This window comes from Caretta caretta, chromosome 6 (genome assembly GCF_965140235.1).
Source record: "Caretta caretta isolate rCarCar2 chromosome 6, rCarCar1.hap1, whole genome shotgun sequence".
NCBI lineage: Eukaryota > Metazoa > Chordata > Testudines > Cheloniidae > Caretta > Caretta caretta.
The window spans coordinates 25,054,350-25,198,528 of NC_134211.1; the positions used below are offsets into that span (position 1 = coordinate 25,054,350).

The 144,179-nt window shown below is 42.5% G+C and overlaps 2 protein-coding genes and 1 long non-coding RNA gene across 11 annotated transcripts in view; 1 reads left to right on the forward strand and 2 right to left on the reverse strand.

The window, feature by feature from the left end:
- Positions 1-223: 223 nt before the first annotated feature.
- On the reverse strand, positions 224-60,507 carry TRPM5 (transient receptor potential cation channel subfamily M member 5). The gene is made up of 26 exons (XM_048853196.2): positions 60,326-60,507; positions 59,189-59,320; positions 56,104-56,257; positions 48,992-49,172; positions 46,985-47,151; positions 44,509-44,689; positions 40,994-41,058; positions 37,830-38,021; positions 36,337-36,439; positions 33,969-34,087; positions 32,990-33,340; positions 31,728-31,859; positions 30,759-30,882; positions 27,994-28,139; positions 26,704-26,816; positions 25,765-25,860; positions 22,348-22,606; positions 20,666-20,784; positions 19,724-19,856; positions 15,000-15,174; positions 12,300-12,465; positions 11,302-11,480; positions 8,436-8,568; positions 4,720-4,792; positions 3,140-3,230; positions 224-1,813 (listed from the first exon to the last, which is right to left on the reverse strand). The coding sequence occupies exons 1-26, from the start codon at positions 60,505-60,507 to the stop codon at positions 1,710-1,712; spliced, it is 3,870 nt and encodes a 1,289-aa protein (XP_048709153.2). The 3' UTR covers positions 224-1,709.
- Positions 60,508-92,766: 32,259 nt separating this feature from the next.
- Positions 92,767-106,333, reverse strand: LOC125637710 (uncharacterized). 7 transcript variants are annotated; one of them, XR_012668876.1, is made up of 4 exons: positions 106,255-106,333; positions 104,933-105,148; positions 101,640-101,757; positions 92,767-93,337 (listed from the first exon to the last, which is right to left on the reverse strand). It is a non-coding gene; the product is annotated as an uncharacterized LOC125637710 (long non-coding RNA). The 7 variants fall into 7 exon arrangements; XR_007357052.2 differs by lacking the exon at positions 106,255-106,333 and adding an exon at positions 105,662-105,794; XR_012668875.1 differs by lacking the exon at positions 106,255-106,333 and adding an exon at positions 105,662-105,755 and having other exon boundaries at positions 104,933-105,151.
- The window catches only part of KCNQ1 (potassium voltage-gated channel subfamily Q member 1), a 533,253-nt gene continuing 494,654 nt past the window's right edge, over positions 105,581-144,179 (forward strand). For all 3 annotated transcript variants that reach the window (XM_048852582.2, XM_075129328.1, XM_048852583.2), the window contains exon 1: positions 105,581-106,287. In XM_048852582.2, coding sequence (XP_048708539.2) covers positions 105,581-106,287 — 707 coding nt within the window. The remainder of the gene's footprint in view (positions 106,288-144,179) is intronic.

Sequence of the window (144,179 nt, forward strand, 5' to 3'; positions counted from 1 at the left end):
TGAGGCCTGTCCATCCAAGAAAGACAGATGTCTAGTACATTTTGCTAATAGTAGTGTTATTTCCATGAATCCAAAAGGTTGGGCACTATCTGTATAAAATTACAGGAAGAGAACCTTTTAAGTAGTAAAATTCGGTTTATTTGTGTATGCTGACTCATACAAAAGTATAACAAGGTTTCACAGCCTATATGTACAAATAAAGTCATAATGTCAACTATACAAGTGTAATATTTGTAGCTACTGTAATGAAAAGACAAACGGTGAAATGTTCATAGGTCTAGTTTCTCGGAAAAACGATTGTGGGGTAGGATTTGATTTTTCAGAGTCAGACAAGAAGATGAGAAAAGTCAGAAGATTTCTTGGAGGTAAGGGAGCTGTTCCAACTTCTGGGGCTGCGTTGGGAGAGTTTCTGTTGCCTACTACTAAAGCAACACAGACAGCAGGCAGAAGTCTGGCACTCAGGGAGCATAGTGGATAGAATCAAGGGGGTGAGGGTAGTAGAACGATTATGTACTTTGGGTTTTGAAATGGACAGCAAGCCAGTGAAGACTTGAGGACAAAAGATGTTTCAGTTTCTGCATATGAGAGAAGTTAGGATTAAGGAAAGGCCATAAAGGAGGAAATTACCGTAGTCAAGATAAGGAGGAGATGCTGGAAAGTATAACCATTTGGGGATGAGAAAAACTATATCAGTGCAAAAATCTGGCCTCTATGCTGTTGAAGTCCTGGGTTATTTCCTGATTAGCTTTTGATTAACAATCTCTAGGGAAGTAAAGAGCCCATGAAACTGAGCTTTCTTCAGCAAACAGATGAGACGACTAATTTTACTGCAGTAAGTATCACGCTCTTTGTCAGAGTAATTCCTCTGGGAAGAATACAGGGAATAATAATCAAGAAATGAAGTCCTCAGTAAAAAAAAAAGGGGGGGGTGGGATTTGAGATGGGGATGGTATCTGGAAGGGACTGGAAGGCACAGAAGTGTTTTAGAAAATACAGTGATGGTATCAGTCTGGAGGGCATCAGAGAATGTACCGGGGGCAGTGAATATGTTTATTATCATGACTGATGAAGTAAAAGCTTGGAGGAAGTACACAGGCTACAAGAGTAGGGTAGAGGAGAGAGCCTTTATATGGCTAAAACAGGAGCTGCCAGTATGGATTAGATGGGAGGATAAGAACCAGGAAACGGGAGGTGGAGGAGAAGCTAGGAAAGGAGGATGCAACAAAGAGCGCATGCAGCGCAGATGTTACAGGAGATGAAGTGGTTCTGGAGTGTAGCGTGGGCCCTGTCTGGCAACATGGCAGGCTTTTTGAGGATCCAGAGATTCATGCAAGACACAGTTGCAGGGCAAAGGAGGATGGAAGTCTGACATGGACAGAGAAGAGTTTTATATATCACAGGTGATTGCCTCTAGCAATTGATCTGCTTTTCCTTAATGTGGGTAAATAGGTGAAGAGAAATATGGTAGGCACTCTGTGCGTAAGGGCAGGGGATGAAGTGGGGGGGAAAAAAAATCTCACTGCCCTGTTAACTACATATATAAATACAGTGAGAAGGAAATAGAAGACCTCTGATACACAAATATATCAGTGGTGAAATCCTGGCCCCACAACTTAATGGCAGTTTTGCCACTGACTTCAGTGGGGTTGGGATTTCACCCCAGAAGTACTTCAAAATGGCAAACTAATCTGAGGAAATGAGAACTCAATTTAATTATCAATGTACATCATGTCATTTTCAGACTCTTCTGTATGCTCTTTACCTTTGCTTCTTTCTAGTAGGATTGTTTGATTTGTGCTGGTATTCATAAAACCTAACAGGATTAAAAAAAAAATCAATGCATTAGTTTAAAAGTATTCTGAAAATAAGCTCTTACAATAACTTTTGGGGTCTTTGGGGAGCTCTACAAAATGTAAGCAGTTGGTGAAAAGCTATACTAGGCTGCACCATTTTTGCATTTTCCACTTCAGACAATAAAAACCTTTGTTTTAGTGTCTGGTCAATTTCAATTTCTGATTCTCATGCAGTGATAGTACTACAATGGTTGGGTAGAAAATGCTGCAAGGGAATTCTTGAAAAAGAATGGAAATATTTTTACATAATCTAATCTTGGGGTGGGGGGGTAGAATTTGCTATTACTGCCACTTTTAACAACGGTCCATTATTGCAAACTCTGTTGAGAGAAATAGAGGTATAGGGACTTAGACTCAACCATCTCATGACTTTGTGTCGAGTGATCTGTGCTTTCCTCCAGAAGTTGAACACTGAAAACTACTTTTAATGTTTGGAGAATCTTATGCTTTACTATGCAGATATTCTTGTGTGTTCCACATTACCCCTTACGTGACTGGGAAAATTTCAGTCAGTTGTGTTTATATTAGCTAGGATTGTGTAGTTTGTCATGGTAAACTTTGGGAAAAGTCAGGGAGGAGAAAGATGGCAAAAAAGTCACAAGTCATAGATAGAGGCCCAGGCCCAGACAGCCGTTAAATGAGTAATCTGTAATGTTTTGAGACCTTTCCATGTCAAGACCTTGTGGAGTTCTTAGTTACCTCCCCTGATAGTATCAATTTTATTTATTTATTTTATTTATTGACAGACAAGAAAGATTGGACATGGAAAACATCTATTAGGTCAGACTGTCCGCAGCCACAGTGCAAGATTGTTAATGTGTATTGCCTATTTCTTAGTCTGGACAAAATTTAAATGTCTCAAACAGTGAGGCTTCCCCTTCCAGTGTTACAAGGTCAGATCCTAAATTGGTGGAAGCAGGTATAACTTTGTTGAAGTCAATGGAGCGACACTGATTTACATCCTTTGATAATCTGGACAATTACTATTCTATTACAATTATTAAACATATTATGGTAATGCCTAGGGTTCAGCCAGGTTCGGGGCCCATTGTCCTAGGTACTGGATAAACCTGTAATAAATGAAAATCCCAGCCCCAAAGAGTCCGTGTTGTAATATGTCTTGCTGTTGGGAAGCTTTTGCAGATCTGCAGTCAAAATGCTCCTTTTCATAATTTCATCCCCATTACCTCCCTACATAATTCCTCTTCCTCTTTGCCATTTACACCCTTTTACTGAATTGTTCACTTGCACTATTTTGCTTTGCAATTATCGTTTCAAATACTCACTTGTATATTTTGGAACTGGTCTATTGCACAAGAGGTTATTTTTGCTTAAAGTATCTGCCATGGAAGAAATAACAGCTGAACAGTAGTTAACCTACAAAACAAGTAGTGATTGCTATGTTAATTCAATTTCTGTAATCCTTCAGATTAATTATCCTTTGCAAGTCTAAAACGTTGAAAATCTAAGCAGTAATAATTAAACTTCATAAATAGCATTTCTATTAAATCAAATAGTCTGAGCCATAAATATCTACATTTCTATTCTTATATATACACAGATATCATCTGTAGGTGGCACAAACTTTCAACCAGAAAAACAGATGGCTGAATGTATCTAGCTTAAAATATTTCTTGAGTGTTGCTGTTGAATTTGGCCATCTAGCTTTACATGTGGTGTCAACATTGTTTATTGAATACAAAGTATTTTTAAGGAGCAGTGAAAAATGTATTGAAAAAAAGTTCTGCAATAAAAGTAATAAGATAAGTCACAAGGCCAAAAGTCCACTGGGGAGCTCTAGTGACATGGAAAACAATAAATGTACTACTTAGTACTTGGATAGTGCTTAACATTTTAAAGCTGTTTTACAAATGTTAATGTTTATTTAAACACCAGCTGCTTGTCATCAGAAACTTAAGATGGAATTTCCTTGTATTATTAGTGTGGCATATTTGTAGGTTAGAATATCTCTTTGAAATGTCTTGAATTCAATATGCTAACAAGTCAGTGTAGATCATATCAGTGAAAATATAACTTATGTCAGCGGATGTGGGCATTTTCATAAACTATGTAGAATTTTAACATATGACACTGGCTGGCAGTTGGATTTTTTTTATATCTAAATAGTTAATTTTTATCTCTCTCAGAGCCATGATATTCAGCCTTAGGATAACACTGCAGGCATGAGCCTTTTTTTTTTAAACCAGCTGGAAATGGCATTTATGCTTTATATACAGTAGAATTTGGATTTATCAAAATTCACTTTGAGTGACCATTGAGATCCGTGGATCAAATCTTACTTTCCAAAAGCTGATGCCCATGTGTTGTCCCCTTGCTTAAACTGCTCCATAGGGTTTTTGATTGCATGGAAGTGATTTCAGTTTCCCTATTTTCAAAGACTGGAAAATAGTTTCATGGGTTTTTGAATGTCACTTGACTGCTGTTAAGAGATTTAACAGTTCAATGGAGGGCTTCAAGGGTTAGGTTTAGGCAGAAAGCTACTTGAAGAGAATTGAACCGGCATTTACCTCAAGAGAACAGTCCACTGGAGGGAGAGGTTGGTGTGGCAGGACCAGCAGAATGAGAGAGAAATGCAGTTACCCTCCCCCTTGTCTCTAACATTTGGCAGGCCAGTGAAGATTTTCTCTCTCTCTCTTTTTCCACAGAAATAAACAATAAGGCCACCAGGGGCCCTAATGGTGACAGAATCCTCTTTCCTTTTGCCCTTGTAATGTAAAGTGAACCAGCATGAACCTACATGTCAACACCACCCCCTCCTTGTAGAGAAGGTCAAGGTCCAGTCCAAACAAAAAATGAAGAGAATATTAGCAAAAGCTCAACAAAATATATAAAAAGTGTTACTTACTTGTGATTCTAGAGATCTTAGCCGTTTCTCTTGCTCTTTCATTCCACTAAAATATTTAGACAGGTTGTCTACCCTAATACAAATAAAGCAGAGACACGTACTGAGCAAAGACATCTGCAAATTACAGCTACGTAACTCTTAACAGACATAGAGCTAGACGCGCAGCCCTACTTCTGCCTGCTTTCCACTGCTGAGGTAGGACCAAGCACCCAGAAGCCTGCCCTAAAGGGTCATTTGGGGATTCCCTGTGGCATAGAGAGAGGGTACAGTGAGAATGCAGGGGGTAGGGCTGGAGTACACTGCATTCTGGCCAGTCCTCACTGGGCTAATTGCCCCTAGGGAATCATTATATACTGGCATGAGTTAAAGCAGTCGTTAGGTTACTAGGACTTGTGCCATGACCCATTCAGTTTCCAACTGCTTCAGGAATCCAGGAAGGTGTAAAGCCAGCTGTAATTCCTTATCCCTCTTTCCACAGCAGCACCCCATGTGAGTTCAGAACTTGGAAGGATTGCACCTATAATATTTTTATCACCAGCGAAGAAGTACTAGCTGTTTCTTGGAACTTTTTCGAAGTGTTCTGTTTCCAGAAACTAGTTTCATACTTCTAACTAGTAATAATAAACCGCAAAATATCCATGCTAGCTCTTCCTTCCCCCATGAAGTCCAAAAGCTTCTTCTGAGCTCACCCGAATGTATCCAAACTATTTTAGGCCTCCCCGTCTGTACCCACTTCACCCGATGGCCCTTTCCCCAGGCAGCTTCTTCCTCTCTTTCACCCTATACACACATACGCCTCAACACAATCCCTAAAGGGTCCCCTGACTTCTAAATCCCTCTTCTGAATTCAGCTCTTTCAAATCTCTTCCTTCATTGGTGATATTCCTTGAGTATCTACGTGGGAGGGTTCTTACTGACTGCTGGGTTTGGATCTAATGTGTTCTGGCCTGGGGCTTCTGCCACTCAGGGGTCCAGAAATATGTTGCTGGTCTATGCTTCTTGGGAGGCTATGGATCTGATGAGATTTTTGGAGACAAGAGAATGGCCCGTTCAGTACAGCCAGAATTACTGCCAGCCACCAGCAAGGGTAGAAAGCCAAAAATGTGGTATTTATCTGAACCTTTACCAACTTCATAAAGTTTCTGGTTCTGTTTCAGATCAGGAGCTGAGAGGTTAAAACTGGTTCTTACTTATTCTCTCTTCCCCTCCACCCCCCAACAACCCCGACCCCACAAACCAGTAACTTTATCCCTAACTTACAATATTTAAAACTAACAATGTCATTATCAAAAAAAGGCTCTTTTAGGAGGCAATTAGATGCATTTTTATTGTTTGCTATAAGAGCTATTTGGCTCTGCTTGTCCATCTTGCTTATTCTCAGGGCCACAGTTCTAAAGTAAGTCTGTGATTCTTTGATGCCTCTGAAGTAAAAATAATCTAGTTGTTCTAAATTATTATGAATAAACAATCAAATCAGGCAGTTTTTTGGTATAGATTAGGTGGAGGGGAAGATATTTCCCCTGCATATTCAAGTAGGCTGTTCTAGGCTCTGGGTATGATATAAATTAGAAAGGCCAAGGCTTGTTTGGAAAGAGTACTCAAAGCAAAACCATTAGACAGCATAGCTAATTGATTTCACTGCGGTCTGCTTATGCCAAAACTGAAGTTTGAATGAAACTTTTGCAACATGCTGGCTATCTTTCACAATAATAGTTATATGAAAGTTTCACAAGATACTGCATTTGAGTCATGTTATTAAATGCCTCCCCAAAGAAGGCTTACTCATGTTGCCTTAGGTGTTGCTTTACATGTATAGCTTACTTCTCCCTTAAAATAATGTGGTATACTTTTGGATAATAACTTAGTACTTCCCATCTTCAGAATGCTATATAAAAATCAACTCATCCTTACAATAGTCCTGTCAGATAATGTTCTCCTCCTCCTTTCATGTGGTGTAAATGGAGACTCAGCTAGGTTTAAAAAACACTATGGAACTAACATGACATTTGCTGCAGTCACATTGTTCAGCCCTTGTTTGTTATACTGCTTCCTCCACCCCAGGCCTGTTTTGACTGTAAGATCTTTGGGGCAGAGGGTCTCTGTTACTCTGTTTGTACAATACCTAGTGCATTGAGGCCCCTTTCTTGACTGGTCCTTATGCACTACTGCAATAAATGTGATTAATAATTCCCTTGTGATAACAATGGGGAGCCGGTGTGAAAGTCAGGATCAGGAGTTCCTGACTTCAAGTCATATCCTCAGACCACTCGGCCACAGTGGTATTCATCAGAGGCAAGTCAAAGACCTTCACTCACAGGCAGGGACTCGGGGCGGCAGGAGCTGGTGCTCGCGCCACCCACCTGGTGTTTGGGGACTGTGGGGGGGCTGTGCTGCCCACCCTCTGGGATTGAGGCAGGCGGGCCATGCCACCCGGGGCTCCAGGGCTGGTGGAGCTCAGGCAGCCAGGGGCTGGGGAAGGGGCGGGCAAGGGCCTCTGGGCTCCGGCGGGGCCTTGGGCAAAAGGGGTGGGCTGGGTTGGGGCTAGCCTTCCTGAGTCCAGGGTTCACCTTCCCCCCAACTGTGAACATGGCCAGAATCAGAAGAACCACGGTTAAAGTACCATGTAAAAGCCTGTTCTTTTAGCATTTCCAGATTATGGATATGAGTTAACAGTGGGCCCTCATTGCCAAGAAGGCCAATGGCATATTGGGCTGTATTAGTAGGAGCATTGCCAGCAGACCGAGGGATGTGATCATTCCGCTCTATTCGGCATTGGTGAGGCCACACCTGGAATATTGCATCCAGTTTTGGTCCCCCCACTACAGAAGGGATGTGGACAAATTGGAGGGAGTCCAGCGGAAGGCAACGAAAATTATTAGGGGGCTGGAGCATATGACTTACGAGGAGAGGCTGAGGGAACTGGGCTTGTTTAGTCTGCAGAAGAGAAGAGTGAGGGGGGATTTGATAGCAGCCTTCAATTACCTGAAGGGGGGTTCCAAAGAGGATGGAGCTAGGCTGTTCTCAGTGGTGGCAGATGACGGAACAAGAAGCAATGGTCTCAAGTTGCAGTGGGGGAGGTCTAGGTTGGAATTAGGAAACACTATTTCACGAGGAGGGTGGTGAAGTACTGGAATGGGTTACCTAGGGAGGTGGTGGAATCTCCATCCTTTGCCCTGGTCTACACTGGTCTATGCGAATAGCGTAGCTGAAGTTGGCGTATCTTAGGTCGACCTACCTGGCCGTGAGGACGGCGGCAAGTCGACCGCTGCCACTCCCCATCGACTCCGCTTCCACCTCTCGCAAGCTGGAGTTCCAGAGTCAACAGGGAGTGTGCTCAGGGATCGATTTATCGCGTCCAGATGAGATGCAATAAATCGATCCCTGATAGACTGATCACTACCCGTCGATCCAGCAGGTAGTGAAGACCTGCCCTTACAGGTTTTTAAGGCCCGGCTTGACAAAGCCTTGGCTGGGATGATTTTGTTGGTGTTGGTCCTGCTTCGAGCAGGGGATTGGATTAGATTGACCTCCTGAGGTCTCTTCCAACCCTAGTATTTTATGATTCTATGGGGCGGGGCAGGGGTGGGGCAAGGATGTTCGGTTTAGTGCAATTAGAAAGTTGGCAACCCTAATCCAAACCTGCAGAGCAACAAAGTTCACCGATCACTGCATCAAAAAGCAGGTTCAGAAATGTTGAAAGATGAATAGAAATGTACTTGTTAAATGTTTTCTTTAGTCTCTCTTCATTACTTTCTTTTTCCTTTTGTTCCAGGTTTGCAAGATAATTTTCCTTTTGGACCACCTCCCATGTTATGATTTTTTGATCCAGGCTGTCTGGCAGATCTCTTTCTGTGGAAAAAGACATAAAAAACACACCTTTATCAAAACACGTATGTGTGTTGGGGGGATGTGTGTGTACAGGAAGGAAGGTTAGTGAGTTGCAGGTTTGCCATGCTAAAATTTGGGGGATAAATTGTGGTTGTACTATGGCAGAAGTGTCAGGTTATAGTGTAAAGAATTGTGCCTTACCAGTTTTCCTTTAATTGCAAAGTTTAGAGTCATTTCTTCATTGTAAGGGTGTTGACCTTTCTAAAAAACTGTCTTTCCTTAGCCCAGATGTGACCTCATTCAAGACTGCTTTTATGAATGCCCCAGGCTTACTGATGCACAAATACTGCAGTTCTAAGCTATTAACAAATATTTTAGGTTGGTTACTCATTGACTGTCAGACCTTACCGATGCTCCCCAAATAGCAGTGAAGGAAAAAGAAAGACTCCAACCAAGAGAGGAGTGAGCTGACTGGCAGTTAGAAATAGAGGCAGGACAGTCAGAAGCCCAGTCCTTCATTTACTTATTTGAGGTTTTACTTTAAAGGCAGGAAGCCCAGAAATACACAGAGGCTCAAAGGTGTTAGGGAGAAAGAGCAGAAAGGATCAAAAGAACTGGGAGGAAGTTTCTACAAAGGGAAAGTCTAAATGCCTTTCCTTAGTTCCTAACTCTTCTTCTCGCTCTAATCCCGTCTATAAGGGGTTGACTCTTTGATTCCTTCCCCACTCCAGTCTGTCTTGAAGCACTTCCTCAAAGTCTGCAGCTAATCGAATCCTTTTGTATAACATCCAAGCCTCTAGTTACAGATCTTTCAACCCTTCCGTTACCCTCCATTTCTAAGTTTAACACCTTGTTTCCTATATAGTCTTATATGATCTTGTTTTCACATGCCCAAACCATCTAAGCCTGATTTCCCTCAGCTTTTCTGTATTTGGTACCACCTTTACGCTTTCCATAATTCATTTGCTCCAAACATGGTCCGCCCTTGTAACTCCAGGCATCCATCTCAACATTTTCATTTCCACTGTATTCAAGATTTGCTCCGGTCTGTTCCTCAGTTGTGCAGCATTCAGAGCCATACAAAGGCACAGGCCTAATTACCATCTTGTGGGTCTTCACTTTGATAGATGTTCTCCTATTGCAAATAACTCTGCTCACTTGTCCCTGTTTGGTCCATGCGTTTCCTGTTCTGTTTCTACTGCCATTATCCTGTACTACCAAACTTAGGTACTTCCCCAGCTCCTAACATCCTTTACAAACTCAACACCCTGCTCTTGATGTGTGAGTGCTGATCACTTTAGCTGAAATTTATGTCAGGCTTTCTATTATAACCCCTGAACCCCCCCATTGCAATTTTAGCCATATAACCACTGACAGTGAAACAATGGATACTAGTCTCTCTTGTATGGTTTGAGCATTGTTTTAAAGTAAAGAAACAATGTTTCAGTTACATTAACAGCAACAGAAAAGGAGGAGGAATCTGTTTTTTCAGGCTTGTTTAGTATATAGTATTGCTATTTCAACAGTGGAATTTTGCATGCACCCAGTTGTTAAATGTTTAGTCTTTTTATACAATGTCCATTTCCTTCCATGATTTAAATGGGATTTAACCTGTGGAGATCTGGGTTCAAATGCACTTTATTGTCTAGGCTATAATAATAATTAATAAGCAGTATTCAAGCACTGCAAATAAAACATCATAAGCTCAGCCTCCTAATACTCAAATATAAATGCATTTATTTATTTGATTTATAAAGACAAATAGATGGCCATGGAAACCTCTGGGCAACTGGACATCCTTTAATTTCATAATAACATTTTAAATGCAGTGGACAGCTCACACAACTTCCACAAATGCCTGGGTAAAAAATGGACCTTGAGGGCTCACTTCTCTGGGCTCTGGCCCACCAGGGGAAGGAGTGAATTCAAAAGAGAATTCTTGCAGGGAATGCTCCGCAAGCAGCCCCCTCCTGTTTGACAGAGCTCCAGCTACCGTGGCGCTACTGACCTTGACTACAGCAGTACGCCAAAGGATGGGAGAGGTGGTCTCTCAGGGAGCCAGGTCCCAAAACAATTTAGAGCATCACAGGTCAAACCCACCACCTGGAATTCTACTCCAAAGCACATTGGCAACCTGCACAAATGGAATGGGGGGGGTCTACTACAGGAGAAACATACTGATATTATTAAATTGTATGCACTCTTTATTAATAGAGGACACTGCAAAATGAGCATTAGAAGTTGAAGTATAGTGAGTGCATATAAAAATATCTACCTTTAAAAATAATAAAGATGCTACCATTTCTGGCAATGTTCCCTCTTTCGCTCTCTAATGGGAAATTCCACTGGAGACAGTAGAACCCATACATGGTTTTAAGGATGCCCCCCTTTACACTATTTGCTAAAATTCAGAAGCAGATTAATAACAGAAATAGCAGCTTATTCATTAAAATTCTCCAATTTAAAAACATTATTACCAGCCTATTTACTCACCTTTAAAAGTACAAATGTGGCCATTTAATTATATTGTAGAAAGAAAAGTTGATACCTTGTGGAAAACTCTAAACCCTCTTATTTTAGAAGCGAGATTATAAATCATATGTATTCTCACACTGTTTATGACTAAAGACATATCAATGAAAACAGAAGCTTTTGTTTTTTGAAAGTTTATTTGCTCTCCTCTGTTTCTTATTCACCACCTGTGGTCAGGCTCCTCTGAATCACCTGGTTGCTAGCTGTTTGTTAACAACTCACCCAGATGTTCCTTTTTGTGCTCCATCTTTTTAAAGATTCTTCGGAGAATCAGATGCATGTGGCTAATAATGATAAATGGCGGTGCCAAGGCTGGACGGCCATGGTATTCCACAATCAGGTTGTAACGCTGAAATTTCCAGAAGATGTCTGCGTTGCCCTGAACAACTTGAAAAGTATAACTTTAACCAAACAAAAAAAGTATGTTAAACTTTTCCCCCCATAATCCTAAAATTCATTACTAAAAAATCAAAAGTATCATTTTCCCTTCAGTCTGAGTGAATGCCACCCCACTGCCATCACTCTCTCGTTGTTCCTCTTTAAAATAAAAGATAAAGTATGTGCACCTCATTAGAGATTACATTATTTGCAGTAATTGCCTTCAGACAGTAGACAATAAGACACAAGCCTTTTTAAAGGTGGTAACTGCAGTTTGCCAGAGTAAGGCTGTGGCCTGGTCTACACTTAAAAGTTAGCTTGGTATAACTATGTCGGTCAGGGCCCTGAAAAATTCACATTCCATAACTATGCCAACCTAACTTTTAAGTGTAGACCAAACCTATATCAGGCAACCATACTGAGCCAGATCTTCAGCTGGTGTAAATCAGCACAGATACATTGACTTCAAGGGACTATGTCGGCCCCTAAACCAGTCAAGGGATTCCCCTATGAGAGGATCCTCTAGGGGCAAGTCTGCCAGGTTTACAGCTGCTTTCACCTGCAGATTTGTATATATGTAGATTTTAGCTGATTTTTTTTGGTAAAAAGGAGAACGTTTCTTTTGTTTTTTTTCCTTTGAGGGAGATAGTGAAAGGGGGAGGGGAAATTAAAACCTGTGTGATCATAAAAGGACAAACTGAAGATTACCACTAATTAGTAAAATTGCTAATAGAGACAAAATGCTTAGATAAGCATTTATGTATATGTATGCATGCATTCTTAATAATCCTTCTCTTCCCACCCCACAATCCTCATCTCAGAATTAATTAATTGACACTTGCCTGAACATTGCAATCAGGAGATTCATAAGTAGCACATTGGTGACCAGTAAGAAAATGACCAACAGAAGTATGACAAGCCAGTTGGCATAGGTATTAGAACATAATGGTGAATTTTCTTGTGGACTCTTCAGGGTAGAGGTACAGTTCTGAAGACGCATGCGAGATGCTGCAAATGGCGGGAGGTAGGAGGAAATAAAACAATAGTTTTATACGTCTACATTGCAATTTAAGCTGTAATTGTAGCGTGGGTAGGTATACCCACACTAGCTTTAACTGAGCTAGTACAAATAGCAGAAGCAGTGAAGATACTGTGGCACAAAGCCTGGTGCAAGCTAGGAACTTGAGTTACGTATCCAGCATCCCTGGTGGGCTTGTTCATCCCATGCAGATTTAATTTATGCCACCAGAACTTCACTATAATTGTCACCTGTGCAAGCCAGATTAAAGCTAGCATGGGTTTTCTTACCCCTACAACTATACCTTAAATGGCAGGGTGGACATACTCAGTGTGTTCTGCTGCCATGTTTAATCACTAAAATGGTCATGACAGCCTCTCAGTTTGTTTGCCATCAAGCTGATGGATTTTGCTCAGGAATTTAACATTATGCTTGAAGTTCGAGGTACTATATGTCATAGATAAGTAGAGTGTGAACGACGACTGAATTAGCATCCCTTAACCTGTCTTCTTTTAAGAATGAGAAACTCAGACAACAAACAATGCATTTTCTGTTAAGATACAAATCAAAAGCAGTGACTATTGATTACTTAATATGAGATATAATCTCTACTAGATGTAACCACCTGGGGAAACTCATTCTGAATGTGTCAGGTTTACTAGACTTCAAGCCCCACTGAGGGTGCTTACATCAAGAGCCAGGTTTGTAGCTTCAGCTCTTAGAAGAATGACTCTCTACTGCTTGAGCTACAGGAATAATTCCTTCATCTGAAAGCAGCAGATGACTCAGCTTTTTAGGTGGACCAGAAGGTAACAAAGAGCCAATGTTTCTAGTGTGGGTTCAATATACACATCCATAATGTGCCTTTACTTTAGAAATGTGAGGGATATGCAGCTACAGCAGGACTTAATTGTCAGAGCTACAGATCTTTGCTGCTCCTCCAGTGCCAAGATGGCCTTCACAACTGGCCATTAGGAGATGTCCAAAAAGAGGTTTTCAGAGTCTACTGAGCCCTATTGACTATTCTCTTCATCTTAAACAAACCCCCTCTGAGAGCCTCAGCAATGTTTACCACCTTGGAATTTCGCCTTTCAGGAAAACGTGCTTGAAGCTCTTTTGTTATTTATTGAACATCTAAGCAAGTTCTCAAACTTCAATTTTCTTTCAGGAATCCTGCAAACAGATACTTGCACTTGTCATTTCTATCATACCCAGCCTGTCCTTTAAATCTTCTAATCTCTTATCAATTAGTTTTGAGTTAGTTTTAGCAGCTGTGATCTCCCACACTCTTGCCTCCTAGCTGGCACCTCTTGGGTATGCATTTAACAAGAGAAAACTCTTCACAGGAACCTGCTGTCTTGACTTTCATGCTGTCTCTGACAGCTTCTCCAAGACATCATTTCATCCGCTAATAAACAGAGTGAATGTGAGGAAAGGCTGGCTTGGTTTGTTTATTCCATTATACCTCTTGGATCACCTCTATATCCTCATGCTTGATTTGGATTTAAATATTGTTAATGTTTGGCACTGCTGAGAATGAGGATTCTGTAGCATTCTATCAGACTTCCTTAGAATATGGCCTACTCTGGATTTACTCTGTTTCTCCATGGGTAATGCCACAATAGTGCTCTTATGTTCATGTACTTCTATTTCTGGTAGGTCAATTGGTTTGTTTTTGTATATTGTTTGAAATGCCTGACCATATAGCTACCAGCCTCATTCAATTTTGGATAATTCACTGTGAACGTAAGGTGGTGCTGCCTCCTGATTGTGACTTTGAAGTACAAGAACTTGTCTACATGCAAAGTTGCACTGGTTTAACTAAAGCTGTGATTTTTCTTAAAGTTGATTTAGTTAAACTGGTGCAAAAGGTTGTGTAAATGCTCTGATTTCAGTTTACACTAGGCTTATTTGGGTTTAGGTTCAGTCAATTAGGAACAGGTTTAATGAAATAAGTCATTGAAATAAGGTATCAACCCAAGGTTTGCACCAGCTTAACTAAGGGTATGTCTATGCTACCCGCTGGATCGGCAGGCAGCGATCGATCCAGCAGGGGTCGATTTATTGCGTCTAGATGCAATAAATCGACCCCCGAGCGCTCTCCTGTCGACTCCTGTACTCCACTACTGTGAGAGGTGCAGGCAGAGTCAACGGGGGAGCGTCAGCCGTTGACTCACCACAGTGAAGACACCACAGTGAGTAGATCTAAGTACGTCGACTTTAGTTACGTTATTCAGGTAGCTGAAGTTGCATAACTTAGATTGATTCCCTCCCCACCCAGTGTAGACCAGGCTTAACTCAGTTTAACTGTGTAGACAAGACCTGCATTGATGCTGCAGCACAACTTGACAATATACAGTATAACATCCAGATATTGCAGTGCAAAATGTCATTACATCATAACATGCAGACTTTTTCCTACAGGACAAAGATAAGAAAGTGACAACCCCAGTATGGATACCCGTGCTCTGATTAATGGTACTTATTCTATGGTAGTCTGATCAGTTAAAAAACAATTTCTCACTGTCTATTTCATCCAGTGGAATCTGCCCAAATATCTGAAGGTAGGGACGATAAAGCACCCTTCTGAATATCCATTCCACTCGGCTGTCATCAGGATGGAGTAAGGCTTGAGTCGTCACACCATAGGCAATGAGCCATACACTCAGGAAAAAGAGAAAGAAGAAAACATCCTTCATCTAAAGGAGAGAAAAAAATGTTGACTGAAATTAATATACAGAACAGGCAGAAAGTTTCTCTCGTTTCTTTAAGAGCCTATTTTTTGAGGTGGAATGAGAGAAATGCTTGAGCACGCTTTCCTTTTTAACCCTCTGCCATCATACAATTCTTGTTTTGTGATCAAGATTCCCTTTTGTGACCTCTTTGCCCACCATTCGAGCTAAGGGCATGTTTTAATTCAGACTCTTACCCTTACGTGATTAAAAATGTGCCTTATTGAGGTTTTCAGACACGGGTTCTCTGTGAGATTTTACAGTAGGATGCATCCGATGAAGTGAGCTGTAGCTCACAAAAGCTTATGCTCAAATACATTTGTTAGTCTCTAAGGTGCCACAAGTACTCCTTTTCTTTTTGCGAATACAGACTAACACGGCTGTTACTCTGAAACCTGCAGTAGGATTGACAGCCTTGCTGAAAACAGGATAACCTGAATCATAGAATCATAGAATATCAGGGTTGGAAGGGACCTCAGGAGGTCATCTAGTCCAACCCCCTGCTCAAAGCAGGACCAATCCCCAATTAAATCATCCCAGCCAGGGCTTTGTCAAGCCTGATCTTAAAAACCTCAAAGGAAGGAGATTCCACCACCACCAAAGGTCTATCTAGCCACAGTCTTCTGACAGTGGCCAATGCCAGGTGCCCCAGAGGGAATGAACAGAATAAGCAATTATCAAGTGATCCATCCCCTGTTGCCCATTCCCAGCTTCTGGCAAATAAAGGCTAGGGACACCATCCCTGCCTATCCTGGCTAATAGCTATTGATGAACCTATCCTCCATGAATTTATCTAGTTCCTTTTTGAACCCTATTATAGTCTTAGCCTTCACAACATCCTCTGGCAAGGAGTTCCAGAGGTTGACTGGGTGTTGTGTGAAAAAATACTTCCTTTTGTTTGGTTTAAACCTGCTGCCTATTAATTTCATTTGGTGACTGTAGATTCATTTTAATTAGATTTTATGATTGGACAGCTAGCTGAAAGCCTAGGTATTTTAATCCTGCAGGAGATCATTTGAAATTCCAGTTAGTAAAACAGACAAGAGATAGTGGGAGTATCTCAGACTTTTGCCAATTTACTTTGTGGTCTGAGATCATTCCAAATTTGTCTATACATGGGGACTGTGATGTTGCAGTTGCTAAAAAGGAGCAGTCGATGATCTCGAAATATTTCTTTGTGATCTTCATTTGCTATTTGAATTTCATTAAATAAGTGGATTTGCCCTATTTTAGAAACCACTAGTGCTACAGCAAGAGGAAAAAGGAGTTAATAGGCAGTTTTGGCTTGCCTTTCTATTCAAGGGGAAAAGTCTGATGTTATCCCATTTGATATACCTTTGTAGCCAATATCATTTAGTGAAATACAGTTCTCTTTCTTTGATGTAGGGCTCAGTCCTGTACCACTGAAGATATTGGGAGTTATTTGCATTGACTTGGATTGGGAGCAGGATTAAGTTCATATTTTATGGCCTTCTCTAGACTAGAGCTTTTGTTCACTTTGTAAAATGTTAATTGATTGTGTGACTTAACACAATGATAAATTAGGGCTGTTGATTAATCGCAGTTAACTCATGCAATTGATTAATCGGAGTTAACTCATGCAATTAACTCAAAAAATTAATTGCAATAAAAATTAATTGTAATTAATCACAGTTTAAACTGCATTGTTAAACAATAGAATACCAATTGAAATTTATTAAATATTTTTGGATGTTTTTCTACATTTTCAGATATATTGATTTCAATTACAACACAATACAAAGTGCACACTGCTTACTTTATATTATTTTTATTACAAATATTTGCACTATAAAAATGATAAACAAAAGAAATAATATTTTTCAATTCGCGTCCTACAAATACTAGAGTGCAATCTCTTTATTGTGAAAATGTAACTTACAAATGTAGAATTTTTTTGGTTACATAACTGCACTCAGACAAAACAATGCAAAACTTTAGAGCCTACAAGCCACTCAGTCCTACTTCTTGTTCAGCCAACTGCTAAGAGAAACAAGTTTATTTACATTTCCGGGAGATAATGCTTCCCGCCTTTTATTTACAATGTCACCTGAAAGTGAGAGGCATTCACATGGGACTTTTGTAGCCAGCATTGCAAGGTATTTACATGACAGGTATGCTAAACATTTATATGCCCATTCATGCTTTGGCCACCATTCCAAAGAACATACTTCCATGCTGATGATGCTCGTTATAAAATAATTCATTAATTAAATTTGTGACTGAACTCCTTGGGGGAGAATTGTATGTCTCGGGCTCTTTTACCCGCATTCTGCCATATATTTCATGTTATAGTAGTCTCGGATGATGACTCAGCACATATTGTTCATTTTAAGAACACTTTCACTGCAGATTTGACAAAACGAAAAGAAGGTACCAATGTGAGATTGCTAAAGATAGCTACAGCACTCGACCCAAGGTTTAAGAATCTGAAGTGCCTTCCAAAGTCTGAGAGGGACAAGGTGTGGAGCATGCTTTCAGAAGTCTTAAAAAAGCAACACTCCAATGTGGAAACTACAGAACCCGAACCGCCAGAAGAGAAAATCAACCTTCTGTTGGTGGCATCTGACTCAGAACATAAAAATGAACATGTGTCGGTCTGCACTGCTTTGGATTGTTATCGAGCAGAACCCATCAGTAGGGCGGAAGCATGAAGGGACATATGAATCTTTAGCACATCTGGCATGTAAATATCTTGTGACGCCGGCCACAACAGTGCCATGAGAACACCTGTTCTCACTTTCAGGTGACATTGTGAAGAAGAAGTGGGCAGCATTATCTCCTGCAAATATAACCAAAATTGTTTGTCTGAGTGTTTGGCTGAACAAGAAATAGGACTGAGTGGACTTGTAGGCTCAAAAGTTTTATGTTGTTTTATTTTTGAATGCAGTTATTTTTTGTACATAATTCTACATTTGTAAATTCAACTTTCCATGATAAAAAGATTGAATGCAGTACTTGTATGAGGTGAATTGAAAAATACTGTTTCTTTTGGGTTTTTTACAGTGCAAATATTTGTAATAAAAAATAAATATAAAGTGAGCTTTGTACACTTTGTATTCTGTGTTTTAACTGAAATAAATATATTTGAAAATGTAGAAAACATCCACAAATATTTAAATAAATGGCATTCTATTATTGTTTTACAGTGTGATAAATCACGTGATTAATTTTTTTAAATTGCTTGACAGCTCTATTATAAATGTAGTAGACCCTGCACAAACACTTGTTCATAGTGATGGTTTAGCCTAGTGCTCAGCCTGGAGGAGGTGGGAGCTGCAGCTGTAAGTTACTCACTTGCATTCTGTAAGCATAATTTGCAATAAAAACCTATGAGTACTGTGTATGTGATACTACACAAGCATGAATGCGTGGTTTTCATTTATCCTCTTGGTACTTCAAGCAATGGGACATAAGTATTCCAGTTATTCCACTGGTGCACAGATGTGAACAGTCTGGTAGCTTTTAAGTTTATTAATCTTAAGCCTTGTCTAGAATAGAGTTTCTGCTGAGCCCTAGGGTGAGCTAGGATGGGAAACAAATGTTTGTAGATGGCTATATTAGTATTTGCAGTCAGATTAACTCCATGTTAATTATTAACATGTGCTGTTTGACCTATATGATTAACATACCCAAATAAAAATCACCAAACTGTTCAAGTCTGTACCCACGTGTGGTAACTGGAACTCTTGTACATTTCCTGCAGCTGTAGGGTAGTAAATGAAAACACTGTATCAACACTTCTGCCTTATAAACACATTTTCATTATAAATTATGGTTAGAAAGCAGCTCCTACCTCTGCCAGGCACTAACCCAGATTATCTCTACAGGGCTATGTGCCTCCCTGCCACTGACATAATGGTAGAGTTCTTCTGTAACTGGCTTGTCTCCCATTTCAGATTCTTTGCTCCAAAAGAACACAGGCCGAGCTCCTCAAAAGTATATAAACACCTAACTCACATTGAAATCAACAGGACTCAGAAGCCAAAATACCTCTCAGGATTGGAGCCCCAACTCTTGAACCAGACAAGCAGTTATGTTTAAACTGAAAGGGAACAGGAAGAGAGAGACCAGGACAGTGGGGAAGGAGAAAGAAATGGCAATCTCACTGCACAGCCTCCCAAATTGTAAAGGAGTAAAGCAGGGTAGAACAAAGAAGAAAGAAACAAAGGGCTCAATTAACAGTTGCCCTGCACTTTTGTATAATCACTTACAGCTGAGCTAACTGGGTGTAAAATGCATTGGGGTAAATGACTATACAAGGTGCAAGGCAATGCTGAATTGGATCCAAAATGTATGTGCTACAGACCTCTTTGAGAGGAGCCACATCTGGCTGATAATAACTCTTAATGATGCTACAATATAAGCCAAACTAGAGCACTTTAAAAAAAGAAGAGTTATACACTGACTTCCTTAAAATTATAATGCTCAAACTTTTGTTTTGTTTGTTTCACTGCAGAATCCTCAAGAATTTCTCTTTGGGAGAGCTCATACTCACCATTCTTTCCACAATTATGATCTTTGGCCCTAGTTGCTTGTGAATGGCAAAAATATGTATCAGTCTCAGAGCGAACACCATGAAATCAATGGCAAGTACTGTACGGCCAGCTTGAAATGTTGAGTTCAGCATTCTGCAAAACAGTCCAAATGAAACAGCCTCAAACACCACCCAGATACCTTGTTTATAGAGTTATACATGTTGATTCAATGTAGAATCCAGGCAAGGAAAGGATGTGTGCTTAGGGCTTGTATCTCACATGAGCCACAACCATCCCACTGTAAAAAGAATGTAACATCTGCCAATGAGAAGCACCCAGCCACTGCAGGAACACCAGCCTCCCCATGTCAGCTGTGTGAGGCCATATAAACCACTAGGACTACAGAGAGGTGAGACAAGAGAGTACATCGATTTGATGTTGTCTCAAAGAGGAAATGATGTTTCCCTGTGCAAGTGTTTCTATGTTCCAGATACGTTTTTCTGTAGTCTGTGTGACAGCCTCTTTAGCCCAGTGGAAGTTTAGAGCTCACAGAGGGGTGCTTTCAGCCCAACTTACCACCAATATAGACTCTACTGTCTCAAAACTGATGAAAAATAAAAGCCACCAGAGCCTTCCCTTAGATGCATGCATGAGCCTCCCATGGACGGTGGCAGGAATAGTTTAGTGGAGAGGGATAGCTCAGTGGTTTGAGCATTGGTCTGCTAAGCCCAGAGTTGTGAGTTCAATCCTTTTGAGGGGGCCATTTAGGGATCTGGGGCAAAAATTGGGGATTGGTCCTGCTTTGAGCAGGGGGTTGGACTAGATGATCTCCTGAGGTCCCGTCCAACCCTGATATTCTATGATCTCTTGTTATAGTACATGCCTACCTGGCTTCATATTAGAGATATCTGACCATGTCACATGAAACAGATACAGGGGCAAAACTCTTGAAAGATACCAACCTGCAGGTCACTCCAATTATAAACAGAAAGATGGCCACCATATCACACTTATTCCAGTTATCCTCCACATACAGTTTAAATTTCTTAATTAAATTCATGTCTTCATCTGTAAAGAAACTCTGCAAGGGAGCAACAATTGTCCGTGTTAGCTTGCCAGCTCTTGTGATTTTAGTGTGAGTCCTGTGATGTTTGCTGTTTTTCTGCAAGCCCCAGCTCCTCAAGTCAAGTGATTACATGAGCATCTCAGCTTTTTCTTTTTTTAAAAAAGAAGGTACGTATCTGACCCCCATGAGAAAAGCTTGAAAACATGACCCAGCTGCACACTAGAAGCTCTAGCCCCAGAAAGCAAATGAAAATAACCCAACATTTATTATTTTTTAAAAAATTCATGATATTTAAGTTAATCTCATTAGTTTTTTGGAGGCTGACTCATAATTTTTTTCAGCACTGGGGGTTGGCCATATCTGTTTCTGTTTTATAAAAATCTTTTCAATCAGACTGATCTCAATGTCCAGGTATGGGCGCCTAAACTGCGTATTTAAACCCTAGATGCTTAAACTGCCACTAACTAGCTTTGAGTATCCAGACAGCAGTTGGTTCTCTTACTTAGGTGTCCATGTCTACAACATTGGGCTCTTGATGTTTTACGGATGTATTACAAACAATCCTCAGCCCAAACATCCTCTCTGATCACCTCAGTGTGACAGGATACAACAGTCCGACATAACCTCTATAAAATATGCTCATCTGATTTGTGACAAATTGGTGGCTACCCTCTGAGCTTTCACCATGTTGCAAGCCCTGGCCATTCAGAACTTCCTAGTAAAAGTGGGGCTATAACCCTTATCCTCATACTTCAGGAGAACTGGCCCCCTACTTCTTGAGCTAAAGGAGAAGGCCCACTAATTCTTTTAGGGTCAGGGTCTATGACAACAAGGTAAGCAGTCCAGGTACTCCCCGATCGAGGCCATTTGTGTATATACAAACTAGGTAGTTCCCTACAGTATTGTGGACACACCATTTCAGCTGCTAAACCAGGCAGCTGAAGATATTCTAAAAACAATTGCAAGATTAATGGAGAAATCTTTAAAAAATCTAAACATAGCCTAATGGACTGAACTGAAAAGCATTTTAGAAAAACAAAAGTTAAACTGTTTAAGAGGCAAACTCATTAACCTCTTCACTCCTGAATATAAATATATATAAAATTCTGGAGGAAGTGGGAGGCACAACAGTGGTAGATGGGATCGCTCCATGAGGAGGAAGTAGGGCGGATTAGCCATTCGGCGGGAACGGAGCTTGGTTGTGGTGAGTGGAGCTGGATAGGTAAACAGATAGCTGTTAGACCAGAGGAAGGACTCACCAATCCCAGAGCATCAGCAAACTACCTAGAATATTGGTAGCAGCTGGAGCTTCTCCTGGAAGAACAAGTGTAGAGCTGCAGCTCTGTGTGATGGAGGACCGGCATGTCAGCTGGGTGTATGTGAGGAGGAAATAAACAGGCTGCTCTGGGTAATGAAAAGGTGCAGAGCAATGAAAAAATTTCAGTGCTTTCCTACATGAAGCTGTCCTTGACATTCCACCTCTTGAAGACAATGGGATTACATAGCCTGTAAATCAACTCTGAATCTTACTACCTGAATTTAGCACACTATTGTGAAGGTATGTAGGAGGTTACTGACCTGTCGGATTTCTTCCAAGACCAATGTAAAAACCCAAAAGTAAAGTATAATCTCCTTAACAGAGGGACCCTCAGGTGGTGCTGGTTTAAAATCCAGTAACAAGACATAGGTAAATAGAAACAGAAAAGCAAAATACATGATAACGTTCCCCATAAACACTGTTACAGGGGCACTCCAAAACTTTTTCCAGCGAGTAAACATGAATGTTGCCCATGCTATGTTTTCAGCAGACCTCTGCTTCTCTACTTTGACATCTACCCTGTAAAACAAAGAGAGCAAATTATAGTGACAGTTTCCTAAAGTCTCTTTGTAAAAGAACACTGGGCCTGATCCTGTGCAGTGCCGAGGGTCTCCCCAGAGCTAATGAGGGCCAGATCTGCAGCTGGTGCATGTTAGAGGAGCTCCATTGAAACCAGTGGAACAATACTGATTTATGCCAGCTGAGGATCTGGCTCTGGATAGTCTAAGTTCTCCTTGAAGACAACACCTTGTCATAGTAGAAACACTGACAGGCAACATTTACGCTTTGTATGTTTTAAAACAAAACTGTACCAAACCTATTACATGTTTTCATTCCTTTAGCTTGGTATTTCCTTTTCAGTACAGTGGAATAGGTTTGCTTAGTGTTTGTTTGGTTTTTTGGTTTTGTGTATGTGTGTGTGTTTAGGTTTTGTTTTTGTTTTTTTGGAGGAGGGCTAGGATTTAAACATACCCCTTGAGCATTTGCAACACAAACATTGCAGCATCATACTAGTGCATGAGGACCAAAAGGGAAACAGATTAGTTATTATTCATTGTTCAAAATGAGAGCAAGACGTGAAAAGTGAACAGACACCATCAATGCTGACAAGTAAATGTATATTCTAAAAATTATTTTGTTTCTGATAAACCAAGGTACTATTTTTCACACAGGTGAGGACTTTCTTTTAAAATATAGGATTTTAAACATGTGTGTTCCTTTAGGACCAGACTGAAATACCCCTTTTCACATTGAGTAGTACCTTATTTCTCAAGTAGTGCTGCTGAAATCAATGGAACTATTCAAGAAGTGAGGTACTACTCGATACGAGTAAGAGTATTTCAGTCTGGTCCTAAGCTTAAAGTTATAGTGAATCACTGAAAAGTATGACAGGAGTTCTCAGTAAAGAAGTCAGGCTTGTGAGTTATTAATGGAAGCGCTGACTGTATTGTGGTGGACTGAGTGTTATGGTAACAGATGGAAAATCTGGCCATATACCTGCAAAACATGCCGCAGTTCTTTAGTATATAAAGTGCTATACAGTGTAAAAGTAAGTTATTCTGTGCATATAATGCAAAACCCTCATATTTGGCAGCAATCTGATTCAGTAAAATCTCTCTCTCTCTCTCTCTCTTTTTTTAACTTTAGTGTCTCCCCTGGCTGTGCTTGTTTCCATCTAAGTTGCTGTCCATAGACTAAGGATGTTATTGCACCTTTAAGTTTGTGTTCCTTGACGTGAAGGAGATCACTCTTTAAAAAGGGATGTGCACACTAAGGGAAAACTTCCTCTGCATCTCAAACAAATTACAAAGCAATTGATTCTATGTGAGGTTTTTATTTCTCCTGGTACTATTTCTAACTTCAAAATATTTTAATTCATAGCCAGCCTGTTCTCCCTTGATTCTCTAGGGAGCAGGTGTCATAACACTAAATTTATTACATGAGCACAGCCATTCCCATGGCAACAGGCAGATGTCGTAAACAAATAATTATGACTTGGGATTCAGAAAAAGAAACAGACCTGGGAGGGAGAGAAATCCCATATTAACATAAACTCTTGAGACAATAACACATGGAACAGAAAACATACTGGCCAAGAACAATATACCTCCCTTTAATATGAGGACATCAAAACATTTCATAGACATGAATTAATAACTGCTTTCTTGAGAGAGACAGAGGTGCTATTATACCCATTTTATGGATGATGAAGCAGAGAAACTAGTGACTTTTCCCCAAAGTGTCATCAATTCAATGTCAAAATTAAGAATAGAAACAAAGAGTTCTGACTCTGTTCACTATATGACATTCCCTCAACTTCAGTTGTTCAGACCTTTCAAAGAATGCTAGTGAAACAAAATCAAATATGTGGATGATTTAATCACGTTTGTTGAATTGCATGTGTCTGATCCAGGCATTCAGCTCCCTTTAGCATCCGTGGGAGTTGTGTACTTATCACAGGGAGAATATCTCTTTCCTGATGTATGGTGAAAACCTCTTGGCCACCTTCAGATCTAAAACAGATGGTTTTGTGATTAAGACACTAGACTGGGACTCGGAAGATCTGGGTCCAATCACTGGCTCTGCTGTAAGAAAAGGAGTACTTGTGGCACCTTAGAGACTAACCAATTTATTTGAGCATAAGCTTTCGTGAGCTACAGCTCATGCTCACGAAAGCTTATGCTAAAATAAATTGGTTAGTCTCTAAGGTGCCACAAGTACTCCTTTTCTTTTTGCGAATACAGACTAACACAGCTGCTGCTCTGAAACCTGGCTGTGCTGTGGAATTGATGTGTGTCTGTGGCCAAGTTAAATCATCTCCCTCTGCCTGGATCCCATTTGCAGAATGGGGATGATAATACTTGCTTTCTCCAGTCCTCCATCTTGTCTATTTATAAATAAAGGATATGCCTATGCTATAAGGGCAGGTGTGACTGTAGCACAGGTAGACATACTTGTCCTAGGTTTAATCTAGCTAGCATGGGCAACAACAGCAGGGTAGAGATGGTGGCATGAGTTCAGCATGGGCTAACAATCAATCACAGCCTTCCCTTGCAGTGTAGCTATACCCTCAGCATCTCAGAGCAAGGCCTGTCTCTGATGATATGTATGTCTATCACCTAGCCTGAGAGGATTCTGATTGGGATAGAAATGCTAGGTGCTACTATACTAAACATAATTATTGTGGATTTGGCTGTGAAGACCTGGGTACAGAGGGATAAAGTATCAGAAAGTTCAGATCCCAAAGTTGAATGAGTTCAGAGTCTGCTTTCTGTATGTCTTTCAGCAGCTCGCTACTCAGGCCTGTGCAGTTTTAGGCCTTAAATCCAATACACAGCAGCTGTAATTCTCTGAATGAAATGCTAAGAGGAGACTTGAGAGAATCTGGCTAATACGCCAGCCATCAGCTCTGTGGGTATGAGCTGTATAGACTGACTGAAGTTGCTTTGTTCATTTAAAAATAACTCCATGCTCCTATTTATCTCCCCATTTCCCTTTATGCAGTAATAATTATAACGACCTTGGCAGGGCATTTCCTGAGGATTGACTGACAAGGGCACCTCAGCTGCCCTTTGGGTTATCAGCTAGTCATTAATCCCTGAGAAATGTCCTGTGCTTTGGCTGTTGTTGTCTTAATTCAACTTCCAAACGATATTAACGGATTGACTCAGACTTACCTATCCCCCTCCTTGGAAAAAAGCAAAGTCCTTTCTGTGTCTAGGCTGTCTAGCTCTCTGAATGTCTCTGGCTCATTCTTTGATTGTACTTGCTCACTGTAAGAAAATATAATTATTATTGAAAGATGATGGAAGGCAGCTCTTCACTGCTGAACTGAGGGCTATATTACAGCAGCCTGGCCTGGGATCTCTCCCCAGTAAGAGGCTGTTATGTGGCTAGAGAGAACTTGCCAGGCTATGTATTTCACACCCTGTAGGGGGCAAGCTGAAGATCCAGCACAGAAGGGAACCTACAGAAACAGTGTGGAGTCCGGTGGCACCTTAAAGACTAACAGATTTATTTGGGCATAAGCTTTTGTGAGTAAAAAAACCCCACTTCTTCAGATGCATGGAGTGAAAATTACAGATGCAGGCATTATTATACATGAAGAAAAGGGAGTTACCTTACAAGTGGAGAATACATTCACGTTTTAAGCACAGTAAGGGGCTGCACGAGGCCCGTGCAACCATTAAATATCACTTAAGGCTTCTTAGGTTATGTCGACACTGCAGCTGGGAGGTGTGATTCCCAGACTCACGCTAGCTTCGCTGGAGATTGCAGCACAGGTGGTGGCTTGAGCTAGTTGCCTGAGTTCAAGTCTGCCTGCCCGCCCTGCGCTGAGCTCCTGCCTGTCCTGCGACATCTACGCTACTTTTAGCACGCTTGCACGAGCAGAACTAGCATGAGTCTCTTTACCCACGCTGGGAATGACATCTCACAGCAGCAGTGAAGACGTACCCCTAGGGCTTAATGGCTGGCTCCTCTGCCCAGAGGGAACTTCACCCTCATTTCTTTCTGTGATTATTTCTGTGTGTGCAATATATTTTTCATTTGTCTCTTACTGATTCTTTTCCCACCCTCCGGGGCAGCTTTTACACACACACACGTTTTGTTTATACCTGAATGCTATTAGATTAGTGTAGATTAGAAGAGGACACCAGAACCCGCAGATTAATTTCAGGATTGGCGTGCTTGTTGACATGTCTCCCCACCAGATTTTTGTCAAGAAGGCCTGAAAGTCAAAGAAAAAGAACAGAAAGTAAGCCTGGCTTTGACACAAAGCAAGTGAACGTGCAGCTAAATCACATTTTTCTTCTATGGAATCTTGAAGGGTGGGACAAGAAACACTATCTAAAACTAGATTGTGGGCATGTCTTCACTGCGGAGTTAACTCCAGTTGTCGACACTCTCTTACTCCTCTCAAGATAACCTAGCCCAAGGGAAAGCAGCCATGTCCAGGCTGGCACGGCTCTTGTTCATGTATGGCACTAAGACTTCGGGGGACATATCCCATGGTTCTTTGCGCGGCAGTAAGCTGATCTGATCTATGAATTCTTTCACGGCAAATTGCAGGAGAATGTATCTCCTTTCTGGGCACATGTGGGGAAGGGACAGGATGGGGGATTGTAGGAAGACATTGGAGGACTTAGCGGCACTGGAGCGGAGCTAGCCTGTGTCCATGCTACAGAGGGACTGTGACAGTCGCTGATGAGTTGGGCTGATGAGTTGTAGCCAACACACCCTGATGGGCAGCAAACTTGAGATAAAAGCATCACCACACTTCACTTATTGGTTTTGTGGGTGGACAGGACCTCAAGTTAAGGGTAATGCTTAAGTTATAATTAGGGTTATCAGCACTCTAGGATTGCCCTGGAGTCTCCAGGAATTAAAAAATAATCTTTCATTAAAGATTGTGTCATGTGATGAAACCTCCAGGAATATGTCCAACCAAAATAGGCACCCCGAGTTATAATTCGAGTTAACTTTGTCATGAAGAAACTTTGTTTGGCCTAACTCAGCCATGTGATGGAGTCACCCCACACCTCTGTACAGCTTCATTCAATCCTTTCAGATCCTGGCTTCAGTTGTGAAATGGAGAATAGCAGATGCATTCCCAGTGCTCTTCTGTGAGCAGCTGGGTGGGAGAAAGCAGGGAGTGGGTGGAGCCAGAGCTTTGACCTCTTCTCCACTGATGGCCTGACTGGACACAAGGAGGTGAGTAATGCACTGCAGTAGAATACTCCCATCTCCTGTTGCTTCAGGGGAGCACTGGAGGAATTGTGCCTCAGCGAGATGTTTCTTGGGGGGTTGCAGTTTATCCATGAACTCCTCTTTTGTTCAGGGCTGTGCCTAAAAGTACAGTCCTGCCCCTAGAAAGTCACAAGGGAATCTCCTTGCATTTTGCTCACCTGGACACCATCATGTGCAAAGAAAGACTTAGCGTCTGCTTCTGTAGCCAAGTGGAGACAGGTGGTTTTGCTCCAGTATTGGTTTTTCCTCACCAGTAAAGCAAAAGCTCGTTCCTCACTGTTGTGATAGCATTCACTGAATAGCTCTGCCAAGCGAAGGAAATGTAGAGCTGTGGATCTGTCATGGAAAATACATCTGTGCATACACACTGGGGCAGGAGAGAGAACTTGTATATTTCTCTTGGGAAAAGAGTCAATATTCAGGGAATTGTGGTAAAAATGCTTTTGAAAATGTCTCCTTAAATGTAAGTGTTTACAAAAAGCTATTGCAGAAATCATTCATCCCCCTTAGGTGCCCATTCATTGCCCCTTTCTTGACTACATGATTTCTTCTCAGCCTTTAGTCTGTTTAATTTTTTTCACACCTACTTGACTTTTTATTGATATATTGTCCCTCAGTTCTTCCACAGATGACATAAAAGCCCCTTTTACAAATACACATTAAAGGCCCAACTGTGAAGCCACTTCATATGCAGAATTTAATGCAGTATCCAGCACAAACCAAACTCTGGTAGGTTTTCTTACACACTGAAGAACCTGATTCTTTAAGGTGCCAAGCACCCTCCACTCCCATGGGTAATCCAAGGGAAATGAGGGTGCTCAATATCAGGCCTTACCCAACTAACCATGGTTTCAAGCCACAGACATGTTGCACACCAACATTGGCCCTTTTAGGGCAAAATTCTTTAACAGGAGCTGGCCTTTGGTCTTAGTGCTTGGTTGCTATGGCAATGAGCGCACCAGCAGAAGTAAGTCACAGTGTGCTCATTGTGTCTGGGTTGGTTACTGTGTCTGTCATTCTACTGATCTCTCATCCCTTCCCCCCCACCACCACCACTCTAGAGCATTTCCTATCCCAGCCTTCATCATCTCAATCACTTTGGCTTCGCAGTGTCACTGTTTTTTGAAGTTGCCTTTCTATAGTTTGATATGAGTTTATTTTGCAGCATCCCTTGAATATGCTCACTGAAGTACATATCGTTGTCAGGACCAGATTAAGACTTCTAGGCGCTGTTGGTCTGATCCCGGGCCAATGAAGTTAATCGAAAGACTTTCATTGATTTCAGTGGCCCTACAGTCCTTTGTCTAGGACTCCAGCATTCATGTGATTGCCCCAGAGTCTCTGTTCTGATTTTAGAAACAAAAAATGTCTAGCCCTCATGATTGCAAAGGCAACCTGGAAAATGTGACCCTTGTGTAAATGGATTCAGTGATGTTTGCCAGACCGTGCTCATGCTCGCACCCAGCTGAACACACTAAAAACAGCAGTGTAACTATGATAGCACAGGCAATGGCCTCCCAGACTAGCTGCCCGCAGTACGTACCAAAGGGGTCTGGGCAGGTTTTCACTTGGCACGGCTAGCCCAGGCCACCACCACTGCCCAGGCTACTGGGGTTATGGGGCTACTTTTGTTGCGCTGGCTCAGGCAGAGCTAGTGTCAGTACATCTACGCAACCCGCAAATCCCACCCCCAGATCCAAGTGCAGATGCAGCCAAAGCCTTGTTGCTCTAGGGCCCTGCCAACACCACCTAACAGAGAACTCTGTGGAGGAGAAGAGTGCAGCAGACCTGGCTCACCCCCCGTCAGACAAACCCAGCTGCTGGCGGAAGTTCCAGGGGACCCATGTAATGCCACCCTCATCTTTCCCCTGCTGCCACCACAGATGCTGCTGAAGGAAGGGGGACATCTCCCTATGGCACTCCTGCCATCAAGGCTGCAACTAGAAGGTCAAAGCCATGGGCAACATTGTGTGCCAGGGTGTGCCTGGGGCCCTGGATTGCTTAATCCGGTCCTGGCTTTTGCTGGGATCTGTCGTGTATCCTTGATGGTGATTATTTTAATTTTGGCTGCCATTTGGAACGTTAAATTAAAATCTAGCAAGCTGGTTGGTTTCACGTGTTCAAAAGCTTTGCCTTGGCATCTATGCAGCTGCCACAAGGCTGGGGAGTAAATCTACAGGGCACTTGAACTGGTTTGAATAATGAACTGACCCAAGCTATCGAATAGACTTCCAAATCCATACTTAAAGCTTTTTTGAGGTTTGAAAGTGTTTCAGCTACCTCTTTATTTCATCTGCCACTTCCACACACCTCTGTACTTCCTGCTTTCGTCTAGGATCAGGAGCTTTAAGTTATCAAAATGCAGTGAGAGAGGATGTTCTTACGGTAATTTCAGCTTGGGCAATACCAGCAAGCACTGGAAATCTTGAGAGTCTAATTTTGTGAGGGCCTTGGGAGCATGATTTAGAGAGACAGAGACACAATGATAAAGCCAGGGTTAGAAGGGAGAGGCAGCTTCCCCACCCTGGAGATTAGGAAGGGCTAGTGGGTGTACCCACTTCAAGTGCCCAGCAGGGGTCCTGCATTTTTGTGTGTGTATTTCAGAGAGTACTTTGAACCTGAAATGGTCCCACTTAAATTGGGGCTGGCCAGTTTCCTCTAAAGCCTTAAAAATCACAGGGTAGAGCAAAAATAATGGTTTAAAATCTTATAATTTATACGTTACTCTTGTGACTTTGGTGGGGAGGGAGGTGGTTCTGACTTGTGATATCTGAATGCTTGGGATTGGCAAAGCTTCAAAAGGGTTGGGGTACTCCTAGGAGCATGTCTGTTATTACTTTAAGATGTTTTTTGCTAGCTGGTCTTCCAGTGCCATTCACATCTTAAATATTTGATAATGATCTTAAAGACTGCACTTGCTTACCCAGAGCGAGCTGATCATACTTGGCTTCTTTCATCCTACGGGCTACTTCAGCCTCAGTCTCCAGTCGGGACATGTCCTTGAGAATCTTACAAGCTGCCAAAGCTGCAGCTACACCTTCTTGTCCCTAGAAAATGGAAAGGGGATGGGGGCAGCCTACGATAAATATTAATGATTCTGAATGATGGGAATGTCACCGTTAGAGCTGGTTGAAAAATGGGGAGGGGATTCTGTGGAAAACTTTAAGTTTGTTTGTTGGTTTGTTTTGGTTTGTTTGGGTAGGCGGCAGAAATACAAGCAACAGAAAACTTGGGCTGAATTACTTGATTTGGAAATGCTGTTGCAGTGCCTCATGGGAATTGTAGTTCCAGTACCTCTTTCAGACTAGTGATTTTTGGGGTCATCTCCATGGTTGGGAACCCAGCTGGAGACCCTTTAAAGGGCTCTGACTTTCAGACAGCAGGGAAGGGCCAAGAGGAGAAGAGTGACTGGTGGAAACAGAGAAACACATTTCCTCACAGATGCAGAGCATGAGTAATGGGTATGCTGTTGTGCCTCTACCTTCCCCATGGTGCGAAAACCAAACACACAATTAACCCACTGGAAAAGGAACAAAATGTGAGGTCAGAGGCAAAGGGTCACTGACTACCCAGAAGACAGTGATTAAAATCAAGGGCCAGATGCTCATATTGTGTTAATCAGCAGAGCTTAATGGAAGCCAATGAAGCTGCATTGATTTATACCAGCTGTGGCTCCCACCATGTTTATGTAACTTCTGGCCACTACCAGCCTGAGCTACATTCACACTAAAGCAATTCAGAGGTGAAAGACTCCATAAAAGTCATATCTCATGTCTTGAAGGACAAACATATATATCTTCACTTCATAACTGCAAGACTGAATATACTAATATTTCAGATCTAAAACAAATGGCTAATAAGTGGCCTAAAGTAGTTATATTTTGAAGCTTACCATAGCCCAGAAATAGTTTGCCATCTTGTGCCGGTTTTGAAGTACTGCCCATAAAAATAAATCCCTCCAGGGATTCTCACTCTTCTGGTTCATATCCAGGAGCCCAGGTAATCGTTTTGCATTTGTTTTATCCTAAAATACATTTTTAGAAAAACTTAAAATCTGATTTTATAATTTCATTTTATATTTTTAATATATTGTCAGATATGTCTGTGCCAACTACATGATCCAAGCAGCAAATCAGCAGTGTGAGCACTTTCAAATCCTTTTGATTTTCCTTAGGATCAAGAAGTAATTAATTCATTCTGTATACTGAATAAAAGGGGCCTTGTATCCAGGATACAACCTAATATGTGTGAGAACATTTGGGGTGAAATCCTGGCCACACTGAAGTCTATGGCAAAAACTCCCACTGATTTCACTGGAGCAAGGATTTCACCCTCTGTGTGTAATATCATCCAAAAAAACCCCCTGTGATTAGCTCATCTAAACTGGATTTGAATTATACCAGGATCTGCATAACTGGGGCAAAGAACTCAGTTTCAGGGTAAACCAACAATAGGTATTTTTATTTAAACATAAAACCAGTCTCAACATGGCCCTGTACACAACAGGAATGAGCGCTGGAGTGCTCCTTCTTTTTTTAGTCCAAGCACCAGCTGCTCAGCCTCACTGCTTCTTACCTCACATGAAGAATAGCTTAAAATAAAATGCAGTTTATTCTTCAAATATTTTGAGGATTTAGTCTATATAAATAATCATGCTGAAATTGGGGTGGACAAGGTCTGTTAGCTATTTTTGTTCCCCCATCCATAAAAGAACTGGGAAGTTGTTGGCATATCTACTTGAAATTCTGCTAGAATTTGTAGTTTAGCGATCTGAGACCTACAGAATTACTGATAAACCTGAATCACTGATCATATTTTTTGAATCCCTGCATTCCCTTCTATGAATCCACCCCTACCCTTTGAACTTAATTCAAGATACAATACCTTGTAGTGGGTGGGAGGGAGGGATGGGGGCATAAAGAGGAATCAAAAAATGTTTTGCAAAAAATCCCTCCCTTTTTTTAGTCAAAAATTAAAAATTGGAAGATTCAAAACATTTTAACAAATTTTATAGCTGGTTGAAGAAAAGAGAAAATTGTCTAGTTTCTCCAATTCTCTGCCCTGCCCTCATTTTCAAAATGCTGGACAGCTGTAAATAAAATCAGAAAACAGAGAGAATAGCGGTTTAATATGTGAATCTTGACTGTAACTCACAGCTTTCTTCTTGCTTCCTGGCTTGACCTCTTGATAGAAACCTTTACATGCATCATGAAGAAAATCCTTGAGAACTCTAGAAACTTCATGGAGGCTAAAGAGCGGGCAGACGTCCATCATTTCCTTCTGTTGTTGACCCGTGATCCCTGCTAGTGTCAGCCTGCTTTCCTCGTGTTTCTTCAGCAGGAGTGCATAGAGGAGGCATTTCCGAGAGATAGAGCAGTAGAGCCTCTGAAGCCGGCTGTACGTCAGGAAGTCGTACACGTTGGCCCCATTGTCGATAAATAACTTTACGAATTCTGGCTTATCATTCACCAGAGCATCCATCATCACTTCCTCTAGGTCGCAGGACTAGATTTCCATGAAACACAAAAGGGAATATTTCTATTTTACGAGTACTGCTGAAAGCCATGAGGGATTAGGGTTGGGAAATTAGACTTTCACCCACTGTTTAAATCCAGACCAGATCAGCACTCGTTGAAATTTGCTACCACCAGACTGATGTGAAATGAAAGAATGGCCTCATATCAGGTCTTTGAGCATAAGTGTGTGCATAATGGAAAAACTCCATCACAATTAGTATTTATGGGCACCCTGTTACTATTGTACGTATATTTGTAATGCGGCAGTGTGTAAGAGCCCGTCATGGACCAGGACCCCATTCTGCTAGTTGCTAGACAAATACAAAACAAAAGGATGCCCGAAGGGCTGTTGGCAGTTTCGGTGCAGTAGCCAAAGACAGAAGGGGTACGGCAGCTGAATTTTCCTTGGCTCTTTAGATATAATCCTCTGTGGTCAAGAAAGACAGAGGCAGTGTGAGGACAAGGCGCACTGCCACTTCCTGTGCTTACATGGGGAATAAGAGAGGGCTTTAGTTTCTAGTACTACTGATCGGGTATGTTTCACAAGCTACATGAAAATCTTGTCTGTCCATGATAGGATTTATGCAACTACAATCTGAGCAAGTAGAGTCTGGTACCTTCCATTCCACGTCTCCATTGAATATTTCACTTTTAGCTATGTCCACTCTATTCCAGGCCACTGCCAGCTTCAGTTCATCCAGGTATTCCTGAGCTTCCTGACTGTGACTTTTACAGGCTGCCAACAACAGGAAACACACATACATTCAGCAGTTGACTCTACGTTAAATTGGACGTTACATAAAGTTTAATCAAAGTGTGACTATAATGAGACCTCTTGTTCAGTTATATCAGATTTGCGGGTTACCTACATGGAAATCCCTCACACTTTTATTTCCCCCCCTTACCGGACAGACAGTGGTCTGAAAGTTTACATCCACCTCACATTTTGAATGTTGTTTTCTAGCCAAAAATCTCTCTCACACATGTTCTTGGGCCTTTAAACTGAATCATGTTCTTCAGAAGAGGGTATGTTTGGGAATTTTTTAATATATTAACTCACAGGATATGGAACCCCTCCCTCCCCATGTTGAATCTGGGATGATCCAACACAAACTGCAATGGATGGCAATGCTGCTATAGAACTCTTTCAGAATAGAGAGTGCAGGCTTCTTGTCGTAAAACTGGAAGCTTCACTATGGAAGCTGAGTTTGATGTGTGGCTTCTTAAAATGTCTTTAATCAGAATATACAATCGCCAACACATTTCAGTTCCTCCGTAGCCTATTATTTCTAAGAGGCGCGAACAGCAACCATGGATCAGTTAATATACTACACAATATGATAGCGAGCATTACATAAAAAAATTCCACCACATCTAGTGTGATCTGATAAAACCTATACCCAATTGTCCCTGTTGCATCATCTACAAGCAAGCTGAAGACTGTACATCAAACAGGAACACTGATCAAGCTGACCACTTTGCTTGCTCCTGTCTTCAAGAATAAGATACACTTGATATTAGTTCTCTATTTCCCTGGCCATTGTTGCCATTTTACTATTGGTCTGAGTTAGTGGAAACGAGATTTTTGTAAATACGGAACCCAAGTCCTGCATGTAAAAATTGATCAGGCTTTTCTTTGATGAAAGCTGCTATTTGTGCCACTGGATTATCACATTAATTTTGTGTAACTGTTTCCTTATTGGAAGAGTGTTTTTGGCTCTGAATGGAGGCAATAGCTGTTTATAAGTGAATTTTTGGTTTGTGTTTTTTTCCTCCATTTGAACATCGGTGTAAAAACCACATCCCAGCTTTTTGGATGTTCGTGCCATTCAGCCATCGTGCAGAGCATCCTGATTGCAAAGAGTTTGTAGGAAGATTTTGCTCAGACTAAACTGCATAGTTAATTTAGAATGAGATTCTGGCTTGCTTTTAAGCACTCATGCAAAGAGGCATGGGTATGTAAAACGCCCTGCTCCCTTGTGTAGACTTAGACTACCCACATCATGGCTTGCCCCATGGGAGGGAAAGCAGCTTCCATTGAGCTGTCCCTTCCCCTCCAGGTAGGCTGAGAGTGGGTAGAGCCTCCTTGACTCAATTGCCTGTCATGTGCCCGTGAGTGTTTCTAAGCAGGTAAGGAGGGGGAGCTGGTAAACTGTGCCATGGAAATGGGGGAGGGGGAAAGGGGTGCAGACTACTGTACTTTTCCACTGGAGACCCAGTTGTGAGCCTGAGGCACAGGTTGGTCTCTGGCCTGTTCCTGGAGCAGTGCCACTATGAACTGCCCCTTATTTAAGGCTTGTGGTAACTTCACCATCTTTCCCTTAACTTCTTATACAATTTAACCTCCCTCAAACTGTAACTCCTTGTCCATCTAAATTTAAATGAAAAACCCTTCCATTTAAAATATGTAGCTACAAAAATAACCCCCATCATCTGAAACAAACTCATCTGAACAGATTGTTTTATGAGTGAGAGAATTGGCTTGTCTATTTCTTCCATTAGAGTATTTTGAAAAAACTGAAATATAAGTTTTTTTAATCATTTTTTTTTGTTGAGTGGGAGACTTTCTTTATCCTGCTATTATTAGCATTGAAGGTCTGACCTAAAGCCTACTGAAGTAAATGAGAGCCTTTGTATATATTTCAGTGGGTTTTGGATCAGACGCTTAGGGATTTTACTGTTTCACATTGGAAGCTTGACTTTTTCATAATTCACTTTCTGGCCAAATTTTGTCATTTCAAATTTAAAATATATTCTAAAAATGCTTCCTCTCACTCTAAGTCTTAACATTGTAGTCTCCTGACCTCTTAGTACATACAAAGTGCACTTGGTGGAGGAATAACACAGGCACAATTAGCTCTCAGGGATGAACACTGAAAATTATCATGCAGATAATCTCAGGTTAGAAAACAAAATGTGAGCAAATCTCAAATATAGAGTTAACAGATCTAGTAACTATAAAGACCAGCCAAAAGAGATTCTTACCTTTGACCAAAGCTTTCAAAATGACTGTGTCTAATTCATCTGAACCTTCTTGCTCAAAACTGTGCACTGTTAAAAGATGCTGCTGGGAAACAATGTTCTGAATCTATGGGGTTGAAACAAATGGTTTTATTCTTCATCCTATCATTACTGTTATTATAGTTAGGCCTAGAGGCCCCAGCTGAGTTGACATACATACATGCATACACTCTTTGCCCCAAAGAGCTCACATCTTAAATAGAAAAGGCAGATTGTGTGGAAGGAAGGGAGAAATTTTTATCCCAATTTTACAGATGGGGGAACAGAGGCACAGAGAGAACAAGTGTCTTGACGAAAAGGTCCTACAGCAAGTCTGGAACAGGAAAGCTGGTTCTGTTCCCAACTCTGAGTCCCAGTGCAGTAAGTACAAGACCCTTCTTCTCTCCCATTCTTGACTGATGACAGCAGTTCTGTAGCTCGTACATATAGTGCAGTGGGTTTTAACCATTCCACCCTTCCATTCCATGACTTGCCATCTTTCCTCCCATTAGCTCTTTCCTTTCTTTAAGGCCACAATCTCTAAAATTGCTCTGTGGAAAAGCTATCACATGTTGATATGCAGTCAGCGGGTCAACAAAATGCTTTCTTTTCCTCCTCCCCTGAGCTTCTTTGCCTCTCGAGTTTCCTACAGTGCTGCTACCAAGACTTGAAGACATTATGCTACTGATGCATCCTATGGTGATGATGCCCTAGCAAGCTTCTGCCTGACAGGACAGACATGTAGAACTTTAAAACTGTGGATTACAGTAGAGGAGGTGATCTGAAGATCAGATTCAGCTGAATTATACACTTACTAGTTTATTTGGGAAAGAACATTGAAGTACATACTATCCCCCACATCTTGATTGTAAAGCTCACTGTCCCTGCAAGCAGAACAGTGAAATTGTCCCTCTGATCTATGAATTTATATGCCTTGTGGGTTTTAGTCTTTTTTTTTTAATTTATTTTTAAGAGTAACTGTCATTGTTGCTGTTGGAAAAGAATGGGAATGGTGGGAGTAAAAAGGAGTGGTGAGAAGCAATGGTCCATTCACACACATCCAGAATCTAGGCTTCCACTCGGCAGCTGCAGGTCATGAATTGGGTCTCGTCTTCCACAGCTGCAGAACGTCTGCAGCTGCAGAGCTTGAATCATGTGTCTCGTCCTCCAGAAGGACGGTGGGGGTCCCATGCAGTGGCTGTTACTTGCAGAAACTATTTAGTGGAGGATAGAGCCCTAAGTGTTCAACTGAATTACTAAGCCAAAATAAGTATGCTCTCAATTGAATGCCTGATTCTGATCTCAGATACCTTTTTGTGTGCCATTAATCTCAGAGCATTTGTATCTCTCTAGCATATTTCTGAGCAGCCTCCCAGCCATTCTGAATATGGGCAGTGGGTACCAGATGAACTACCTGAAGTACAAATATCAGAGTTTGTGAGTGTGATACATTTAATATATTAAACCAGTTCACTTACTGTTGCTGTCCACTGCAGAATGTCCTTCCATAAAAAGTTTTCCGTAGGGAATTTCTCTTTAAGTTGCTTTTCAACAACTTGTGGCACAATAAGCTGTGGCTCATTCACTACTGCAGCTAAGATGTCAGCTGTACCCCCAGATCCTGCTAAGATAAGCCAGGGAGCAGAGTTTTCCAAGCCCCTGCAAATTCTCTGTGGTTTTAAAAATACATTTTAGAATGCAATTATGGAAAGACAAAGATAGCCACTTAACTATACCCTGTTCCACCATTCTCTTCCCAGCTAGCTAAGCATCCTGATTTGGGTAACCAAGGTTTAAAAACATTCACTCTCTGGTAGCTTGATGTAGAATCCCCATTTTTTAATCTTGGGGCCAGAATTCGCAAGAAAAAGAGAATCATTCCATGGGAAATCCTCAGTGAGGCACAGTAATCCTGCTGAGGTTGACTGCAAGTTCTGTAAAGCAGAAATTTCTTGAGGGAACACTACATCTGGCTACTCAGCATCAGCTATGAAACCTGGCAACTGGAAGTTTTTAAGAAGACTGCTGAAAACATCCACCAAGAGTGGCCTTTATGCTGAGTTTCACAATATCAGTAGATAGGAAGAGCCATGTAATCACAATGAGGTGCAGGGGAGGCCATGGAAGTTGTATCCTTTAGAGGTTTATAACCATATTATCCTAGCTGAAATAATGGTAATTCATTACCAGCCATTTTATATTGTGGGGTATGTGACAATCTCATTAGATGTTCAGACCTCAGTGCCAGCTCTCCTCCTGCACTTAAAAAAAAAAAAACACATGAGAATCCCTGACATACATGATTGTCTACAAGTGATAGTGATGTTAAAAACAACAATCGGCTATTCATTCCCAGCACATAGGTGAGCCCAGAGCAACACTATCCAGTCTTTTCCTGGTCTCTCAGTCTTGTTCTCTAAAGATTTCAAAAGAAGATCAATAGGTTTGCACTGCAAGGCTTTCAACAGCAACAGCGATCATGCAGGAATTGCTGCCATATTAAGCTTATAAAAGAGAAGGTTAAGAATTGACTTGATCAGCGTATATGGAGTGAAGATCTTGGATACTTGAGGGTACTTTAATGTAGCAGATAAGGGCTTAACAAAATCCTGTGGCTGGAAATTGAAACAAGAAAAGTTCAAATAGGAAACAAGGCAAAGACACACCGCCAAGGCTGATTCCCCACTTCGGCACTTTGAGTGCAGAAGTTGGGGTCTCACAAGGATTTTTAAAAATTAATACTGGCCACTCCAGGCTTATATTAAACTTCCAAGCTTACAGCTTTTCTCTGACCTTCGGTGGTGGCAGCATCTACCCATCCAAGTGCAAAAACCCCTTTGAGGACCCAGGAATGTTCCCCTCAGAATTCCTTCCTATGGGGTACCCTCAAACCCTTTCTTCCCCCACCCACTGGGAAGAGCTGAGAAAGAAAAACAAAGGAAATCAGCTGTTGCTACCAGCTAATTAAACAACATGCGCACAAACCTCTTAGGACACAGAACTCCAATCCTGTCCTTAAAAAAGGTAAATTTTTATTTAAAAAAAAAAAAGAAAAAAAAATCTGACAACTCAGGCTATTGCTAGATTTAAAAGGAGCAAATACAAAAATTAAGAATCAAGAATAGCTTTTTTGAGGTCCAGCTTAAAGGTTACAAGCAAAACAAAAGCACCTGAGGTTACCACAGAGGAATCCCACAAGTCATAAAGAAATAAACCTAATCGCGTCTTCCTAGACATTTCCTGATCTACTTACATTTCTGGGGTTTTAAATGAGAAGTTCCTAGGTATGATCTAATGATTTTTCATACCTGGCCCAAAGCTTCTTACAGCATAGTTCCAGCCCTGTCTCTCCTCCAGGAGAACAACACAGACAAACAAAGGGGAAGTTTTTCCCCCCCAATTTTAAAAGGTTCTAGCCTTCCCATTGTCCCTTTTGGTTAGGTGCCCACTCCCTTCCTTTTACCTGTCCAGAGAGATTTTTTAACGCTTTACAGGTTAAGCAAGTAGAGAACAACTACTAACGGGGATTTTATAGCTAACTGGCTGGCTTTTTGCTTTCAAAAAAAAAAAAAAAGTGAGGGTCATTCACCACTGCAACAGATTTGCAAAGTATCTGGTAGATCCTCCATCACTTAGAATCTTTAAATCAAGGCTAGCTGTCTTATTAAAGTGAGATGCTCTAGTTCAAACAGTCTGTTGGGCTCAACGTAGGAACTACTGGGTGAAATTCTATGGTCTGTTATGCAGGAAGTCAGTGAAGATAAAATGGAAATTGAAGAAAAACCATGTCACCCAGCTAGAAAGTCTGTTTCCAAACATAATGTGTGGAGCTGTTGGGGAAAAGATCAAAGCTGAATCTTTGGGTCAATTTACAAACGCTGCTAAGACAGAGTTGGCAGTGTACCGCACTGAGCCCACTGTTCCATAAAGAGAAGATCTGGTGGAAATATGATGCTGTGAGACCAGCACATACTGGTCTCACAGCACTGCAAATCTGCCATTGTGTTTCCCTGAGTTCTGAGAGGCAGCATTGAATATGCAATGTCTGATCATTGCCAGGAAAAGCTGCCTGGCTACAGGGGTGCTGGAACAATTTGTACAGTGGGGATGCTGAGAGCTATTGAACCAAACTGTAGACCCTGTATATGATGGAAACCACTCCAAGCCCACGGGTGTGGGAGCACCTCTAGTTCCAGCACCTATGCCTGAATAATCTGTTTTTACTTGCTTTGTAAGTAATAGCTAGTATTTCTAATTCACCAGATTTTTTTTCAGATTTCCACTGCTCAGTTCCTACGGTGTTAACTAGATGTGTAGTCAGATAGGAAACTTAAGTGATCTGAGGATACTTTTAAAACTAAGCAATATTTCTGTTGAATTTGTTCAAACTGCACTATTTCTTGCAGCAAAGGATGTACTGGTGAAGCTAATGAATATAAGTTGAATTTTTAATTTTTTGTACTAAAAAATTAACTGTTATACAAATTGTATAATATCTTACTACTTGGATTTGTAGTTGGCACCCAGCAAAATGTTCTGCTAAGTATTTTATTTAATATTTGACAGTTACAAAACATGGATTTGTTTACCTCCTTGGGGTATTTTTAGAATGAATTTTTAAATATCACAAGTAGCTTCTTACCTCAAGTGTTTTTGGTCCTCCATTTACCAGTAAACAAAGCACAGGGATTTCAATGCTACCTGTTCCTGTGAAATAGATGAGAAAATGTTTACATTCCTAACATTCATAAAGATGATGATGTGTTGCTGCCATCTTCTGGAAAGCATTGTGCCATCATATTGTCCATGGGCTGAAACAAGAGCAATGGACCCTGAGAACACAGGCAATAGGATGGTTGACAGCAAAGGCTGTGAAAAGCACTATCGTCCAGTGGTTAGCGTGTTAGCCACGGGCTTGGGACAAGGGTTCAATTCCTTGCTGTGCCACAGACTTCCTGTGTGACCTTGGACAATCAGTTAGTGTCTTTGTGCACCTGCCTGTAAAACAGGAATAATAGCCCTGCCCACCTCACAGGCATGTTGTGAGGATAAATGCATTAATGACTGTGAGGTGTTAATGACTCTGAGGTGGCACCCATACTACCGTGATGAGTGCCATCTAAGTACCTAGGATGGATGGCGAGGCCCTGGGAGAACCAGCATTTGGAATGCTAGGTTGAATACAATTAGAACATACACAGCAAATGGATTCTAACTATTGTCCACTTGTCCTGACTTAAAAAGCTGTCAGTGTCCTAGATGCTAGAAAAACAAGATGGTGGTGGCTGTTCCTCTGTTTCCAATAGGATCATGAATGCTTCATATGGAATTAGGGTGAGCCTGTTTAACTTTCTGATCCATAGCCTCTGAGCAGATGTTGGGCCCCCAATCCTGAAGGGAGCTCTCTGTAGCCAGACTCCTCACTGCATCTATGCACACGGTTACCATTATAGATGCATAAAGATGTTTTTTGGTTTTAATTTTTAAAAAATGTACTTCAAACTTTCAACTAAAACTTTTTATAGTGGGAAGTTTTGATGAGTGGTATTGTTAAAAATGCTGAATTTTTGAGAAAAATGTTTTTTTTTCATTGAAAAATTGTAATTTTGACCATCTCTCCTGATGTGGAGCCATCACATGGGATAAGTCATGTGCATCAAGTTAATCATGTCAGTACATGTTTGCCGGATCTGGGACTAAACTATGCAGAAAAATGTGAAGACAGAATGCAGGAAAAGGGAAAATAAATGGAAAAGTGATATGAATGAGAGGACTATGTAATTCTGTTAAGGACAGATGACTCAGATCTGAGCCAGAATTAACCATACATTACTTTCTTAATGTTCTGTTAGGTTGCTTCACATCAGCCTACAGTGTGATGCAACTTTACATGGTGCAATAACTTTGACCATTTAAAAGTCTGCAGACATGAATTTTTAACCATTTTCACAGCAGCATGCAAAGAAGCTGAAATAGTCATCCTTCACAGTTCCCCAACAGCTGCTGCATTTATTTCTAGAGATAGCACAACTGCAGTTCATACTGTAAAATCTACCAAGTGCATTTCAAATGGGCCTGCAAGTATGTCTAAAAAAAGTGGCTCCCACCAAAAAACAAAACAAAACAAAAAAACCCTCTGTAGAGTCAAGTGATGAATGCACCAATAAATAGCAAGGGGAAGAGGAGTATTTGGATCAAGTGATTTTTAAACGTCTTTTATTTATTTATCTTTTTTTATTATTAGGTTGCCTGAAATAATGTATAGATCACCAGTTCCCTCTCCATGAGATATCCCAGAATAACCGGTGCAGGTGGTGACAGAACTAACACAGAACTCAGCTGGAGCATGAAGATGACATATAGTGGGGTCAGTTGTGACTTTGTCTTGTACTGTGTGACATGTCTTTGCTATTTGTCTTTAAAATAAAATTCTAGTCTGCAAAGTGACTCTTGCTTAGTTTACAAGTAAAAAGAGGTTATTTCTAAATGCCAGCCCTGCAAACTCAGCCTGAGATTTGAGTCAAACTGGGTTCTTTCCTATATGAATATCATCACCCTTAACAAACATTCTTTAGGCTCATTCTCATTCCCTGTTAGGTTTCAGAGTAGCAGCTGTGTTAGTCTGTATCCGCAAAAAGAACGGGAGTACTTGTGGCACCTTAGAGACTAACAAATTTGTTTGAGCTTAAGCTTATGCTCAAATAAATTTGTTAGTCTCTAAGGTGCCACAAGTACTCCTATTCTCTGTTAGTCAATGCAGCCGCATTGAGGGCAGAATTTGGAGTTTAGTTAACAATTCTGATGAGTGAGAAGAGAGATTATCTAGCTCACTTTCTACTAGCTACGTTAGCTCTGCAGATATAGAAGCAAGAAGAAGTGAAAACACTTTCCACTATGGATGGAATTCCCCCTGTGCGGATGATTGGTATGGGGCCTTATGTAACACTTAAGTCCCATTTTAAACAGGGCTTAAGTAGTTTTAAGTGGTGCATGGACCTTGCACTGTCTTTACAGGGTTGAATTTCTCCCTCAAGTAAATGGACATGACTGAGCATTTCAGCGAGCCCCTCGTTCCATGATGGATGTCATGTCTCCTGGAGTGAGAGCCAGCAGTCCATGAATTTGGGGGGATCTAAAATGATAGTACAGTATGCTGAATGCCCCTCTCTTATAGCTGTTATTTGGGGGCACTTAATCTACATTTATTTTCAGTTCTTTAAAGCTTCTTGCATGTCAGCTTTGAGCATTGAAGGATAGCCTTGTGCTTAAGGAGCTAGATTGGGATGTGGGAGTTCAGTTCCCAGCTCTGTGTGTCACCTTGAGTAAGTCACTTAATCCCTTTTTGACCTCAATTTCCCAACAATTAAAAGTGGATAATAATACTTCCTTTATGTCTTGTCTGTTTAGACAGTCCCTGCCCCTAGGAGTTTACCGTCTCTTACTATATGTATGTATGTATAGTGCTTGGCACAATGGTCCCTGATTTCAGCTGGAGGTTCTAGGTGTTACTAGAGTATGAATATTGTGATAACTTGATTGACTAAAAGGTGTAGCCAGTTGTTTGACTACACTTGTGGTTTGTTCCTAAAAAAGTTCAAGAGACCAAATAACCGAACTTAAGCAGATGTATTGTCTAAAGTCAAAGCAGTACAATATGAAGAGGAGACATAAGTACCCTCCTTCTAAGAACCAATCCTTACCTCCCAGCATGGTCACTTACACAGAAGGTGTGCATCAAAGATATGCATTTCAGCTAGTATCTATAATATGTTTTTAAGAATTACAAAATTCTTTGCACGTCACTAAAATCCAACCCACCAGTTTGTAACAGTTGCTCAACTTGTTTTTGTTCTGTACTTTTTTTATCTTATCTCTGTTTTGGATACTATATTCCAAACCAGTTTCCATGAAGATACCTATAGTAGGACATAGATTGAATGTATTTTGATTCTGACAGATTTTGCATTTGCTAATACCAAAGCTGACTTAGCTTTACAAAGAGTTATGGGATACTTAGCATGAATGAACAAACATGAGCATAATATCATTCAAATATAAAACTTTGCTAATATTTAATGCATATTGATATGGTGTGCAATTTGTATAACATATACATATTGGCTAACAACTTGATTAATTTCTTTTGCATCTACCTACCTCCATACCCAGTGCGCTGTTCTGAAATGTGTTTCTCCAAGGTGAGCCGTAGTTTAGTAGTTCCATCTGGCTCATCTGGATTTATCTGATCCACCAAAATAAAATGGGAGTGATTGTTGTCAAGGGAGTACAGTGGCCCTTGGCCGTTATCATCTGACTTGTAGCATACAAGATTTTCATTCTAGAAAAGAGAGAGGTTAATCTTTATAAAATAGATTTTATATTTTTATCTGATTTTAGTGGTTTTGCGCTATGTCATAGAAGAAAATAAATATTCAGACACTTCCAATAAAGTCTCTTTTATAAGTTGGGAGAAAGAGAATGGCATCTGTGTGAAAGGTGCCAGGTTGGGCACCAGTAGAAAAATGAAGTCTTCTGAGTCTCCCTTTTGGATTCTGCAAAATATATTGACACCAAACATCTTGTTTGTGATGGGGGCATCAGTTCAGAACTCCTGGAAATATGTTTTTTCTGATCTTAGACAAATGACAAGGGCTACAAACCCTGATGACTGGGGAATAGAGCCTGAAGGGTTCCAAGGACCAAAGTCTCTGCTAATGGAAATACCCCCATTTACATGGACTTCCATTGCATTAGGTCTGTCTTTACACCAGCAGTTAATTTAGTGCACTATATGTACATACTAATTCAAACTATGCAGCATTACTTTGTTGGCAAGACTATGCATGGTCTAATCGATCAGTTCTGAACTTAGGAGTTGCACTCTCTGGGGAATGGGTCACAAAAAGTGTGTGTGTGTGTTTGGGGAGGGCGTAACCCTTCCTCTTTCTCCCTCTTCCCCTCTCCCATGACCAGATGGGTGGGATATCCTGAAACTTTTTTTTGTTGCAACATGGAGTCACTGCCCAGAAAAGGTTGAGAACCACTGTCTAGGCACAAAGGCTTTATATACACACATATAATTTGCCCCATTCCGGCAATAAATCCCTTCTTCCTGGTGTCCATCTGTTTATTATTTGGGTGTATTGTCAGTGGCAACTCAAACTAGGATTGCCCACCTCTCTTGTCTTCTCTCATCATGATCCTTTCATTTAGCTCACATTGCAGTAGGATGGTTTTCAATAAATAAACAAACACGCCTCTTTCCATTCCCCTTCCTCCCCACTGACACTTAACACTGGGCTCTAGCAAGATACAGCCAATTTGTCTGCTCAGTTGTTTTGCTTGTGTGTTGTTTTCCTTTTCCCTTCCCTCCTGCTGTCTTTTTGTTTTGTATGTTTAGACTGTAAGATCCTCTGGGTAGAGATGTCATGTTATGTGTCTGGACAGTTCTGTGCACAGCACTGGTACCATATAAATAATTTAATGACTGGGGCCTGAAGGTTAGGAGCACATTTCAGTAGCCAAGGGCCAAATCCTAGGCCTAGGGGCCCTCTGCAACACCAAGCCCTCTAATGACACAGTTTGGCCAGGGGTCACAAGGAACTGTTGAGGTGTATTCCTGAAGAGCCCAGATCCTTCTTGTTCTCTGGGGCCAAGGATGAGGCACTGAGCACATCTGTGACACTAACTGATAAATAAAAACACGAAGAATTAGCCCCAGGATCAAGGATCTGCAACTGGCTCTCTTGTGCTGTCTTCTTCTGTGTATACACAGAAACATTACCGTATAGATCTAGATTTTTGCTCATTATCATAAACACATCTACCTTGTTGTTGTTACACTCAGACTATAATAGATATGGCAGTAGTGTGGTCAGAACAGCAGAATTGGAACCCTGATTAAATTCTGGACTCTGCTTTTGGGTCACTTATGATCTTGGGCAAGTAATTTGGGCCAACATTTTCAAAAGAGGTCACTGACTTTATATGCTCAAATTGGGAACATTTGGACCTAATTGTGGAAGAGCTTTGCACCCAGAGCTCCCACTGACTGCCGATAAAACAAGGGTTGCTCAGTACTTCTGAAATTCAGATCCAAAGTATATTAAGCGTGGCACCAAAAATCACAGCATTCAAATTCAACGACCACTTAATGACAACTTCAGCTTTAAACCTGCCTGGCTCAGGTTCCCTATCATATAGAACTGTTTGTTTAACAAACTTCATAAGGGGAAAAAATTTTTTTTTGAGATCTTCAGATAAAAGGTGACATAAGCAAAAAGTATTAGTGGTATCCTATTAATATATAAAAAAGTTCTTCCTCCAAGTTCTTCTTAAGTCAGCATTTTTCTCCTGGACTCTGTACTAATCAAATGTATAATACCGACACCTGTTGGATATTTGCAGCATTGCTTGTTAAGCAGGGGGAGATATCTATGGATTGCCTGCACATGGTGCAAAATCATTATAATCGTAATATAATTTCAGATCTTTCCTGTTCATTCTCATTTTGCTCCTTGGGTTTGTCATCTAGGGCAGCTCAATTGTTTTGCTGCCTATTATTAGTAATTATTTTTGGAGAGGCAGTTCATATTTAAATGACCCCATACTGTAAGTGTTATGAGAAAAATACCTTCACATTGTCCAGAATCTCTCTGTGCTGAATTTTTCCCAGTGAAGTTATTCCTATTGCAATCACTCTTACTCTGGCTGAAGTACTAGCCAGCATGTGATTTTGGACTGCTTGCCCTATATGCCTCGTTATTCCAACACGTAGAGCGCTGGTAAAGATCCAGGCACCTGAAATTAATTCAATAAGAACATTATGGAGTTAGTTGCTTTACCATTTGATATATAAGTACCTCTAACTATGTGTCTGTCCAGGCTGGCTCTAGATATTTTTCGGGCCTCTGAGAAGTCAGATCTTTGAGGCCTCTAGTGGATATCGATAATTTGTGTCATTACATATAGAATCACAGTCTGTACTAAACAGGACACTTTTATTGAAGAAAGCAATGACAAACGATAGGTACAAACAAACATGTTCCAGCTTTGTCATCTTGGTTTAGCAGGGACCATACTCCCATCTGGGATGTTCAATGGAGCACAGAGAATCATCTAGTGGCGGAATGATATTACTGGAAGTAAAGATATGACAGTCTGCATATCTGAGGCAGTACTAGTTCTTGGGGCAAGGGGTGGAGGGTGGGAACTGGGGAGGTGACATCTTGCAGTTGGGATGAAGAACTAAATTGGGAGGACTGATTGTGTGATGTTGGAAATAGCTGTTAGATGAGTTGCTGGGTTAGGGGTTTTCCATTTAGCTCTATGGGAAAGTATCTGACACTCTCTTTGCCTTGCTCTCTGGCGTACTGGAGAGCGGACTCCGCAAAAGAGCCGGGCTCTGTTTATTCTTCATGTGCCTAGGGCAAGCCACGGTGATTACCAGACCTGGATGCTGTAGTGACAACCAAACCACTTGAGGTCCCCCTCACTAAATGATTTAGCATATTCCCCAAACTGTGTCAGTAGACAAAAAGGAAAGTAAAATAAAAATAAGCCAGAGTCCTTAGCAGTGTCCACTTGTAGGTACTGAGATGACTTGCAGCATAGGAAGTTTACACTAAGCATAAATAGAAGCTGCAATGATCTCAATAACTATTTCTGTTTATGGTACTTTTGATACTACTTTAGTACTTGGCTTTTTTTAGTAATGAAAAGCAAAACGGCACTGTGACTTTTTTTCCCCCTTTGAACCAGCAAAGCACTATGAACCGAGTATATACTATATTGAGCACTAAAGTATGCTTTAAGCACTTCATAAACTTCAAAATGCAGTTATGCTCATAGGGGCCAAGAAAAAATGGCCTCTTAACTGACAGATGTGTATTCAGAGTCCTGTTTGCCAATTATTGTGTCAATGTTTCAAATACTTTTCATTCCTGTTAGCCCTGCAGTGAACACCAGGTAAAGTGAGCCAGATTCTCTTCTGGTTTCTGCATCACTTAACAAAATTGTCAATCAGTTCCAATAAAAAATTCTTTGAATGGTGAGGATGTGATACCCACAATAGGTCAGTTTGACTTTCAGATTCCAGGTTGAGTTTGACGGGCTGCCAGTTGAGACACAAACACACACTTTTAATTATAAGGTGAAGAGATTCAGGTGGTATTTTTCAGAAGTGCTCTCTTGTCTCAACTCTGTTCCCACTGCAGCCAAGACTGACTTCAATGGAAGTGTAGTTAGGCCAATGCTGAGTGCTTTTGAAAATCCTACCACTACTAGGGAGCTGGAGAGAGAAAACTGATATGGATCCCACTGTGACACTTTTTTCCCCATCACCTTTTAGAGCACAACTGCACTTCAGATGTTTATCAGTTGCAAGAACCACTGTCTGAAGTAATTTGGATGAAGTAGTAAATAATTGAGATAGTCATACTGCAGTAACTTGTATCATTAATAAATATCTTAATACAGGTGTAGGCCACCATCCAGCAAAGCCCTTAAGCATGTGTTTAATTGTTATGCATATGAGCTGTTCCACTTAAATTAATGATGAAAGATTGGCAAATGCTGGATGGGGACTCTTTAGGGTGGAGGTAGAAGAAATTAAGTTCCCAATTTTAGAAGTTGAACCAACCAGTGCTTTCTGCAGCCTTTACAAGTCCTTTTCTTAAGGTGTCCCGTAACCAAGGTTTCATTTGGAAGTTTTCTTCTTCTCCAACTAAAGAGACAACCAAGTTGGGAGCAGGTAGGTTCCATTTGTTGATCATAATATCAAATATAACTCCAGGATGGATGGCACATGGAACTTTAACAAACTGTAATAAACAAAAGGGCACTGAGTAACAAAATAGCAGTACAGTATAACCCCTATCTTTACAAACTAATTGGTAAAATGATACCTCTCAAAATCACAGCAAATACACTGCATAAGTTGCAGTGTGGTACACTTGTCCTTCAAACCACTGTAAAGTGATTTCCAATGCATTGGAGGCATCAGAACATGAAGAGATGCTGACTTGTTCTTCCTCAACATCATTTTCATGTGATTTCCCTCTCTCTCCCCTCTGTCCTCCCATTAGTGGAAATGGTTCATATACCTGGTCATTAGCAAGATTGGTGTTGATCAAATTACAGTTTTACTGTAGAGGATGGGTCAGAGATGTTCTGTATATAATTGGAACAGATGGGAAAAATCCTTCACCATAACAGTGAAATACTTTACTGATAGACCTTAATATTAAAAAAAGAAGGAGTTTATCTCCAAGAAGAGCGAGACTTGGCATATCAGGTAAAGGTGGTGTAGGATGTAAAACCTTTTGTGGACAGGAAGCCTGTGCTGGGGTGTACAAACCCCACACCGGCAGTGACAGAGTTTAAGGGGAGCTTGACAACTCAATTAGCCCAATCTGTGTCACCTGCAGGGGAGACAGGTCATTAAGGACTAGACCCAGCTGGGGAGAACCAGACTGGATGTTTCCTGTAAATATAGGGCAAGAAAGAGGTGACCCCGGAGAGAGGTAGTTGTGAGTTTGTGCTCTCTGGGAAAGGAACCACAGAGGGGTCTGTAGGAAGGAGTTTGTACCCTGGGTCTCTCCTTGAAGGGAGAAGGCAGCTGGGGAGAAGGAGACTTCAGAAGCAGGCCTGGGAGAAGAGAGACTCCAGGAGAGAGGCCCTGAGGGTCAGCAGCTTGAGAGGAACCAGGCGTCCAGTGAGAAAGCCCTGTGAAGTGGTGCTCTGTAAAAGAGGAAGGAAGAAATCTGCAGAGGCTGGGAGAGGGGGAAAGAGACTGCAGAGAATTGCGTCTGGGGAGGGCAGAAGAGATTCTGTTCCCTTGAGTTTAGACACCCTATGTCACAGAGTAACAGTGACATTGGCCCTTTAAGGGTTATGTCTACACAGCGATTAAATACCCATGGCTGGCCTGGGTCACCTGAGTCGGGCTCGGGCAGCAGGGCCGTAAAACTGCAGTATAAATGTTCAGGATCAGACTGGTGCCCGAGCTCTAGGACCCTGTGAGAGGAGAGGGCCCCAGAGCCCAGGCTCCAGCCTGAGCCTGAATGTCTACACAGCGATTTTATTTATTTTATTTTATTTTTAGCCCTGCAGCCCAATCATCATGAGTCCAACCCCGCTGACTTGGGCCAGCTGCAGCCAGGCCATGGGTCTTTTATTCCAGTGTAGACGTACCCTTAGAAGGAAGAGGTTAATGTGCCTGTGGCTGGTCAATTTAGGCTTGAGAGGGCACCTGGCCCTAGAGGGAAGGAGACCTGAAGAGTCAGAGCCTGAGAAGAGTCAGACGCAGGAGGTGGTGTGGTGAGAGCTGCCTCAGACTCTGAGGCAGGGAACAGCAAGGAAGAGCTGGCAGGAGCTTCTTGGGAGAGAGCTTCAGGAGATCTAGTAGAGAAAGCTGAGCTCCTATGGGAGCTGCAACAGGAGTGTTGGAGAAAATCCGAAGAAAATCGGCTTGGTCAGAAGAGCTGAACCCAGAAGCAAGAAAGCTGTTGTGGGTGCCCCTGAGCAGGGATAGGACTTGCAGGCAGGTCTGCAGGAGTAAAACATTGCAGGAGCGGGGGGCCCTCTGGGTGAAGAAGTGAATGAAAGGTAGGAAGAAATTGGTCACTGTCCGATAGGGATGGCTGGAGAGTGGGGCCCTTGATCGGGGGCAAATGGAAATGGGAACAAAGTGCTGCTGGTATTGACTCTTGAGTGGGTGCTGTGAGGGCAAACTCCCTGGAGAGAGGAATGGGAAAATCCCATTTTGTATGTTTATTACAGAAATTGGAGAATGGTTTGACTTACAAGATTTTAGGGTATTACTGCACTGGTGTATGTGAATCAATTTATGCCCAGGGCAGGCTTCGTATTGGACGCTGAAGGACTATGCCTCTCTTACGGATGAAAAGAAGCAAAAATTGAGGCAGGTGCCTCTGCCAGAAGCTGGTGGGTGTCCCAGGCAGGGCTGACCTATCAAATTCTGGAGGATGTGATTCTCTTTGTGTGACCTGGCTGGAGGGCCATGTCAAAATCTTCAGTGTATTTATCCTCACCACACCCCTTTTGAGGTAGGGAAGTGCTATTATCCCCATTTCATAGATGGGGAACTGAGAATGAGAGACTAAGTGATGCCCAAAGTCACAAGTTTTAGTTTAATACTCTTCATGACACTGGCCAGTACAAAATACTTCAGAAGAAGGTGCAGGAGACCCTGTAATGGACAATTATGGAAAAACTAGCCAATAGAGGGAAGTGTCTGCCCAACCTCCATCACCTAGTAGTTGACTTTTTTTGTACAGAAAGAATGAGGCTTTATATTCCTTTAAAAAAACAAAATAAACAAATGTTGGATGTTATCCATATAAATATCTAGTTATGTCTTTTAATCCTGTTAAGTTCTTGACCTCACTGGCTTCCTATGGCAATGAGTCCTACTGGTTAATTATTCATTGTGTATCTCCCCAATATCCACAGTGGTGAGGACTGATGCATTATTTAGTTCTTCTTCTTCTTCAATGCCCTTGTCCTCTTCAACCACTGTCTTGACTCCTGTGGAGTCCAGTAGGCTTAACCATTTTGTCACAGACTTCTTGTTTCTGCACTACCTAAATTATTTCTTGTCTATTTTTATGTCTTTGGCTATTTGCTCTTCAAATACTTTCTTAGCCTTCCTAATTTTCATGACCTGCCTTAGTTTATGCTCTTTTCCACTGGTTTCACTTGAGCTGGATTTCTACTTTCTGTTGAATAATCTGTTGATAATTCAGTGATGCAGAGTTCAATAATGGGCAAACATTTCTCTGATGATGTATTTACTAAATATGATACATGGTTTTCATCATTGGATTGGCATTAAATGTCTAAAACAGATCAGTGATGTCAATAGGATCAGCCAGAGGAAATAAACCGAAGAGCCTCAGCTCTTAAAATATTTAACAGAAGAGTATAGTACATACAAGTCTACTAGACCATTGTTATAAACTAAAACTAAGGACTGCAACCACATATCCGCATTGTACTAAGCTTTCCCAGCCACCATTCAACTGTGGACATACTCTGATATATAATTATGATCTAATTTCCTAGGGGTATTCATGTGTGTTGTCTTCATTCTATAGCAGTGTGCTTTGGAAGTACCAGTGACTTAACATTTATTTATGGCACTTTAAATCACATACTGTTTTGCTTCCAATAAGGCTTCCTTTTGTTATATACTATAGAAGGTATTGTTTTTTACATAAGGATGAGTACAAATTACAAAACAACAGAAACAAAAGAAAAAGTGTTCAAATCATCTATTTATACATATTCCCTCCAACAAAATATGCTTCTTCAAGGAAGCCTTAACCTGTTTTAAAAAATCTACTGAACAGTAACCTATATAACTCTCAACATGTGCACCATTCACACAAGCCATTGTGTGATCTTATCATTAACACCCTTTATCATTGCCTCCATGAATCTGATGCTTCCTTCTCTTTTTATCTTAATTTTGTTATAAGGTCTTCTGGGTGCAGACTCCAAGAGGGACTCCAGCCCCTACATGCTATTCTGATGGTGTATTAGGATGGTACAGAAGCCCACAAGAGGCCAGGGAGGATTCCCCAGGGATAAACTTTGTATCGGACCACCTGTCCTTGCCTTGTGCTGGCCTGTTGGCATACTGTTGCGTGCTGGGGATAGAACCAAGGATGGGGAAACAAATCAAACCACTGTGGCTGGTCTGGTAATGCTGTGGAGGCTGCTATAACTGAGAGCATCTCCTATGGCTACCTAAATAACATCAGGGAATGTTTGTTTTGGTCCTGCAGCAGCCTACAGTCTGAAAGGCAGAAGTTTCCTACCTACAAGTCCCCTGGGCTGTGCCTTCCAGAGAGATGCAGCATAGAATTTGATCATCTGGTTTAATTTATTTTGTATTGCACATTTATAGCGAGCTATGCATAGGCCAAGATTTTAAAAGTGCCTTGTGATTTCTGGGAACCTGTTTGGTGTGTGTGTATGATTTTGTGTTTTTGTTTTTTGTTTTGTTTTTTTTAATGCCCAACTTGAGACATCTTAAAGGTGCTTGATGTTTCAGAGAATGGGTGCTCAGCCCTTTCTGAAAATCAGGCCCCTTAAAAGTCGTAGCAATTTTTTAATCACTAGTCACGTTTTTTAATCTTGGCTGCTAGTAACCACTTTAAAAGTATATTTGTGGTTGGAGTTTAGATACGAAATCCCACTGTACTTTTGTATCTTTCCTCCCTTTTCTTTTGCATCTGCCTATTTTGAATGCATGAGTTTGTTACCTCTGTATGGTCACTAAACCACACACTGCTGTGGCATCTGAGCACCTTCCAAAGTTTAAAAAATAAATAGGTGACTGACATAGATGACAGGTTTCAAATCAGATGTCAAGAATTATAACATTCATAAACCAGTCGGAGAACACTTCAATCTCTCTGGTCACGCAATCACAGACATGAAGGTCGCTATCTTAAAACAAAAAACTTCAAATCCAGACTCCAGCGAGAAACTGCTGAATTGGAATTCATTTGCAAATTGGATACTATTAATTTAGGCTTAAATAGAGACTGGGAGTGGCTAAGTCATTATGCAAGGTAGCCTATTTCCCCTTGTTTTTTCCTACCCCCCCGCCCCCAGACGTTCTGGTTAAACTTGGATTTAAACTTGGAGAGTGGTCAGTTTGGATGAGCTATTGCCAGCAGGAGAGTGAGTTTGTGTGTGTGTGTCCCCGGGAAAAGGGGGGGGGGGAGTGAGAGAGCCTGGATTTGTGCTGGACATGACCCACCTTGATTACCATGCACATTGTAGGGAGAGTGGTCACTTTGGATGAGCTATTACCAGCAGGAGAGTGAGTTTGTGTGTGTGGTTTTTGGAGGGGGGTGAGGGGGTGAGAGAACCTGGATTTGTGCAGGAAATGGCCCACCTTGATTATCATGCACATTGTGAAGAGAGTTGTCACTTTGGATGGGCTATTACCAGCAGGAGAGTGAGCTTGTGTGTGTGTGGGGGGGTGGAGGGTGAGAAAACCTGGATTTGTGCTGGAAATGGCCCAACTTGATGATCACTTTAGATAAGCTATTACCAGCAGGACAGTGGGGTGGGAGGAGGTATTGTTTCATGATCTCTGTGTGTATATAATGTCTGCTGCAGTTTCCACGATATGCATCCGATGAAGTGAGCTGTAGCTCACGAAAGCTCATGCTCAAATAAATTGGTTAGTCTCTAAGGTGCCACAAGTACTCCTTTTCTTTTGACATAGATGAGGTTGTCTCCTTCTCTGTGTTGTATATTGGGTAATAAGTGACACCTGAGTCTTGAAGGTGTCATTTGGCTGAATATGATTGTGAATGCAAATGCATGTGTGTGTCCTGTAGCGAAGTGGCTCTCAACCTTTCCAGACTACGGTACCCCTTTCAGGAGTCTGATTTTGTCTTGCCTACCCCCCAAGTTTCACTTCACTTAAAAACTACTTGCTTACAGAATCAGACACAAAAATACAAAGTCACAGCACACTATTACTGAAAAATTGCTGACTTTCTCATTTTTACCACATAATTATCAAATCAATTGGAATATAAATATTGTACTTACATATCCGTGTATAGTATATAGAGCAGTATAAACCAGTCCTTGTCTGCATGAAATTTTAGTTTGTACTGACTTTGCTAGTGCTTTTTATGTAGCCTGTTGTAAAACTAGGTAAATATCTCGGTGAGTTGACATACCCGCTGGAAGGCCTCTGCGTACCCCTGGTTGAGAACCACTGCCATAGAGGCAGTGGTGTCTAGTGGTTTGAATACAGGGCTGGGAGCCTGGGATGCTTGAATTCTCATCCCACCTTCGCCACTGATTCACCTTAACATTACTTTGCACTTTACACATTTTGGGGCAGATCCTCAGCTAGTGTAAATCAGTATAGCTTCATTAGGTCAAAGTAGCTATGCTGACTTACAGCAGCTGAGGATCTGCTCAGAATCCCATGCCTTCATCAGCACAAGGCTTGTTGAATGTCTAAGAGGAGAGGCGTTCTGGAGTCTCAGTGACTGTGGAGGACTTGACTCGGGGGAGTTTTACTAGGTAGCATCCAAGACCAAGATTATGGATATGGGATGGGCAGAAGGTAACAGAAACTTCTTCTGGAAGTGCAGGGGGATGAAGTCAGGGTAGAATTTCAATAAATAAATAGGCAAAGGATACATTTAAAAATGTTTTAAATAAGTAGAAGTTTAAAAAATAGATTGATTGGGCAGAAGCTGAAATAGGCAAATGATATGCAAATAAACAAAGCTGGGAAGGGTAAAATAAACTAAAAGTGTAAATGGTTCAAAGCCATCCAGTTGTGCATGATGCTTGTTTATGTAGCTAAGTGATCTTATTACTGTCACCCCCCCTCCTTTCTTCTGGTTTGTTGCATTTATTTGTGTCTTATTTTAAATTAGATTGTAAGCTCTTTGGGGCACGAACCATGACTTCACATGGGCTTGTACAGCACATAGCACTGATGTAGGGTGACCAGATAGAAAGTGTGAAAAATTGGGATGGGGGCGGGGTAATAGGTCCCTATATAAGAAAAAGCCCTGAATATCGGGACTGTCCCTATAAAATTGGGACATCTGGTCACCCTACACTGATGCCCTGCTCCTGTTTTTGACCTTTGCACACTACTGTAATGCAAACCAAATAATTTGACAATAGGAATAGAAGTCAAGAGCCTGAAGTTCCTTAATGGGAGAAGTATCATACCTTCCCTCGTTTCTTTCCGGAAGCCATGAAGTCAATTTCTCCTGTACAGTATGGCAATTCCCTTCTGAATGCTTCTTCTTTGACATTACTGCAAAGTTTGGCTTCTGTGTCTTCCATTGGAGCAGTGGTATGATAATTATTGTAGATAGATTCTCTGAAATAATGGAGCACTTAAAGATGAGAGTTCAAAAATATTCAGGTTAGATTGGGAAAGTAAAAAAATGTACCAAAGTTAATAAATGACAATTAATCTTCATTCAAAGTGTTCATATGTATTCCCCTATTTTACCCTTTAGCACAGGAGTAGTCAGTTATTTTTTTGTTGAGGTCCTCATTTCTTGGTCAAGGTCCAGACCAGAGAAAATAATTAAAAAATTAATAACAATAATTATAAGATTTTGGAGTCTGTTCAAAAGCATCTGGCTGTCTGGATTTGGCCCGCTGTCCGCCTATTGACTACCTCTGCTTTAGCATTTTGTCTTAATGTTAATATGTTACAGTAGTAGCATAACATTATGTTACAGCTAAGACTGGAGTCCAATTTGCTAAGTGGCGTGAGGGCTGCCTCCTATTATGCATATATATAGCAGAGTTTAGGATCAAATTAGATGAGACAAAGGAAGTACTATTATACTCATCTTGCAGCTAGGGAACCAAAGCACAAAGATTTGAAGTGAGTTGCCCAAGGTCACATGGGAAATCTATGGCAGAGCCAGGAATTGAACCAAGGTCTCACAAGCTGAAAAGAGGGGCCTTGGCATGAAACAACAGCTGTGGTGGTGGCAGCAACTAGCAATGTTTGTGTTGCAACTTCTTGGTGTTATCATCCCATTGTGCTACCCTGATGCTACGCTGTTGTGTAGCAACCCAAAATAACAAAGTTGATGCTTTTGTACTGGCCTGAAGCTACTTGGGGGGAGGTTCAGCCCTGCTGTTCATGAGAATGACTCACTGATTGCATGTGTCTCATTTGCAGTCTGTGAGACTTGAATGGTCTATAGTTGTTGGGCACAACATAACAGTCCCACACTCCCATCCGTACGTGGATGTAGATATGCATCTGCAGAAGAGGGAAAGTGCACCAAGACAGCATGCTCCCAACGTTGCAGAAACTCACCTATAACCAAAATCCATGAGACGTCTCTAAATGCATTAACCTGTGTGAATCTAATGGAACCATGCTATGTAGTGGGGTTTAAACCAACAATGCAGTCAGTGCAATCTGTTTGTCATGTGTCTGCTACTCTCCCACAGACTGGCTGAAGATGATTAATAATCTATCATGCTAGGGTTGAAAAAAGCAAAACCACCCTACACCTGTGTGAAAATTGTGTCTAAGTGTATCCCTCAAATACCTAGACACGCCTCAACCTGTCCTCCCTTTTTGTATTGTCATCCCCTTGGAAGTTTCTGTTTGTGAATGAGCATTTTCCTCACAACTACTGCTTATTCCAATGAAACACTTGCCAGCCCATCTGTGAGTGACTTCAAGAAACAAGCAGTCAAACTATCAGTTATTAAAAGTGAATATACCCAAATCTTGTGCGTATATCCATGACAAAAACAAACAACTTCCCCAGTGCTTTTAACAAGACTTTGCCAGAGTCCACAAGCCCCAAAAACTGACTGAAAAATCCAGGTCTCCTTTTTTATATGGAATGTGGATTATTATTTTTTACTAAACAAATGTTTCCACGTTCTTCGTCCTTTTAAAAAATTAGGTCTGTGCCAGCAAGTCAGCACTCATGAGTGCCTCTAGAATAACAGGCTAGAGTGGTTAGAGAGTAAAAATCCTGTAAATGAACAGATTCTGTTTCAAGGTGACATGCCTTACCACATCAGATGTAAGCATGCTGTCCTCCTCTTCAAGTCCCATGCACAGCCTGCATGATATCTATTTCTCTGCTTTCTCCTTTTACATTCCCTCTTTCTATTCTCTCCACCTTTAGTAACTGTCCCTTCCGCAGCCTGCTCCCACTCTTGACTTCTAAACAGCTTTGCAACCCTTCCTTCATACAGATTGCCATGCTTCTACCTTCTCTGTGAAGTCCCTCATCCCACACAGTGAAGTGTTTGCTGATACATAACTCATTTTTAAAAAAGCATGGGACCTACAAGCTATATGCTCTTCTTCATTCTTCAGTCCTGCTGCTTTTGGTCACTTTCCAAACTTTCTCCCTCATCTGTATGTTATCTGTTTAGATGATGAGATTTTTGTAGGATGGGCCTTGTCTTCATGCCCTTCTGTCAAGCTCCTAGCACTCTGTTGGCTCTAGACAAATAATAAATAATCACAGTAACTGATTGCCAGACAAATAATGGTAAAATTCAGGCTATATAATGAATTAACAGGAGAGAGTTGTGGATGGGGGAGGAATATGAGAACTATGTCTGGCCACATGCATATGGATTTCCCTCAAGTGTGGAGGTATCTGGATCTGAGGGTTTTGGTTCAGGTCCATCGCTACCTGTGAAGTTATAAAATCTCCATTGTAGACGAATTATATTTACCTTAAATAATGGGATTTCAGATTCACTCCCTTTCTTAGATCATCACCATATTACCACCAAACTCCTATTTTATTTAAATCCACTTTGTCATTGGAGATTCTTTTCTCTCTTCTAACTTTGAGGACAATATTCTGGAAAAGAATACATTTGGTTTAGAATACTCTGTAATTTGCTTTTGGCAATTATCCTTTTACAATGGAATTTTATTCACTGAACAAAAGATTCTGATGAGAATACAGGTTTGAACTAATAATGTGAATTTAAGGCCGCATTCACTATGGCCCTGGACAGTTATTGATACCTGGGCAAAGTACTACCAAATTAGAAAGGGTAACATGTGACATTCATTTTGCACTGGTGCAAATGACTGCACAGAGTATTGGTAGATTGGGCCCAATAAATTTTATATAAACAAGGAAGTAAAACGTGATTATGAGAAATTTTATTGTTAAAAGCTCACCTACAATCCTTTACCCATGGACAAAGTCTTACTAGTGTCCATAGTAGATGCAGGCCAGGAAGTAAGGCAGGATATAGCCCCAAGGCTAGATGGAAATCTGTTAATCAAAAGTACCTGCTATATTTTATGGCATTGTAGTAAGACTCCTCCTTGGACTCATCTTGAAAGTTTGAATCTGAATTCAAACTTGACCAAAGTTTGGGGATATTTCGATCTGGAGGGTTGGTTTGGGCCTTAGAGATGGGCCTATATCACAAATTTCAGGTCTGGAACCAGATCTAAATTTATCCAAACTTTGGGCATGTTCTATCCAGGATTTTTTTCCAGGACAAAGATGCTCAGATGGTGAGACGTATACTTTCTGGGTATCCACTGATTAACCCTATTAACAACCTCTGGTTATATACAGAAGTTTCTGTCTGGCATTTGGATAGTTATTTTTACAGGTACAATCCCCTAGACTGACACTAATTCTGTGACCCTACATCTGACCTGCTCTTCTGGAGACTAGATAGGTAACAGTGGGGCAATAATAAAGGACATTCATACAGTGATCAAGACATGGGGGCTTCAATCACTGGCCTGGTTTTTGATAATTCTGGAGCCAATCTTAGTAATAACCAGTACAGCTGCCCAGCAGATACGGTTGTGATCCAGGAAGGCATGCCTGCATTATTCAAAGCAGGAAAGGTGGTTCTGACAGCAGAGTGGCAAAACATCAACCCTGAAATTGGGCACAATTCAGGACGGCATCCATGCAAGTACCTCCTGCAGTCATATATAGAGTGGGCAATCAGATTAGATGAGACATTGAGCTATTCTGGTATGGAATGTCTTAGCTTCCTGTACATCTTGTCCAGGTGATATTGCAGATAATTCCAACAGATGGCACTGCATTTCTTAGTAAGAACTGACTCTAGTTCCAGTGTTTACTTATTCCCCTTGTATCTATTCTCTAATCACCCAGGAATAAATAGTCAGTTGGACTCTTAATATGGTTGCACTTAAATGCTGATTCTGTTGCGTGTCTGGCATAGCACTGTGACAAGCAGTAACTGATGAAACTAGTAAATGTTGCTTTTGTATTTAATGCTTTTTGGAGGGGACGTTCATAGATTCTAAGGCCAGAAAGGACCATTGTGATCATCTAGTCCTATATAACAGAGGCCATAGAACTTCAACACTGTAAGGGGCACTCTGTGCATTCAGCAAAAACATGAAAACAAACTCCATGAAAATAGCATGACTCACTTGCCATAAAGATCATATCCAAACGATTTGCAGATATTGCCTTCAAATGCAAATGTCAAACCCTGGTTTTGCGCCACTGCTGTTTTGCATTTGTCGTTCCAGGCAGCTATGGAATGGAATCCATGTGATTCACAGAACAATGCAAACATCCTAGCATCCAGATCACTTGCACTTGTTTCCATTTTCAAAATGGAGATGGACTTACACTGAAATACCTACCAGAAGCCTCAGGTTTTCTTCACCTTCCCTAAAGTTTTCTAAATGAGTACAGATTATCTTTATTTTAAAGTTTCCGCTGTCATGGTCAGCCATCACTGTGCTGAGCTAGAACACAACATTATTCTTTTAAGTGCCTGCTTTTTATTTGAAACTATGCACTGCAGGTATTGAACAGTGCATAGCAGGTATTGAACATAGAGCAGCAAATGAGTTGCATTTTCGCCTAGGTATTTAATATGCTAGGCAGCAGTGAAGAGGAGAAACAAAAATAAATTCTGTTATTTCCTCCTGGATTGGTCGGTGTTTGTTCTTTACAAAACAAACCTTGCATTGACAATGTTTTGATTAATGATCTATTACAATTAATTGTAATTTCATTGGGCTCCTCTTATTCTTGGACCTTCTTGAAATGCTTCCGTTTGAAGTCAGTGGAAAGACTCTCATTGGTTTCAATAGGCATTGGATCCAGCCCTTAAACTGCACTGGACTCCAAGTGCACCATGTTACCGCTGTTGGGCCAGATCTTCACATGGTATAAGTCAGCATATTCCACAGAAGTCAGCTGAGCTTTGTTGATTTGCATCAGCTTAGGATGAGGTCCATTGTTTGATTGTAAGGATCCAGGAAAAGTATTAATCAGAAAAGGCAGACAGTGGCAAACGGGAGATTAGCCCATGTACTGATGGGGAAAATTAAAAACATGTCCTTCCAAGAAGGAGAGAGGAATTTGCCATAAGCAGAACTGATTGAAAAACCTGGGGGAAAATATTTTGCTTTTTCTCCCCTCCTAAAATTTCAATTAAAATTTCATTGTAAAATCAAATTTTCAGAAAATTTCAATGAGCTCTAATTCTGAGCTTTTCTACTCTCTGTGAGGCCAACAGATGCCCAAATCTAAACAAAAATAACTGATTTTAAAAGGTGAGCAGTAGGGGGGAAAAAGTGAAATGAGACTTTCCCACCAATCTGTGTGTGTGTGTGTAATTTAAAAACCAACCAACCCCAAAGCCCAAACACGCTGTATTTGACAGCCTTACTTTAGGTATGGATCAGGTCTAGGTAAATACATCTTTTTAGAACTTTACTATCTATATAAAAATATAGGTGGTATTAATATTAGTGGGTCAAATCCTGACCTGGATACTCCCATTGTCTTTAGTTTCCAATGTCCATGGAAAGAATGTGACTAATTAGACTGTAATCGAAACACAATAGCCCAGAAAACTATTTCAAACTAGCCTAGCAAGTTAATACAATTTAAAAAAAAACAACAACAAATGTCAGTGCCACCTACACATAAATAAACATCATTTATACCTAGTGATGGCCTAAGTGTGAATGATTCACTGTGTGATCCAGTCTCATGAGTCACTATCTCTGTGAAAAGTTTCAGAGTGAAGTAGTTTTTTAAAGGCACGCTGTCAGGACTGGGCCATTATAAGATTGGGGCCTGTAATACCATGGCCTAATACTATAGCACAACTTGTTACCACCCAGACTGCCAGTCCTGAACCCTGATTTACCTGTGTTGGGGGCTTCTACGTTGTGACTGGTCCCTACCACCGCGGACACTGAAGCTCAGACAGGACCCAAACTAGATCTGTCTTGGTCGAAGCAAGCTGTTGGCCGGAACTATGTTTTCTGAATGGCGCCGGTGGCTGGTGTAGACAAGGCCCAGACATGTTATGGTATCCCATGATGATGTAAATTATTCCATAAGTACTACCAGCACACCCAGCATAGCTGGGCTATAGCACACTTTTAGGTGTCATTATAATGTATTTGTGTGTAGGCAGGGCCAGATTGTTATATAATGGTGTATACAATCATGTAATAGTCCAAGCCAGTTGGATTTACTGGTAGAACCCAGGCTGTCACACAGGGTTGTGTAAGCCATTTCTTAATATGGGTTAAGACGGTGCCCATTTAAGCCCTGATTCAGTACAGCACTTATGCATATGCTTGTTGAACTAAGGCCTAAATCCAGGTGGAAAGGGGTCCCGCTCCCACATGGAAAGGGGGTAGGAAGTGGGGAGGATTCAAATGCACCTTCCCTCCTATTATAGAATCAGAGAAATGTAGGGATGGAAGACACCTCAAGAGGTCATCCAGTCCATTGCCCTGTGCTGAGGCAGGATTAAGTATATCTAGGCCATCCCTGATAGGTATTTGTATAACCTGTTCTTAAAAGCCTCCAAGGACAAAGATGATATTAACCATCCCAGGTAACATGTTCCAGTGCTTAACTATCCTTATAATTAGAAGCCTAATATCCAACCTAAATCTCCATTGCTTCATATTAAGCTGATTATTTCCTGTCTTACCTTAGGTGGACAAGGATAACAACTGATCACCTTTTACATACTTGAAGACTATTACCATGTCCCCCTCCAGTCTTTTTCTCTCTAGACTAAACACGCCCAATTAATTCCACCTTTCCTCAGAGGCCATGTTTTCTAAATCTCTTATTTTTGTTGCTCTTCTCTGGATTCTCCTCAGTTTGTTAACATCTTTCTTGAAGTGTGGCATCCAAAACTGGACAGAGTACTCCAGCTGAGGCCTCACCAGTTCTGAGTAGAGTAGAACAATTAGCTCCCATGTTTTACATGTGACATTCATGTTAACACATCCCAGGATGAGATTTGCCGTCTTTGCAACAGCATCACACTTGTTGACTCACCATTCAGTTTGTGAACCGCTATAACCCCCAGATACTTTTCAAAAGTACTACTGCCTCGCCTGTTTGTTCCCCATTTTGTATGTGTCCACTTCCTGCAGAAGGTGCTCCATGCAAGTTGTGATCCTCACCAGCAAGTGGGAGATGGGAAGTGGGTAGTCAGCATCCTTCCCCTGCTGGTATCATTGGGATTCCCTAGGCATCAGGCTGCAATAGCTTTCCCAGAGAGCCCGCTTCATACTGGGGATCCTCCTCTGAAGGGGGTCCTAGGAGTAAGGAGTCCAAATAGAACAGCTCCATTGGAGCCCCAGCAACAGGGAGTTGGCAGTTGGGGAGGGGTGTGGGTCCTGGGACTCCAGAGCTGGCGCAGAGGCTTGGGTCTGAATGTAGATGGTTCTGACCTCCTGCAAATCCTGTGGGATTTGGGGATCAATCCAGCTTCATTCTGTAGAGGGAATGCCCTGCTCCCTCAAAGGAACAATGTGTGTGTGTGGATCTATGATGGGGATGCCTACAAAGATTCCTTTTTGTGGATTTTACTTCAGGAGTGGACGACGTAGCCCGTGGTTGGGTTATCTCCATGGTGGGATTTGAGCATGTGTTGGAGTCATTTGAGCATGAACCATTTTTACACATGGTCCTAGGTAACTTTGGGCTTGTCTACATGAACATGTAGTTCGCGATAAGTTAGCATATGAATCTACCCCACACTAGCCTGCCTCAGACCAACTCTCTGTGTGGAGCCTGCTGACGAGCACTAACCTTTCTTTAGGTTAGGGCTCTCCAGCAGGGGCCACATGAACAGCTATTGCCTGGCAGATTTACACCCAAGCTTGCCATACACTAAATGTTCATGGAAACAAATCCTTAGTCTGAACTTTAATGAAGATGGAGTCAGCCAGGCAATAGTCACAACAAGGCCTACAGATGTCACCTGAAAGCTGTATCCTTTTTATTATACTATATCCTTTTTATTTATTATAAGTCTTTCCCCCTGGTGTTTGTTAGCTGCCCACAAGGGAATTGTCTGGAGTTGTTTGACTGAAAGAGTAGGAGTGTGCTGGTCATTAGTTCACAGTGTCTAATTGTAGTATTAACTCCTCCTATATACCAGTGCAGAGTGAGAGCGTAGGACACTGCTCTCACCTACACCCCTACTCTGACTCAGTCCCTGTTAGATTCCCCGCCCTACTCAGAAGCAGAGTTAATTGGACATGTAAGTGCGTACAAATACCTTAGACCCAATCCTGTTGCACTGAAGTTAATGGAAGTTTTGCCATGACTTCAATGAGAGCAGGAGCTATCCCATCAATTTTATTTGGCTCATAGTTTCATTGGGTCATAGCTTTTAATTAACGGCTTTCCAGGCCATGAGGAGGAAGAGGGATAGATAAGTAAGCCATGTCCCCATTGGTTTAGGTTTTGACAGCAAGGCCAGCCAACCCTGACCTTTACTTTTGTTCAGAAAGTATTTCCTGTGGTAGGATATTGCCTAAAATATAGCAGAGGTGGCTCCCCTAAACCTCATTTTGGTTGATGACCCAGAAGAATGGATAGCTCCTATGGTCTTGTCTGCACTATACACATTTTCTAAATCTTGCTCGCCAGTGCTAACACTGGTGCAGCTTCTGTAAACAAAGCTCCTATGGCTGCAGCTCTTTTTAATAGTGTTTCACTTAAATCTGCTGAGAGCAGTGATAACGAGCCAATAGATGGGGGTGGAGGAAACTTTGTTGAGATGTGGAGAGTAGAGCTACGACAGAAAGGGAATGCCTGAAAGTCCAAATTGCTTTGAATTTGACTTTTTAGAAGACTCTGATTAAAGTAGACCCTGAAGATAGATATGCACTTCCCCTCCCCTCACTTCATCATAACCCTCTTTACTTACTTTATGTATTATGATGAATCTGGTATGTTGGTACATTTGTTTTATTTGGAAAAAATAATAAATATGAACAAGTGTAGCTATTCTAGTCAGCTCCTCTGCGTCATCTAAAAATCCAATTTAAATACTGTTCTAGTTATACCATAAATGCAGTGCAACAGTTGCTGAGCTCAGCTGACATAACTGCAGCCCTATAGATCTGGGTTCAAATCCTAGATAAAAAGGCTGTGGTTTAAACTGGCAATGACTGTGAAAATACAGTCTCTAACTAGGGAAGTTGACAAAGACAGTTCCAGAAAATATACCAAGCCCAGAAATCTTCTGATGGCAAACATCAGCTGAAGCAAGGGACTCAAAACAAAACTACATGAAGTGGCAGATCAATCAAGTAGCAAATTCAGAAACCATGGTTAACATTTTCAAACATGCCTAAGTGATTTGGAGTTACTACATACCTTTGAAAATTTTAACTTATGTTGTTAATTGAAATTATTCAGTCTCCGTTATAGGAAGATTGATATTATGGAATTTATGTAAAAGATAGCTGTAGTGTTTGTGTATGCGTAGATAGTTACTACAGAGAGCACCCAAAAATAGGGGGGAGGGAAGGAAGGGGAAGATCAACAGGAAATAACCCAAGAACAGAAAAAGATATAGAAGCTGAGAGGTTTGTTATTGAACCAAATGAGGTTTTAAATTTTTGATACAGAACATGTTGCATGGCATTTTGCTTCCTTTTTGTAGATAAATTTTGAGGTTTAAGGCTAGATCCAACATTCACTAAAGTCTTCCTGTTGATTTCAGGGAGCTCGGGATTGGATTCTTAAGCAGGTTGACATCATCCCTTTAAAAGTTCCCTTCCTTTTGAACAAACTAGTGTGCAAAATGCTAATGCAAATACATATACTTTGCCTTTTCATTTCCAACATCATCAGCTGAAAGCAAGTAAACAAAACCCGTGGATATTTGAATATTGTAATTTTAGTGAGTCGACAAACATTTGCGTGTGGACTTTAACCAGCTTGTTTCACATGTGAATCAATGCTGGGGAAAAAGCTGGAAAGAGAAAATGGAAAGAAGAAAGGGCAGGGTAGTAAAGAATGGAAGAAGCGGAGGAAGTAGGAGGTCAGAGGAAGAGAATGACAGAGAGGCACAGCCAAACCATAATATTGTTGGTAAAGTTGGTAAAGCCATTTGTCATATTGGGGTGTGGGAGGGGAAGTGTTACATTTGCTTTAGTACGCTGTGGGAACTTTTATTTAACCCCTTTCAGTGGTGGGTTCTTCAGCTCCACACAGAATCACCAGTATGGGGTGGAGTGGGGTTAGATCTCATACAAAATCTTACCGGAAAAATTTAGTTGAAGTTGACTTATATATGAGCACTGTCATATGGAAGGAATATTGGAGGAAGGGCCATAAGATAAATAAAAACAACAATTCAGAATTAGGAAAGGCCTGAAGTAGTCTGCTGTGGCTATGCTCAGATCTGTCTTTTGTTGTTAATCTATTAGATCTTTATACTTCCAGAACTTAAGAGTAGAATTTTCAAAAGTTCCCAGCACTGGCCTAACTCTGTTCCAATTGAAACCAACCATTGACTTCAATGGAAACAGACTTAGGCCAAGGCAAAGGAATTTAGAAAAATCCCACCCTAAAAGTGATGCTAAGTCCATCTTTTAAAAATACCTTGTTCCACATTTAAAATGGATAAAATAATTTTGCCTAAACTCTTTACTCCCACAAAATCTTTCCTTATGTCTAGGTCTCTTGTCAGGGCAATTATCACAAAAACCATTCCCTTTGCCTTTATTGTTAGACTGATTTTTTTTCCACAACTTCCCTTATTTTATAGCATTAACTTGTTTACTAAACTAAGCAAATTTTATGTGCAGTTCAAAGAGGAAGTATATGCAAAAGTGAGCATCCCTTTTGCATAAAGCAGAAACACTGTGGGCTTTAAAATGCCAGACTTCAGGAAAATAATCTGTTTTGTTTCTAAAATAAAGCAAAACTGCAGAAACGTTGATCTGGTTTTATGCACTCCTTGATATTGAAATATTTTATTATGCAGGCATGGTAATGACTCCATAATTAGTCTTATGTTAAGCTTTTGCCTTTGAGACTTTAAAGCCTCATAGAATCATGGAATCATAGAATATCAGGGTTGGAAGGGACCTCAGGAGGTCATCTAGTCCAACCCCCTGCTCAAAGCAGGACCAAACCCCAATTAAATCATCCCAGCCAGGGCTTTGTCAAGCCTGACCTTAAAAACTTCTAAGGAAGGAGATTCTACCACCTCCCTAGGTAACGCATTCCAGTGTTTCACCACCCTCCTAGTGAAAATTTTTTTCCTAATATCCAACCTAAACCTCCCCCACTGCAACTTGAGACCATTACTCCTTGTTCTGTCATCTGCCACCACTGAGACCAGTCTAGAGCCATCCTCTTTGGAACCACCTCTCAGGTAGTTGAAAGCAGCTACCAAATACTGCTCACTGTAGCTCAGACCTCTAGCACAAGTTGGAAGAGGATGTCTGAGTTTTTCTGAAGGTTGGACCTGAGAATGTGCAGCTCCCATTGACTTCAGTTGGCACTTTGTGTGCTCAGCCCCTTTAAAAGTCAGAGCCATTGAATGCACTAAAAAGTGTTCCTGGAATAATTATATAAACATCCCAAAGTCCTTCTTTTCTAAAATTTGGGCTGGTGAGTCTCACCTTTGTCCAGATCTCATTTGCAAATAAACAGCCATCTGTGCAAGCTTTAAACTCAGAGACACACCTGTCCGTCACAGATGCACTACAATGAAGTTTGCACTGTTCTACATGTAATTTTTTTTCTAACTTTGCCCATGAAGTAGTTCTTCTAACAGCAGCTGCCAGCACACCTACACTCAGTTACTGCTGTTCTCTGGCACTGCCTCTCAACGTACTTGACTCACCAGGAGGCTGAGCACAGAACCAGGTGAACCAGGGAAGAACATTGGGTAACAGTGGAGTCTGTGAGTAAGAGTCTGACTGTAGCCAGCATAAAGGTGAATGATCAGTTTTAGGGGTGCAGATGGATGCTTAAATATTTGGGGAACAGAGGGAGAGAACTGGTCTGAGAGTCATCTTTTATCCCTAGTCACAACATCCATCTGAAATACCACTATTACTAATGCCCCCTGGAATTGGGGAACATGTTTCTCCTCCACACTTTACAGCGCTGGTCTACTGATCATTCTTTGGTGTATCAGATCAGGACTTCCCCAAAGCAGACTAGAGGTCCAGTTCTGGCAGAGAAAGTCATGCAAGGACTCACCAAATTCCTCTAACTCCATACTGCAAGTAATGTAAAACCTTATAGTTGATCTCATACTGTCCCCATGTCCCCTCAACACACTGTCCAATTCACCAAGGCATCCATATCCCAACTAACGCAATGGTCAGAATGCAGGTTCTGTGGTAGTCTGACTTAGAGGAACTGGTTAAGGTGATGTGTAAGGGTGAAGGAACGTTACAGAAACTTCCGCTAATTTGACATTTCTTTGCTTTAAAGGGCTAGCCTCACTGGGTTTCTCATGCCAGCAACCTTTAACTGGGTTTTATTGAGGGTGGGATTTTTGGGGTGTGAGGGAGGAAAACACCTATTTAGAATCTGTCATCCCTTAAGTCCTGATCCAAAACCCACTGAAGTGTTTTACAAACTATGGGCTAGAATCAGCCCCATTTGCAGTGGGTGAAAACCAGCTGTGTGCAACAGAAGATTCCCCCCTGCTGAGAGGTAGGCAGGGATTTGGGATTTATTTTTTTGTATTCTTACAATTCAGAGGTTCCACTGAGGGAGGGTGTTTAAATGTATGGCTGGGCTGCCGTAGAGGCTGCCAGTAAGGACTGCCCAGATAGTACACTTGAAGCAGCATGTTTCCTGGGTAGCCTGGCTATGTTCCCTCTACAGCCTAGCTTGCCCACTTTCTGGGCTGTGGTACCTGGCTCCTGGTCTGCCCACAGAGATGACGTGGTGGGCACCTTGTGCCATGGTGACCAATTATGGGGAGCACTTTATATTAAGTGGGATTCACAGGTCTAGTTTCCATGGGTGAAACCTGGCAGAAAATGGATTATATAATCCACGCACCCAGCTTCAGGAAAGAAATGCATCCATTTCTTGGGTGGAGTGTGGGAGATATTTGCATTGGGAATATTTGTACAATTGTAGCTACGCAGCTGCAATCCCCACTGTAGATGTGCTGCATCACTGCAAGCCCCATATTGCATTGCAACAATACTGGGGAGTTGCATTGGTGCAATAGTGGTACAAATATTCCCAGTACAGACAAGCTGTTAGGCAGGCAAGCAGTACATAGCACATTGTAGAAAAATGATGAGAAGGATTTATTTTATTTTTTTTTGGCCAAGGATACAGCTTCAAATCCCTGCTGCTACAAGTAGTTCTGTGGAATCTTAACGTTCGTGTAGAAAAAATGGAAACTCTGCTGTTAGTCTAATCCTGAGTACACCCACCCATCCTCAGTTGGTGCCAATCACCAAAGCTCCATTGAATTCCATGGAGATATGCTCATTTACACCAGCTGAGGAGAATCTGGCCCAGTGAAGCTTGGTATGATCTCTGAACTCTTTCAGGTGGCTGTTTTCCATAACAAAACCTATCAATTGTTTTCTGCCTTTGAAGATGTCAGTAACTGCTACAATACTTGCGTTATCCTTACAGAGGGAAGAAACGTTAAGTTGATCCTGCTGCCGTTTGCTTTCAGGGAGTCAAAATATTTCAACTAAGCCATCTCCTCTGTGGAGGTGGTTTTGCATTGTGCAGGCAGAGGGATGCAAGAGTAGGGACACTGTTGGAGCTTCAGTTATACTGAAATGGGCTAAAGTCAGTACCGGGCAAATTAGTCGAAACAATAGTAAAGAATAAAATTGTCAGACACCTAGAAGAACATAAATTGTTGCGCAAAAGTCAAGATGGTTTCTGTAAAGGGAGATCATGTCTTACTTATCTATTAGAGTTCTTTGAAGGGATCAACAAACATGTGGACAAGGGGGATCCAGTGGACATAGTGTACTTAGATTTCCAGAAGCCTTTGACATGGTCCCTCACCAAAGGCTCTTACATAAATTAAGTTGTCATGGGATAAGAGGGAAGATCCTTTCATGGATTGAGAACTGGTTAAAAGACAGAGAACAAAGGGTAGGAATAAATGGTAAATTTTCAGAATGGAGAGGGGTAACTAGTGGTATTCCCCAAGGGTCAGTCCTAGGACCAATCCTATTCAACTTATTCATTAGTGATCTGGAGAAAGGGGTAAACAGTGAGGTGGCAAAGTTTGCACAAGATACTAACCTGCTCAAGACAGTTAAGACCAAAGCAGACTGTGAAGAACTTCTAAAAGATCTCACAAAACTAAGTGATTGGGCAAGAAATTGGCAAATGAAATTTAATGTGGATAAATGTAAATAATGCACACTGGAAAAAATAACCCCAGCTATACATACAATATGATGGGGGCTAATTTAGCTACAGCTAATCAGGAGAAAGATCTTGGGCAGCATGTTTAAAACAAATAAAAGGAAGTTCTTCTTCAACCTGTGGAACTCCTTGTGAAGGCTAGGACTATAACAGGGTTTAAAAGAGAACTGGATAAATTCATGGAGGCTAAGTCCATTAATGGCTATTAGCCAGGATGGGTAAGGAATGGTGTCCCTAGCCTCTGTTTGTCAGAGGGTGGAGATGGATGGCAGGAAAGAGATCACTTGATCATTACCTGTTAGGTTCACTCCCTCTGGGGCACCTGGCATTGGCCACTGTCGGCAGACAGGATACTGGGCTGAATGGACCTTTGGTCTGACCCAGTATGGCCATTCTTATGTGCTTGATTATGCAGTCAGAAAGCAGAGAAATATTCACCCTCACAACAGACAGCCAATCTGTTTGTGGAGAATGAGGGGGAATAGCTGTTGTTGTTTTTTATGAATAGTACATGCACCTCAGTTTATGAGCTTTATGACATTTTCTGTCTGACTGCAGGAAGGTGAATTAAAAGGGGCTGTTAGGAAGCAAGCTGGAAGTAAACAATGGTCAGAGATGAGACCTCCCTGGGTAAACAACTTCAAGCGAGCTAGGGGAACAATGGCTGTACTATTAATTGAGAAGTTGCTCTTTCCAGGCACCAGCCAAAAGTTACGCAGCCATTTTGCCAAGGCTAGAGTCTAGTGATCAAAAGGACTCTCAGCACCTAAAAGCACCCCCTCGGAGAAAGGACGAGGGGAGTTACCACCAGCTGTGGAAGGTGAGACACTAACAGAAAGACTCAAAGAGGCAGAGAATACAGCAGGGCAGTCAGAGGCTGTATGGGATGTGTCTGAGGCAGATAAGTTTGCTTAAGGTTTGAGAGAAGTACTAAGGTATAAGCAAGACCCAGACATGGGACTTTTGTGGTTTTTAACCCTTTTCTATGCTTGACATGTACCTTTGCGTGGATAGACAATACCTTTGTTTAGAAGGAGTTGTCCTGAGACCCTTTGATCAGCTGTTGATCACATGCGCCCAGAGAGAAGTTACTTACAGGTGCCCGATTCATTTGGGTCTGTCATGTTAATGTGGCTGGAATTGGGAGGTTGCCATTCCAGGATCCTGTCTAAGAGTGATAGAACCATGGGGACCCACCCAAAGAGGGATGAAAGTAGCAAAACCTGTCACCTGAGAAACGTACTCATAAGGGACTGTAAAGGGGTATAAGGCACTGTTTGCCCTGTAACTATGATAGTATGGTGGGAATAAAGGATGTAAAATATTATTTCTCCCTTAACTTCAGCAGAGCTATGTCAATTTACATAGCTGATGACCTGGACCCCTTTCTTGAAAAATATTCAGATAAGAAAAAGTGACTTTTATCAATTATAGGTTTCAGAGTAGCAGTCGTGTTAGTCTGTATTCGCAAAAAGAAAAGGAGGACTTGTAGTACCTTAGAGACTAACAAATTTATTTGAGCATAAGCTTTCGTGAGCTACAGCTCACTTCATCGGATGCAATTATGTAGTGCAAAATCTAGAAAAATGTGAAAAGTCATGCTTCACCCATCACAAAAGTGTTGTGAAGCTTATCACTTATTAATTTTTGCAAAGCATTTTTGGGTCCTGGAATGTTAGCAATGGAAATGCAAAGTTCGAATAGAGCTGTAGAAATACAAAGTTTTATTATTACTGGTATATTAATTATTGCTGGTACATTGTATGTTTCATCTAAATTTATTTTTGATTTCAGTGTACATAAAATATACCTCACCTAAAATGCTGACTCTTATCAATTATAAAATTGCCATGCAAGTCTACCAGTTCTTAATTTCCATGATGTCAGGAGCATTTAAAAGTACAGTAAGCAGCCACAGTGCATAGTCTAGAAAATTTTTGTTTGGATTTGTTGGATTCTCCCTGCAATAGGGGGATTTTCTCATGGTCAGGTAAACTGGTTTTAGAGTTTGTGTTGTACCACACTGCCAACTCAAAGCAGCTGCATCATAGCAGAATCTGGGCCCTGGAGAAGATGCGGGCCCCATCCAGAGTTTCGATTTGTCCCATTACAAAGATAAATTTTGAGATGTTCAGATCCAGGATTTTGTTTTTGTCCCACATCTAATATAGAGTTCACATATGCAGTGGGGAGTGCAATAGTAGACTTCTGCTGAGGTCTAAAGCAGCTCAGACAATCATGGTAAACAATCCTTAATTCATAAAACAACAACACTGAAGCAGAAATGTCCCATGGCTTGTTTCAACAGCTGAACAAAACAGTGATGAATATAACCCTGCATTGTATGGAAGGGAATTTTGTGCATAGACAAAGAACATTATACCCGTAAAAGCTCATGTCCCAGAAATATTCCCAGGAAGTACTGCACACACTCCCAGTGCTCAAACGGAGAGGAGGGCAGTAGTGGATATTCTATATCTTCTCTACTCACAACTGCCCAGTGAAGAAAGGAGAAAAAACAATGGAGCATGCCATTGGTTTCCTCCTCAACCTCAGCACCAATGTCACTTCCAAAGGCTTGCCAAGAGCAGTAATAAGAGGGAACCCCGGTTCCTTTTCCGGAAAAGGAAAAGTTTTAAAGGCCAGAGATGAATTCATTTAACAATCTGAATGACTTCTGCAGAGTCTGCAAAAGATTTATTGTGCATGTGATAATTTATATATTATAAATGAACTTACCTGCTGGCTATCCTTTGCAATGGGCATGACTGGCCACCTGAGCTATTGAAGTTGCTATGCAGTGTGTCAGGTTAAAAGGCATTGAATGCTGCTTCCTTTTCCTATTGTGAAAGGAGACATTTCTTGTATAGCCAATGCACCCTTCCTATTAAACCTATAAAAAGAAAAGAAAACAGCAGTAGCACCTGCTGAAACCAATCGCTGTACTCAGGGAATGAATAGGAGCCTAGTCAAGCAAATGTGTATGCAAATAATAGATATGAATGTCTCTGCACCAATAAGGGGTAAATGACCATCAGAATCTGACATCTAAAAGGATCACACTTTACATATTTATACATTTTCTAGGTGATGTGTTCAACTAAATGCACCAGAGTGGATGCGGAATAAATGTATCAGTGAAGCTAGTTAACCCTCTGAATGTCCTTGCCAAGAGACAAGTGACCTACATGGACTTCTCCCCAGCTGCAGAAAACCTGGTACACCCTCCTCAGGGCACCGATGCACAATCCAAGTCCTCTCTTAACTCTCAGCTCATTAGATTCCAAATCAAAACCTCTTCAAGCTGCAGAAACTCTCCCTCAAGATAAGTAACTTCAATAAGTAATGCATAGACCTTCCCTACATAAAAGCAGTATTATGGCTGGTGTTATTTTGTATTTCTTTTACCAGCAACAGATTATACGTTGCATCAAAATCCTTCCTTTCAGTGTCACAATACCGCTGCCTCCTTGAGCAGCTTCCTGAATGGGGTTGTTGGATACCTAGGGCCAGAGCCTCAGTTGGTACAAATCAGCATAGCTCCATTGACTTCCATGGAGTTATTCCAATTTACACCAGCTGAGAAGGATCTGGCCCAATAAAGCTTGGTGTGAATGTTGAACTCTTTCAGATGGCTGTTTTCTATGATGCATCCCTTCAATTGTTTTCTGCCTTCTGAGATGGTATTAACTGCCATGGTTTGTATTTTTTTTTTTTTTTTTGGATTTGGTGAGCTTCAGGCCTTTCAAGGTTAAGATAATTTATGTTCTAAATACCCGGTGTCCTTGATATAGATCTTGCTATTTTCCTTAGGCTCTAAATTCACCTGTCTTGCCTCTGCCAGACTGGATTCCTTTCCTTTATTTGGGTGGGGCAAGGGGGAGTAATTTTGGAGAATGAATTCCCCTGTGTCACACCAGGTCAAAAATTAATATGAAAGCAGGAAGACATCCATACCCTGTCTGTTGAGGAGAATAGCAGGTTTTGTTTCTCTCATGGGGGCCTGCATAATTCTTCTGGATTGCTTTAAAATTGTGTGTGTGTGTGTGTGTGTGTGTGCACACATGCGTGCATGCACACTTGTCTGTTTTTCTTCCTCTGACTATTTTGACTGTAATCCTGTTTCTGTTAACGTTTAAATTCCCATATCAGGAATCGTGTTGAATTTCATTATGTCATAATAGAAAGTTATTTATTTTTTCTCTGTTATAACTACAGTAAAACTTACTTTAAGCAACCAAGCAAGCAACCAAGGGATTAGTGGAAAAATATGGTCACCTACAGCTGTGCTCTAACAGCTCGTCTAGATAGCATACTAGAGCTCTCTTCGTGCATGGTTCCAGGGTCCATGTGGCTTGCTGTAAATTTACACCCTCGCTTACCACGCACTAAATCACCATCTAGACAAGCCCTAAAAGCTGAACTAAATTGTTATGCAATTTTGAAGATACTAGTCATTTTTTTTTCAAAAATGCCTAGAGATTTTGTGTTCTTCCACTTTGGGGGCCCCTGCTTGAGGCACCTAGAAGACAGGCTTTAACATTTCAACCTGGGCTCCCAAAAGTGGAGACAGGTGAAATCACTAGTCACTTGAAGAGCTTGGTTATTGTACATCACAATAGTCACTTAAACTAGGGAGTTGCTTCTGAAAGGAATGTGCCCTTCAGCCCCAATGTACTCTCTGTCTACAGGGAGTTGGGAGGGGATGGCATGTAGCTGAACACGCCAGCTTTATGGTAGCTGAGGTTTCCCCTCACAATAGGGGAATCATCAGCTGAACTTTTAAGGAAAGTTTCAAGTCATTTTGCTGCACACAGGAGAGCATTTTGCAACAGCAGCAGGACCAAGGACTGGGTCTCCTATGTTTGAAGAAAAGCATGATTTGCCTGTTATACCTGTCAAAGTTCTGATTGTGGATTATGCTTTGTTGTGCTCACACGCTGGCACAACAAACCTGCCAGTCTAATAGGGTATGAAATGTACATCCCTTTCCCTTGGATAACAAGCATCAGAATCTTTAAACGAGGCATTCTAAAATTTAATACATTTAGTTGAACTTCTGACATGATCTCTTGGCAACAAAGTTCTCTTGCTGGAACTCCTTGAGCAGTTCAGATGGAAACGGATGCATTTCTGCAATTGTAGATGGCACCCCACCTTGCAGAGTTTGTGTGGTCATGGCTCATGAAGATTGGCCGCAGACACTTGAAGGTGAAGAGATGCAGCTCTCCCAATTTCCTTCTCTCTGGGCACAGCTGAATGTGAGCCGTAGGGCTACTTTTCCACGTACTGCCACCAAAACCTGAGGTTCACACGACCTTCACCTTTGCTGTTCACAAACGCGGAGGGTGAGATTTCAAAATCTTTGTGAGGCATGAACTGAACTGAGCTCACCATAAGAATGTGACTGATCAGCTTTGATGTTATCCTCTTTGAGCTCTTGATCATAAGCTGCTATAAAGTCCAAGAGTTGTAGAAGAAGCAGCCTCCACCATGCTTGAAATGTCAGTGTGTGGATCCGCATCACCCTGGCATATGATTGGCCATTCATATCTTGTTCTGTTGGAATTGGTCCATGAGCTCCACTTTCAGTACAGGCATCTGCTAACCCTGAAGCCTGTGTGTGCTGGCCTATACATTTTTGAAAGTTCATTGAGATATGGAGCCTTATTGTGGAATAAGCCACTCCCTCTGCTCCGATGTGGCCCATTTTAGTTCCATCAGAGCTTCACCAATATTAGAACCACATACTTCTGCCCAAGCACAGATAATATGTTTGCAAGAGTATTAAGGGTGTATAGCTCATGGGCAGGGGTTTGAATGATTGACAAGTATCCAATGGTGGTTGTTTCTGCTTCTGCTGTCATGTGCAAGTGGTTGAAATGTGTCCATCCACATTTTGGGTTCTCATTTTGATGTTTAATGATAAAGGCCACAACAGAAACTCTTGCCGGCACTGCAGCTTTGCAGTTTTCTTCAGATTCAGGGGACCACTCTCTGCAAACACAGTCCTTGAATACTGATTCTGTTGTATTATTTCTTACATTGGGTGGTATGATGGTGTCAACTGCATCAGGAATGCTGTGCTGCTGTTTGTTGCCTTTAGATCATCCAGCATCAGCTCAGAGGCAGGTCCTCTTTGCCAAGCAGCGATCTGGGTTTCATGGAACGGGCGCTTGCCATCCAGAGAAGCATCATGTACGTCAATATTGTCAGCTGGGAGTCAGGTTGGAAGGAATTACAGCACTGTTTCTAGCATCCATAGTTTATAGGATTTTCTCTGCTAGGGCTGTCCCCACCTTTAGGATTCCTTCATAACTAGTGCAGTGGCCACCCCTATGGAAAGTTAAAAGTTAAACAAGTTGTTTTTACTTTGTTGGCTAATGAAGGGTGCACTCAAGGCCTATATGCTTTGATGGCCATTCCTTTGCACCACTCACACCATATATATTGTCTTGAGCCATACTAAACACATTGAATTGCACTGATTCTTGTTTCTCAAAGTTCTCTTCATCACATTGTCCTCAAGAAGAGACTACCCCTCATACAGTGGGAGGGGGAACATGCAGGACTTAATTTGTAATGAAAGAGGTGCTGGGGCTCAATCAATTAGGTGCTGGGGCTCTAGCGATTATTTTACATTCATAACTGATGTGGCAAGCCCAGACACGCCAGGGCTATAAACTGCCAAGCCTTGAGTTACTGGAACTCAGCCCTGGCATAAATTAAGGCAGTGGGAACATGTACATGCTATTTGGAATGAAAGCAGCTACATTATCCTCACTGACACTGAAAGCTCTATAGCAAAGTATCTCCCTGAATTTTCAATGCAAACATGTACCAGTGACAGAAATATGTCTTCCTGGAGGTGGTAAATGGGGATGGCCATCTCCTCATGTTGGTGAGAATCTGTTATTTGTGAGGTAGGTACATATTTATACTTGGCTAGAACTAAGAGTGTTTATCTCTCAGCAGGAGACCCATCAGGCAATGAAATGAAATGAAATGAAATGAACTAAATCCCTAATATGAGTTTGGAGTTTTTCCTTGAATGATGATCTTTGATTGATTGCCAGCGTGTGGAAGAATTTCAATTTCAGTTTCCTTTGCAAGTTTGCAGTAATGATGCCAAACATCAGATAGCTCATTTTGAAGCCAAAGCATTGCTGCGTCAGTAATTTTAGTGCCCTCACTCTTTTTCATCACAGACCTCATAAATGGGATTTAACAAGTCAGGTGATACTTGTCTTCAGCAGCTATGAGATCATTTACTCCAGATACACAAACACTAATTTTGTGATCCAATACAGTTGCCTTCATTAACTGTTAACTCATGTTGATTGTAGTTAAAGAGATGAGTCTCTGTTTAGGATGCACTTCCTCACAAAACACGTATCATCTCCAGTCTATCTTCACAGTACTGTACTGTCTTGCATTATGGACACTGGTGTCTTTATTGGGATCACTACAGCTTGCCACACATGAGACATCAGTTACAGATGTTTATGTCTGCATTTTGCCTTTGTTAGTGTATTGGGCATAGCAATTTCTGTGACACACAACTGATACTGTCTGTTCTGAATGAAAGATGGCTCAATTCTGTCAATGGCCTCTCTGTATTTGACGTCTTGCTGTTTTTTTCTGGTGACCATTGCCTCCCTTACTCTGAGCAATCCTTGTTCACCTGCTTCACTCACATTTTCTTTACTTAATTCTGGGCAAATAATGCAGACACTGTAGGAAACTGGTGTGGCTCTCTTGAGACTTACTACCAATTCCATAGTTTAGCTACACTCTAACCAATATGAAAAGAAAAGGAGTACTTATGGCACCTTAGAGACTAACAAATTTATTTGAGCATAAGCTTTCATGAGCTATGCATCCGATGAAATGAGCTGTAGCTCACGAAAGCTTATGCTCAAATAAATTTGTTAGTCTCTAAGGTGCCACAAGTACCCCTTTGCGGATACAGACTAACACAGCTGCTACTCTGAAACTCTAACCAATATGAGTGTCCTAAATCACTGTCTCATCTAACTACTGTTGTGCTCTCTCTTTGTATCACCATTACTTCTATGTTAATTCTATTCTAATTACAAAGCATTATGTACCATAAAACAAATACTAAGTATTCAAGAAAAGGAGAAAACTATGTGTTATTGTAACTTATTTCTAATATCCTGATACATAGATGACTAGATGCCATAAGAAGTTGAATATGGTGCAATAGGTGGTAAAACAATGATGTGTTCTCATTTTCTGTTCTTAATAGACTGAAAAGGAATTAAGCCAAATAGTTTGATGCTGACAAATTCACACATGTGCTGTTGGTATGTCAAACGTTTCTGGTGAATTTTGGTGGCCATATTTGTTTGCAAGTTTGAAGATCTAAACATCAAAATTCAGCTTGGTAACAACTATTTTCGAAATCAGAAGGTTCAAATTATGTTCGAAAAAGTTGTTACCCACTTTTAACAAAAGATGACTCTAGACCCCTCATAGAGGATTGATTTCTGAGATTTTTGCCTAGTCTTTTGGCTCATTTGGGAGGCAGGAAACTAAGTGCTAAGAATTTATTCTTTCATGTCCTACTCTGAGAAAAACCTCAGCAGTTTCTCTCTGGGTGAAAACACGATGAGACAGAAGATGGTAAACCCACCTGCAGCCCACTCTATGGTCTACTTGGCTATGCTAAATTAGCCTGCTGCGTTAGCCACTAGAGGGACCCCTAGGAATATAATATGCAACTGTATTGACAATGTCAGTTTTTAAATTTTAGACATTCAACAAAAGAACTGCATAGTTCAAACAAAACATGTTTTCTTTAGTTTATAGTGAGCTCTGAAATAGCAGGAAAATCAAAATTAACTGGCTCCATGTTTTGCTGCTTCAGGCAGGAAATGAAATTTCCATGCTGCTTGGATTTCCCAGCAAACTACAAAGCCTATTTTAAAAAGTGTTTTGTTTTTTAATGTGAAGTGAGTGGTTAAATATAATATAATAAAATTCTAGGGTGAAATCCAAGATCCATTGAAATCAATGGCAAGACTTCCATTGTATCTCCAATAGGGTCAGGATTTTACTCCTAGTGTTTGGAGGTGTTGAGGGCAAATACTCCGTGTTACCCATCAAGCTGAGTTCTGTTCAGGCAATTAATAAGATAGTGAGGATTTTTTTTTAAATTTATTTTTTTTAATTAACTAGAATAATTACCGTGGCCCTCAATTTCATCTGAATTTTAATAGCTCTTCACAAGCCTAGGAGACCAAAGCAACCACAGATACCATGATATGCTTGCCAAAATTGATTTCAAATTTGTCGTTGTTACATGCCCTGCCAGTTACTGTGAATGTTATTTCAGTATTTCCAGTACGCATCTGGAGAGCTTTGACTTCCGAGTTCTCTGCCTTTTCAGTTCTCTATCAACATACAGAATATATGGGGAAAGACTATGAACCTGATTCTGACCTCACACCAGTCAGTGTAACATCACTGACCTCAGCGGAGTCACTCCTGATTCACACCAGTATAGTGGACAGCAGAATCCGTCTGTGTTCTTCAGTCAAAAAGAAACTGAGATGGTTGTAAGCTCTTTTGCAGCAGGGGCCATCTCCTTGTTAAATGTGCTAGAAGCTGTACATATAATGGGGCTTGAATTCCTTACCGTAGGTGCTATCACAGTACAGATAAATAATAGCAGCATCAATTTGGGATACACTTTTAACTTGTAATACAGCTGTGGAATGTAGAGGTGGTTTAGGGAACTCAGAGTATTGTAATTGAAGCTCCTTGTTTCCTTTTTCGGTTCAGAAACTCTTTGACATAGTTAATGCAACCTTCCACAGACTCACAATTATATCTTGGGGCCTAGCACCAATATCTTTGGGCTGCTCAAGGCCACGCCTTTTAAAATCACAGATAGCTTTAAATGAGCATTTCTGAAGGTGAAACTGTGTGGTCCCTTCACAAAGCAAGTCAAAGGCCAGAGTGAAAGGGCTTTGCAGGAGAGAAATGTATGTGTAATAGGTGCACAGAGTCCTTCCCTTATCCTAGAGGTACAAGGCACCCACAGAACAGCTCTCCTATGGCACTCTGGGCCAGTAGGTCTGTACTGTGTGTGGCAATGGGCCCACTGGCAATAGGCAAGGGCAGTGACAAGGGTACTCATAAATTCCCCTTCACATTGCTGCACAGAACCACTGCAGAGCCACACAAGAGGTTGGGGAGTTCCCCCAGCAAAAAGCTTCACGTGGTCCAATTCCCTGCAGAAGACTAACATGGTAGGCCTGATTCTGATCTCACATATACATGTTTTACAGTGGTGTAACCCCACTGACTCAGTGGAGATATCCCAGATTTGATTTTCTCCAGTGAACCGAGAGAAGAATTAGAATGGACATTTCCATTGTGTTTGAACCTCTTTTCCCCACAAAGGAGGCAGGAGCAGGAATTTATGTAAAAATACAAATATACAGTGAATGCAGAGAATGTTTTCAACCCCAGCATTACCTCTGTTGTCATATTACATCTCATTTCTTGGCAAAGTTCTTTTGAATACCTGTCTGAAAGGCATCATAGAAAATCAAATCTTATTGTATTTAAACTAACCAGAAATTCCAGCTTGGTGGAGCTGGCCATTGTTATAGGTCAGCTCTGACTTACCTGTTTTGTTTGTTTTGGTTTTTAGTATAGCTTTCTCACAGGTTCTCTTGTTAAAGCTGGATTTACAAAAGTCTCTTTTTGAAGTGCTGGTATACAGCAAAGAGAGTTAGAGGCATGTGCCCCCTCTCAGTACCTGTGCATAATTCCCATTACAGTTAACTGGACAGCCACATACATTTCAAAGGTCGAATAAACCACTGAGTATTCTAGGCTGACATGGGGTCCGATCACCCCTGGGTTTGACAGTGGGTTGCTAAATGGTCTGAGGAAGGGGAAATCATCCTTCCCTATCTTTACTTTGGAGGAATTGGATGAGGGGCTTCATGATCAGTGGAAGAGCCATTGTATTTGCTAATTCAAAGGCTTGTCAACAGTGTTTACTTTCTTTTTATTTCACAGCATCAAGGAAACTGGATTGTTTGAGGGTATGAAGAACAGTTAGTGATTCAGTAGCTACTACTCTGCGTCCATACTGTGTCAGTGCTCAGGTAACTACGTTCTCCCTGCCTAAAATTCTCTCTGCACATTCACTTTGCGCTATCATTCTTCTTCAGTTTCTGTTCTGGATTGGTCTGCAGTGTCGCAGCGCACTGTTAGGCCAGGTCTACTCTACAAAGCTTTGTTGGCAAAGCCATGTCAGTCAGGGATATGAAAAACCCCAGCGACATAGCTCTGATGACAAAACCCCAGTGTAGATGCAGCTATGCAGGACTAAGACTTTGAGCAGGACTAAGATTGTTTTGAGAAGTGGTGTTGCTATGTCAACAGTAAAACTCCTTGTTGGTATCCGCTACATCTACACTAGGGGGCTTTGCTGGTGTACCTATACTAGCAAAGCTTTTGTCATGTAGACAAGGCCTTAGCAGCTGCTGCATTTCACCCCAATTGCGGGTTGTATTTCAGTGGTGGGCAAACAATCCGTGTGTACTGTACACATTCTACAAAATTGCTTTGGGATTTCTCAGGATGAAATGTGCTCGAACAATGTAAGATTGCTATTGGTATAAATATATATGCGGGGTAATAGCATTCACTACTAAATTTTAGTATGAGAGTCAAAGGTCCCAAATACCTTAGTTCAACTTTATTATTTATTTGTATTGCAATAGCATGTGATAGTTCAGGATCAAGGCCCTACTATGCTAACCACTATGTACACACCAGAGACTATTCCTATTCCACAGGTTTTATCATCTAAATATAAGATGAGGCAACAGGTGGGTAAAACACACAGGTCAGGGGAGCACACGGGTAACAATGAGACTGTTATGATTAGTGTAATAAGCAAGACAAGGTGGGTGAGGGAATATCTTTTACTGAACCAACTTCTGTTGGTGAGAGAGACAAGGTTTTGAGCCACAGAGAGTTCTTCTTCAGGCCTGGGAAAGGTACTCTGATATTACCTCACCCACCTTGTCGCTCTGATATCCTGGGACTGACATGACTACAACTCCACAGCATAGTGTAATAAGCAGCAGTCAGAGCACACTAGCCACCTAACTATTATCAATTGCTTATTTTTTCTCCCCACTTCGGTTACTAGAGATTTTATGATTGACACTGGTAGAGAAAGAGAAGGCCGACTTTACTAACTTGTTTCCTGATGGAAAAATGATACTGCATTTGACCAGATGGAATCAGGTTACTTTACTCTATAATGAATGCTCATTGTTTCCCAAATGACTGGACATTTTTTAACATGCCGGTCTAGTAAACAGGCTCTTTAAATACCAAAAATACATTTTAAAAAAACATGGACTGGAAAAATGCACCTCCTTCTCTGTTCCATATAGATTTAACTGTGAGGAAAAGAATTTTGTTCCTTGTGCCCATAAGTGGTCCACACAATGTGTGTGATAAGACCTACTGGCATATCAGTGGTCCAGCCAAAGCACCAATTTCAGCTAGCTATTAGGTGCATGATTTAGCACTCAGTATGAACAGGGGCTCTCATGTTCAACTCCTTGTCAGCTGGTTGTGCGTGGACGTTAGGGATAACTACAACCAGCTGACGTGAAGTTGAACATGAGTCCCTGTCTACAATGTGTGTTTAACACTGTATTAATTATGACTCCACATAGTTTGTGTTCTATCAGTTTGTCTATAGAAAGTCCTAAAAAGTCTGATTTTTTTCAGTACTACAGAACACTTGCAGCTCCTATAGATCTCTATGAGAAATGTACATGCTGAGAACTATTAAAAGTCAAGCCCTTTCTGTGCCTCATTTTTCTCATCTGCATAATGGGGCTAACAATACTGTCGTATCTCAAAGAACTGTTGTGAAGCTTCATTCATTCATATTTGTAAAGTGCTTTGAGTGACACTGATTCAAGTTGGACCTTAGAGTTATATTTTATATTTCTAGTTTTTGATACAAGAATGATACATTTATACAACTAGTATGACCACATTCAGTAGATTATAAGCTTTGTAATAATACCTTACAATAGACCTTTTGCATGAAGCATATTTCAGTTACATTATAATCACACTCATTAGCATATTTTCATAAAATCATATGGAGTGCAACATCACACGTAGCATCAAGCCTCCCCAAGGAGCTGGCCTGGAAGACACTTGGGCCATTGCTAAACTGCCAGCCCCTCCTCCAGCTGGGCTCCCACCCAGTTAACCCTCTAAGGGCTTGGTTTGCTCATCCTGTCCCTGAGCTTTTGGCACCGGGCCCACCTGTGGCTCCTCTGCCCACAATAATTACACCTCAGGTCCCGTTGGTCCCCGGGGCTGGTCGGTCAGCTCTGGTATTGGCTGTGCCTCTCGGGAGGGATTTATCTGAGGCTCCCTTCAGGGAAGCCCCTGGGTGATCCCGCTTCTGCACTGATGTGGGCCTGTCCTCCTGGGATTCCATTCCATGTCCCGACCTGCTGTTTACAAACTCCTCAGCCAGCAGCCCTGCGTGGTGCAGGTCCTTCGGCCTCTTGTCCACCAGCCACATCCTTAGGTCAGGGGGACAGAGTTCATTATAGTCGCTCCAGGCCCATCAGTTCAATCACGTCCTCCTTGGTCTGGGCCCCAGCCCCATTCACCCACTTGCAAGTGTATTCCCCCATCAGCGTGACCAGTTCCAGACAGGTCATCCCCTAGGTCTTCTGCATACTCCGGAACTTTTTCCTGTACGTCTCGGGGGTCAGCTCAAACTTGCGCAGCAGGGCTTATTTGAACAGTTCCTAGTCCCCTGCTTCTACCTCATCCATCTGGCTGAACATCTCTATGGCTTTGGGACCAGTAAGGGGGTGAAATGCCGAAGCCTGTCTGCAGGGTCAAACTGGTGCACGTTGCAGGCCTTCTCAAAGGCAGTGAGGAAGGCGTCTCTATCATCCCCTTCCTTAAACTGAGGCAGCACTTTTATATTGGAGTTCCCTGTGGGCTTTAGCCAGCCACCCTGGGCCCATCCCCACTCACCACGGCAGGGGTCTCTCTGCTTCTCCGCTCCGCCATCGCCAGTTCATGTTGTCTCTGTCTCTCACAGTCCTGCCGTTCCTTCTCACGGTCCTCCAGCGCTTTCAATTTCAGTTCCATTTCCAACTCCAACCATCTCAGCTCCACCAATGGGAAACCTCTTACGAAGAGAGGGAAGAGCATCTTTGCGAGCAGGCTGGCTAACCTAGTGAGGAAGGCTTTAAACTAGGTTCACCGGGGGAAGGAGACCAAAGCCCTGAGGTAAGTGGGAAAGCGGGATACCGGGAGGAAGCACAGGCAGGAACGTCTGTGAGGGGAGGGCTCCTGCCTCATACTGAGAATGAGGGGCGATCAGCAGGTTATCTCAAGTGCTTATATACGAATGCACAAAGCCTTGGAAACAAGCAGGGAGAACTGGAGGTCCTGGTGATGTCAAGGAATTATGACGTGATTGGAATAACAGAGACTTGGTGGGATAACTCACATGACTGGAGTACTGTCATGGATGGTTATAAACTGTTCAGGAAGGACAGGCAAGGCAGAAAAGGTGGGGGAGTAGCACTGTATGTAAGGGAGCAGTATGACTGCTCAGAGCTCCGGTACAAAACTGCAGAAAAACCTGAGTGTCTCTGGATTAAGTTTAGAAGTGTGAGCAACAAGAGTGATGTAGTGGTGGGAGTCTGCTATAGACCACCGGACCAGGGGGATGAGGTGGATGAGGCTTTCTTCCGGCAACTCGCAGAAGCTACTAGATCGCACGCCCTGGTTCTCATGGGTGACTTTAATTTTCCTGATATCTGCTGGGAGAGCAATACAGCGGTGCATAGACAATCCAGGAAGTTTTTGGAAAGTGTAGGGGACAATTTCCTGGTGCAAGTGCTAGACGAGCCAACTGCGGGGGAGCTTTTCTTGACCTGCTGCTCACAAACAGGGAAGAATTAGTGGGGGAAGCAAAAGTGGACGGGAATCTGGGAGGCAGTGACCATGAGTTGGTTGAGTTCAGGATCCTGACACAGGGAAGAAAGGTAAGCAGCAGGATACGGACCCTGGACTTCAGGAAAGCAGACTTCGACTCCCTCAGGGAACGGATGGGTAGGATCCCCTGGGGGACTAACATGAAGGGGAAAGGAGTCCAGGAGAGCTGGCTGTATTTCAAGGAATCCCTGTTGAGGTTACAGTGACAAACCATCCCGATGAGTCGAAAGAATAGTAAATATGGCAGGCGACCAGCTTGGCTTAACGGTGAAATCCTAGCGGATCTTAAACATAAAAAAGAAGCTCACAAGAAGTGGAAGGTTGGACATATGACCAGGGAAGAGTATAAAGATATTGCTCGGGCATGTAGGAATGAAATCAGGAGGGCGAAATCGCACCTGGAGCTGCAGCTAGCAAGAGATGTCAGGAGTAACAAGAAGGGTTTCTTCAGGTATGTTGGCAACAAGAAGAAAGCCAAGGAAAGTGTGGGCCCCTTACTGAATGAGGGAGGCAACCTAGTGACAGAAGATGTGGAAAAAGCTAATGTGCTCAATGCTTTTTTTGCCTCTGTCTTCACTAACAAGGACAGCTCCCAGACTGCTGCGCTGGGCATCACAACATGGGGAGTAGATGGCCAGCCCTCTGTGGAGAAAGAGGTGGTTAGGGACTATTTAGAAAAGCTGGACATGCACAAGTCCATGGGGCCGGACGAGTTGCATCCGAGAGTGCTAAAGGAATTGGCAGCTGTGATTGCAGAGCCATTGGCCATTATCTTTGAAAACTCATGGCGAACGGGGGAAGTCCCAGATGACTGGAAAAAGGCTAATGTAGTGCCAATCTTTAAAAAAGGGAAGAAGGAGGATCCTGGGAACTACAGGCCAGTCAGCCTCACCTCAATCCCCGGAAAAATCATGGAGCAGGTCCTCAAGGAATCAATCCTGAAGTACTTACATGAGAGGAAAGTGATCAGGAACAGTCAGCATGGATTCACCAAGGGAAGGTCATGCCTGACTAATCTAATCGCCTTCTATGATGAGATTACTGGTTCTCTGGATGAAGGGAAAGCAGTGGATGTATTGTTTCTTGACTTTATCAAAGCTTTTGACACGGTCTCCCACAGTATTCTTGTCAGCAAGTTAAAGAAGTATGGGCTGGATGAATGCACTATAAGGTGGGTAGAAAGTTGGCTAGATTGTCGGGCTCAACGGGTAGTGATCAATGGCTCCATGTCTAGTTGGCAGCTGGTGTCAAGTGGAGTGCCCCAGGGGTCAGTCCTGGGGCCGGTTTTGTTCAATATCTTCATAAATGATCTGGAGGATGGTGTGGATTGCACTCTCAGCAAATTTGCGGATGATACTAAACTGGGAGGAGTGGTAGATACGCTGGAGGGCAGGGATAGGATACAGAGGGACCTAGACAAATTGGAGGATTGGGCCAAAAGAAATCTGATGAGGTTCAATAAGGATAAGTGCAGGGTCCTGCACTTAGGACGGAAGAACCCAATGCACAGCTACAGACTAGGGACCGAATGGCTAGGCAGCAGTTCTGCGGAAAAGGACCTGGGGTGACAGTGGACGAGAAGCTGGATATGAGTCAGCAGTGTGCCCTTGTTGCCAAGAAGGCCAATGGCATTTTGGGATGTATAAGTAGGGGCATAGCGAGCAGATCGAGGGACGTGATCGTTCCCCTCTATTCGACATTGGTGAGGCCTCATCTGGAGTACTGTGTCCAGTTTTGGGCCCCACACTACAAGTAGGATGTGGATAAATTGGAGAGAGTCCAGCGAAGGGCAACAAAAATGATTAGGGGTCTGAAACACATGACTTATGAGGAGAGGCTGAGGGAACTGGGATTGTTTAGTCTGCAGAAGAGAAGAATGAGGGGGGATTTGATAGCTGCTTTCAACTACCTGAGAGGTGGTTCCAGAGAGGATGGTTCTAGACTATTCTCAGTGGTAGAAGAGGACAGGACAAGGAGTAATGGTCTCAAGTTGCAATGGGGGAGGTTTAGGTTGGATATTAGGAAAAACTTTTTCACTAGGAGGGTGGTGAAACACTGGAATGTGTTACCTAGGGAGGTGGTGGAATCTCCTTCCTTAGAAGTTTTTAAGGTCAGGCTTGACAAAGCCCTGGCTGGGATGATTTAATTGGGGATTGGTCCTGCTTTGAGCAGGGGGTTGGACTGGATGACCTCCTGAGGTCCCTTCCAACCCTGATATTCTATGATTCTAGATTCTAACCCGGTCAGGAAGATCCCCTGCTGGTCGGGTAGGTGGATCCTGGGGCTGCCAGGCTGCTTTCAGACTCTCCCGCATCCCCAGTTGGATCAGTGGCTGGGATCACCCCTGGGGCTGCCTGGCTGCTCCCAGCCTCTCTCACAGCCCCAGCTGGGTGAGGAACTGGCTCCTTAGAGCAATCATTCTCTTTCAACCGAGCAATCAGCTGTGCCTTGGTGAATCTTCCAATGCGCAGCCTTCTCTCTCTGCACAGCTCTACAATGTCCTTTTTCAGGAGGTGGTTATAGGCCATCTCCATGCTGTTCCCAAGTGGTCACGGACTCACAGGCCTGTGCTCTCTCAGTTCCCCACGATCTCTGGGAGGAACCCCTTCAGTGCTACAGCCCTTCCCGGGGGGTCCACTCTCACTCGGGGGTTAAGCTGTAGGCTCCTCCGCCTCCTGGAACTGCACCTCTTGGAGCCTCCAGCACTCCTGTCTCTCGCTAATCCCCCTTTGTTTTACTGCTCCCCAGTCACTTACTGCAGGATGCCCTGTCCATGGAGTGCAGTTTGATCCTACTTCTGCCACCAGTTGTCACGGAGTCACCGAGTGATGCGCTGGAACTACTCCATATGAAGCCAGTCAGGACTCTGGGGGAGCATGCCTCCTCCCCCTGAGCATAATGTCTCCAGGGCAAGAAGCTTACACAGCTTCGACCTTCCTGGGTCTGCCCTCGGAGCATTCAGCATTCCCTTTTCACACCGTGTACTTCCCACAGCGAGTCTGCACAGGCAGGGCTCCTGGAGAAGCCAGAGGGCCCTGCACCCCAACTCCACAGTCAGACGTGACTCTCAGCCAGCGTCAAACAGAAGGTTTTTTCGTTGACAGGACCACAGCATAGAACAGAGCTTGCTATTACAGACATCAGTGACTTTCAGCCAAGTCTATCTTGGGAATCCTGGGCCAGATGCCCTGGATTCCCCCTCTTCCAGTCCCCCCATGCAGACTGCCAGCCTCCAGCCACTCGACCTCCGACAACCCCCTTCATGCCCCTCCTCCTCTTTGTCTCACTTCCTGGGCCAAAGGTGTCACCTGGTCGCACCCCCGTCCTGGGTCTCAGATTACATAGGTGCAAATAGCTGGGCAGTCTCACCTGCCCTGAGGGCCTCAGCAAAGTCACACACCCAATTCCCACCACCCAAGTATTGGTGCAGTACACAGGGAAACTAAGGTACACACAGTATTAGTATAGGACAGTAAGACTCACATGCAACATAACAAGTTACTTATATAATATCATAATTTGCACATATGTTATTGAATCAGAAGGTTTGAGGCAGAAAGAATTCCTGGAGCTGCAGTTTTAGGAAGACCTACTGGAAGTCATCAGGCAAGGGACTTAAGCAACCTCTCTTTTGTTGGTGCACCTTTGTGCCAAAGCAATTTCTGAATTTGCTTCAGCCAGCAAGAGCAAACCTGTTCCCAGAAATATTGTAATATCCTTCTGGCAGCCACAGATGCTGCCAGTATCCAATATCCAAGTGCAGAAGTTAAGGTGTTTGTAGAATTCCGATGTTTGGAAAGAGCAGCTAATTTCTTTGGAGCTCAGTCAGACATGCTGATTACAGTGTGGAGGGGAGAGAGAGAGAATGTGACCTATATAAAGAAGAGAGTTTTGACAAATGTGTTATGCAATTAGATTTTGTAATGATAAAGAATGAAGTCAGATGCTAATTTCAGATGCCTCTGCATTCACGCATACATGCATATAGTGTCACACATGGCACTGTACACAACATCAAGATACTGGCTAAGTCCTAGCAGATGAGACTAGAATCTGGCCGAAGTGCATTAATGAAGAACATAGCTGTGTTGCAGGTGCTGTCGAGGTTTCTGGTTCCTCTTCTGGAAATATTTTCAGAGGAGCCATTGTGAAAATTGCTGGATAGTTAAATAAACAAACCAAACCAAAGGGCAGTGGGGAAAACAGGCTGGCATTTGCCAAAACAGGCTTGAGACACAAATAGAGCGCCTAGCTCAGAGATTGGTTTCCTCTTGCCTAGTAAAGGCTGAGTGTCTCCCTTAGAGCTTAGACAGGGTTTTATAATATTTTACTTAACTATTCACCTTTTGTCCCACCAGCTCTTGCTTTAATCCCAAAGAAAAAAAAATTAACAAAACCTGATGCAACACAGGAGGTGCTCTTCTGCTACAGGCATTTCCAGCTCCCTAATTCATATAGAAATGTACCCTCTGAGCAGTGCTCTTGGATAAAACAAGCTCCTCCTCTTAAATAGGCAAATATTTAGGGCTTTTTAAAATTAAATAGAAGCTCTCAGTCACACTGATAACAACAGGAACTAGTACTGGGCAAACAATGTAGAAACCATTTGCGAACCTTTGTTGAATATAACTCAGAATGTTGCCTGGATGGTATTCACAGCCTTCTGTGTGGATTTTCCATTCACATTTGTACAAGTGAATGTTCATTTCCAAGAACAGACCTAGAAAGCAAGGCCACTACAAAATTAGGTTGAATTTATAGAATCCGGTTTTGCAGAAAGCGTTTTTATACAGTCGATTGTGTGTGTGTCCCCACACAAATGGTCTAAGTGCATTTAGTCGGCGGAATGCATCCACAGTACCGAGGCAACCGTCGACTTCCGGAGCGTTGCACTGTGGGTAGCTATCCCACAATTCCCACAGTCTCCGCCGCCCATTTGAATTCTGGGTAGAAATCCCAATGCCTGATGGGGCAAAAACATTGTTGCGGGTGGTTCTGGGTACATATCATCAGTCCCCCCCTTCTCTCCCTCCCTCTGTGAAAGCAACGGCAGACAATCATTTCGTGCCTTTTTTCCTGAGTAACCTGTGCAGATGCCATACCACGGCAAGCATGGAGCCCGCTCAGCTCACCATCACCATATGTCTCCTGGGTGCTGGCAGACGTGGTACTGCATTGCTGCACAGCAGCAGCTCATTGCCTTTTGGCAGCAGACAGTGTAGTATGACTGGTAGCCATTGTCGCCGTACTGCAGGGTGCTCTTTTAGCCGACCTCAGTAGGTCGGTCAGGGGCACCTGGGCAAACATGGGAATGACTCCGCCAGGTCATTTCCCTTTTAAGTTTCGTCTCATGGCAATTCAGTCCTGCCGGCAGTCCTACTGCACCGTCTTCTAATGAGCAGCCAGGAGACGATAATGGCCAGCAGTCGTAATACACCGTCTGCTGCCAGCAAGATGTATAAAGATAGATGAAGTGGATCAAAACAAGAAATAGACCAGATTTGTTTTGTATTCATTTTCTTCTCCCTTCCTCCCTCCCTCCGTGAAATCAATGCCTGCTAAACCTAGGGTTTTGAGTTCTATCCTTGAGAGGGCCATTCTGTTTCTCCTTGATGCAAAGCCACCCCCTTTGTTGATTTTAATTCCCTGCAAGCCAACCCTTAAGCCATGTTGTCAGCCGCCCCTCCCTCCTTCAGAGCAATGGCAGACAATTGTTTTGCGCCCTTTTCCCTGGATTGCTCGAGCAGACGCCATAGCACAGCAAGCATGGAGCCCGTTCAGCTCACCGCAGCAGTTATGACCATTGTAAACACCTCGCACATTATTGTGCAGTTTATGCAGAACCAGCACCTGAAAAACCGGGCGAGGAGGTGATGGCAGTGCAGTGATGAGGACATGAACACAGATTTCTCTAAAACTGCGATCCCCAGCAATTTGGAGATCATGGTGTTACTGGGGCAGGCTCATGCCGTGGAACGCCGATTCTGGGCCCGGGAAACAAGCACCGACTGGTGGGACCGCATAGTGTTGCAGGTTTGGGATGATTCCCGTGGCTCCGAAACTTTTGCATGCGAAAGGGCACTTTTATGGAACTTGGTGACTTGCTTTCCCTGTCCTGAAGCCCAAGAATACCAAGATGAAATCAGCCCTCACAATTCACAAGTGAGTGGCAATAGCTCTGTGGAAGCTTGCAACGCCAGACAGCTACCGGTCTGTGGAGAATCAATTTGGAGTGGGCAAATCTACTGTGGGGATTGCTGTGATCCAAGTAGCCAATGCAATCATTGAGCTGCTGCTATCAAAGGTAGTGACTCTGGAAAATGTGTAGGGGGGATTCCCTAACTGTGGTGGGGCTATAGACGGAACGCATATCCCTATCTTGGGACCGGACCACCAGGGCAGCCAGTACATAAACCACAAGGGGTACTTTTCAATGGTGCTGCAAGCACTGGTGGATCACAAGAGACGTTTCACCAACATCAACGTGGGATGGCCGGGAAAGGTTCATGACGCTCGCGTCTTCAGGAACTCTGGTCTGTTTAAATGGCTGCAGGAAGGGATTTACTTCTCAGACCAGAAAATAACTGTTGGGGATGTTGAAATGCCTATAGTTATCCTTGGGGACCCAGCCTACCCCTTAATGCCATGGCTCATGAAGCCGTACACAGCCAGCCTGGACAGTAGTCAGGAGCTGTTCAACTATAGGCTGAGCAAACGCAGAATGGTGGTAGCGTGCGCATTTGGACGTTTAAAGGGTCGCTGGCACAATTTACTGACTCGCTCAGACTTCAGCGAAACCAATATTCCCATTGTTATTGCTGCTTGCTGTATGCTTCACAATCTCTGTGAGAGTAAGGGGGAGACGTTTATGGAGGGGTGGGAGGTTGATTCAAATAGCCTGGCCACTGAATACGCGCAGCCAGACACCAGGGCGGTTAGAAGAGCACAGCAGGAAGCGCTGCGCATCAGAGAAGCTTTGAAAACCTGTTTCATGACTGGCCAGGCTACGGTGTGACACTCCTGTTTGTTTCTCCTTGATGAAAACCCGCCCCCTTGGTTGACTCTGAATTCCCTGTAAGCCAGCCGCCCTCCCCCCTTCGATCACAGCTTGCTTGCAAAGGAAATAAAGTCACTATCGTTTAAAAAACATGTATTCTTTATTAATTTATTATAAAAATAGGGAGATAACTCACAAGATAGCCCGGGTCGGGTGTGATAGGAGGGAAGGAAAAGGCCACTTTAAAACTTCTTGAATGACAGCCTTCTGTTGCTTGGGCTGTCCACTGAGGTGGAGTGGTTGGGTGCCTGGAGCCTCCTCCCCTACCCCCATGTTCTTGGGCGTCTGGGTGAGGATGCTATGGAACTTGGAGAGGAGGGAGGGCGGTTAAGCAGGGTCTGCAGCGGCAGTCTGTGATCCTGCTGCCATTCATGAACCTCCACCAGACGCTGGAGCATGTCTGTTTGATCCTGCAGTAGCCCCAGCGTTGCCTCATGCCTCCTCTGATCTTCCTGCCACCACCTCTCCTCACGTTCATCGGCCACTTTCCTGTACTCTGCTATTGTGTCCCTCCACACATTTTGCTCAGCTCTGTCAGTGCCGGACGACTGCATGAACTCAGAGAACATTTCATCGCGCGTGCCTTTTTTTCGCTGCCTTATCTGAGATGGCCTTTGGGACGGAGGAGGGAGGCTTGAAACATTTGCAGCTGCTGGAGGAAAAAAAGGGAGTATAGTATTTTAAAAGATACATTTTACAGAACAATCTTTCACGGTGAACAACACTATTCACATTATATAGCACATGTGATTTTGGTACAAGGTCGCATTTTGCATCTTATATTGAGTGCCTGCGGCTTTGGTATTAGAGATCACACACGTAGTGCTGGGCAACAGAATTCGGCTTGCAGGTGGCCATGGTAAGCCATAGTCTTTCGGCTTCTGCAACCTTCATAACAGCAGCGCCCTCCTCTCCCATACCAAGCAAAGCACGGTGAGTTGGCCATTTAGTGCTGCGGTTTTCCTGTTAACGTGCAGCAGCAGAAACCAAACTAACCCCCCGCCCCATCCAATTCTCTGGGATGATCGCTTTACCCCTCCCCACACCGTGTGGCTGGTATTAGGGAAGATCCCTGCTAGCCAAACGCGAACAGCTCAGCGCCAATGCCCCCACCATCACCGCGTGGCTAACTGCGGGGAGGATTTCTTTTCAGCCGCAGGCAAACAGCCCAGTAGGAATGGCCGCCTCTGAATGTCCCCTTAATTAAATTCCCCTATTTCAACCAGGTTACCATGAACGATATCACTCTCCTGAGGATAACACAGAGAGATAAAGAACGGCTGTTGCTTGAATGGCAGCAAACACCGGAACCATACGCTGCCAGGCTTTGTCATGCAATGATACCAGATTACTTGCTACTAGCATGGCGTGGTAAAGTGTCCTTCCACGGAGGACAGAATAAGGCTGCTCTCCCCAGAAACCTTCTGCAAAGGCTTCATAGAGATGTCCCTGGCGGATTTCCACTCCATCCACAGACACGTTAACAGACTTTTCCAATAGCTGTAATGGCCATGAATGCATCCCAAGTCCTCAGGGCTACTTAATCATTAAAAAACGCTTGCTTTTATAACCTGTATTATATTTTAAAAGGTACACTCACCAGAGGTCCCTTCTCTGGCTTCATTGTGTTGGGAGGGTATTTCAGTCAGGGTGATAAAAAGATCCTGGCCGTTGGGGAGAACAGTGTGCTGTGTGCTCTCCTCAAGCTCGTCCTCCTCCTCCCCATCTTCCCTGTCTGCAAAAACCTCAGGCATAGTGGAGAGTACCCCATCATCGGAGTCCACGGACAGGGGTGGGGTAGTGGTGGCAGCCCCCCCTAGAATTGCATGCAGCTCAGCATAGAAGCAGCATGTCTGGAGCTCTGTCCCGGAGCATCCATTTGATTCTTTGGTTTTCTGGTACGCTTGTCTGAGCTCCTTAAGTTTCACGCGGCACTGTGTTGTGTCCCTGCTGTAGCCTCTGTCCCTCATGGCCTCTGAGATTTTTTGAAATGTTTTGGCATTTTGTCTTTTGGAACGTAGTTCTGATAGCACGGATTCCTCTCCCTGTACAGTGATCAGATCCAGTACCTCCCGTTCGGTCCATGCTGGAGCTCTTTTTTGATTCTGGGACTGCATGGTCACCTGTGCTGATGAGCTCGCCTGGCCAAACAGGAAATGAGATTCAAAAGTTCCCGGGGCTTTTCCTGTACTCCGGGCCAGTGCATCCGAGTTCAGAGTGCTGTCCAGAGCGGTCACAATGGTGCACTGTGGGATAGCTCCCGGAGGCCAATACCTTCGAATTGCATCCACACTAACCCTAATTCAAAACGGCGATGTCGATTTCAGCGCTAATCCCCTCGTTGGGGAGGAGTACAGAAATCAGTTTTAAGAGCCCTTTATGCCAAAAAAAATGGCTTCGTTGTGTGGACAAGTGCAGGGTTAATTTGATTTAGCACTGCTAAATCCGACATAAACTCGTAGTGTATTTGTAGAGATGTTTGCAAGACTCACTTGATCGAAAGTTTGAACTGGAAGTGACTTGTTTGGTATATTCTCCTGTTGATAACCGTTTCAGTCATTCAGTCAGGGAACTGAAGCATTAATTCATATGTGAATGAGGGGACTAAGCAGACAGAACAAATAGCAAATATTAAAACGCTTTTCATCATAAAAATGTAGGCCCCAATCTAACAAAGCTTTTTGGCATATACTTAACTGGAAGCACATGAAGCCAGTGGGAATACTCATAAGCTTAAATGCTTTGTTTGGTCTGTGCTTTATGGCCTAAAACCTGGGCACTTTGTAAGCCCTAGAATTCCTGAAAAGGAAAAAAAAAAAAAAAAAAGAATTGCGCGCATCCCCCAATACGTGTAACCCAGTGAAGAATCATAAAGAGTAAGAGCTGGTCTCAAGGATGAAATGTGTATAAAGGAGGATGTGTACTTCATGTGTTTAGGCAGGATATGTTAGGGGGTGTGGGCATGAAGCTCTTAAAAATTGACAATCGTCGTAGGTCAATCCTCTGGTTGCTTATCCAAACAGCCTCCAGAGTCAGGTTTATCGGCCATCTCTGGTACGTGCTAAATAATATGTTTCTCTTTGTTTCCTGTAACTGACCTACTTATCTCTACCAATCATAGTCCCAACCTCACTGCTATAGCTGCAGACAAATTAACTCTTAGCAAAAATATTTGCTCAAACCAATTTCAACCCTCTAAATTGTAAGCTATTTTCTGTGTCATTTTTCTTTAAATAAATTAACAAAAGATCATACTAACAAACATTTAAAAGCTGTTCTATTCTTTTCAGACAATGTCTATTTATGAGCCTGGTGAGCAGTTGATGTGAACTTCAAGTACTGACACATGCATGCTTGGCCCGCTCACACTTTGCTCAGTCATGTCAGGAACTATTCTCTCTAATACAGTTGTTAAACCCTTAAGCAGCCACAAGAAGGTGATGTTTCAGAACAGGCAGATATATGTTGTTTGCCTATCCGCATTCTATTGTTGTATTTCCAGGGTTGAAGGCCAGCAGTGATAATATGCTCTAGAACTGTAGTCTACACCGGCCATTTCACCCTACTATTTCCCAGTGTTGCTATCACTGATTCTACTGAGAGCTGTGCTAGATGTTGCAGTGGTTAAAATTCTGGTGACTGGTGTTGCCTTGTCTCCACTAGCACTCCTACCAGTGGAGCTGAACTGGTGGGAAGAGTTAGTAGAAGAGTAACAGTGTAGATTAGGCCTAGGAGGGCTATTAAAACGAAACTGATAGCACACTCTTGTGGTGTTATGTATTGAGTGCACATGAATGTTTCAGGTCAAGTAACTACCTTGTGTCTGTAACTGGGGTTGCTAGTCATAACATCCATGTTATAATGACTGCTGTAATGTGAGTCATTCTTTCCCTGACAATAATATGAGTAAGATACTAGTAGTGTGATGCTGCCATCACTTAGCATAGACCAGGAAAGCCTAGTTACAATAAACTGACTAAAAGGTAAAAACAGAGGTTTGTCATAAGATTCCAGCCACCTGTGTAACTATGCTAAAACAAAACTTTAGTGTACATGGACAAAGCCACTATTTTGCACCAATGGAGCCAAACACTTGATACTGGGGTAAACTACACTGATATAAATGATAGCTAATACTGGTTTCCTTGTCTAAACTTGGAGTTTGCATTGGTACAGCTACAGCAATAGCTGGCCAGCAGTGGCTGAAATCAGAGCAAATACCCAGTGGGTAGACAAGGCAGAAAGAAGCAGGAATTTCCTTAACAAGCCTTCCTTTCCTTCCTCAAGCATGTGTAACAAAATAAGGCCTAGTCCAGCAAATACTTAAAATTAAGCACACATGTACGCATGCAAGTCATTCCATTGACTTCAATGGGAAGTCAGTGGAATGACTTTCATGCTTAAAGTAAAGCATATGCATAAGTTTCTGCAGGACCATAGCCTAAAATTCTGAAACAGTAGCAGGGAGCCCAAATCCTAATATTCCAAGAACAGTAAAGTAAGTTATTGGGTTCTTGAATGGAATAGAATACATACCAATGAGGACTGTTCTTAAATTGAAGGTGCAATAACAACAATTATAGGTGCATCTAAAGGGGAGAAATGTTTAAGGCTTGGTGTATATTTGGGCTTAGCTCTGATTCAGCCATCAGAGGCCAGCAACAAGTGTAGCTGCACTGGTAAAAATTTCATGGCTCGACAAAGGAAGCCATAGTATGCACAGGTAGCAGTTATCTATGATTGAAACCAGAGTAAATTCAATTGGTATAAACTGAGTCTTTCTTTGTCATCTTCAGAGTGGCGATGATGCAGGCCTGCAATGTGTAGGAGGGAATCATGGTGAGTAGGAGATGATCATGGTGGTCCCTTCTGACATTAAAGTCTATGAGTCTGAGCTACACCAGCTGTTTGCTGAATACCAAGTAAAAGCAGGGTCTCTGTGCTGAACTATGACAGAAAGAAAAGAAGAAGAAAAAGAAACCTAATATCTCAACTCCTCTTCATTATCAAATTTAGGCCTTCTCTGCTCTTAAAAAGTTTGCTGGAAGAGCTATACCAGCAACAGGCCCCTCCCCTTGGGAAACACAGCTTATATCAGCAAAAGCTTCTTTTTTCCTCGCTTTTTATTTGTAGGTTAAACTAGCTCCCTGAACGGAATGATCTATGTCAGCAAAAGGGTGTTTTTTGTTTTTCTTTTTTGGGCCAGTATAATTGCGTCCACACTTGGGCTTTGCTAGCAGAGCTGTTAGTTAGGGGTGTGATTTCCACCCACCCCTCCCCCCCATTCCTAACTGCCATAGCTATGCTGGTAAAACTTTCTAGGCCTTAGTTAAAATAGTTCATTCTGATACATTTTCTTTTAATTATTCAGTATTATAATAATTATATTTATGATGCACCCCACTGCTGAGATCCTCAGGTGCTGCACAGTTTAAAATACAGTGAAGACTGGGACAAATTCTAAATCACCTAGAGTATCTGGACACTCAGTCCTCATTAGTTTTAATGGGATTTGGGTGACCCAATATTGTAGGTAGCTTTAAAAATCTCAGCTTTTGATTCTAGTAGTGTGGTATGAGGGCAGATTGTGACTTATTAACAATTTAAAACAATGTCTAATTCATTCACATGTGCACTGAAAACTCCAAGCAGTAGCCTGTATATACTTTTGCCCACCCTAAGCATTTAAAAATAAGTCAATTCCTCAAAAATCACGATACTGACTTAAAACTAATGAGAGTTAAAAACAGTAAATAAAGAAATTTAGGATTCTTTTTATTTGCTTTCTGGTTTTTGATCCTTTAGAGTCTTGTTCTCAAGCTTTACTTTGCAACTGTGATGGCTAGAAACATTTTTTTCCCTGAAAGCTGAGATTCTCATGTAATTACATGCCTCCAGGAGTTGGGGCATTAAGAAAAACGGTGAATATTGTGAGAGTTTGAAAAACTGTGCATATGTTAATGTATGAAAGTGTCTGAAACATTCTGTATTTCACTGAACCATAGTTCACTACGGACAATACTTCTCAGTTCCTTACTGAGTCACAGTTATCTATTTCTTTGGTTGGCTTTTTAAACAGACTTCTTACAGAATGATTAACCAAGGGACTCTACAGTGAGTGGAATTCAGGTAAGCACTATCACTGATTTTAAGCGAGGAGTTGTTGTTGTTAAAACGTATTTTGCTGTTTCTCCATGGAAAGTTTGTTTACATCAAAAACTTCTCTCCCCACCCCCATCTCCACAGCTGCACAGAAGTTTTCATTAAACAGGAAGTAGCACCAAAAAAAAAAAAAGAGAGAGAGAGAGAGAGAAGAAAACGGAAAAAACCCTTAGCAGCAACAGTTAGAATGCAGATATCGAAGTCAAACTTAGTTATGTTGAAAAACTGTCTGACACGGAAGTCTGTAATTGCCAGTGTAAGTGCTTTGGTTTTCAGGACACACAGAGCACCCATATGCTTTCAAACTGCAAGACTCTTACATTAGATACAGGGAACTAATTACACAAAGAAAGCGTGTTCCTCTTCTGTAACTCACTGCACCAACTCTGCCTTATAAATGTTCAGTAATGATAAAAGATGTGACTCTGCATTTTTATATAATATAATATATAAATAATATATAAAGCTATATAATATATAAAACTCAAAAGATCAGAAAGATCTTAAAAATACATCTCACATTCAGCTATAAACATGGGTGATGAATATAAAAGCAGCCCCAAGGCGGGACAAAAATTCGCGATCTACCATAGACTCAGGGTGTGATTTTTAAGAGTGCTGAATGATGGACTCGCTCTGCTCCTATCAACGTCAATGGAGCTGGGAATTTTGCCATAGACTTTAATGGGAGCAGAATTAGGCCAATGCTGCTCACCTTTTAAAATCCAATTCCAAATGTACCATCTTCCTCCAGATGCAAATGTATAACATGGTACCTTGTTATAATAAGTTAACAATATCATATCTTATTAACCTTTCCTTTCTGATTATTAAATATTTACTGTGTCCTTCATAGATTGTAAATTGTAATTACTACTGAGCAGCAGTGACCATGTTGACTGTATTACAGTTCCTCCTTAATTTTTAATTCCCTGTATCCTCCTTATCCAAAGCATTTCACTACTGTCTTCGGTATCAAAGCATTGCTGCCTGACTTGGTATGCATTTTTGACACTCTTCCCCCTCTTCTTTCTATTCCTAGTTCTTTTATCTATACAGTGCTCCTCAGAGTTTTTATTTTCTTCTGTTTTAAATTATTTTTTTCTTTTGTAAAATAGAAACAAAATACAAAAAGTTTATATATAAATGAATAGAGAGACAAGAATAACTTGTATGATGAGAAACTGGAATTGGTGCATACATATTATATAATTGTTTATATTTGAAAATGTTGCATGCTGTACATAAAATACCAGGTACTTAATGACTCTTCTGCATTATAATTAAAGTAATTATTCTCTGGATTCACAAAAAGAAAAGGAGGACTTGTGGCACCTTAGAGACTAACCAATTTATTTGAGCATAAGCTTTCGTGAGCTACAGCTCACTTCATCGGATGCATAAAGTGGAAAGTACAGTGAGGAGATTTAAATACACACAGACCATGAAAAAATGGGTGTTTATCATACACATTATGAGGAGAGTGATCACTTAAGATGAGCTATTACCAGCAGGAGATTAGGGTGGGGGGAGAGAAAACCTTTTGAAGTGATAATCAAGGTGGGCCATTTCCAGCACATTTCCAGGAGTTAACAAGAACGTCTGAGGAACAGTGGGCAGGGGGGGGGGGGGGGGGAAGGGGGAATAAACAAGGGGAAATAGTTTTACTTTGTATAATGACTCAACCACTCCCAGTCTCTATTCAAGCCTAAGTTAACTGTATCCAATTTGTAAATTAATTCCAATTCAGCAGTCTCTCGTTGGAGTCTGTTTTTTAAGTTTTTTTTGTTGAAGAATAGTCACTTTTAGATCAGAAATCGAGTGACCAGAGAGATTGAAGTGTTCTCCGACTGGTTTATGAATGTTATAATTCTTGACATCTGATTTGTGTCCATTTATTCTTTTACGTAGAGACTGTCCAGTTTGACCAATGTACATGGCAGGGGGGCATTGCTGGCACATGATGGCATATATCACATTGGTAGATGTGCAGGTGAACGAGCCTCTGATAGCATGGCTGATGTGATTAGGCCCTATGATGGTGTCCCCTGAATAGAAATGTGGACACAGTTGGCAACGGGCTTTGATGCAAGGATAGGTTCCTGGGTTAGTGGTTCTGTTGTATGGTGTGTGGTTGCTGGTGAGTATTTGCTTCAGGTTGGGGGGCTGTCTGTAGGCAAGGACTGGCCTGTCTCCCAAGATTTGTGAGAGTGATGGGTCGTCCTTCAGGATAGGTTGTAGATCCTTGATAATGCGTTGGAGAGGTTTTAGTTGGGGGCTGAAGGTGACAGCTAGTGGCGTTCTGTTATTTTCTTTGTTGGGCCTGTCCTGTAGTAGGTGACTTCTGTGTACTCTTCTAGCTCTGTCAATCTGTGGATTCAGGTGCTAAGAACTCAATTTTGACATTTCATTTGAGAGAATCATCCCACTAGCTTTCAGTTATGTCATACTCTCCATCATTTAGATCACTTTTAATCTTCTTATTTGTTCACCTTGCTGTATTTGTTTACTTAGGTACAAATATATTCCTCAATTTTTTTAACCTTTAATTTTCTTCTTTTACTTCTTTAACTGGATGAGTCCATCTTCTGTCTTGTTTTGTATGCTGAAAATAATTTATTTGAGTTATGTAAAAGTTTCCTCTCTTCAAGTCTAAAACCTGTCTCAGAATTCCGACCATCTCTTTTGTCATCATCTCATGTTTTAATTAAGAAAATATAAAACCATGTCACAGTATCCGTAAAACAATTACTCAGGTTTCCAAGAGCATCCTACTCAAATTTAAAGTTTACCTTTCAGGCATCTTTGTTGTCCCTTATTTTTCTTGATTCTTCAATCTTCTTCTCTGTATCTCCGGGGATCGGTTACTGTCTTGTCCAAAAAAATATGCCTTGCTTTTATAGAAATGTCCTATTTTATTTAAAAAACAAATAGATTAGCTTTTCCATATCAAAACATTATTAATATTATCATCATAGGGCCCAGGAGTCCTAGTCAAGGACCAGAACCCCAGTGTGGTAGGCCTCAACCAATGGAGGATAATAATTGAATTTGTTCATTTTTCACACTGGGCTTACGTGTGAAACCCCATAACAAAAGAGATTGGCAATATACAAAAAGTTAGTTTGTGAGTACACTTCTCATATGGGTAACTGCTCATCTCATATAAATAAAGGTGGGGGACCCTTGCAATCTGCCCCAAAGAGTCACACGGATGGTCTTGCTGGCTGCCAAGCACACCACAATCAGACATTACTAAAATCCCTGCTAATTCAGAGCCCAGGAAGTTGGTACTAGTGGCCAGAGAGAAGGCATCATTTTATTTCTACTGAAATCCAAAACTTTCCTCTTTGCATTATCAGCACTTCCATTGGCTAATCCAAAAACCAAATGATCATTTTGACTAGATTAGAAACAAAAACCTTGTTATTAAATCATACAATTGGTTATAATAAGGCGCAGATTTTTCATGGCCTTTGTACAGGTGCACAGGGTCTGGAGAGGTACTCTCTTTCTCCTTACATCCTATGCACAAGGACCGGGCACAATTACAGTCTGTGCACTTGAGGGAGCACAAGGTCTATTCTCTTCTAGCAAACCCAGAGGCACAAGGTACCCAGACATGCCAAACCCACCAAAAAAAAAGGGGGGGGGGCAGAAATTGGGCTTGTTTTTGGCTTAATTGGCTTGTGAGTTGTTTGTTGGCTAGTTTTTGGCTTGTTGCTTGTTTGGCTTGTAGCTTGTTGCTTTTTTTTTTTTTTTTTTGTAATTGGCTCCTGGCAAGCAGGGGCAAGGGGGAGATAGCAGGGGTAAGGGGCAAGCAGGGGCAAGGGGGGGAGAGTCAGGGGTGCACAGCAGGCCCACTGCAGGCCCAGACTGCACGCTGGAAGGATCTAGTCACACAGAGTGTTGGGGTTCTTAGGGATTGGCTTGTTTTGGCCTTGTTTTGAAATGGGATTAGCTTGATTTTTGGCTTATTGTGAAAGTCGGGATGCTTATTTACCGCGTGAAAGTTGGCAGCTGTGAAGGTATCACAAAGGAGACAGTAAGGAGGCATGGCTATGATCTCCAACACCCATGTACTGGTCAGCGGAGCTGGCTGGGTACAGAAAGGGTGGTATGCTACACCACAGTGCAGCATGTGAATTCTCCCTATCTGGCACAGAAAGCTCTTGACAGATAGTGATTTCATACCACACCCAACATGGGTCAGTGCCAATTAGGCACAATCTGGCTGGCTGTAGATTAGATGAAAGGCAGACCTTACCTCTTCTGGCATGCTGTTTTGCTAACGTGACTTGCTAATTATATTTGTTTTTTCTCATGAAAAACAATCACTGCCAGCTTATTTTTCAAACAGATGTATTTAGTCTTTATTGTTTGAAAGACCAATGTTTTACTTTTCTTCATTTAAAAGACAAGGGGCCAGATCATAAAATCATGCTCATTTACACCACCTGAGGATCTGGCCCAATCCCGCTCTATAGCTCTCTCTGGTTTGAATGGAGCTGCAATTAGTAAGGCTGTTTTTGTTTAACTTTATATAGCCCCTTATCTTACCACAACATTTTTGTTTAAGCACAAGTATCGCCCATGAACTCAGCATAGCTATGCTTGTTAACTAGTTCTATTCTATTCTGGGCTAGAAGAAAAAAAACAGCTCTCCAGACCAAAGATAATCTCCCTTTTAGGTCTGGGAATAGAAATGGTTAGCTAATTGCCGCAGCATAGGCTCTTGTGACTGTGGCGTGAAACAATTTGTCATAGTAAAGTAAGTCATTGCTTAAAACAGTAGACAAAAAAACTAGGCCAAGCCCTCATATAACCTAACAGTACTGGCCAAACACATACAGCAGCAGCCTCCACAAAAGCAAACATATTTTAAAGGTAGTGATGAGAGAGTCAACTATAGTCTGAGAGCTGAGGGGCAAAACTTATTACTCTCTAGTTCAATCACCGATTCATCGTTTATTTATATCATGGTAGCACCTAGAACCCACAATGAAAAACTAGGGCCCCATTGTGAAAGGCACCGTTACAGAGAAATAACAAGGAAGACAGTCCCTGCACCAGTAACCTCACAATTAGAGTTGTGGGGAGAAAGGTAATTCCATTTCACAGAGGATTTCAATATTTCAAAATATGGTTTGATTCTGCTTTGGAATGAAAATCAAACTTTTTTAATTACTGTGGGAAAGCGAATGGCCCTGTCTCTGACCTTGTACCCCCTGGGATCTCTGGCTTATGGGCAGTCTGCCTAGTGGGCTGCCCTGGAGCTGTGGACCTTGGGAGCCTGGCGTGCTGAAGAGCTGACAGCCTGGGAACTTGGGGGCTGGCTTTCCCAGAGCTTCCACACTCTCAGCTCTCCATCAGCCTGCCAGGTTAGGCTGCCAAAGAGTTGGGGGAGAATTTCTGCCCCCAAACCTTCAGGGGGAGAATTTCTGACAAGTCCTACTCAGAGTCTGCATGTCAGATAGGATGCAACCAGTGGAGGAAATGGACAGATGCAGTGTGTGTGGGAGGCGGTGAGATAATAAAAAGAACAGTTTAACACCAAAGTCTAAGACACAAATTATTATTTACACCTAGAGATCTAGTTGAGAACATTGTGTCTGTAGACACAGCCCTGCACCAGCATCAACAACATATGAATAAGGCCCTGCAAAGGGCTTGTTCCTTAGAAAGACCCTTCTGAGGTAAAGCCCCTCACCTGCTCTTACATGCACCTTGGAAAAAGTTACTGCAGGCTTGAAAGGATGCAGCTGCCAAAGAGTTGGAGGAGAATTTCTGCCCCCAAACCTTCTGGGGGAGAATTTCTGACAAGTCCTACTCAGAGTCTGCATGTCAGATAGGATGCAACCAGTGGAGGAAATGGACAGATGCAGTGTGTGTGGGAGGCGGTGAGATAATAAAAAGAACAGTTTAACACCAAAGTCTAAGACACAAATTATTATTTACACCTAGAGATCTAGTTGAGGACATTGTGTCTGTAGACACAGCCCTGCACCAGCATCAACAACATATGAATAAGGCCCTGCAAAGGGCTTGTTCCTTAGAAAGACCCTTCTGAGGTAAAGCCCCTCACCTGCTCTTACATGCACCTTGGAAAAAGTTACTGCAGGCTTGAAAGGATGCAGCTGCTTTCTCCCCTGGTGGCTGGCCAGTGAGCCATGGTGCTGTCCTCTCTTCCCAATCCTCCTTTACTCCAGAAAGAAGAGGCTGCTCTCTGCACCAGCGTTGGACCCAATCTCCACAGAAGGGACAGTCACCTGAACAGAGGTTGGCTAGGGCCTTTTCTCCCCTGCTTGGTTGAAACAAGGACACAAGCGAAACCCCTCTGGAAATTGCCCCTTAATGTAAGCCCCACCAATCATCCATTTTAAAAAAAAAACAACAACAACAAAACAAAAAACAATCCAACCCAAAGAGCGGCTCTTTCCTTTCCCTTCCCAGGGCTGGCGTCTGGCTCATCCGTCCCACAGAGACAATCCGGTCCCCATTACCTGCTCCAACCCCAAGGCAGCACCCGAGCCCCATCTCCGCTGCCACCGACCGGCAGGCAGGCGGGCGAGGCTGCGCGCGGCGGGGCAGTGTCTGACCTGCCCCGGCCCCGTGGAGCGGGCAGTGCCCAGGGCGGGCTTTCTGCTTTACACCCTCCTCCAACCGAGCGAGCCTGGCGCGAGCTTGGACGCGCGCCAAGAGGAACGAGCCGCCCGTGCCAACTGTCCGGGGAATGCCCCGGGCGGGGACCAGGCAGCTCCCGCTGTCCCCGGGGCTCGGGTGGCAGCCGGGCAGGGAGGCGGAGACCTCGTACCTTTCCCGGCGGGGGCCGTCCCCCGGGGTGGGCCGGGCTAGGAGCGCTGCGGGAGCGGCGGAGGGAGTGTGTGAGAGACGCCCCGGCGGTGGCTGGCTGTCCCTCTCCCGCCTTCCTTCCCCGGGGCAGCGCCGGGGTTGCATCCCTGCCTCCCGTCCCTGCAGCGGCTGCCCCTTTCCCTCCTTCGTCGCGCACACTCCTCCTCCGCCTTCCCCTTACGCCCCTCCGGCCATGACCTCCTCCCCCAAGCCTGAGAAGAGACGCTGGAGCTTGGGACGGCTGCCTGGGTCCCGGAAAGGGAGCATGACTCCCAGCAAGAAGCCCTCCGCCCTGGAGCTGGCCGAAAGCACCCCCAATGCCCACTACGCCCCTATGGCCCCCGACCAGGAGCAGATGCAGCAGGGCTCCAGCCAGCCGGCGGATCCGGATCGGGGCGAGCCGCCCTACAAGAGAGAGATGGTGGTGGTGAACACGGACTGCCCCCGGCCACACATCAACTTGGACCCTCGGGTCTCCATCTACAGCATCCGCAGACCGCTGCTGAGCAGGACCAACATCCAAGGCAGGGTCTATAACTTCCTAGAGAGACCCACCGGCTGGAAGTGCTTCGTGTATCACTTCACTGTGTGAGTAGTAAACTTCGCTTCCCCCTGGGGTCTCCGCTGCTGGCAGTGCCCTTGTGGGGCTATCAGCCACCACTTCGTGCAGCCCGCCCTCTGCCCTCCAATGTCCTTCTTCCCTGATGTCCTGACAGCTGCTTGGGGTCAAATGCTGCTGCCATAAGGCACCACTCTGGAGGGAGGGGGAGCAGGGGGTTGCCTGCGTCCTAGGCTTTGACACTGTGATTACAGCCAGTTGTTGAAGGATCTGACTTATTCTTGGAAAGGACAAACTGCACTGAGCTAAGGTGCCTTCCAGACTCCAGGCAGACTGATTTACAGAGCAATCTGTGGTAAATTTCACATCCCTGGTTGTGGTGTTGGTTAATAGTTTGTTGTTGCTCTCCCTCTGTCAGAGCAAACATTTACTTTGCTGGGTCAGGTGTATATGCGCCCATGTAGGTCTTATGCAGATTCTAAACTGCTCTTATTTAAGGTTTTACAAACAAAATCTACCTAGCCAAGTAAATGTAAATCTTCTTATCTAATCTGGCCTGTATCTATTTTTAATGAATGTGTTTGACCTATGTGTGTTCCATTCATTCATTCCTGTTCTTGGTGACCAAGGCATGAAGTGTTGAGAACTCCTCATTCCAGCCATATTACCAGAGCAAATAAATTTTGTTTTTCAGAGGGCAGTTTAATCTGTCTGTTAATGTTTGTTTGAAAAATTATTCTGGGCCTGATTCTGTTATCCTTTCTCACATTGCATAGTGCCTCACTCTGCAAGTAGTCCCACTGAAATCAGTGGGACTGTTAATTAACTAATTAACTCATGGCCTGCAGGGGGAGGAGGAGGAAAATGTTAGTGTAGGTAAGGGCATCAGAATCTGGTTCAAAGTGAGTAAGGGTGGTAGAATTAGGTCCTCAGTACCTTTAAATAGTGCATCAAACATCTTACTAATGACTGAAATGAGCACTAACAACGCCTGTATTGAAAGTCTAGCTTGTTAGCCCACCTCCTCACTTTACATGGTGTTTACCTCTTTCCCCAGAACCTACATATTGGCAGGAGGTTTCCTGAATTTCTTTAATTATGAAGTATTGCAACAGTTAACTTATGGTTTTCTGGTTGGCATAATAAGCATTGAACATCAAACTTTTGCCCATGTGTATCTTATTCCAGATTATGTATAAGGAAACCAAAGCAGCCCTATAGATGTGTCAGAGTGGGCTTTTATTAAAAAAAAAAAAAATCCAAGAACCTGAAGACATCTTACATATTTACTAGAATAAGAACATAGAATCAGGTGCCTTTCATAACAGGGCATTCTCTTATGGTTGACACAAATTATTTGTTTCCTCTTGTTGGTATAGAAAGAGATAAAGTAGGTTACATCTTAAATGGTTCATTCTTTGATGCAAATAAGGATTTTAAATAATTAATTCTTAATTATTCAGTTACAGTATATTATTTATTTCACCATCCCCTTCACATTAGGCAACTCCATTATTCTGCTGCTGTAGCTCCATTGGAGGAAGATAGATGATGGTTATGTTGCAGTGGCAACTGTAGCTTTACCAGGCCTGATTCTATTGTAGATACAGTGCTTCACTACATTCCTTCAAGCTGATAATACTTCTGGTGATTGTAGGCAAGGGAGAAGATGAGTTCTGGAGTATGCTAGAGCTTCTGTGCTGTAACTGTGTTCAGGTGCTGAATTATGTACAATGTCTATAGTGTTCTTTCACATGGAGCAATGTGCCAGTCCTGAACGAGCACAGTGGCGGATCAGTGCTGTTGTTCATCAGCAGCTTACAAATGTATGCATGAAAAATTAATGCTTTTTAATCTCTATGTTATAAAGGGTTTACATCGCCTTTGAGCAATTTGCAATATTACTTCCAGGTAATAAGATCCAGAAGAAATGTTATGGATTGATGTTAGCATGTCATAAAATCACTTTTGAAAGCTGAATAATACAGAGGTTTCTCTGTCTGATCAGGCCGGTTCTATCTGACCTAGCATCTTTGGCATTTTAAGGGCCCAGTCCTAGGAACAGGACCCAAGTCAGTTCTGGTGACTTTTTTTTTTTAAATTCTGATGATCAAAGCAATTATTTGAAATAAAGAATAAGGTTATAAATAGTATTATACAGTAAATACAGAATCTTTCATCTGTAGAAATAAGTGCTGTTTGTGCCCAAAATTGAGGCGCCCAAAATAACTTTTGAAAATCTTTGCTAATATCTTCTAAAATTATTAGGAGTTTTACCTTAATGCTGGGTGTAGGAAAGATACACGTGAAGAATAGAAGTCATGGCCAAGTGTGTCCTCAACAGAAAACACGCCAGTAACATTCATGCTACTGTTTTATGGGCATGTCCATTTTCAGATTGTAAACCTACATCCAGGGGTTTAAATAGTAGTTGTGCCATGTCAGTTCTCTCCTCAGTGAAAAATGGAACAATTCTGTTCTAGGGGGAGAACAATTTGGCACTTTAGGAGTTATACAACTGAAGAAAGAAATGAAGGTCGTTTCTGTGCTTCCTTAATTTAAACCTTATAGCCAGATCCCCAGTAGGTATACATTGGTATAACTCCATTGACTTTAATGGAGCTATGCTGATATATTCTAGTTGAAGATCTGGCCCTAATTTTTCAAATAGAATTTTGCAGGTATGCTAGTAGGTAGTATGGACTGGTCTTGTTTGCTTGGTTACTTTTTGAGGGGTGGGACAGATAAATTAAGATCCTGTAATTCTGTTTTAGGAATGGAATTATAGGGTGCACAGAAAACTTTTTATTTTTTTTTTCAAAGGACCGTGAGCGCACAAATGCATGGTATTAGCATTGACCCCAGTGAGCATCCACTGCTCCAAAAGAACTGTTCAGGTGAATTGATGAGTGACAGTGATACTAAATATTCTCAAACACCTCAATGTGCATGGCTAAATGTCTGCTGTGTGGCTGTAAGGAGACAAGAGCAGAGTGCTATCTCCCCAGTGCACTTCCATTGCCTCCCCAGACTGACATTCAGAAGTAAAGGTTTTTTTGGTTTTGTTTTTTTTAGAAACCTGCCACTTGCTGCCTTCTACCAGCAGGGGGAGCTGAACTTATCTTTTCTTCTGTATGCTGTGGCCAGCAGACTCTACTCTCTTTGCACCATCTCCAGCATTCTTGCCCCCATCCTGGGGTTCCTACAGGATTTTTGGTCTGCAGTGTGTGCCCCTCCAGCTCTCTTGCCTCTCTCCCTGTGATTCCTTGGAGTCCTTGAGGCTCTCATCCTTCCCAAACCAAACCCCTAGTGTGCTAGTTCTCTACTGAGCGGCTTGGCCAAGGATAGGGTTTTTTTAGATGACTACCTCCAGCAGCCGGAGGAGACAGCACCTCTTATCAGTGACTGAGAGGAAAAAGTCTCCCATGACTCCACAGAGCAAAAAACCTGGCTAGGAGCTAGAATAGCTGGAAGCAGCAGTGAGTTGTCATTGAGCTGCAGAAAAGAGCAGAAGGCCAGTATCTCTGACCGAAAGCCGGAGGTTTTTAGGCAGTTCTGTTAGGGGTGTTGGATAATGGACTAGGTGGACTTTTGGCTTGATCGAGTATGGCCATTGGTCTGTTCCAGTTTCTAGCAACTAAGGTTGCCACCTTTCTAATTGCTGGTAACCAGACCCCTGAGGCTCCACCCCTGCCCCGCCTCTCCACAAAGTCCTGCCCCAGCTCCACTTCTTCCCTTGAGGCCCTGCCCCTGTTCCATCTCTTCCCCCCTAGGCCCAGCCCCCTTTGTTTGCTCCGCTCCCCTGTTACCCCTGTCGCTCACTTGATCATCTGAAGGAGCCTGCCTGCAGGTAGGAGATGGTCCTGGCTGAGCAGGAGCTGGAGCAAGTTAATGACCTAGAATCATAGAGTATCAGGGTTGGAAGGGACCCCAGGAGGTCACCTAGTCCAACCCCCCTGCTCAAAGCAGGACTGATCCCCGACTAAATCATCCCAGCCAGGGCTTTGTCAAGCCTGACCTTAAAAACTTCTAAGGAAGGAGATTCCACCACCTCCCTAGGTAACCCATTCCAGTGCTTCACCACCCTCCTAGTGGAAAAGTTTTTCCTAATATCCAACCTAAATCTCCCCCCACTGCGACTTGAGACCATTACTCCTCGTTCTGTCATCTGCTACCATTGAGAACAGTCTAGAGCCATCCTTTTTGGAACCCCCTTTCAGGTAGTTGAAAGCAGCTATCAAATTCCCCCTCATTCTTCTCTTCCGTAGACAAAACATCCCCAGTTCCCTCAGCCTCTCCTCATAAGTCATGTGTTCCAGTCCCCTAATCATTTTTGTTGCCCTCCGCTGGACGTTTTCCAATTTTTCCACAACTTCTTGTAGTGTGGGGCCCAAAACTGGACTCAGTACTCCAGATGAGGCCTCACCAATGTCGAATAGAGGGGAACGATCATGTCCCTCGATCTGCTGGCAATTCCCCTACTTATACATCCCAAAATGCTATTGGCTTTCTTGGCAACAAGGGCACACTGTTGACTCATATCCAGCTTCTCGTTCACTGTAACCCCTAGGTCCTTTTCTGCAGAACTGCTACCTAGCCATTCGGTCCCTAGTCGGTAGCGGTGCATGGGATTCTTCCGTCCTAAGTGCAGGACTCTGCACTTGTCCTTCTTGAACTTCATCAGATTTCTTTTGGCCCAATCCTCTAATTTGTCTAGGTCCCTCTGTATCCTATCCCTACCCTCCAGCGTATCTACCTCTCCTCCCAGTTTAGTGTCATCTGCAAACTTGCTGAGGGTGCAATCCACACCATCCTCCAGATCATTTACTTTGTGCCTCTTCCCACCCCATGGTAACTGGACTTTTGGTTCGGGAGCCATTTAGAGTTCCCCTGTCCCCAAAAACTGGGCACCTGGCAACCTAAGTCACCCGGACACAGAAGCCAAAAACTGGACTCTCCGGGTAAAAACTGGATGGGTGGCAACCCTAGTTTCTACACTGGAGGAAGTGGGACACTGAATAGACAAGCTGAGGTTCTTTGATAGAATTGGATGTACTGTGGGTGAGCTGCAGAGCTATTGTTAGTCAGGGACTTTAGTAGACTTAGATGTGAGGTGTGCTGTGTCTTTTTATATGGCCCCCATCATCATCTGCATGTCCTTCAAATATTTAAAAATAGAAATATCAATCTCTCTCTCTGCCTTTCCAGCTTGTAGGAGAAATAGCTTCATTAGTTTATAGTTTTGGGGTGTTTTGTGCACAAAGAACTGACTGAGAGAAAGCAAAGTTGAAAGAAAGAGTTCTGCATTTAGTTGTGCATGTGCTGAGTGCCTTGGTTATGGTTTGTCTTGTGGGAGTGAGTTCCACAGCCTCAGTTTCTGTTGAAGTTCTGTCTCCTCCACTTTTGAGCCTCCCTCTACTACTGGACAACAATTTCATTGTTGTGTTGGACTGTAGCTATCTGGGACATTGGGAGGTCACTGTCATGGAGGGAGAGATGCCCTCTCAGAGATCTAGGGCCAATCCCATGGAGAGCTGTGAATAGCAGGTCACAGAGGCCTTGAACAGGACTCCATATTCAGGGTCAGGTGCACTGAGGCCATGTTTTCATAGTAACTTGTGTTATTAAGTAGGCAGGCTGCTGCATTTTGCACAAAATGGTGCATTTTCAGAGAGTGTGGCTTTGTTTCAAGTTATAATTTGCAATAATCAAATGTGGAGATAACAAATGTATAGATCATTCTGGCCCATCTGTGCCTCAGGAGATGGGATCAATCTTCGGGCCAATCACAGATAGAAAGAGGGTATTTTTTGCTGTCATGGCTATTTGGGTATGCAATAGCACCGAGAAGTCAGAAAGGATCCCATGGCTGAGGGCAGGTGAAGGATGTTACAGAAGGATGTCATGATGGAAGGGTTGTCAGCACTGTTCCCTCTAAGCTGTGCGCGTGTGCGCACGCACACAGATCCTAAACCCTGCGCACACGGCGAAACACCACGTGCACAAAAATTTGCACCGAAGTACAAAAATTTGCACAGAAGAAATTTTTTGCGCACACGGCCTGTCAAAAATTAGAGAGAACATTGGTTGTCGGGCCACATCTGTCACCGGAGTCAGCTGCCTAGCTTGCCTCTAGCTGGAGTGGCCTCTTTATATGGTGCTATTTACATTTGACATAAAGGAAATGTAGACCGGGATGTTGTCTGCATACTGCTGGCACTTCAGCCTGTGTTGCTTCACCAGGTTCCAATGGCTTCTTAGAGATGTTGAATAACATCTGGAGAGGTTTGAGCCCTGTGGGACTGCACCGGTGAGGGCTGTGGAGGTGAAGGAACAGCTCCCATAACGAACCCTCTGGGTTCAGTTTGAAAGGAAAAACATGAGGCATTTCAGGGCATTTCCATTCAAACCTACAGCCTCTTGAAGGTAGGACAGGAGTATTTGGTGCTCAGTGGTGTCAAGTGCTGTGAAGAGCTGCAGCAGGATGACTGTGGAGGTGCTTGGCTTGCCTGTGAACAGGAGGAGGTCAGAGACAGCACCTGTTGCATTGATGGATTGGCCCGAAGCCTGATTGAGAGGGATGCTGGCAGCTGACAGTTGGCATTAGAGACTATTTGTCACTAACTTCTCAATTAGCTTGTTTAGAAAAGGGGTGTTAGACACTGGACAGTAGTTTGCAAAGTCTCCAGCACTGAGTAATTTGTTTCTTTAGTACTGATCAGACTACTGCATGTTCTATAATGTGGCAATTCCTTTCATGAAAAGAGGTGTTGATAGTTTCTGTTTTTAGAGGATCCAGGTGTTCTCTCTTTCTTTTTTTTTTTTATCATCCAGGATAAGCAGAAGTGGCAGCCGCTGGTTAAGACAATTGGACTCTGTCCAGGCCATTTGAAGGATCCATGTCTTATTTCGCCCAGGCCAAGGAAGGGAACCATCTCAAAGGAGACAGAATGAGCAACAAGACTTTGTACCCAAGCAATATTGTATTTTGTATTCATTAGTCATAGGTGATGGGCACAGTTTGTCAGGAGAGTTGAACTGGGAATCATCTATTCATTTACCACCAAGTAAGCTGTACATTTACATAAAAATGCTGAATCATGAGCCAGAGGTGACAAAAAATGTTATTTCTTCTAGGTAAAGTGTTTTAAGTTTAATCGTTTTAATTTATCCCTTGTTCTTTGCTTGGCAGGTAAGTTGGTTAGAGTGCATACTCTAAACACTACTAATGCAAATAAAACTTAGCTCAGTAATTGAAGATTAAGATGTATGGCTTCTATGAATACAGGGGAGATTATTTGGGGAATCAGTTCTCACATATCCGCATGAGAACATACTCAGTAGCTTTGGTATATGTTAGGGAAGATCCTACCATTAGTACCAAACCCATGGCTGTAGCACTTGCCACAACTGAGAAAAGGAAGACAGTGCTATAGAGAAACTTTCCAACATTTTGTAGAGTTGGTGTGGTCCCATGGGCCTCCCAGCATCTGCATCTGTTGTCAAAGGCACCCGCTTCCTGAACATCAGTTTCAAGAGGTAAGATGGATGTGTGTGGCAGTAGTTGTTTGTGCTCCCTATGAGGAAAAGGAACTGGAAGGGCTTAAATGGATTCTTTGCAGAGGGCCTCTGAAGTCCTATCACTATCTTTGCCCCTATGTTGGAACTGACTTTTCATAACCAACGAAAAGTTGCAGAACCATGTGAGGCAAAGAATGAATTAATTAAATCTATTGAAAATACATGAGGAAAGAACCCCTTTTTACTTTAGTAATTTAAAATCCGATAACCCCCTGGAATTAAGAAACTTTTGTTGCTGTGGGGTTTTTGTTGTTGTTGGTTTTTTTGGGGGGGTGGGGTAATTTCAGGTGCTTTTAGTATTATATGTTGTAAGTACTTTTTTGTGGCTAGGTGAATTGCATTTTTAGTTTGCATTTTCCTCTGAGGCACAGTGTATTGGCCATTACCAGAGACAACAATCTAGAATAGTTGGAACACTGGCCTGCTATGGTATGGCAGCTCTTGTGTTCCTGTGTACAATAACCAGCTCCTATCTTATCTTCATTCTGTTGCATGTACCTGGCTCAATTTACTTTGCCTTTGTGTACTTCAGGTTTAATTAGTCACGATTATGACTTAGTTTATTTGAAATCTAAGATGCTTACACGGATTTGGATTGGCCAGCAGATATGAACCAAGAGGCTAGTTTTAAAACTCTGCAATGCAGATTCAATGTTTGCTAATTTTTCATAGCAGTGTGGGTGTGTGTATGCATAAAAAATAAGAAACAATGGCAGATAGGGTATTCTTATTACATTGTGGGTCAAACCTTTTAATAATGAATTATTAAAGATGTAGTGTTTTCACACAGTACTATGAAGAAAGACATTTAACCACAAACCAACCCAATATCGAAATTACTGCTTCCAAGTGTATTTCCGGAATGCTGGCCTGTGTACGCAGCACAGATGGTGAAAACACATTTTCAAAGAAAGAACCCATCCATTTGTTTACTTCTACTCATGCATATGCAGCACATATACTCCCCCTATGCTCTTGACAAATATGTTTGTTTCCCATAAGTGTGAATCTGGGTTTGTAAATCAAAGGAGGTGAGAGATAGACAGCATTCTGGACTTCACTACTAGTGTCTTTGGATTTTGTGGTTTGAAGTCAGTTCCTAAACATTTTAACACTTTTATATTAAAAAGAAAAGCCATATAATAAGTGACACATTCAAATTTTTTAAATGTAAGAAATTGTAAAAAAATAAAAATAAAAAAAGAAAGATCCCCACCAAAACCAAACAAATCAAGAAACAGAAACAAGCAAACAAAAAAGGATTGATTGATATATCTAGGCCATAGTAGAGCTGTGTGAAAGAATTCAGTTTTGCTCTGAGACTATTTGTAAAGAGGCAATTTTATTTTCATTTTTGCCAGCAGATACAGCTTTTTTCTGGAAACTTGGTGATGGGAGGCAAAAGGTGTCCAGAAATGAAGTTTTTTTCTTTGTCTGCCAAAAATTTCTGTTATTTGCCATGTTGTTGTAGACTTGTTGGTCCCAGGATATGAGAGAGACAGGTGGGTGAGGTAATATCTTTTATTGGACTACCTTCTGTTAGTGAAAGAGAGAAACTTTTGAGCTCCACAGACCTGAAAAAGAGCTCTGTGCAGCCTGAAAGCTTGTCTCTTTCACCAACAGAAGTTGGTCCAATAAAAGATATTACCCTCCCCCGCCTTGTTGCTCTAAATTATCATTGTCAGTTAGCTGGGACATAGTCAAAGTTCCTCTCTCCCTCCAGTCTCTCCACCTTGAGGTTTGGTCACCAATTTTAAGAAAAGGCTTGCTTTTTGACCACACTTCTGTGTGCTTCTTATGCTTATAGCAAATGATAGAAATGCATGGAGGAAAAATAAAAACAACAGCACTGAGTTAAACAAAACATGGAGCGTGGTTCAAAACAAACAGAACTCCACACACTTGCTCTTATGCTGATGCCCTTTTCTAAATGTTTGGAATAAACACATAAGTCAAAACTCCCCATAGCCACCCTTTATTAAACCTCAGAAACGTTTGGGTTGAGTATGAGATTGGGTCAGTTTTTCCTTTATCCAGATGACTTTGCTTAAAATTACTGTGAATTTGCAAGCAGTGAAACTAGTAGATATTTTGTTTTAAAAAATAACTTCAGATCACCTAGTGAATGGAGCTCTTGGTTCAGGCTTGAGTACGTTTTTCTGTTGACATGTTACAACTTTCTGATTAAAAAATGGTTTAAGGGAAATTCTGACGTATTCATAGTTGGTACAGGTGGGGCTGGGTGTAATTTTAACAGAACTGTAATAATAATACAGAACTATATACTATATAATAATACAATTTGCACTGTACTATGTCTCCAGTGTTCTTTATTTTAAAAAATATATGCTATCACTGGGCTCCACTGCATTTCAGTAGACCTAATATTTAAAGCTGAAACCTACATTTACTTTCCTTTCCATTCATGATCTTGAGTCCCAGTTCTAATGCTTTATATTCGTAATAAATTTTAATTGCTAAATTGTCTTGCTCTTAAAGATGAACTGTGTTTCTCCCATTTATTTATAGTGTACACCTGTTACATTATGCTGCCTGCAATTTGAAAGAAATACTATTGGTTTCTTTGCTTAGGTCAATTATGTAGAATTGAAAACAGAGTTCTGTGTACAAACCCCTGTGGGAAACCATTGTTGCGTTAGTTAATTGTTTTTTAAAACTCCTTTGCAACAGTTTCAACCAGCACTCAACATAGGTTGTATTTTAAAAAGGAGCTTATCAGGTGAGACATTATCGAAGGCTTTTGCAGGAGCCAAATGAAATGAATTATTCTTATGAACTTTGTCTGTACCTATGGATGAAGTCAAGAAGATTAACAAAGCAGGACCTTCCACTTTGTAATATAATATGAATCCATAAATGCACAGTGAAGCCTTCTGTTAATTATAGTATTTTTTGTAAGCACGCTTATCTTGGAGATGAGTAGTGTTTTTACATACTTATAGGCTTGTAAGTCACCATGTCATTTAAAAAAATGTTGCCAATCGGTGTGGCTAGTACCACATTCAAATTTTGTGTTTGTTTAGAGTATAGGTAAGGTTGTTTATTCTTTTGGAGAATACCCAGTGTATCTGCATGTATCTACTGAGAGGCAGGTTATTCTTGCTGTCAAGCAGGGGATGGAGTGGATAGGTCTGTTTCTTTCCTCCCTACATGTCTGGGTGGGTTGATGCTGGTTTTAAGCACTAGTTGTAATGGGTATGTAATTGTGTTACTGTAGTGCCTGGGAGACCTGGTCATAGACCAGGACCCTATTGTGCTACATGCTGTTGTAATACCTTCTAGTAGAAAACTGATACCTGTCTTTCCTACCGGTACAGAGAATTTGTTTTTCACGTCACATCTTTCCCATCAGGGGGTTATTCTTGTGCAGTGGCCACACATTTATATTTTGGACAGCACAGATGAGAAGGGGTACATGTGTGGAAGGATGAGGATGAAGGGGAGACAAAGTGGTATTGTCTCTTGGTTCCATGTTGGCTCATGCCCTCCCTCTCCTTTTTGCTCTCTCCCTAGTCTACAGTCTAATTTGTTGGCTGTGTGGTGAAGATGGCTCAGCAGAGGGTCCCTGTCTAATGTACAGGAGCACCTTACCCTGACTGTATTGCCTAGAATAGTGGGCATTAAAAGCAAACCTTACTCACTGCTCCCAAATAAGTCTTCCGTGCTTGGCCCAATGCCCTAGTCAACTAGGTCTGAATGCAGCTCAATCTCTCATTGTTTACATAGTGACAAGAATACCTCTTCATACCAAGTTAATGGGCCCTAGCCACTGCTGTTTGGTTTGCACTCTCCCAGACTCTGCAATACTATAACATCATCTAGACTGCTGCTACAGCAATGTGAAGTTGCTGATACTTCCTCTTGTTCTGTATCCAGCATTGTGGATGAGATAGAGGAGAAACAGTCCAGCAAAAGAACACCACTTGAAGATCGAGTACTATGGGGTCAGGGCCATTTGCTATGCTAAAACGACCAGTTATACTTCTGGCAATGGCAGTGTCTGAGCATGTGACTTGCGTGGTTGCAACTAACATGATTTTAAAATTTGTTGGATACCTGTTTTCTCACTAATTCTTATTACTGCTGTAAACTCAAACCCAATCTGAGCAGGAACCAATCCGAAAAGGCTTTAGACATGTTTACAAGAAGGTGTGAAACTGAACAAAAGGCTATAATGATTATGTGCGCTAAGGAAGTGTGTACTTATGCTGCTTAGATGTTAATGTATGTTTCAGAGAAGGAAAATGCATGTTTATCCTAAACTCATATCCCAGACCTAAACTGTTTCATTTTGTTAATGAGAGCAGATTTCCTATGATAGACATGGCCACTGTGTGGGTAAGTAGAAAGAAACAAGAAGCATCCAAACCAGATTTAAACAGCTTTTAATTCTTCTGATCAGGTATTGGGGAATGAATAATGCAGTATGTTAACACTTGGCAAAGAAGATGGGGACTATAAAACAAACACAAATTGGAGACATTTTGAGGGAACATCTAATGACAGAGAGAGGTTTTTGTTGTTCCTGTGTCAGATAGAATAAAGACTTTTCTCTCAACTACAATATGGTGTAATTCAAGTTTAGACCCTCCCTCACAAAAATTTACATAGGATTTAAAAAGGCATGTGGGTGATTTTTGCCTTTATCCCCTTGTTCTATTTTTCTTTCATTCTTTTTGTAATTTTTAATAACATCTGCTTTCATTTAAGATAATCAGACTCTTAATTCAGCAGAAACCAATGATTTCCAGTGACTAAGAGAAAACTGAACTCTGGCCTCCTGGAAGTTCAGAAATAACAGATTTATTACAAGCTCAAGGGTGTTCCAATTCTTCTTTCCAAATGGTACTGAATAAGACACTGGCAGGAACCAGGATGGGGAATGGGAGACACTACTAAGCCATGTAAATAGGCTTGATTTTACTACTACCTTTTCCTTTGTTAGCTAATTATTAAAAGAATGCTATCAGGGAGAACAACAACAAGACATTAGATATTGTACAGTGAGGGAATGAGATCGCTCCCTGCTGCAGCAAAACGTGCTTTAGTCTTGCTCAACATTGGCTGGTGCCATTGTGCCAGTGGCTGTTATATTACCAGTTTCTATTGTATTAAATGAGGAAGCAGTGGAAATGGCTTTTGCACAAAGGACAGTCCAGGGAAGGAAGGTGGAAGCCTGGAGGTTTTGTAATTAAAATGCTTTTTGAGAGGAAACTCCAGCTTTAGCAGTAGTTGTGAAGATTAAAGGAGCAATGTCAGAACCGACTGTATTCCTGCTTTAAGATATCTGCCTGAAGCAGTCACATGGAAAAACCCGCACCCTGCCATGTTGTGCTGTGATTTCTTGGCTCTGACAAGCTAAGGAGGGCCATACTGCATCAGAAATGGGGCGTATGTGGTGGTGGGGGTTCTGTGGAAAAATAATTGTCTAATTAAAGACTGTGTCGTAAGGCATATGCACAAGCAGATCAAATTCATTCTGGCATTTCCTAATTGTTCAATACTGGACTTTGCAACTTTAATAATGTTCTTTTAACAAGGTTGTTTTGTGAGTAACTGGTAGCAGTAGTAGCTTGTCATCCTCTGTGTGGATCAGCACGAGAGGGGGATGGGACCCTTTTTTGATGGGTTTCACAGATGTTTGCCAATAGCAGAGGAATGGTGAGACGCAGGAATCCTGAGTTCCATTCTAGGCTCATGAGGAATGTGTGCTCTAGTGGGCAAAGGCTCTTCGGTCCATTCTCTCCCAGGCTTGACCTTTCTGCCTCATTCCCTCCATCTTGTCTCTTCCCAACCCCTGGCTCCTCATCCTATTTTCCTCATCTAGCCAGACCTAGTGTCCACTCCTGAAGCTCCCAGCCTCCTTGCTCAGCAAGTAGTAGTCTGAACCCTTGGCTTGCCACTCCCAGTCTTACCCCTGCCCACCGGCTCAATCTCTATGCCAAGCCATTCCCAGTCCCTGCCTCCCCACCCCCCAGCTCCTCATTTGATCGGTCTCTTCCTTTCTGAGCCTCTGTGCCCACACCTCACTGTCTCATCCTCCGTCCCCATGCTCCTTGTTCATTTCCCCCCCCCCCCCCACGTCTTGTCCCAGTTTATTTGCCCAGCCAATCCCAGGTCTACCCCTGCAGCCTTGCTCCTTGTCAGATCTACCACTCCTCCCCTGACTCGTTCACACTCATAGAATGATAGGGCTAGAAGGGAACTCAAGAGGTCCTCTAATCCAGTCCCCTGCACTCATGGAAGGACTACATATTATCTAGACCATCCCCGACAGGGTCTAACCTGCTCTTAAAAATCTCCAATGATGGAGATTTCACAACCTCCCTAGGCAATTTATTCCAGTGCTTAGCCACACTGACAGGAAGTTTTTCCTAATGTTCAACCTAAACCTCCCTTGCTGCAATTTAAACCCATTGTTTCTTGTCCTGTCCTATCCTCCGAGGTTAAGAAGAACAATTCTTCTCCCTCCTCCTTGTAACAACCTTTTATGTATCTGAAAACTTATGCCCCCTCTCAGTCTTCTCTTTTCCAGACTAAACAAACCCAATTTTTTCAATCTTCCCTCATAGGTCATGTTTTCTAGACCTTTAATTTTTTTTGTTGCTCTTCTCTGGACTCTCTCCAATTTGTCCATATCTTTTCTGAAATGTGGCGCCCAGAACTGGACACAATACTCTAGTTGAGGTCTAATCAGCACAGAGTAGAGCAGAAGAATTACTTCGTGTCTTGCTTACAACATTCCTGCTATACATCCCAGAATGATGTTTGCTTTTTTGGCAACAGTGTTACACTGTTGGCTCATATTTAGCTTGTGGTCCACCATGACCCCCAGATCCCTTTCCACAGTACTCCTTCTTAGGCAGTCATTTCCCATTTTGTATGTGTGCAACTGATTGTTGCTTCCTAAATTAAGTATTTTGCATTTGTCCTTATTGAATTTTATCCTATTTACTTCAGATCATTTCTCCAGTTTGTCAGATCATTTTGAATTTTAATCCTATCCTCCAAAGCACTTGCAACCCCTCCCAGCTTGGTATTGTCTGCAAACTTGAAGATATTGAACAGAACCAGACCCAGAACTGATCCCTGCGGGACCCCACAGTCCTAATCTTCGTGTTCAGTCTCCCCCCAGCAACTAATACAGTCTTCGTCTCCATACACACTGGCTCCCCCAGTCACACCACTGTTTCTCTCCCTGGCTGGGAGTCCCAATCGTCTTGTCCATCCAGTTCCAGATTCCCTCTTACCCCAACTCCCAGTCCAGCTTTCCCTCCATTCCCCCTCCCCCTGAGCCTGCAGTCCCAGTCTCCTCCCACCAACCTTCCTCCCCAGATCCAGCTCTTGTTCCTGCTGCATTTGAATCAGGCAGATTTCTCCTCCATTGCACCTGGACCCAGCAATGGGGTCATTGAGAGCACGGGTGGGGGGGCAGGCTTCTGATTTTCATTGCAGTGCCTGGAACTGAGCATCCAGAAACTGCAATCACAAGGAAAGTCCTGCTTGGCCCCAGTCTGGAGCAGGCTCAATTCCAACAAATTCTGTCTGCAACTTAGCTGCAAAGCACTAGCAAGTCTCTACTGACCATGAGGGAACAGAAATTTGTCTAAGGTATCTAACAAGCAAATTAGAGCAGATTTTCACAGGGATAGGCACATACCTCACACATAGGCCACTCCTTGCCAAATTTCAAGTCCCCATTCAAAAGCAGAGCTAGAACTTCTCAAAGAAAGTCCCTTGAATTTTCAAAAATGGGCAAAACAATGTATTTTCCACTAACCTCATTCTTGGAAATGGCTGCACTGTTTGGCTGAAATTTCCCCTCCCCCAAAAAATTAGCCTGAGGCAGACACCCAGCATGGACAATTTCAGCCCAAACCATTCAAGTTTGGTGTACTTTTATGCAATGGAAAACTTGGTCTTATGATGAGAAGTGTTGGGCAACCTTATTAATAGACGGCTTGACCAATCCCACCTGTAACAAGGTCCTTCAAACTGAAAGTGGCTGGAAAAGTGTAGGATGATTATAGTATCTCAAAGTCTACCTATTATCACAGTCCATATATCAGTTTTCTGGGCTTAGCATAAGAGCTTGAAAAAAATAGTCTACACTTGTCTCTTTTGTGTGTGAGAGCGTTTTTTGGAATACCTGTCCTCTAATTCCAATGGAGCAGCCGATGAACGTTATCATCCATACAAAGCATGCACGCAGTGGTGTTATATTTGTTAAGCGTTCTGCTCCAGAAAAACTATTCTGCCAGCCTTCCAAAGAGTCAGACATGAATGATCTTAAGAAAACCAATGGGCATCATGTAGACATTACCCCAGGTATGTCAAATGGTTGGTTGGGCAAGTCTGGCAGCTTTACTCTATGCAGCTCCACAAGAACTAGTAAATAGGCAATGCTCTATAGATAGGCCTCTTTGAAAACCTTCATAGCAATCGAATCACAGCAAAAATTGTGACTCAGTTGTAATTAAACAATTTGGCTTAGTTCCAGGTATCTGAGCCCTGGATTTATTGTGGCAAACCATGCCAATGTATGCAATAGAAGACACATGCACTGTGCTTTGCAGACAATTTAAACTGTGCAGTAACTGACTTTTGTGATTAATGGACAATTGAAAGTACATTAGTGGCTTGATGTAAAGCCTGTGGATGCTTGGCTATTCAGTTCCAGCTAGAAAAACACTGTCTCAGCTGCAGGAAGAAAACATCTTGCCCCTATCAAGAGGTTAAATGGGAGATTCAGATACACTGGAATGCTGACAGTTGCAGTATAGGCTCATGGGGCTTGTTGAAACGCAGAAAAATGAATAGCAGTCTCTTGATTAGACTGTACTCTTCATACAGTAAAACAGGATCTTCCTATACATTTGTGCAGTGCCTAGCACAATGTGCCTTCACTGTAATACAAATAATTATGTGCTTGAGGCACACACCAGTTGAAGCATGGAAAACCACAGCCCAAAAAATTAAAGTTTGCAAAAGTTGTAAGGAACTGAAAACAGAGTTACAGGGTAATTGTCCGCAGCTTTAATAATAGGCATTGCTACTGTTGTGCCAGTACTATGCAGTTTTATGTAATTAATTACATAATTTAGGTATCTGTTTTATATATTCCTGCTTATCAAAGTGAGATTTTTTTATAAAACTTGAAAATTTTGAACAAAACCAAAATAGATGTATCATGCTGAATATCTGCATCTCTTCCATTGTATTTTCTCTTGCTTCCACAAAGATTGATTCAGATCCTTTTATGTTTCATATTGATAATTTTAGTGGCAATAGGAGTCTCATCCATTCTTCTCACTATTATCTATTGAGTTGTTATGATATAAATGTGTCATTTGATAATTCAATTCCGTAACACTGATAATATGAAATTGAAAGCTGCTATCTCATTACTAGTGGAATCCAATGACTGAAATGGAATGTCTAGGTGTCTAGTTTTTTCTCTTCTTTTTTGTGTATGGATAACTCCTACTAGCACTCTTTGGAATTAATGTGTATACTGAGTGGAGAAGAGACCGTAGTGTTTCCAGGTTCATTTTAGACAATGTGTTTTTTGGCCTTCATACTTACACATAGCATCAGATGACTGCTTAACAAAACCGCCCCAAACTGGCTCACTGTCTCCAAGACCAAATGAAGAGGAGAAAGCACCTGCCATTATAGTTTCCCCTGCTTGGCTTCTTTTGAGACAACTTGCTGAAAAAAAATAAAAAAAAGTGTCATACAGTTATTCTTTTCTTAAATATTCTTCTGGTGAATTGCTTAATTGAAAGAGAAACTCTCAATATATATTTTTTTTAAAGTGAATTTTTATACCCAGCATCACTAGGCACCATAAATATAACATACTTATTCTGTTTGCATGGTAAACTGTTGCTGAACGGTCTTGTTTCTACAGTAAAGGCTGCTTTATCTGGGCATGTTGGGGAAATGGGGGGTGCCGGTAAATGAAAAATGCTGGTTAACTAAGAGGGAGGGAGTTTGGGTGTGGGAGGAGGCTTGGGGCGCGGGAGCAGGTGCTGGGTGAGCTTTTCCTGACCTTCACAAATTTAAGCAAATCCTCTCTTCCACAGACCGTTTCATAGGATCTTTCAGGGTTATTTCACTTGTTGCTCATTCACCTGTGTCCTAGAAGATGCAGAAATGTAGGTAAACGTCACTAGGATATATAAAAAAAAAGAGTGTATATTTGTATAACAGTTGTGAGAATAAATTCCATGTGATCATATGCTGTTATCTTATCAGTGGTCCAGAAAGTACAGATGATATCTCAACACTTTCCATGGAGTAAACCTGTTGGCTCAGCAATTTCTAAGATATCAGGGCATCTGACATCTACTGCTCAACAATCTCTTTGAGTTTTCCGTTTTGACTTTGTTTTACATATGGAAGGCACATGTGTATATGACTCACCAGTGCGGCGCCTCCTGCTGGGAATTAGCTCTTTTCCAGCCTCGGGGCACCCTCTGCTGGCCAGTGGCTTGCCTGCCTCAGGCTCCCCGTGTCCCTCCCAGACCCCGGTGCCCTTTATCTCAGGGTTCTGCCCTAGCAGGACCCCCCCCCCGGGTCTCCCTTCCCAAGGGAACCCCCAACCCTCTAAGCCCATCTTGCCTCAATGGCTACTGCCAATCATCATCTAGCCCCTTTTCACTAGGGCAGACTGCATCATTGGCAAGGGGGTTGGACTGGCTGCCTCTGCCTAGCTCCAGGCTGTACCTCTGAATCCCCAGTACCTTCGTACTCCTTCAACAAGGCCTGCAGCCTGGGGTTTTACCAGGCTGGAGCTCCGCCTTGCCTTGCCTTGCCTTGCCTTGCCTTGCCTTGCCCTGCCCTCAGATAGCTAGCCCTTCCCACTCCAGGGCTAGAATAAGACTTCTCTGTCTCCTGCCCCCACAGCCCTTTTATCCAGGCCAACTGTGTCCTGATTAAGCCAGCCACACCTGGGGCCAACTGCCTCGCCAGCCTCCCTCAGCTGCTCTTAATCCCTTTTACCTTGGGGTGGGACAGCCGCCCCACTACACAGAGCATAAATATTCAAATTAAACACATGATACCTGCATAGGTCTTGTCAGATTCATGTGCATTAGGGATTACAGTCTTTCATGGCTCTTATTTTCTCTGCCTGTTATGAACTGTGATATCTCTTAGCTTGGATAATTATTATTTAATCATAATTCTATTTAGTATTTCATGCTAAAATCATGTTAAAAGGAATGTTGAGGTTGCATAAAGCGGTCCTCAGATTTAGCAAATGGCGTAATGAAGGTAGCCTCGCTACCTTAATTTTACTTCCCCCGGTGCATAGGCATTACTCATCCAGTGCATAGGATGGATGATGGTTTCTGTGGCACTTATCACCTTAGTATCTGAGTGCCTCACAAACATTATGGAAATTATCTTCACAACAACTCAGAGGATGGTCCATTTTATCTGTGGCTCCTATGTAGCTGTAACTCCGTACATTCATTTGAAACTGATGCAAGAGACTGTGCGAGGTGTGGGAGAATGTATGATGCACAATGACAGGTGTATGAACTTTGTAAAATATGTAGCTATGAAACTCCCCTGCAAATGCACGAATGGTGACTTTTTTGGTTTTAGCTCTGTCAAATGATCAGATTTCTCTGGGGACAGCAAAAGACACCTTTTTTGACCTCAGTAAAAATACTCTACCAAATTTTCAACTTCCTACTCCAAACTTCTGGGGCACTAGAGCTGTTAAAAAAGAAAAGGTAAAAAATAATAATAACAAAACTGGCTTTGTGAATTCCTATATCTATTAGAACAAATATAGTTGGTATTTTTTTTAATTTAAAATTGTTTAATGGTGCTTTTGACTAATAATACAGAGCCTGATCCAACCCCTGTCTTTCTATTGACTGCAATGGGCACTGAGTAAGTATAATATCTCTTTTAAGAACAGAATTGCTTTCAGAATAGAAGTAGTCTGATGGTGCTAATTTTAATATTCAATATTCTAGCAAATGCACTTTCCTAGTAACATGTCCAACCAGGTCACCTCCATGCATCTGTTGTACCTGCCAGCACATAGGCAAAAGTAGGGAGTGGAGATTTACAGTTCTGATGGATACCTGCCTGCATTTCATCGGAAGCTTGCTGAAACTGAAATGTTCCCAAAAAAAACATTTTGGTTTTGACAAATTGGCATTTCTGATGTAAATCTCCAACCAGCTTTCCTTCTGAGATAATCCTATAGCAAGACTGGAGCAGAAGGAATTTTTGAGCAATGGTGGCTATGGGATGTTACAGCATTCTTGCTTGCTTGGAGCACAGTAAGTGGAATGTATGAGTGCACTATGAAACAGAAATTACAAAGGGAGAAGAGATTTATTTATGTATTTATTTCTTTTTAAAAGCCTTGGCTAAACTGGGGGTTTGCTGTGATTTCAACCATCCAGGGCCTGTCATGGGTACAGCAAAGTCAGTGGTGCAAAATCCACTGTAAATGGCAATATAACTCTTTGGGACCGGTATCATCTTTGCAGTTTGCACATCGCCTAGCTCAATGAGGTCCTGATCCATGACCAGGGCTCTTGGGTGCTACCACAGAACTAATAAATAATAATAATAACTTGCATCAGTGCCATGTACCCATTTTGATTAAGTGGCACTAGTACAAATCATGGGTGATGGCAGTTTATTTTGTGTACACAATAGTTTGCACAGAGGCCATTCAAGCCAATCCGCGGTCCTAAACAAAAGTTCAGTCTGCGGCCTCCTCATATCCTCCTATATGTTAATGGCAGACCCCCATCACCTCCGTGCAGTCAGGTTGGAGGCTGACAGCGTAGACTCCAGTTTGGGGCTGCAGAGGCAGCTGGACCCCAGTGATAGACCCTGCAAGGTGGGAATAGTCCAATACCTGGGCACTGGCAGGGTGAAGCTGTCAGCCTGTAGGGCCCCAGTTAACAGGCAGCATGACTCCCTGCCAGGCACGAAGCAACCCAGCCTGGGGACACTGATCCCCCTGCTGCCAATCTGTCACTCTCAGAAATCTGTTGCCTTTGGCAGCTGTCTTTTCTAAAGCAGCCTCTGCTGGTGCAGTAACATCAGTGGCTGGCCAGCAACGGCTGAAATCTCCAGTGTACTTTCAGCCACATTTTTTCCCCAGTTGATCAGGAGTTCTCGTATGTTGTTAGAGTTCTAGAATGAGTAAAACAATCTCTTTCTCCCAACCTCCAAGAATCAAAGTCTAAAGTCATTATCAGCTCAGCTGAGGATCTGTGAAATTATGGTGTTGTGTGATTTAGTGGGAAATTGCCACCTCTATGACAAGTGTTGGAATGTCCCAGGCTGTCCTTGGGGTGCTGTTGGTGTCTTTCACAACAATAAACCCCCTGTCAACAGTCTTGGCCATTTGCAAACACCAGTAAAACGTACACAAGCGCTTATCAGCTCCCATAAGACTGTGCGTTCATAAGAAGCAATGTCATAAAAACCTTCAGTGGTTGGCAATTCCAGAGCTCACTGTTAGTTGAAAAGAATTCCAGAAGAACACAGGGCTCTTATCAATTTTAATTGCTAGGCAGTGGAGAGTTGCTGTTTGTTTAACGTCATCTGGTGTTGGCAACTCTGCTCTGTGCTGTGCTTTATAGATATTGTTTCTGGCAAGTAGTGTTTCCACGGGATATAGAATTAGATGTAAAAAAAATGTGTTCAGGCATAGCTGAGATTGAGATTGATGGTAGAGAAAATACAGAAATTGTGGTTTCCGGGAAGATGTTGACTGGGCTCTATTGCTCAATTTTATGGCATACCATCCTGGACAGGAAGTCAGCGTTAAACTACATATTCAACCAGAAGAGGAGGAATAGGCAGTGGTGAGCTGGAGCTGGTTCGCACTGGTTCACTGAAACTGGTTGTTAAATTTAGAAGCCCTTTTAGAACTGGTTGTTCCGCGAGGGATAACCGGTTCTAAAAGGGCTTCTAAATTTAACTGGCCAAAAATGGCGCCTTAGGCGCTGACTCCACGGGTGCTCCAGGGGAAAATTTGGTGGGTGCAGAGCACCCACTGGCAGCTCTCTGTCCCACCCTCAGCCCCAGCTCACCTCCGCTCTGGCTCCGCCTCCTCCCCTGAACGTGCCGCCCCTCCCCCGCTTCTCCGCCCCGCCCCCTGGCCCCAGCTCACCTCCGCCTCCTCCCCTGAACACACTGCCCCGCTCTGCTTCTACGCCCCCCCCCCCCAGGCTTCCCGTGAATCAGCTGTTCACGCGGGAAGCCGGGGCTGGCTGAGAAGCAAGCGGCGGCTTCCCGCTCAGACCCAGGGAGGCGGAGGTGAGCTTGGGGGGGGGGAGGGTGCGAGGAGGGCCGCCAGCGCCGCAGCAGGTAACCCGGGGGGGGGACGCAGGGGAACCGCTCCCCGCCCCAGCTCACCTCCGCCACCCTCGGCCTGAGTGTGAAGCCACCCCCTGTTCTCAGCCCTCCCAGGCTTGCCGCCGAACAGCTGATTCGTGGGAAGCTGGGGGAGGGGGCGGAGAAGCAGAGCGGGACAGTGCATTCAGGGGAGGAGGCAGAGGCAGAGCGGAGATGAGCTGGGGCCGGGTGCGGGCGGGGAGCTGCCAGTGAGTGCTCTGCACCCACCAAATTTCCCCATGGGTGCTCCAGCCCCAGAGCACCCAGGGAGTCGGTGCCTAAGGCGCCACTTTTAATGTGATCAGTGGGGGAGCGGCCGCTCTCCCTGCTCCCCCCCTAGCTACGCTCCCCCACCCCTAGGAGCCAGAGGGACCTGCCAGATGCTTCCTGGGAGCTGCCCCAGATAAGCACCGCTGGGACTCCCCACCTCGCCCCCCGGCAGGTGCCTCTGGCTCTTAGAGGTGGGGTGGGCACCCACTACAGTGGCCCACGAGACCCTCCTGACCGGTTCTGGGGGCAGTCAGGGGACAGGGGAGGGGGATGGATGGGGCAGGGGTCCTGGGGGGGGCGTCAAGGGTGGGGGGTTGGATGGGGCAGGGGTCTTGGGGGGGGCATCAAGGGTGGGGGGATTGGATGGGGCAGGAGTCCTGGGGGACAGGGGTGGGCAACGACCCCCTCGTGTGGTGAGGAGGGAACCCGTTGTTAAGATTTTGGCAGCTTATCACTGGGAATAGGTATTACTGAATTTGTGAAATATCACAGTTTCAAGGCAGCTGCACCTGTATTTCCCCCTCCATGGTCCACCAAGGGCACCCACTTAAGGCTTCTGGCTCCTAGCTGTCACTTTTCATGGGCAGAGACCCACATCTCACTCCCTCCTCCATGGGGAACTTAAGTCTGCACAGCTCTCTACCTTACAATGTGATTATCCCCAGCAAGCCAGACTGCCTGAAAGGTCAGCTCTTGCGCTTTCCTTTCTCTCTGAGGGCTATGACCACACAGCTCCTGTTGAGCAAGCACATTTATTCTTAAGGTGAACGTGTTACAGAGAAAACATATTAAAACAATAAAAGAACCTACATGCATGCTAAAAGGCTTATTAGAGATCACCCCAACTCCAACCTTAGTCTTTCAAACCCCACAACTGGGTTTTCCCTATGGTTACAAATCCGTCTAAGACCCAGAACCAAGACTGGACAGATCAACCATTCCTTTCTATTGCTTGGGCCTTCGATCTCTGCTTTCTGCAACAGGTAATCAGCAAACAATGACCTTCTCTCAGGGCCTAGGTTAGAAAGGCTGGGTTTTTTTTTGCATAACCAGAGTTGGGTATTTGTATTAACCTCCCCCTAGGAATTCCCACTTAACACTTGTCCCAAACATTCTTAGTTGTCTGGCCCATTTTCAGCATGGTCTCTTGAACTCTCAGGTCTCACATCTGTTGTATCTTCCCTCTAGAGAGGTTACTTACAATCCCAATTCCCGGCCCACAATAGTATATACATTTAATACAATAAGGCCTTCCAAGGATATTTCAGGAAACTGCCATACCTGTCACATCTCTCCCCTAAAGAAGTGTGTGTAAGTAGGGTGCTTGACAGATATCCTTGGGGAATGCATTGACTTGTTTCTTGAGGGCTATGACTAGTATATTGCTTGCAGTTATAAGTTACCACACAGCTCTTTCTAAACAAGTACACTATTCTTAAGGTAAAGGCATTATAGAGACAACATATTAAAACAGTAAAAAACCTACACACATGCTAAAAAGTTTATCAGAGGTCACTCCCCTCTCGAACCTAAGGCTCTGGTAGGTTTTACATCCTCAAAACCCACAGTTGGGTTCTTCCCAAGGGTACAAATTCATCCATCTTAGATCTAGAACCAGAACTGAGACATGGCTGATCAGCCCTTCCTTTATATGGCTTGGGCCATTGATCTTGGCTTTCTGTAACAGATAATCTGCATACAATGGCCCTCTCCTCAGGGAAAAGCTTCAAAAGCCTGGGAGTTGGGGTATTGGCATTAACCTCTACCTAGGAATTCCCCAAGAAATCCACTTAACGCATATTGTCCCAAAATTTTTTACTTGTCTAGCGTGTTTACAATATGGTCTTTATCTGTCGCACCTCTCCCCCAGAGAGGTTACATACAATCCAAGTCCACAATAATGCATAAACTTACTCAGGGGTGAAAGTAACTTAAAGGACTTACCGGTACGCCGGAGTCCTGAGCAGGGGGCGTGGCCTCAACCAGAAGAGGTAGGGCCTTAAATCCCTGGGCCCTTTAAATCTTGATTTAAAGGGCCCGGGGCTCCAGCTGCGGTAGTAGTGGCTGGGATCCCTGGGCCCTTTAAATCACCCCAGAGCTACCAGCTGCAGAGGCGGCTGGGAGCCCCGGGGCTCGGGGGTGATTGAAAGGGCCCAGGGCTCCGCTGCCGGAGCCCCGGGCCCTTTAAATCACTGAGGAGCCCTGGAGGCTCCCAGTTGCCACCGCTACCCCGGGGCTCTGGCAGAGCTTTAAAGGGCCTGGGGCTCCGCTGTGGTAGTGGCTTCCGGAGACCCGAGCCCTTTACATCCCCGCCTAAGCCCTGCTGCCTGAGCCCCAGAGGTAGCGGTGGCCGGGCTCTGTCGGGAATTTAAAGGGCCCCGGGGCTCCAGCCGCCGCTACCACCCTGGCCCTTTAAATCCCATCTGGAGCCCCGATGCCGCTACCGTAGGGCTTTGGCAGCAGGGCTTCAGCGGGGATTTAATAGGGCCCAGGCGGTAGCAGTGGCTGGAGCTCCGGGGCCCTTTAAATCCATGCCGGAGCCCCGCTGCCTCTACCCCAGGGCTTTAAATTGCCGTCTGGGAAAGTTGGTCCCGGTACGGTGCACCGGCGTACTTTCACTTATGAACTTACTACAGTATGGTCTTCCAAGGATATTGCAGGAAGCTGCCATATCTGTCACAGTAACCACATTAGTGTTTCTGTGAGAACCTTAACATTTGCATTTCTTGATTTTTGTGATTTGTAGCTGCACGTCTCTAGCATTGCATTAATGTGTAGATATTTAAATATAATTTCCCCACTTTCTTTTAAAGAAAAGGAAAACAAAAAGAAATGACTTGTGTTTAATAGGTGATCCCATCTGTATACACCATATGTCAATAATTGAAATTCACACCTCATTTAGCTGAGTGGGGTGGAGTTAGAGTAATTTCCCATGTTTGTTGGTGCATCTTTTGGCTGGGAGACAGTTTTCAATGGTTGTAGTCCTTGTTCCTGCAACTTGCTGCTTGTGGGAAGACCCCTATGATCAAAAAGAGCCCCATTGACTTCAGTGGGAGCTGCTGAGCAGGTACTCAGTACTTTTTTGGAATACTAGACAGGTGCCTAAACACGGCTGAAGTAGCCCAATTTTATAAAAGTTGTAGTGCTCTCTGAAACTAATTCTGAATCTGATCCGTATGTCATAGATTAGAGAAGTTTGCACCTTTCAAAAATTTGTAGCTTATAAAGCCAGAAGGGACCACTGTGATCATAACACAGGCCTTAGAGCTTCCCTGAATTAATTCCTGTTTGGACTAGAACATATCTTTTTGAAAAACATCCAATATTGATTACAAAATTTACACTGATGGAGAAGCTACTTGGGTTTGACTGAAACTATTAAAATGGCTGTAACCATATGTGTGTCTCTCCACACAGATGGAATCAGTATGACATGACAAGCAAGTGAAATTGTACCCAAAATAACAATATGTATTAGGTCTTTTGAATCCAAAGAGGTAAATTTCTTCTGCCGCTCAATGTGGGTATTTCTACCTTACTTCAGGTCTTGACATGCATTTGCCACACAAAATATGGCTTCTGTATAATTCCCCAGCCCTTCCTTGAAATAAACAGAGTAGGAATTAACAAATTCCTCAACTATATGAGTATAATGAATATTATGTTGCTTATACAGTACCCCTAAATGTTCTAGTTGGTTTATAGACCTATAAGAGAGGTTGCTGCCCAAAGATCTTGTAGTCTAGACAATATGCAAATAAACATGAGGAAGAAAAGGAGGGGGGGAAGATGTACAGAATAAATTATTTTTAAAAATATCTTGCCTACATATTACTTTTTATTGCTTTTTACTCCTGGCCTGTGTGCTGCATATTTGGATACCTGCACAGGTTTGACATTTTGCTAAATTCGTTGTGCCTGCTCCTCCTGCTCTCATTTTTACCCCACCCCATCCATTTTATTTTTAAAGTATTTTTGTCTGCAAACTGAGTGCTTGTAACAGAAAGCCTTACCCTGTGGGCATGGGCCTAAGCCAACCTGATTACAGAATGAGCCTTACCTGAGGTGAGTCAGGCAATTCCCAATAAGGAGCCAAAGGTGAAGTAAAGAGGGAGAGCCTGGTTTAAGTGGTATTAAAGCCCATCTGGGGGAAAGAGCAGGAGGGAGAGGCTCTGAGTTGCCTGCAGTAAAGAAAGCTCTCCAGACAGGGAGGACTAGTGGAAACCCTGACTAATCAGGGAAGAGACTGGGAAACCCAGAGGGGAACTTAAGAGGCTGGGTACTGCAGCAAAGAAGCAGACCTAATTGGTTAGTACAGGGCTCTGGGCCAGAACCCAGGGTAGATGGTGGGACTGGGTTCCCCTACTGGCCCCAATGAAGGGGGCATAGAAGCCTGTCCTAAGGGTTGTCAAGCCCAGCTGTGGGGACTGTAGACTGCAGTAAGACAGAGTGAGGGAGTGCCCACAGAGGGCAGAAGGTTTTTATTCCTGTTAGACACTTTTGGACTTTCAGTTTGGATGCCTGTGATCCCCAGAAGGGGTGGACTGAAAATGGTGACCTGGCCAGAGGGATGAGTTACTTCTGGACAAACAGCCACAGTGCAGGAGTGCCCATGGGCAGGGAGTGCTAGCCCAGTGAGACAGCTGCTATGGCACACCTAGACATGATGACGTGCCTAGCAGTGAGTGGACTCATTTGCCGCGGTCATGAAAAGTACCATAGCGATCTGTTTACATTAAAGGTAGGGCATGGGCAGTTGCACTCCAAGTTTCCCCCTTGCACCCACCAGTGTGCCTCAGGCAGCATGTGGGAACCAGAGTTGTCATGTGTATGATGTAAGGATATGATTTATCACACATGCCTAGGGGAGGTAAGTGCTCTGCTCCCATTGACTTTAAATAGAAGTTGGGTGCCTAGTTCCCACTAGTGTTTTAGGATAAGATTTTCAATATTTAAATATAATAGTCTATATCCTGACGCTTTACAGATGAGTTGTTGGCTTCCAAAAGAGGAGATAACCAGAACATCCTTAACTTTGGCATCCCACTTAATACTTGGTAGAAGAAATTTCTGGGATACAATTGTTACTTCTACTACTAGTACATTAACCCTTTTAATAACAATACATATATAGCAATGGGCATTCTGAAAGCACTCTCCAAATATTAATCACTGTCTGCCTCTGCCCTATCTTGGTCTCTTTCTTCTCCTTTGTTTTTTCTGCATTTCTCTTAACCTTTTTTCCCCTTTAGCATCTCTTTCTACTTCTTTCCTTTCTCTGTCTCTTCCTTTCTTTGCAGGTGTAATAGCATGTTATGTATGGAAAAGCAGCAGTGGGAAGCTAGAGTAGATATATGATTTCACTCGCCAGTCCTTGTGTCTATCCTTGATGCAGAAGGAAGCTGAGTTTTGCTGCCTGGGATTAATCAGTTATTTTTCTGCAATCAAGCATTTTACACATGGAGCTGACTGCAGAGGGAAGCTGCCTGGGATTACACAATCCTAAACCATTTCCCTTTTTCAGATGTCCTGTGGTAAAAAGCACTTCTCTATTGGAACACTATGTAGACAGCTGTTGTTGCCCCTACTACCACTAAAAGTGAATGTAGGCAGATGGCAGAAGATAGACCAGGCAATATACGATGGCCAACAATTTAGAATTGCTATGCTTGAGTGTTTTGAGAGGCAACCTTGCTATGCCAATTTCTTTTCTTAAACTAATTTAGGAGGAGGGAAAGAACAGGGGTATCTTTCACTGTGCCCCCTTTATCTCTTTCTTTATTGTGCCCTTAACTTTTCTAACTTCATTTCTCTGATTTTTAAATAAGCATACATTCACACTGTCCTGCAAATTCTTGTCCAGCTTTCACACTTCTAGTGGAAGGAACTGACCTATATTTTTGGTTTGGTTTTTAAATGAGCAGTTCAATTAATCATAGAACAGGAGCCGTTCTTTATAAAGGCACACTACCTACATTAAGTAAATAGTGCAATTACATAAAACTACAGGTAGTACCAATAAGATAACCAACACAGCCCTTCTGCAGTGTCAAACCATTAACAACCAAATAATCTGTGGATTGCACACACAATTTATGATCAGTTGAACTCTGTGGCACCCACTAGTTCTTTACAAACACAATCTTCTTTGGAGATTCTGTATCTGTTGATAGACAAGTTAGAACATGCTATGCAAACTCATCAATGTAGCCAGTCTTTTTACTCCTGGGGGCTAACTGAGAGTGCTAGTTATTTGTGCTATAGAGAAGCAATGATAGACTTAATTACAAGTGTCTAACTGTGTATACTGAGAATTCTCTTGTTGAAAGAGAAGCTGTGCCTTTTAAAAGCCACAAGTTCTTAACTTTTTCAGCACTGTGCTAAATCAGTAGATTAACATTAATGTGTTCTGAATATGACTGATCTAGTCTTGAGACTGCTTTAGTAGAGTTGCTGTCCTTTAGGTTTTCAAGCACACCACTCTTGGTTTTTATTTAGTTTTTTGTAATAGTTTTCAACTAGAGAGCTTTTTTTGTTGTTCTTTTCTGACTTTTTGTTCAGGTTTTGTCTAAAGTGAAAGAGTGGGGCTTAAAGCGTGATGCAGTTCTGAAGAACACTTTAAAAATGAAATAAAGCAAAGGGTCCCAAACTGTGGTGCATAGAGAACTTGTTGCCAATACAGCACCAGCAGGGCAAAAGGAGAAAGCAGGTTGGTCACGAGGATTGGGCTCTCTATGTATCTAGCTGAGGGAAAGGGAACAGATGAAAGGGGGGTATGGGAGCAATGAAATGAAGAGCAGAAGTTGTAGACACTGTGATTAACCTAATTCCCCAAAGGACAAAACACTTTATCATGGAAAAGACAGTAAACATAATGCACACATACTTTCCTATACAACATTTTCGTGTAGGCACTTGCTGTAGTTGTGACAGGAATATTATGCAGTTGAGAGTGTGAGGTTAGGTAACATGCATGACTGCAAAGGTAAAATGGTGTGTGTGTGACAATCTTTGAATTAGGATGTGGTCCATCCTGTGAAAACAACGGAGAGGACCTATAATAGAGCAAAGATGTGCTTGTGCGCTGTCCCTACTCAGGCAATTCAGCCCTGAACTAGAGGAAACCGAACTATTTCAGGCCTATGCTCAGCCTGCCAAGAGCCAAAGGATCTGTAGTTCTGTTGCACTCTATACCCTATGAGGTATGGAAGTGCTGTTATCTTCATTTTACAGATAGGAACTGAGGCAGCAGGAGACTGACTTGCCCAAGGTTATACAGCAAGTCTATGGCACACTTTGGAAATGATCTGAACTGTTGTCTTCCAAGTCCCAAGCTAGCATTCAAACCATTTGTCAATCCTTCCTCTGTAATCCTGTCTTTTCTAAGGCTCCCATGCCTCCACATGAAGGCTGTCCTCTTTCCCCATACCACATGCCCGGTCTGTTGCAAGAAGTCTCCAGGATGTATTGGCCATATTTCTCTATGCACCTATTGTGCAGAAGTACACAGCATTTGGAAAATTTACTAATCCCTACTGGCCCAAGGAGTAAACCTACTCCCCAGGCTAAAATATAAGCCATGACCCCTCCATCTCTTGCCCAGTCCCCTTCTGGTCCTGTGCCCCACTGCTTCAGTTTGAAGAACCCAGTCTTCCCCAGCTGAATTTTGAGCCTACTGTACAAAAAACAAATGTCCATTCATGTTGCTTCTCTGCTCCGTTAATGATGAGCCATTCAGTGATGATTTTATAGTGAGCTCCCTTTTTGCCCCCAAATACAATAATGCTGCCTCACATGTGATGGATTTGTGTTGGGCAGCCTCCTCCAAAAGCAAATTGATTGATGCTCTCCTTAGACTGGAAGCTCTTTGGGGTAGGGACTGTTGTGCAAAGGGGCCAGAAAGCTGCCTTAAGAGGCTAGCTGGGGATTCCCCTGCATGTCTGAGTTTATACCACCCAACACTCCCACTCAGTGTAGAAGGCATGTCAGGCGTGAGAGGAGGTGTGGCTTGAAGGCACTACATTCTAAGAACCTTGGCTAGTGTATCAGCCCCTAGGGGCTCCCTTGAGGTTGCTCTAATGTGGACTGAATGGAAGTCTGGCACACCTGAGGTTCTGTGTCCATATTCTTTCATAGTTCTCCAGTTTATTAAGTCTTTTTATAAGCCACCTTCTCCAGAGCTTCATTGCTTCACCAGTGTATAGCTATAGCTCTTGTTGCAGTAGTATTTCAATACCTTTTCCCAGCAGCCAGCAGGAGCCATCTCTCTGAGTCTGTAGGTTCAGTAGCTAAGGAAACTGTTTCCAATTTACCAAAAAACCTCCAGTTAGGTTTAAGCAGAATAGTACCTGTAGTGAATGTTTTGCATGTACAGTGTCTGAGAGCTCCTTAAAGACCAGACACTTATACAACATCCATACCAAGGAGCAGCCCTGTGCCCAAAATCTCCTATAGTCATCTATATCATTGGTCCCAACTTGGTGTATTTTGTATATGTAGTATAACTTTCTTGTATGGCTCTATTGCATAGTTAATGCCCAATACTGCAAGATGTATTACTGATTCCCTCCTGGACGGTGCTGAGTACCCTCCACGCAACACTGAATTCTATTCCTTGGAAAACATTTTTACTGAACAACAAACGTTTGAATATGTGCATAGTGACCTTTCAGCTATTTACAAGGAAACACTTCTGTACACCTAGGTGGATGCATCTGATGGCAACTTTGATTCAATTGGGACTTGATTCAAATTTTGAAGCATGCATGCACACGCACGAACTCCCCTTTCCCCAAATGTCCTGTCCAGCATAGCTGGACCAGTATGCAGGGGAAGGCAATCTGAGCCAGGTAAAAGACTGCTACAGATTACACCGCACAGTCCCTGAAGCAAGGAAAGAACAGGACCAAATTGTGTGAGAACTTATTCACAGTAGTCTGGTCCTTGGTCTGCTCCAGGAGCAGCTCGGCTGTGCTGCCTCATATTCCGGGATTATGATAACTCCACCATTGAGCCCTAAGTTGTTCCTTCACACACCATAAAGAAGCTGAGTCTGAATATGCAGGTTGTAAGCAGTTCATTGCTGTGACTATTTACAGGGAACAAGGTTTTTTAATAGATTTCTGCTAACCAAAGGTGAAATTTTCAAAAATGCCTCTGACTTGTGAGCATAAATCTCCTTGGAAGTTAATGGGACTGTCATCCTAAAAAACTCAGGTGGTTTTGGAAATTTCATCCCAAATCATTAAAAATAAGACACTTCAGACATTGTTTCGCAACAGCCTTTTAAGTGCTAGCATTACTAACAACATCTCTAGTATATCCTAAATAATTCAGGGTGTGTGCTCTAATATTACTGAGCGTTGATTTTAGTTGTCAAGCTGCTGCAGGGTTAAAACTAATTGTTAAAGTTATTAATTTAAAGCCACACAATTAAGATGTTGATGGCTACCTGTCGTCGCATAAGCCTGCAACAGTAACTTATTGCTTTCATTTGTTTGTGGGTGATGGTAAGCAAATAGATTTAGCTCCAGTTACAGAGTCTACAATGTTCAGGTGACAAAGTTGGAAGAGGGAGAGAATTAAAATTAACTCCTAATTTTAAAAAAAAATCACATCGAAACAACTGGTTATTGCCTATAAGGACAAACCACTGATTTCAGCCCCAGCACTCCTGAGTCATTCTACAGTAACAAAGCAGAGTACATGCGCAATGGAAGGATTTAAAAACATAAACACCCCCCTAACAATTTTGCTGAATGACCAAAAAAATTACAAACTAATAGGGACATATCCCAAGACTCCCCATTTTGTCAAATTCAGCAAAGTCAAACTGTCCAAATGAACAATAAATTAGCAATTAACATTCTAATTTGGGAGAATGTACTTTAATGTACATGTATAGAAGTCCCATATTGTTGAAGGTCCTAGGGTACCCTTATACTTTACAGTTACTCTTTTGCATCTTTCAGCCATTCAGCGACAGAAAGGCAGTGGTTTTATATTTGACTCTAGGGCTTTTATTGTTTCAGATAAAGATATTTTTGTAAGAAAACACATTTCATTTTCAGTCATCCATAGATTCATCGGGAGTAAAATACATTAATCATCCACAAAACTACCTGATTATCCCCCTTCAAATCGCTTCTTAAAACTCTCCTTTGCTGCGATGCCTAGAAAAAAATTGACCATGGTTAGGCTGAAGATGCATTGAGTCCACTGCCTATCATACTGACAAGTACTGTCACATTGTTTCCTTATGCTCCCCATCTTGTCTTTATCTCTCTGTTACCTTGTTTTATGCTGAGATTGTAAGCTCTTTGAGACAGGGTCCGTATTTTTGTTTTGTCTTTATACAGCACCTAGCACAATGAGGCCCTAGCTCCTAGGCAATATGGTAATATAAATAAATAATAATCTGTGAAATCATGACAAATAACTAGATGGTGTAGTTTTAAAAGCAAGCCTGTAACAAATCCATAACCATCTCCAAGCTTGTTTCTTCCACTTAGATACTCAAACCTGTTTCTGTATTGTTTAAAATGTTCTTTTACTGTCACCCTGGCTTTTTTTATCTGCCATATATTGGTTTGTATATATAGTTACCAATAGTTTGACACATGCAACAACAGAGAGGTGCCTTCATTATCTAACCTATTCTGTGTTGAAGGCTACATTCTTCAACAGTTACACACCGAATGAACACACCTATAAGTCACACTGCAAAATTTTCTGAAGTGTTTGCTACTTTTGGGATGCCTGCTTGAAACATCTTTTGCCAGATTTCCAGAGGTGCTGATAACTTTCATCCCTGGAGCTCTGAAAATCAAGGAAAATGTGTCTGAGATCGGGCACCTAAAATTCAAGTCCATTTCTGAAAACATTGGCCATACTGAATAGACCTGGTATTCACTTCTGTGGATAAATCAAATGGAAGATGCTTGGTTTCCCTCCCTCAAGGTGGAAAAACTCGAAGAGTTACAAACAGTGATGCAAATCCACACATTTGCAGTGGACCTGAATATGTTCTGTGTGTTTCCTTGCCTATTTTTGGAACTCCTAGTGAAAAGTCACTCCGACACAGCACAATTTTTGAAGCTGTGTCTCAATAAAAGGAGGCGTGCATTGGTTTGGGAAAAACAATGTTGGGAGTTGTGCATTAAATACTTATAGGTCAATGAGTTCATGTTACAAATCTGTTACAAAAGAAACAAAGGTTGCTTGCATCAGAGTTTTCACTGTTGTATATTTGAATAGCACTAGGAAGAACTCTGACGTGAACTATAAAACACGATGACAGTATAGGTGTTCATCTGCTGAACGCTCACCTGAGCTGGATAGTTGAGTGCCAACAGCATTCCTGAGTGTGTCTATATGTATGGCAAATGGACACCCTAGAGAGTTATGTTTTTGTATTTTAGGTTTTGTATCTTTAAGGACAGTATGTACTTTACTATTTTTCATTTAAAAAAGAACAGGAGGACTTGTGGCACCTTAGAGACTAACAAATTTATTTGAGCATAAGCTTTCATGAGCTACAGCTCACTTCATCGGATGCATTGGATTGCCACAAGTCCTCCTTTTCTTTTTGTGGATACAGATTAACACGGCTGCTACTCTGAAACGTATTTTTCATTTGTATCTGGAAAGCTAAGAGCTTACCATAGTTTCTTAGATTTAGTGGGGTAATCCATTGTGGTTGTCTTTTCGTATTCCAAAGTGTGAAATTTCAGGGGATGCTTTGAGCCTGATCTTATTTGAACCATGCAGTGTGGCGTTTCTATGAAATCGATACCACATACCTTTAAATGTAAGGGCAGCTCTCATTTAGAACTGAGCAGTTTTTTAAAATAGATTAGTTGTTTTTGATATTTTTGGTGCCTTTTTTATCCTCAATAAAGGGTTCAATGAAGCCTCAGAAGCTGCCTTCACATAAAGGTCAAACATCCCTACCTTGACGGCAGGGTCAAACCAAATCCATTAAAAAAATAGTTTTATACATATCTATGGACTTCATTAGACTTCCATATCTATGGGATATATTTATAGCTGATGCCAAAGATTAAACATTCAAAAGGGCCTGGAAGACCTTTATGAAATTTACTGTACTCTGTGCTAAAAATTTGTGAAATCTATAATAGCATTTTTAAAGGTAGAAATAGCAGAAGAGTCGGTTCAAATTTTTGAACAATTTTTCTGTTGCAGGAAAAAGTGGCCTTTTTTCAAAACTGGAAATGTTCATGAAAAAGTTGGGTTTTCTGGAAAACTTTCCACTTTTGTTGACAAAACTAGAAAAGGGGGGTGGGGGAAGTATTTTCAGTTTATCCTCTTTTCTTACTCACATTCCTTTTACAGTGGCAAAATGAGGATAAAAGTGGGGGAAGGGGAAAAAATAGGAATAAGAAGAATATTGGGAAATGATTTTTTTTAAAGTAACAAAATCAATTCTTTTTCAGAATCTGCTGACCCCAAATGACTTTAGAAATGTTATAATTTTTTTCCCAAAAGGTATTTTACATTTTCAATCAGCCCTGGTATTCTGAAGCACTTAGGTTTCCTGCCACTAGAATATGACTTTCTTGCCCATGTAATAGAATTAACTTTGGTACCAGTGTCAGTCTGCTGAAGAGAAGCCCATAATTATCATATGATAGTGATTCTTATTTCTAATTTCATACATTGAATAGTGGTGTAGTCAACCTGGTACAAGCTTCATAAGGAAGGAAAAATCAAACACATAACTGTAAAATGGGGAATAACAGGCTAGGTGGTAGTATGGCTGAAAAGGATCCTTCTGGGGGTTATAGTGGATCACAGATTGAATGAGCCAGCAATGTGATGCAGTTGTGAAAAAGGCTAATATTTTGGGGCTTATTAACAGGAGTGTCATATGTAAGACACAGGAGACATTTATCCCACTCTACTTGGCAATGGTGAGGCGTCAGCTGGAGTTCTGGGTGCCATACTTTTGGCAAGAGGTGTATAAATTGGAGAGAGTTTAGAGGAAAGCAACAAGAATGAAAAATGGTTTAGAAAATCTGACCTAGGAGGAAAGACTGAAAAAAGTGGGCATATTGAGGTGCCGTGCAGAGGACTTGATAAGTCTTCAAATATGTTAAGGGCTGTTATAAAGCGGGCTGTGATCAGTGGACATGGAAAACAGTTGGAGGTAGGACAAGAAGTAATAGGCTTAATCTGGAGCAAGGGAGTTTTAGGTTAGATATTAGGAACATCTTTCTAGCTATGAGGGTAGTGAAGCTCTGGAATAGGCTTCTAAGAGAGGTGGTAGAACCACAGTCATTAGAGGTTTCTAAGAACAGGTTGGACAAATACCTGTCCGGGATTGTCTAGGTTTACTTGGTCCCATCTCAAGGTCCCTTCCAGCCCTACCATTTCTATGATTCTTTGACTGTTAACACCACAGGGCTACTTTTCAAGACCCCTTGGAAACTTCTGCTGCTGCAGAGGCCTGCATGATCAATGGTGTACTTGTGGAGTATCATACCTTTGCTTTGTAAATGGAACACTGTCTTGCTAACAGTCCCTAGATTTGAGGTCTGTGGTGTGGCAGGCTGGGACTTTTCAGGGTGTGTGAGCTGGAAGTTAGGCATGCTTGATTTTGGAATTCATTCTCCCATTATTTGACAGAGCCAGAGATTGTTGACCTACAGGGCATATTGCAAAGCTTGTCTGTTGACACAGGCTTTTCCGGAGCTCAATTACCTCGAGTGGGTTGACTGGTTTCTGTGGGGTGGGGTTTAAGTTTTACGCATATTATTTCTATTGTTTTTAAATTATAAATGCACTCAGATTGAGATGATCTCCTACTCTTGAATGGTGCCATCATTTGAAAAGCCAAAGCATTTCCTTGGGAATTCATGCAGGATTTTTCTGGGTCCTATGAGGGCTCCCAAATATTACTTCAGAATCCAAGAGGAGCAAATATGACTTTCTGCTATTAGTTGCTTTGGTTTTATGCCCAAAGCACTGACTGGTGGGATCACATTGTAATGCAGGTTTGGGATGACAAGCAGTGACTGCAGAACTTTCAGATGCACAAGGCCACATCCCTGGATCTGTGTGCAGGGATCACCCCAGCCCTCCAACACAGGGACACCAGACCAAGAGCTGCACTGACAGTGGAGAAGTGAGTGGCAATCACACTGTGGAAATTTGCAGTGACAGATTACTATCAGTCAGTAGGAAGTCATTTTGGAGTTGGAAAAATCCACAGTGGGGGCTGTAGTCATGCAAGTGTGCAGAGCCATTTACTGTCTCCTGCTACGCAGGGCTGTGACTCTCAGCAATGTGCAAGACACAGTGGATGGCTATGAGGTTCCCAAACAGCAGAGGAGCAGTAGATGGCATGTGCATCCCTATTTTTGCCCCTGAGCACCTTGCCACAGAGAATATCAACAGGAAGGGCTATTTTTCAATGGTTATGCAAGTACTGGTAGATCACTGGGGACTCTTCACTGACTTGTCTGGTCCGAGAAAGTGCATGTTACTTGCATCTTTAAGATCACAGGACTGTTCAGAAAGCAACAGTCAGGGATTTTCTTTCCTGACAGGTGGATTAGCATTGGCAATGTTGAAATGCTAATAGTGTTACTGGGGGATCCTGCCTACCCATTACTCTTCTGGCTAATGAAGCCGTACGTTGGCCACCTTGACACGAAGGAGAGATTCAACTACAGGCTCCACAGGTGCAGAATGACTGTTGAATGTGCTTTTGGTAGACTGAAAGGGTGATGGCATTGTTTATTCACCAGATAAGAACTCAGTGTGAAAAATATCCCAGGGTTATAGCTGCCTGTTGTGTCCTGCATAATATCTGTGAAGCAAAGGGGGAAAAACTTACCACAGGGATGGAGGGTGGAGCGGTTTTCTGCTGAGTTTCAACAGCCAAGCACAAGGGCTGTCAGACAAGCTCAATGGCTTAGAGGGGGCACTGAAAGGTCACTGTAACAGCGAGCCACAGTAAAGTGCTGTGGTGTTGTGTGGTCAACCTGGCGCTGCAGTTTGAGGGCCTGTTAGGAATTGTGTGGTGCTTGGTATACATCTGTGCCTATATCACAGGCAGTGCACCTATTCATGTTGGGGTGCTTGTTGTATGTTTATGATGACTGTGCTGTTTGGCACTGATCCTATGGGTTGTGAGTGGACAACACCATTACTTTCACTGCCAGCAGGCATTATAAACCATGCATTTTAAACTAATAAAGATTAATCACTTTCAAAATAAGTTTTTTTTATTCAATTTCGAAAACAGCCACCGAACAAGCAATCTGAAGAACATAATAGTAAATGCATTTTCACTTTAAACTTTTCTGGAACCCTAATAAATAAATAAATAAGGGAAAGGAACACTGATGTCCATAGTTGCAACGCATGCATCAACTGTGGCTCTCAGAGGTCAGTGTATGTGAAGCTGCAGGGTGATCTCCCACTTTCATGCCACCAGTAGCTTGTGCTCCCTGCTGCCATGGTGGAGGCACCACATTCATTTATTGACAAGAAAAATATGCAGAATTTTAAAACACTGTGCACAAAATTTTTGTGTTTTGGCACAGAATTCCCTCAGGAGTAACAGGAGGTCCAATATCTCCGGTCTACTCCCGGCAGGAGTGCGTCTGGAGTGTGTAGCCAGCATGGTTGG

Bases quoted from the DNA above. Each gene is read 5' to 3' on its own strand.
- TRPM5 (XM_048853196.2), bottom strand. From the start codon at position 60,507: ATGGAAACAAGTGCAAGTGATCTGGATGCTAGGATGTTTGCATTGTTC. The intron at 38,022-40,993 runs GTAAGAAGCTAC...TTAAAACCACAG, and splicing joins GAGGACCAAAAACACTTGAG to AGAATTTGCAGGGGCTTGGA. The intron at 22,607-25,764 runs GTAAGTCTGAGT...TTTGTTTTACAG, and splicing joins TTTTCCAAGGAGGGGGATAG to GGTAGATGTCAAAGTAGAGA.